Source organism: Caloenas nicobarica, chromosome 2 (genome assembly GCF_036013445.1).
Source record: "Caloenas nicobarica isolate bCalNic1 chromosome 2, bCalNic1.hap1, whole genome shotgun sequence".
NCBI lineage: Eukaryota > Metazoa > Chordata > Aves > Columbiformes > Columbidae > Caloenas > Caloenas nicobarica.
The window spans coordinates 163,586,638-163,727,263 of record NC_088246.1 but is presented as its reverse complement, the minus strand read 5'-3'; the positions used below and the strand labels follow the sequence as shown (position 1 = coordinate 163,727,263).

The window sequence follows — 140,626 nt, the reverse complement described above, 5'->3', positions numbered from 1 at the left end:
CAGAGGGGCTGGGTATGATGCTCTCACTGATAATGATGGGGAAGAACCTGCCTCTCAAGGGTGGTAAAATACCAGCCCGGGTTACCCAGAGAGGTGGTGGATGAACCACCCCTGGAGACATCCCAGGCCAGGCTGGACGGGGCTCTGAGCAACCTGATCTGGGTGAAGATGTCCCTGTTCATGGCAGGGGGGTTGGACTAGATGACCTTTGAAAGTCTCTTCCAACCCAAACTATTCTATGGTTCTATGATTCTCTGTTACATGCAATGAGAAGTCTGTTCTCAGCCCTGTGCATGAAATGGTTGACTCACCTTAGCCAAAGAAGCAAAATATGTGTCCACCTCTACTGGCCCTATGAGTCTTTATTCTTATTCTAGTGCTTGGACAAGGAGATGGTTATGCTCTTGGCAGATGCACTGAGGGCAGCGTTATAGAATCATAAAAACATCAAATGGTTTGGGTTGGAAGGGGCCTTCAAAACTCATCTAGTCCAAGCTCCCCGCCATGAGCAGGGACATGTTCAACAAGATTAGGTTGCTCATAGCCCCGTCCAGCCTGGCCTTCAATGTTTCTACGGGGATGGGGCATCTGCCACCTCTCTGGGCAACATGGCTCAGTGTTTTATCACCTTCATTGTAAAAAGTTTCTTCCTCATGTCTAGCCTGAATCTCCCTTCTTAAGTTTAAAACCATCACCCCTTGTCCTTTTAGTTAAACTGCATCAAGGCCCAAGGAGTTTTGTGCAGATGGGGATTATCCCGCTCTTCCTTGGTACTATTGGGTCTGAAAAACGGGTGGAAAAGTTTGAAAGTCTGGTCTCATCACACCACAGACAGGAGCTCTGTGAGCAGCATCCTGGCTCTCCGCAGCAAAACTCATCCCTGGCAGGGACAGGACGGTCAGCCTCCTTCCAACAGTCAACCTGGTGTTGGATTTCAGCTCCAGGGCCCAGGTGGGGAAGCTGGCCCCAAAATGCCTCCATGCATGAGCGCAGCCAACACACCAAGTCAGCAGCTCAGGAACTGGCTCCTCAGCAGCTTCTGGGGGACGTCTCAAGGATGATGCTCCTACAGAGGCCACATGGGGCTGGGATGCCAGGGTGCCACACACAGCATGGTGTGGCCAGTGTGTGGCAGGGGTGGAGTAGAAGAAAGAGAGCAAGCAAGAAGTGCATGAAGTTTGGGGTGGACTCATCTCTGAGTCTGGTCTCCGTGCAAATAGGTGGATATCAGGCGAGTGTCTCTTCTGCACATGTCTTGGGGACATCTGTCTATCAGACCATTTGTCTTCCTGACAAGGACCATCTTGGTTGAGGAGTGGGAGGTTCAGGACACTCCTCACCATGGCCCTGAAGTAAGATTTCTGGGGCCAGTCCTGCATGACGACAACCCTTGCTCCAGGGACTCTCAGTGCTGTTGCAAAGGTGGAGAGAGATGTGACCTTCAGGATGGAGGCAACGGTGACTGACCCATCACACAGGGACTCTGAGGCACCAGGGAGTATCACACATGGATCACCAGAATCCCAACCTGGTGCATGAGTAGATGGGGAAGACGAGGGCATAGGGCTGCTCCCAGGAGGATTTCATAGAATCATAGAATCATTTTGGTTGGAAGAGACCCTCAAGATCATCAAGTCCAGCCATAACCTAACCTAACTCTAGCCCTAAATCATGTCCCTAAGAACCTTGTCTAAATGCCTTTTAAACACCTCCAGGGATGGTGACTTTATTTGCCCCTTTTTTTTGCTGATTTGCCCTTCTCTTGCTGAGAACTAAAGTTCTGGTGCCGTGATGTTGTCAAAGACAGAGACACTCCAACAGGAGAATGAGACTGGACTTTCTAAATATCAAAAAAGGCCCAAATTTCAACCTCCTAGGCTGAAATGCAGCCAAAACAGGACTTTTTTGTTTGTTTGGTTGGTTGTTTTGTTTTTCCACTGAGAAATCATGGAAAAAAACATTTCCTGGATATCAAAAGTGATTTTCACAGATTCTTTATCTTTCTTCCTCTAAAGATGTCTCATGTGGTCTGAAGGATCTTTGCTCCTTGCATCCCACCAGAATCTTCTCCCAGCCACCTCCACTTCACAGCAGCCCACAAGCAAGCACAGAAAGCCCGGGATAAGAAAAAGGAAGATATGGGGAGCAGAAAGGATGAGGTCAGCCATTCCCTGAGCTGTGTAAAGGTTCTTGCTTGGTGCTGGAATAAACCAGGTTGTTCTTCCACGGTTCTTTACCATTGGTACTTCATTGCCTGGAGGCTGGTGGTGTCAGAAAAGGGTCGAAATATCTGGAAAGGAAAGGCATTGGGGGCTCATCTGCAGGATGAAAAGGATCCAGGTGGTTATACTGTGTCCCCAGAGGTTCCTTCTGCTTTGCTGTGCAAAACAGCCTGGCGTTGGATGGCAGGGGAAATGAGCGGTTGTAGATGGGGAGGATGCTTCTCAGCAGAGCCGCTGGGGAACATGTCCAGCTACCAAGCAACATGGAGATGCAAATGTCCACAAATTAGGGGATCAAGCAGCTAGCAAGGGAGTCTGCAGTGCAGGACAGAAGCCACAAGCCTCCCATGGGGCATGGTGGATCTGGAGGGACTGTCTGTACTGGTCAGTGGCTGAGGTGCCTCAAGTCCTTTGGGATGTGTCCACATCACAGACAAATGTATCAGTGTAGGTAGTATCAAGCTACCCTGGACTAGTGCAAAAATAGACACAGGTCCATTGCCAGAGCCTTCAGAGAGGCTGGGCCATGGTAGGAAGGCAGTCGATCATGCAAGGTTAGAATCATAGAATAGAATCATAGAGTAGTTTGGGTTGGAAGGGACTTTCAAAGTTCATCCAGTCCCATCCCTGCCATGAGCAGGGACATCTTCACCCAGATCAGGTTGCTCAGAGCCCCGTCAAGCCTGGCCTGGGATGTCTCCAGGGATGGGGCGTCCACCACTTCTCTGGGCAACTTAGTTCAGTGTTTGACCAACCTCACTGTAAAAAATTTATTCCTCATGTCCAGCCTGAATCTCCCCTCCTTTAGTTTAAAACCATCACCCCTTGTCCTGTCGCAACAGGCCCTGCTCAAAAGTCTGTCCCCATCTTTCTTATTGACCCCTTTTAAGCACTGAAAGGCCACAATAAGGTCTCCCCGAAGCCTTCTCTTCTCCAGGCTGAACACCCCAACTCTCTCAGCCTGTCATCCCAGCAGAGCTATTCCAGCTTTGGATCATTTCTGTAGCTCCTCTGGCCCCTCTCCAGCAGGTCCATGTCTGTCCTGTGCTGAGGACCCCAGGTCTGGACGCAGCACTGCAGAGGGGTCTCACCAGAGCGGAGCAGAGGGGCGGAATCACCTCCCTGACCTGCTGGCCATGGTCCTTTTGACGCAGCCCAAGACAAGTTTGGCGTTCTGGGCTGCAAGTGCACATTGCCGGCTCATGTCCAATCTTTCATCCACCAAAAGAGTCATCCCAGCTGCACCAGAGTGATGCTGCAACCCTGGCAGATACATTGGTGTAGGCATGCCCTTTTCCTGCCCATTTGTCCATGTATCTGCTGAGCTTTGCAGCCAGGACTGTATGGTGGCCAGGCGAGAGCACGTGGCTGATTACTCCCAGGGCATGTGAAGAGCAGTGGGATTTATGGTGAGGGTCCCTAGATGTCAAGGCAAGGCTCTCCCATTCCTTAGCAGAGAGGCTTGGTTCAAGTTGATGGGATCCACTCAGATGCCCTCAGCATATGCAGAAAGTAGAAACAAAAAGAAACAAAATAAAACAATATACCCAACAACACGTTTGCACAGATGAAACATTTATATGTCCATTTGATCTTGGAAATGTAATTACTGCCACTTGCCCATTGATCGCAGCGAGGCGTATTGACCAGCCCTGGTGCTAATGGAGTCTTTATCCATCTGCACTAAACGATGTGTCGCTGAGACCAAGCCTGGAGCCAACTGTCCCCATGGCTCCAGCCCCTTATGGTAACCTTACCTCAGAATCATCGAATCATCAAATGGTTTAGGTTGGAAGGGACCTTCTGAGGTCATCTAGTCCAACTCCCTGCCATGAGCAGGGACATCTTCACCCAGCTCAGGTTGCTCAGAGCCTGGCCTGGGATGTCTCCAGGGATGGGGAAAACCACCTTGATGTACATCACCCTAGCGACAGCAAACACCTTTTTTCCTCTCAGGAAAGGGCAGTTTCAGGATGTGGCATTGCCTTTCTCCTATCACCAGCTTGTATTCCCAGTGGTCCATCCAGGAATTTGAAGTCTGCATCTTTTTAGGACAGGGGTGTCTAGGATGAACCTTGCTGTGAAGATGATAAGCTGGGACCAGGTCAGGAGCTGGGGTGATGGAGAATGACTCATAAGCAGCGTGGGGTGCCAAGTGGAGAAGCTGGGATGACTGGGCACTAGGGCTTTCCATCTGAGGAGAAGATGCCTATTGCTCTGGTCCCAAGGAGTCAGGAAATAACAGCCTTCCCGAGGGCTGTCCATGCACATGTGTCATCTGTAAATGCACACAGGGATCCCACACATGAGGATGCTTCTGGGGCAAGCAGACATGAGGAAGAATTTTTTTACAATGAGGGTGGCAAAATACTGTCACAGGTTGCCCAGAGAGGTGGTGGATGCCCCACCGCTGAAGACATCCCAGGCCAGGTTGGACAGGGCTCTGAGCAGCCTGATCTGGGTGAAGATGTCCCTGCTAATGGCAGGGGTTAGACTGGGTGAGCTTTGAAGGCCACTTCCAATCCAAACTATTCTATGATTCTATGTGCTTCCATCTCCTACCAACCACCCTATGGGGTTTGTGCCTGTTTTGCTGAGCTGGTTGCACTTGCAGCTGCATGTTGGCAGGGAGAGCAGCAAGCTCACATGAGCAGAAGGTGCTCAGTCTCCTCTGGACATACGGGTTCATCGATTCCATTGGGTTTAGGATGGAAAAACCCAGAGCAAATTCACAGAATTCCTCTGCCCCAAGGCAGCCATAGCTTCTGCACTGAGCTGTATAAGCCCTCAGCTCTGCAAGGGTGAATATACACATGCATGAAAATGTACAGGAACATACACGTGCAGACACATGTATACCGTGTTTCCCTGAAAATAAGACCTACCCAGAAAATAAGCCTTAGTATGATTTTTCAGGGTTTTTGAGGATGCTCGAAATATAAGCTCTACTCCAAAAATAAACCCTAGTTACAGTTCATTAAAAAAGTCAATTTAAATAGTGTCCAGGCAGCTATACATGTAAAAAAGGCATCTTTTGGAACAAAAATTAATATAAGACCCTGTCTTATTTTCGGGGAAATGAGGTAGTGTGTTTCCCACTCTCTGTGCAAAGTCACAATGCAATCATAAACAGGGGAAACCCTCTGGTTTTAACGCCACCAAAACCCGGAGTGAATCATATCAACCACTTTTTGTGCCTCATTTGTGCTACTGAGGCAGTTGGCAAAGTCAGTAATAAGGGCATGAAAATCTGTGGTCTTACTGCAAGTGGTGTTTTCTGCTGTTTATTTTCCTTGAAATTCTCCATGTTTTCAATAAGAAAATTAAAACGTAAAGCCTCAAGTTCCAAGTTTCTGATAAATGAAACCATTTTTTAAAGCAAATTTGATCATTTTTAACAGACATACCTAAATAATACCTTGAAGGGGTCAGTGGGATTCGGGCTTTTAAAGAAGACCATCCAAACACCACTTTTTCTGGAAATTTTCCTTAAGTAACTTAATTTCCCAACTCCTTCTTCTTCAGTTGGAGGTTTATGCAGGCTCTAGAGGGTTTTAATCTTTTTTCCCCCTTTCCCTTTCTTTTTTTTTTCTTTTAAAAAATAATAATGCTTTCATTAAATATTTCTAAAGGAAACCTACTGTTAATCTGTCCAAACGGCGCAAGTAAGGGCTGCCCAGTGTGCGGTAACAGCCATCTACCTTACAGCAATAATGTCACAAATGGATCCCCGAGGGGAGGTGAAAATCCTGATATAATATCGTCCGTGAATCCCTTTCAGCGGAGACATAACCGTTTTACAACCAGGTAGGATTGTGGAGAGAAAGGAGGATCAAACTGGAAGGGGATGAGCATGGAGATGAGCATTATGCGCTCCATACATATAGGACTGGGGCCTGGGTGCCTGGGACCTCTCTGGCTGTGGGTTTTTGGGGTTGTAGGAATATGAGCAGTGGCACGTGTGTGGTGAAGTGGGGGACATAGAATCGTAGAATCATAGAATCACTTTGGTTGGAAGAGAAACTCAAGACCAGCAAGTCCAACCATTAACCCAACACTGGCACTGAACCGTGTCCCAAGAACCTCATCTCTGTGTCTTTTAAACCCCTCCAGGGATGGTGACTCCACCACTGCCCTGGGCAGCCTGTTCCAATGCCTGACAACCCTTTCCAGGAAGACATTTTTCCTAATATCCAATCTAAACCTCCCCTGGTGCAACTTGAGGCCGTTTCTTCTTGTCCTATCACTTGTTCCTTGAGAGAAGAGGCCAATATTGTCCATGCTCCAAGCTCCTTTCAGGCAGTTGCAAAGAGCGAGAACGTCTCCTCTCAGCTCCTGTTCTCCAGGCTGAACCCCCCAGGTCCCTCAGCCGCTCCCATCACACTTGTGCTCCAGCCCCTTCCCCAGCTCTGTTCCCTTCTCTGAACTTGCTCCAACACCTCAAGGGCTTTCTTGGCATGGGGGGCCCAAAACTGGACTCAGGATTCAAGGTGTGGCCTTCACCAGTGTCCGTTACAGTCCAGACATCATCCAGTCTCTTCTGGCTTACATCCAAGCAAATCTAGTCATGCCACCAAAATCCTTCCTGGTTATTGCTAGCGAGCCCCACTTTAATCAGGGATGGGTACAAGGCAAAGACAGAGGGAGGATAACATTGAGGGCCATGGAGATGATCAAAGGGTTGAAGCACCTCTGCTATTAGGACAGGCTGAGAAAGTTGGAGTTGTTCAGTCTGGAGAAGAGAAGGCTCTGGGGAGACCCTATTGCAGCCTTTCTGTATTTAAAAGGGGCCTACAAGAAAGTTGGGGACAGACTTCTCAGCAGCGTCTGTTGTTATGGCACAAGAAATAATGGCTTTAAGCTAAAAAAAGGGGAGATCCAGACTAGATATAAAGAAGAAATTTTTTGCAATGAGAGTGGTACTCCACAGAAACAGGTTTCCCAGAGAGATGGTGGATGCCCCATCCCTGGAGACACCCCAGGCCAGGCTGGATGGGGCTCTGAGCAACCTGAGCTGGTGAAGATGTCCCTGCTCATGGCAGGGGGGCACTGGATGAGCTTCATAGGTCCCTTCCAACTCAAAGCATTCTGTGATTCTGTGATTCTATGATTCTGTGAACATGAGTCATCCCTATTATTCTCTAATGGGAAGAGGGCAGGATGCTGGGGTTCATTTTGGGTTCAGTCTCCGAAGAAGACCCCCTTCTGCTACTGGATACTCTGGGAAATGGGGTCCATCATTACCCTGCACCTCAGTTGCAGAAATGGGTTCAAATAACTGGTAGTTATTTTTTGCTGGTAGTGCTGCAGGACACTGAGCTGTGTTGGACGTGCTCTTCAGATGCCTCTGGTCTCTGAAATCCTGAATTTTCCCTCTCTGAAGCTGCTCCTAAAGCAAGACAGCCCCACGGCGGGTCACAGGGGGAGGTTTGAGGTTGTGCAGGTCTCTAGGACCACTCCTGGTCATCGCCACCCTGTTGGACTGGACCTTTCTGGTCCTGCACTTTCTGGTCTGAGTCTTGCACAAACATTTTATGTTTTCAGTTTGCAGAGGGGTGAGGAAAGGGTTAAGAGGATTGAGGGCTGCTCAAGCACCCCTGCTGTGAGGCTGGCAGCCCCCCACCAGTGTTCTCAGGGTAGAGAGGAGGGCTGTGGGTTAAGGACACCCCAGGGAAGGCTGCCTCACACAGCAGCCCATTTCTAGAGACTTTTTTTCCAAGCTGTGCTTTATTTACCTGTTCAATATCAGAGAGCAATTCCCACTGCAGCCTTAACATTACACGCTACAAAAGTGCTAACTCCGCGAAACACGGCTTGCTCTTAAAGGAGCACATGCCGTAGCATCCTGCATCCCACAGGCAGGTGAGGCACCTGTGCACCCCCCAAAAAAAAATTCCCCACAAGGGGCCGGCAGGCTGCACAAAAGCATCTGGATTTGCACATGCAACATCTTCCCACGCGCCCACAGATAAAGTGCGTTTGCACATTCGGAGAGGGATGAAAGCCCCACGTGCACGCCTGCAGCAAAGCTCTGATTGTGACATGTTGCAAGCGTGCACTGCACACACACAGAGCTGGAGGGGAATTTGCTCAGATGCTGCCTGGGTGGGGGCTCCAACGTGCTCGTCCTGTGCCCATCTGGCTCTGAACCTGTCCCTTGGAGGCTGTCCAGGGAGATATGGAAATAGGACCCACTGCAGCAACGGAGAGCGGTGAAAAATCAGAGGATAACATATAAAGGGGCAAGGAGATGCATCCCAGAGCTCTGTGTCTTGCTATTATATTTTTTTTTTTCTGTGAGGTCTGGGTGAGCTCTGGGGAGAAAAGGGGCTGAGAAATCACTGCTGGGACGAGAAGATGCTACAGGGTGGAGAGTCCTGTGCCAGCACCTTGCCACCAGCAATGTTTCTGAGACCCAAGAGGGAGAGACAAGTCTCAAAAGACCTTGCTCAGCCCTGGGTGCTCCTTTGGGTGCACCAGCCCCGAAGCCTGTGGGCAACCCAGGAGCCCTTGAGCTACCAGTGGATCCCATCTGTGGTGTGACATCGCTGTCCCTCCCCAGACCACTGATTTGCATCGCTCTTGATTGTGAAATCCCATCTCCATCCTCATCATCAGCCTCAGTCGTGTCCCGAGGTAGAGAGAAGGATGAAGACTCATGGGCATCACAAGCTGCGATTTGTCGCTGCAGCTCTGTCCCCAAAACAGGTGCCTCTCCCTGGGAATCAGGATATTTCCCGGGGTTTTCTGGTACAGGGGGAGGCCCTGGAGTCCCCCCTGCCTGCCAGTGACAGATGTGCTCATCTGCTGGCGGCTTCTGCTGCCAGTGGCTCCCCTCCTTGTGCCGGGGTGATAAATGGATTTGCCCTGCATGAAATTGCTGGCAGCAGCTCGGGTGATCCATCAGCAGCTCCTTGCTCACCGCTTTTCAGTTCCCCAGGTGAGCTTGGTATCCACTGCCTTTCCCCGAGGCTCAGAAAGCCTGAGGACAGGGACAGGGGGACGTGGGGTCCTGGGTAGCAGGGACATTCTGGTGGGGTTCACCCTATGGGTTCCCCAGGGCTCGGTGTGAGGTTTCAGCGCTTTAAAAAAAGAGACAAAAAGCATCTTCACATCCATATTTTTTTAAATGTCTTGTCCCCTTGGGGAGCTCAGTCTGCGGGAGATCAGCTCCGCCCTCGGTCCCTGTGGATGGCAGGGGGGTGGAGAGGGGCTGTGGGGGTTGGACAGGGACGGTGGGGCCAGGGGAAGGTGATGGGCTGGGGATCATGCTGGGGAGCTGCTCCCTGCCTTGAGCTCGTGCCCATGCTTGGCAGAGCCCCACTTGACGGAGCCCAAATATTAATGCTTGTCCTTGCATTTCTGATGGAAACCTGTCTGCTCCAGAGAAGACGTCTTGCCTGTACCTTTCCTGCTGAATCCTGGATGCTGGGATGGGGAAAATTGTCTCTGAGAGGGTGCTGGAAGGTGATGGGGAAGGTGGTGGGGCTCCATCTGAGCTTGGTCTTCAGTTTTCCCCATGACATGAGGCAGAAGCTATGGACGCCAGTGCAGCGTGGACATTGACCTGGATTTGGATGGGCATGTTCATTCAAAGGGATGGGGAGGGTTGAAACCTGCAGCCACAGCCAGGAGAAACATAAGTCAGGTCCTGCTAAATCGTGGATGCCCAAAACCCCCAAGCAGGTCTTGCGGGTATTATAAATGCTTCCACCAAGGGGATGAGCTGATTTTCTTCTGAGCTGAAACCTTCTCCCATCGCCTCTTGCTGTAGACAAGCATTAACGAGCTGCCTGCAAGTGCTGGGAGCTGTTTCTTTCTCACTTGCAGCAGCAGAGGGGAAGGGAGAGCAAAGACAGGGCAAGAGGAAGGTCACAGCTCATAGACCAAGGGTTGCACAAAACCTCAGCCCAGCTGTGAGCAAAGACTCTCCTGCTCCCTGCGGGTGAGGTTGAAGACACCAACTGGGCATCTCTGACAGCTCATGAGGACCATCCTGGTGCCTCAGCAAGGGTATCCCTGGTGAGAGGACCCCCCCAGGATGCTGCATCCCCAAAAGCATTGGTCTTTGCCACTGTAGCACAGTGTTGGGGCTCAATCAATAGCTCTGGATATAAAGAGCCGCAGCAGCAGTGTCAGTGTGGGCTTGGGCAGGGTAATGGATGGGAAAAGCCGGTTCACTGAGAGGGAAAAAAAAAAAAAAAAAAATCGATGGGCAGAATTGAGATGACATCATATCGCCATTATTATATCATCAGCACCGCGCTGCTGATTTATCGCTCGGGTAATCACTCTCCTTGCGCACCCGCTGGCCTCGGCGTCTCCTGCCGTACTTATGCCAGAGCTCTCAAAAAGCATCTCTTGGGTTAAAAAGGAGAGACCAGGGCCATTATGGGCCCTGTGACATCCCTCTGGCCTCCTCATCCTCTGCAAACATCCCCAGAGGGGTTTGGGGAAAATGCTGCTGGTTCTTCACCATTTGCCTTTTCGACAGGGCACGCTGGTGCATCCTTTGGGGATGAGCCTTTGCTCAAAGGCTTCCTGAGCCTGTGTAACCTCTTCACTCTTATCATGTTTTCATCGTTTGCCTTTTTTTCTGCAGAGGGAAACACAGAAAGAAGAGCCCAGTCCCCTTTGAATGGCCAGATCCTGGGTGATGTGATCTAAAAAACCCCTTTCAAGTCTTCTGGTGCATCACAGAATTGTAGATCCATAGAATCACAGAATCATTTTGTTTGGAAAAAGACCCTCGAGATCATTAAGTCCAACCATTAACCCAACACTGGCACTAAACCATGTCCCTTAGAATCTCATCAAAGTGTCTTTCAAACACCTCCAGGGATGGTGATTCAACCGCAGATTTTATACTTGTCCTGGTACTAGGATAGAAATTCAGCTCATTGACTTTCGTACTCTCCCAACCTCCTTTCCCACTTTCCCAACCTCCTTTCCCATCCCTTTCTGCTGAGTTTTGGTGGAGATAATATCAGCACAATACCTGCAGCTTTTCATTGTGAATATGGAAGTGAGAAGGCCATGGTGAGGGTGCCACCTCCAGCTACAGTTTTCTCTTAAAACACAAATAATCACGTTGGCTTCAGTCTGATTTAAACAAAAGACTGAAAAAAAAAAAAAAAAGTCAGGAGAAAGTAAACACGCCCCAAATTGGGTAATTAAGAAGTTCAAGTCTCTGTAGAAACATTAACTTAGTAGCATTACATACGTATGGCAATTTTTAATGGCCGTTCAAGCAATTTAATATGCACTTTAATATATCTGTGTTCTCCACAACATGGGGCCTGGGCAGGGAGGCTGATTTCGGCTCAGCGAGGATTAAATGATTTGGTTATATCGCATAAGCAGCTGAGGAAACGCCACCTCCCATCTCTCCACCTGGAGATTAGAGAAGATAAGGGGCAGCACAGCCCAGCTAGCTGATCCCATGTGCCTCAGTTTCCCTCCGCTGTCGACCAGACTACTCCAAGGAAGAAACAGCATGAGAGATTTGAGGGCCATGTCTGGAGGAACAAGCCAACTAGAGACGGGAAAAGACAAATTTTTGTGCAGGGCTGAATTGAGCCCAGGCAACTCCCCCAGCCCTGGGTCCTTGCAAGCCACATAACCCTCCCCTCTGTTTTTCACAGAGCTTAGAGGCACCTTCCGAGCACAAGCAGCTGTTCCCAGCACAGGGACAAGCCCTGAACCCCCCAATCCTCCCGATTCCACCACCTGCTATTAATTTTCGAGCTCTGCCAGGCAGTGACTCACTGGTTTTCCTGACATCCCACTATAGCCCTGGCGCGGCCATTGCTTTCCTTCTGCTGCTAATTTTGTTGCCTTGTTAACAAAACTGCAATAATCGTGTTGGTTTTGGCAGGACTGATTCCTCACGAAGCCCCTCGGCTTTTTTTATTGCTGCGTTCCCACCACGGGAGCAGCCCCCCTGCCTTGTTGTTAAGCCTGGGTTCGTTATCTGATCCCCAAACTCAGCACTTCAAGGCTGCAGCGGGTGTTGAGGTCGCGCAATCTCATTGCACCTGACTGCCTCCCGGGATGTACAGCTTCCAGATGTGCAGTGCTCAGTGCCCAGCTGTGCTGGGTTTGGTATCCAGCTGTGCCATTCTCTGGATCCCCATACAGAGCTCAGCGTCCAGCTGTGCTGCATTCACTATCCGTCTGTGCCGGGCTCCTCATGCCTGCATGAGACTCAGCATCAGCTCACGCAGAGCTCAGCATCAGGCTGAGCAGCATCCAGATGTGCAGAGCTCAGCATCCAGCTGTGCCAGAGTCATATCCAGCTGTGCCAGCTCCTTATGCCTGCATGAGACTCAGCATCAGCTCACACAGAGCTCAGCACCACATTGAGCCACATCTATATGTGCAGAGCTCAGCATCCAGCTGTGACAGAGTCATATCCAGCTGTGACAGAGTCATATCCAGCTGTGTAGTGCTCCACATCCCCATGTAGGACACATTGCTAGCCCAGCACAGCTCAGCATCCAGCTGAGCAGCATCCAGATGTGCAGAGCATCAGTGCACGGCATGTATCTCACAGGATTCAGCATCCAGCTGTGCAGGGTTCAGCATTGGGCTGTCCTGGGGCATCCTGGCCGTGCAGTGGAAAGGGCTTGGACATCCCCACCAAGGCAGGAGTCCAGGGAGAGGCAGAGATGATTCACAGACGGTGGTTGACAGCAGGGAATCACTCCAGGGAAAGGGCAGGGAAAGCTTTGGCGGAATGGAAATGTTTCATCACTGAGATATCATTGGGCTGAGCTCTTTCCTCAGGGAAATTTTTCTTAAAACATTCCCAACGAGTATTTTTTTGTCTGAAAGAGTTACCCGCGTGCTATGGAGGGGTTGCAGTTTCGTTTTCTTTCAAAAAGTTGGGGATCTTATGCCCCTGGATATTATGGCATGAGAGGTGCTACGTCATTATATACATTGACCCTGGTTGCAGCATCCATGTGCTCTTGGCAACTTGGCGCATCGTCAGGGGGTTAATGAGGGACGCGGAGGAGGCAGGAGGGACATTTGAGACCCGTCCAACTCAGTGCCTGGGTGGTGGCAGCCTGTACCGTGCTCCTCAGCTGAGCTGGTGGCCTGTGGTGGCAGATGCCACCATCCTGCCCAGCCATGCGGCTCTGGAGGCAGCGATTTCCCAGGGGCTTGGCCGCACAAGGTTATGGACTCTCTGATTTTTAATTAATGCGATTGACTCGGTGCGTGTTGGGAAAGGGGAGGGCTGGGGACGGGAAATTGTCCCTTTGAGGGACAAACCCTGACAACCTTGTCATCCCCAATTAGCGGGTAATTACCTCAATGACGTACATCTTTATTAATCCAATTAATAGAGCGGGTGGCGTGACCTCGGCAGATCTGCTGACTCAGGGTGATGCTCGCCAGGAGGGGACACAGGAAGGGAGTGGAGGAAGGAGTGAGTTCCTCCTCTCCCAACCCCTCTTCTTCATCACTAATTAGAGTGGCTGTTTGCGAACCCACACGCTGGCATGGTTTGAACAGAGAGGGGTTGTCTTCCAGCCTAATCCCAACTGCTTCCTCCTTTATTCCTCCTTTCCCTATCTACCGTCCATCTACTTTCTTGTCCATTTGTCCCGTTATTCATCTGTCTTCCAAAAGAATCACAGAGTCATAGAATAATTTGGGTTGGAAGGGACCTTCAAAAATCATCCAGTCCAACTCCCCTGTAATGCTCAGGGATATCTTCAACCAGATCAGGTTGCATATCTGGAGACCTACATGATTTTGTACAGCTTCCATATTTTTATCAATGGAAAATTTTGTTTTCCTATCGATAACTTACCTTGACATGGAAACATTCAATCTTTATCTTGAAACAGAACTTTGAAAGCAAAGAAATGAAAATTAAGTTTACTTGTTCAGAAGTGTTGGGAGTCAGATTGCTGTTTAAATATAGCAAATTTTTCAACAGTACCCTAAAATAGCTCTTCATGAGGCTCACTAAGCACATTTGTTAAATGAATTCAAAGACAATACAATGAGTTCTTGCAGGCCATCTTAAAGATCTGCATGACTAGTGATTTTTTTGGCCCTTTATCTGTAACAAACCCTTCTCTGGGGAGAAATAGCTCTATCTCAACATGTCTACCCCCAAACAATGGTGATCCATGACATGGGGACGTTCCCCAGGCCGCAGTTTTGGGCTCATATCCGGTGAGTTCTTTAAAGCGCTGCAAATGTCTCAATGTACAAAGCTTCCCTGGATGAAGAAAAGCTCAGTGCTGGGTGACAGGATGGATGGAGAGATAGATGGATGGACAGATGGATCAATGGAAGGGTAGAAAGGTGAATAGATATATAGATAGACTGAGAGGTAGATGGATGGTTAGATAGGTGGATAGATGAACTGGTAGATAGATGGATGGAGAAACAGATGGATAGGCTTAATGATGGATAGGTAGATGGACGGATAGATGGATGGATAAATAAGCAGGTAGGTGTATAGATAGACTGATAGAGGTGAATGAATAGACGGTGGATGGATGAAGGGATATTGATGGGGCTGGAGCAAACAGACTGATGACGCCGATGTGAATATGTCTGTGTGTGCATGTATATGTATATATACGTATATGGGACCAGGTGTTTAGGAACCTGTGGGGAGGTCTGGACAAACTGATGGGGAACTGCAGGGCCACGTGCAGGTGGGACAGGTGGGAACACAGTCAGACCAATCACTCAGCCCATCCAGTATGGATGCTGGTGCTGCCTGCACGTGCTGATGCACTTTGTGGACCACAGCTGCTTTTCCTGGCCAGTTGTGAAGGGGACACCTTCTCAAAGCCACAGGGGATGCATCACAAATGATGGTTCCTCCTCTCACGCAAGGCACATTCTCAGGGGGCTGGTGGTCTCCCCCAGGCAGGGGACACTGCGAAGGTCTCACATCCCCATGGCTACTGGTTGGGCTGGGATTTGCTGCTGGGCACTAACCAGGCAAAGCAAGAGCAGGGGAAGGTAGAGAAATCTCTTTTTTTTTTTTTTTTCTCATAACTCTCTTGTGGAGCGACCTCTCCTCTGTCTTTTCCCACAGATGGAGCCTCAATTAAATTCGGAAATACATTTTTTAATAGGACTTTCACCTCAGCTCCCTCCCGGGCTATTAAAGCCATTATGGCAGAGTTAAGTAAAGAACTAGCGGCCAGGCAATAAGCTTGAGAGCCTCTGTTGCTGTCATCGTATGTTTATGGCCCAGGCAATGTTTGCTTTATTAAAGATTCAGGAGTAATTTCTGAAACGACTCAGTTCTGTCCTTCCCATTAAAGACTGGGCTTTGGCAAAGGAGGCCCCTTCGTGAGTGCAGGAAGAAAGAGAAGAACCGCTCCTGAGATGGGGGAAAAAAAACCCAACAGGCTGAGTTTGTTGGGAGAGTCTTGTGACATCGTAGGAAAGGAGGAAGAAGCAGAACAGGGAGATGCAGCCCACAGAGCTGCTCTGCATTTATTGCCCCTGGGTGCTGCAGAGAAGCCCCTCTATTTACCCTTGGCTCCCAGGAGTTGAGCAGGACGCACAGCTCCTGGAGGGTCATGCAAGCTGCTGCCTTGGCTCAATGAAATGGCAAATCCCTGCCCAGCCCAGCCCTGCAGAGTGAGGTCATGCCAGCTGGGCTTGTTCCAAGCCATGAGAGATCCCCACTGAGTACCAGGACCATGAAAACCCCACTTTCCCCACAGCATGACCCTCTTGCTCCATAGCATGACCCTCTTGCCCTGCAGCATGTTTGAGGGAGCCGGGGTTGTTTAGCCTGGAGAAAAGAAGGCTGAATGGAGACCTTTATCACTCTCTGCAACTATCTGAAAGGAGGTTGTAGCATGGAGGGTGTTGGTCTCTTCTCCCAAGTAGCAAGTGACAAGATGAGAGGAAATGGCCTCAAGTTGCACCAGTGGAGGTTCACATTGGATATTAGGAAGAATTTATTCACAGAAAGGGTTGGGAAGCAGTGGAACAGGCTGCCCACGGAAGTGGTGGAGTCACCATCCCTGGAGGGGTTTAACAGATCTGTAGATGATGTTCTTAGAGACATGGTTTATTGCTAGATTTAGGTTATGGTTGGACTCAATGATCTTAAGGATCCCTTCCAAGCAAAATGATTCAATGATTTTGTATCAACCTTGCTCCATAGTAGAACCCTCTTGCTCTATAGTGCAACCGCCTTGGCCAACAGCATGACCCTCTTGCTCAACAGCATGATCCCATTGTGGTGTAGCATGACATCCTTCACCAATAGCATGGCCCTCTTGCTCCATAGCATGGCACACATAGCATGACCCTTCTTCATCACAACATGACTTCCTTGCCCTGTAGCGTGTCCACCTTGCTCCATACCGTGACCTTCCTTCATCACAGCATGATCTCCTTGCCCCACAGCATGGCTCTCTTGCCCTCATTGCTCGGCGTAGAACCCAGACTGTTTTCCCAGTGCATCCTGTAGCCCGTGAAAGTCCCACATCTCTGCTCCAGCCCCAGTCTCCTGTGCCAGTGAGTTTGCCGCAGTGAAAAATTGCCAATCTCTTATTGCTGCTATTGCAAATAGATGGTCAGAGGCAGCTCCTCATAGGGGCATGCAAATCCCAAAATAGGGCAGCTTTGTACTGTGTTTAGGGTAAAAATTTTGCAGATTAAAATAAGGGAAGAGAGGCTATGTGAAAGCTACTAGCTTAGAAAAGGCGACCCATAACCCAGGACAAGTTCCGGGGATGAATCCAGTAGAGGACCAGCATCCTTCCCCATCCTCTTTTTGATTAGAGAGCACAAACCCTTCAGAAACACTCGAGTCCAGCAGAAAATAGGGCACAAGGGATCGAAGAAGGTTCCCCTCTCTGTCCCTGCCCCTCTGCCAGACCAGGTCCACCCTTGGCCAGCTCTAACCTGCTCCCATGCAGGAGATGCTTGATCCTGTGCATGGGAAGGTGGCTGAACATTCCCCAGGGACCACACGGGGATGGGGGTTGTCCCCAGCCATCACTTTTGCCCCTGGTAGGATGCAGCTGTGGCTGATGGGCCCTGGGGACAGGAAAGTGCCTGGCAGGTCCCTGCTCGTGGCAGGTCACCTTTCCTCCTCCCCCAGCAACACTTTGCCCATGGGGCAGATGCGAGAAGACTTGCTGTTTGGCAGCATCGAGGCAATTGCCAGGGCAAGAGTTGACTTGCATGTGGCACATAGATCAGTTTGCACAGAGTCATGTGCAATGAAGCTACATGCATGGTGGGGTATGTGATAACTGGGGACTCGAAAACTACCCCACCCTGTGCTGGGGTGGCTTGGGGTGAGCAAGAGCTGGCTGAGCTGTGGTGAGCAGGATTCAGCATGTACCAACTCTGCCCTCTAGCGCAACGCTGCCAGCTTACAACTCCAGCAGCTCCTGAACCTGCTGGTCTCCCTCCCCTGCAATCCCCAGCGCCTTGACCTGAAGCCCAATCTTGGCCCACCTGGCTCTGCTGTCCTGGCGGCCTCACACCCCTCCAGCACAGCCCCTCTGATGTGGCCTCATGTCTGATGAGCCTCCGGTGCTGTTTGCTGCCATGCAAGGCCACGTATGAGAGTCTGAGTACCTCCAAGCTGCTGGGGAGCCAGGGCCAAGATGGGACCTGGCAAACCTCAGAGGGTACTTTGGCAAAGCTTTTAGGATCAGCCCAGGGGAGAAAACCCCCCTCTGGAGCCCCAGATGGGCCAAAAGGTCAGCTTGTAGGAGCAGGATGGGTGTTCCCAGTGCTCCCAGCAGAATTTCACTACTTCCTCTATAGGGTCCTCCGCCCCAGAGGATGCTGCGATGAATGTTTGGCTTTATTTCTTGCACACATCCCACATAGAAGTTCATAGAATAATTTGGGTTGGAAGGGACCTTCAAAGCTCATCTAGTCCAAGCCGTGCCATGAGCAGGGACATCTGCACCAGCTCAGGTTGCTCAGAGCCCCGTCCAGCCTGGCCTGGGATGTCTCCAGGGATGGTTCAGCCACCACCTCTCTGGGCAACCTGGCCCAGTGTCTCACCACCCTCATTGTAAAAAAAAAATTCTTCTTTATACCTAGTCTGAATCTATCCCCTCTTAGTTTAAAACCATCATCTCTTGTCCTATCACAACAGGCCCTGCTAAAAAGTCTGTCCCCATCTTTCTTATCAGCCCCTTTGAAGCACTGAAAGGCTGCAATAAGGTCTCACCGGAGCTTCTCCTCTCCAGGCTGAACACCCCAACTCTTTCAGCCTGTCCTCCCAGCAGAGCTGTTCCAGCCCTCTGATAATTTTTTTTTTTTTTTGTGACTTCACAGGATGTATGGTTTAAAACTACTGTTTATGCCAGGCTTTGCAATGCACTGGTCTCCAAAACACCCCAGGGACACCTCGACTCACCCTCGGGTGGCAGGTGGAAGGGTACCAGCCTTGCTGGGCAACTGAGGGGTGCGGGTGCGTTGGACAAGGTGCTGCTGCCCTCCAGTGGGCTCAGGCTGGAAAGAAGGGTGGTTGTTGGCACCCTGCTCTACACCAAGAACATGGGTGTTCAGGAGGGCCAAGGTGGGACATGGGACTGAGGATGAGGTTGTAGTGAGGGGGAGCTCGGTCTTTTCTCCCAAGGAACAAGTGATAGAACAAGAGGAAATAGCCTCAAGTTGCACCAGGGAAGGTTTAGATTGGATATTGGGAAAAATTTCTTCCTGGAAAGGGTTGTCAAGCATTGGAACAGGCTGCCCAGGGCAGTGGTGGAGCCACCATCCCTTGAGGGGTTGAACACACGCGGAGATGAGGTTCTTAGGGACATGGATTAGAGGTAGACCCAGTTGGACTCAATGATCTTAAAGGACTTTTTCAACCAAACCAGTTCTGTGATTCTCTGATACCTTCCATAGGATGGAGTGAGCACTGGACAAGGGACCAAGTGGGCGTAGTATTGCTCTCCTTCCCGAGAGCAGGAGAAATACTGCTCTGCCCCATCCCTCTCCCAAGATGACCCTGTTGATCTGCTCCTGGCCCAGGACTGTTTGAAAGCAGCACCAGGTGCTGCTGAAGGTCCTGATCCCGCTAACAAATTGCAAGTTCAGCATAGCGAGCACCTTGTGTGGGTGCAGTGTCCCAGCACCGAACCACATTGGAGACCTTATTGTGGCCTTTCCATACTTAAAAGGGGCTGATAGGAAAGATGGGGACAGACTCTTTAGAAGGGACTGTTGCGATAGGACAAGGGGTGATGGTTTTAAACTGAAGAAGGGAGATTCAGGCTGGATATGAGGAAGAAATTTTTTACAGTGAGGGTGGTGAAACACCAGCCCAGGTTGCCCAGAGAGGTGGTGGATGAACCATCCCTGGAGACATCCCAGGCCAGGCTGGACGGGGCTCTGAGCAACCTAATTTGGGTGAAGATGTCCCTGCTCACTGTACATTGCAGGGGGAAATTGGTCTAGATGAGCTTTAAAAGTCCCTTCCAATCAAAACTATTCTATGATTCTAGGATTCTATGATTCACATTAGGGCTAGGGTTCCGTTAGTAGCTACATTCCCTCTGTTGTCTCCAGGGACAGGCAGGAGCATTAATTTGTAGCTGGCGACAGCTCGAGAGGAGCAATTATGGTTTACGGTACCAATGAGCCATGAAGAGAGGAGGCAGGTGCATGGCTGCACCTCCTGACACTTCAGGTACCTTCTCCTCTCCTATTAAGAGAGCCATTGTGTACTTAATGGTGGGAAAAATCAAACCACCTTCCCACCATGCTGTAAGGGCTGATACATGAGCCAGGAGATTTTTATTATTGAATGTGAAGCTCCAAGAGGAAGAAAATTCAACCTCAAAGGCAGGAAACTTGGCTGAACGCCTGTGGGTTTTGTGGGTTCTCCCTGATGGGGTTTTCCAGGATGGTGGGCACCACTGTTTTCTGTCTCAAGGGTTCTATAAATCAACATGAGATAGAAATAAATGCTCTTTGCATCTTCCCTCTGGTCATAAGATGCCCCTAAGACCTGCATTAACTGGTGCCAACCCAGGATGGCCAGACTGAGGAGCATGGAGCCCACCTGGAGCTCCTCTCCACAGGGACAGAGGTCAGAGAGACCTTAAGTTCTTAGTTACTATAAAGCTATTTTTGCAATGGTTCTTGTGCTTTCTACCCATGTTTTCCCCCACCACCAGGATCCCTTGACCTCCTGGTCCAGATGGAGAAGACAAGTATGGAGAGATCCAGGAAGAGGAGGCAGGGAGCACCAGGCTCTTGCTGATGGAGCACACATCTCCTCTGAAAACCTGTCATCAGAGGGGGAGGTGATTCCGGCTATGGAGTCACGAGTTGCCCACATCCATGGAACGTGGGTGGGAAAAGGATCTACTGGAGCAGAACGACTTGCTGTGGGTGGCTTAAAGAACTTGGTACAGCTTTGAGGTTGGTGCTGGGTAGGGGAGGTCTGATGAAAGAGGAAACATCTTGAATTACAAAAATATGTCAAAAAAAAAAAAAATTAGTCAGATGGTGTTTTAACCCTGGCTTGGTAGACAGGAGGCTCCCCACCACTTTTTTATTCATTAACCCAATGCTGAAAGCACTGGCCTTGGTTCATTCCCATCTAAGGGGGTTTAAAGCCACCTCTGTGTCTCTGAAGAGGGGTTACTGTGTTCTGTGGGGTGCACTGGGGTGCACAGTCCCTGAGAAAGGGACCTGTCTGGCTACCAGGAGCCATAGTCCAGCCCCACAGCCATGGGGTTTGTTGTCCTCCCGGGGTGGTGGGGAGGTGGAGTCCAGTGAAACATGGACCTCCAAAGGGAGAATAGAATGGGGAGTCCCACATCAAGGCTTTGCTGTTTACCCACTGCCAAGGAGCTCCTCCAGTGTGGGTGATGCCTTCATTCCTATTGATCTGCTCCTCCAAAAACAAGGGATTTGGAAACCCCCTTGGAAACCCAAACCCAGCAGATTAAAACACGCTGGGTGAAGTAAAGATGACTTTCTTGAACGGTTTCCTTTTGTTTTCTGAGGAGAAAAGCCCCCAGGGGATCCAGCCTGAGCTCCGCTCCCCACCTCCCATGTCACTTCCATGAAATAACTCGTGACGAAGCCACCAGCTCCCATCACACAACTCTAGAGGTGGAGACGATGTCTCACCAAGGTCTAGATGCTTAGGAGCTCAGTTTGCCTTGGATCAGGCTGTCCAAGAGCCAAATGATCTCTCCCAACCTCAACAGCTCCAGGTTTAGGTAGAAATGACCCCAAATCAACCTATTTGCAAGCTCAATCCAGGGCTTGCTCCCCTCCATGGCTGGTGCACCCAACCTATCTGTAATTCACAACAGCGATGAGCTACGAAGTGTTTTCGAATCAGTGCTTTTTAATCCATAAAAGGTGAGAGTCCATGTACAAATTAAAAAACAAAACAAAACAATAAAACAAACCCACCGTTGTTAGGGAAATTATCCTACTCACACAAAACACAGCCCCTCCGCCAATACCAGTGGAGGAGCTGGGTGATGCAGGTGGCAACACGACGCGCGGGCTCGCCGCTCGTGCACGGCTTCTTCCAAATAAATACATCCCCAGGTCGGAGACGTCCGTGTCGGCAACACATTTTAAGGATCGTGGAAAGATGCTGCCGGGATGCAAGGTGGCCTTTTTTTGTGAACCTACCCCCTTCCTCACCAGGCAGCTGGCGAGATTATGTAGAAAATATGACTGTGCCAGATGGCCTCGTGGTGGCAGCTGGATCCATAATCCAGTCTGACGATGTCTCGGTCTACAGAGAAGCCTCTGGGTCAATAATGCAGAGTTAGGAGCTTTCCTCTAGCTCTCCTTAAATAAAACCAGGGCTGGAAGCTTGGCACATGGGCATGGAGCCACCTAGAAGAAGTCATGGTACAGCCCTGGGCATGGGGGGATGCTCTCACGATGATGTCCCGCTGCCAGCTCACGTTCGCTTCATTAAACTACCGCTACAAATTCGTCACGACTTAAAAAGTACAAAAATACAATTGCATCTCTGAAGGGTATTTTATACCTACCAAGATCATCCAAGCACTGAAGACCAGACAGCTCTTTAGCCTTCAGAAAAATAAATGCACGAGGCGGAAATGGGATTGAGAAAATTTTGCCAATATATCTAAGCGTGTATTCGGAGTCTCCCAGCATTTCCAGTACAATTACCAAGATGTATGTATCCATCAGCCCAGCCCTGGTTCAAATGCTGACAGCACAGTGTCAGGGTATTAGCAACGTGTGCAAGATCCAATACTAGCACAAATTTAGTAGTTTAATAATCTGGAGAAGCTATCTTCCTGGAATTTTAATCTCACACCAAGAAAAAAAAAAAAAAAGACTCTTAGCTATTAATCTACTCACATATTTAGGGCAATCCACCTCTGCTGATTAAAAAAAGCGAGACGACAAATGCACGTTAAGTCTTTCCCTTTTCTTCCAAAGAAGCAGGCTGTGCAGCTGGGCTGTGTTCGCTGGGCCAATCTGCGTTTCCGTTAAAAAAAAAAAAAAACAAACCAACAAAAAGCACTAAAAAATAGTTAAACCCGTGCTAACTTCAACCCATTTCACTTGGACACCCCTAAATGGTAACCTGGCAGAGACGCATGGCCCATTGCTGCCTGGGCAGGTTGGTGCTGGACCCCGTGATGGGGTCACCACGAATCATTGATGCCCACGTTATCCCCTCTCTCAAAAAAGAGGAGTCGAAGGTGATCTCCAGCTGGAGCTGCTGAATGATTCGGCTCTGCCAGCAGCTCTCGGGCGAGCAGTGGCAGCGGTGTCATCTTCTAACCTTGCGGAGAAAGCCTAGGAGACGCTAAAGAAGGTTACGGCTTTTGCTTTAATGGCTGGGGTCTGGTTTGGCTGCTCCTCGCACCGAGCAGAAGATACAAACCAGTCCCTGCTTTACACCGAAGCACAGCTCCCCCTGGCCCCTTAAGAGCAAAAAAAAAAAAAAAAAATTAAAAATGAAGAATAAATCAGTGTTTCCCTGTATTGTTTAGCTGAGGATCGTTGGACGCAGGAGCTGGGAGATGGCGGAGTCCGGTGCTGTGCATCGCCTCTTTGGAGAGGATCCGACCAGCGGCACATCCCCAGGGAGGGGGGATCCCTGTAGAACTGACGCCAGCACAGCCTGGACAGGCCACCAGTGCTTGTGAAGGTTCACGAGCCCCCGAGCTCGTGGGACACAACCTAACCCCGTGGCCGCTTCAGTACATGGCCTCGTTGTCACCCACCGCGGTGAAGGGAACGCCGTAAGTGCTCTTCTTGCTCCTCTTGCTCTTCTTGCTCCAGACCAGCAGCGTGCTGGCGCTCTTGCTGTTCATCAGGCTCTTTCGGCTGTTCTCCTTGTTGCTCTTCAGCATCCCGCTGCCCGAGGACATCGCCGCTGCCTTCTTGTCTGCCTGTTTGGGGAGGGGAAGGGGGAGTGAAGCCAGGGCAGCACCCGGGCTGGAGACGTGATGCCCGGCTTCAGCCCTGCACCTCCAGCCTGGGAGCGACACACCGGGGAATCTGTTCTGCAGTTTCCCACCTAAGGCTTGGGGTTAAGAAAGACACGGACCTGTTGGAGAGGGGTCAGAGGAGGCCACAAAAATGATCACAGAATTATAGAATGTCCTGAGTTGGAAGGGACCCACAAGGATCATCGAGTCCAACTCCTGTCCCTGCACAGGACAACCCCACAGTTCACACCGTGTGTCTGAGGACGTTGTCCAGTCTCTTCTTGAATACCGTCAGGTTTGGGCCGGGACACCTCCCTGGGGAGCCTGTTCCAGTGTCCAGCACCCTCTGGGTGAAGAACCTTTTCCTCATGTCCAACTGAACCTCCCCTGGCACATCTTCCTGCCATTCCCTCGGGTTCTGGCGTTGGTCACTAAAGAGAAGAGTTCGGCGCCTGTCCCTCCTGCTCCCCTTGTGAGGAAGCTGTAACCGCCATGAGGTCTCCTCTTATTCTCCTCTTCTCCAGGCTGAACAAACCCAGTGACTTTAGCCACTCCTCATACGGCTTCCTCTCCAAACCCTTCACCAACTTTGTAGTTTTCTTCTGATCAGAAGAATGGAACAGCTCTGCTGGGAGGACAGGCTGAGAGAGTTGGGTTGTTCAGCCTGGAGAAGAGAAGGCTCCAGGGAGACCTGATCGTGGCATTTCCGTACTTAAAAGGGGCCCTATAATAAAGATGAGGACAGACTTTTAGCAAGGCCCTTTATGACAGGACAAGGGGTGATGGTTTTAAACTGAAGGAGGAGATTCAGGCCAGACATGAGGAACAAATTTTTTACAATGAGGGTGGTGAGAGCCTGGCTCAGGTTGGCCAGAGAGGTGGTGGATGCCCCATTCCTGGAGACATCCCAGGCCAGGCTGGACGGGGCTCTGAGCAACCTGAGCTGGGTGAAGATGTCCCTGCTCATGGCAGGGGTTGGACTAGATGCCCTTTGTAGTTTCCTTCTCAACCCAAACTATTCTATGATTCTATGTGACTTACAGCTTTCGGTCCCTCCGAGCCCTGCAGGGTTATCACACCGATCTCCACTCCCTCCTCCCCAGTGCTCTTCAGCAGCTGCACCACCTCAGCGTGCTTGGACCACTTGCAGTCCTTGCCGTTCACCGAGATGATGTAGTCTCCCTCTTTCAGCCCGGCTTGCTGTGGGGGTAGAGAGCAGACACGCATATTTGAGCTCATGGATGCTGCTGCGTGAGGTCTTCTCAGTGTCCATCCCACCCCACATGTCCCAATCCTGCAGAGATACTGCCCACAGGGAGGGTTGCCATCCATCATCCACCTACAGCACAAGACAGACGATGCCTTCATCTTCCTAAAGATTTCACATCTGCTTTGCAGCATGCACACAAAAGCGGGATCCTCTACAGACTAAGGATCTCTTCCGCAGCTGCTGGAGATGGCCACGCTTGACATCCAGCATGCTGCAAACTCCCAGCTCCATGACGTTTTGCAGCCTTCTAAAAAGTACATCCAGTTCTGACTCTTCGATAATGGTTAAAGAAAAATTAAAAAAAAAAAATTATCGCCTACAAGCCTAGATCCTTGAGAAAATGGAGCAGGCTCAGCAAGGTCCTACGCACATCCTTTATTCATCAAGGCAGCAACAAGGCTCTTGACGTGCTTGAAGGAAAGCACGTGCCAGCCTGGGGCTGTGGGGACAGCGCCAGAACCAGGAGCAACCCAGCCAGGACACGCCAGACCAGCTGCAAGGGACGTTTAGAAACTTGCCCACACAGGGACACCCAGATTTTGGTGTCTATCTAGAGACCAATCCCACCCCCAATCCCACCCCAGCTCAGTGCAATGAATGTTAATAGCCCGGGGGACACAACCGTGGTCCAGATATGGACCATACATGGTCTTTAAGAAGATTTTAGTCTTCCAAAAAAGGGATGTGATCCTGCTGCTACGGAGCGTGTTGTTACGGAGATGCTGAGCTGTGCATGGCAGGGTCGATGCTGAGCAGTGCCGGGGGAAGGGGGACACCTTTCGGACATCCCACCAGGATGCTCCAGCAAGCTTCTGCTGCAAAACAAAGTCACCCCTGATCCATCAGGAAACCCATACAGCGAGTTTTCACTGAGACAACTCGCGTTTCAGACTTGCCATCTTGTTCTATCCACTGTCGCATCCCAAAATGGGAGAGAAGGGAGCTGGGCACTTGCCAAAGAAAGGGGGCCAGCAGTTAAAAACTGAGCTCACCTCCCCATATTTTTCCTTAGCTGTCTCCTAAAAAAATAATCTCAATTCTTGTGTGACACCCGGGCTGAGATCTGGCAGGGACGAGTCTCCACCTGAGCGCACCAATGCAGTTACCAAGTCACACAAAACCAAACGTCTAGACCTAAAAACGCCCAGCGCCCCTTGAAGCAAGCCCTGACACCCCACTTGCAGCATTCCAGGTACTCACGGCAGCGCAGCCCCCCGGGATGACGCCAGCGATGAGGACGGGGGAGTCTCCTCGCAGCGTGAACCCGAAGCCGTTCTCTCCTCTCATCAGGTGGACCCTCCGCGCTGGGTACCACTTGTTTTTGGCCGAGAAAACCGAGAGGGGCCCCTGGAGGAAGGTAGAAAAATGGAAAACACTTTTTTTTGGTGCAAGGATGTGCAACCTTGCAAAACACCCACCGATGAGGAGGAGGCAGAGCAAGAAAACCTGTTTTTTGCATTTATTTAAGGATGTAGTTTTGAGCCTGCCTGGTGTTTTAGAATCACAGAATCATTTCGGTTGGAAAACACTCTCAAGATCATCGAGTCCAACCGTTACCACAACACTGGCACTAACCCACGTCCCTAAGAACCTCATCTAAACACCTTTTAAACCCCTTCAGGGATGGTGACTCCACCACTGCCCTGGGCAGCCTGTTCCAATGCCCAACAGCATTTTGTGAAGAAATTTTTCACAATATCCAATCTGAACCTCCCCTGGCACAACTCAAGGCCACTTCCTCTCGTCCTATCACTTGCTACTTGGGAAAAGAGACCAATACCCTTCCTGCATGTCTCAAAATCCAGATTTATACACTACAAAGCTAGAGGTGCTTAAAAGCCCATGTCAGATGTTTGGTCAGCAAGCTGGCATCAGTTTAGACACTACGATCCTGGAGCAAACAGAACAGAAAGCTCCGGTGGAGGGAGCTGGGTCCTTAATTTCTCCCTTCGGGAAAAATAACTAAGTAAAACCCATCACCCAAAGAGGGAGTTGAGGTTTTTCACCACACCTGGCTGGGGTGACGCAGCAGCAGGGTGCGAGGTGGTGGGATGGGTCACCTCTTCAGGGTCAGATCCTTCCCAAATCTTTCCTATTTTCCTGTCTTTTTCCTGCTTTCCCACTCCCACAGGAGCAGGATATATCTGCCTGCCCTGGAGATGTTCAAAAGCAAAGACGTTCAACCTCTCCTTGAGGTGCTACACAGCCCTTGGGGTGCCTGGGGGACGAGGACAGCTCAGGCAGGTCCCACAGCAGCCCCAAAGCTCAACCTTGCTCCCCAAAACCCTGTAAAAGCGTGAGAGTAGGGATAAAGTTCTGGTGGGATTCTCCCAGTGCCTCCCAGCTGGCACCATCCTGCTCCTCCAAAAAGCTTCCACTAAAGGGTCCCTTTGGTCCCAAAATGATAGAATCATAGAATAGTTTGGGTTGGAGGGCCCTTCCCAGCTTCCCCAGTGCCACCCCTGCCATGAGCAGGGACATCTTCACCCAGCTCAGGTTGCTCAGAGCCCCGTCCAGCCTGGCCTGGGATGTCTCCAGGGATGGGGCATCCACCACCTCTCTGGGCAACCTGGGCCAGGGTCTCACCACCCTCATTGTAAAAAAAAAAAAAGTAAAAAATTGTGAAAAAATGCCTGTGCCCACTCCTCCGTGCACCGGAGGAGCTTCATGACCCATTTAGGTCTTGCAGAGACAAATTCGTGCCCTCCCACCCCTCCCTTTGCCTGGGAGGAGGTGGCTCGTCCTCCTTGGAAAACCACCCGTGAGAGCAGCAGCTGCACCGGGAGAGGGAGAAGATGCTGCGGAGAGGAAGGACACCAGGCAAGCAGAGCATGCAGGGGAGGAGGAGATGCCTGTTCCCTCGGGGAGGCCTCCGTCCCGTAGCTGTACATACCAGCCTGTGGAAAAGGTCGGTCACCTTCACCTGGGAGAAGTTGGGGGATTTTATCTCCGGTTTCTGGTGCGTTTTGGCTGGTGGTAGGGAGAGAAAAGCACACACGCTGAGGGTCAGGTAGTTGCGGCAGCTGCCGCCTCGACATCGTGCTCCCCGAGAAGGGATGGAGTGACCCATAAGAGCTGGGATCTGCTCAGGTAGCTGCCAGATGTGCCACCTCGAGCCCCCAACTCCCACCCGTGATGCTCCACCACCGTGCAGGGAGCTCTGGTCCACAGCAACATGCCACAAACTCACCGTGGAGTTTGCCCACCCCACGCAAAGCTGCCGCAAATCCCCTCTTCAGATGCACCCCCCCAAAAAAAAACCCCACTCACGGTGAATGTCTGGGGCATCTCCCGTTTCGAAGAAGTCCTCCTCGTGGTCTATTTCCGAGTACTTGCTCAGCGAACGCTTGTGAGCGAAGGAGAGGACCTCCTGGAGGATGTCCATCTTCCGCAGGATCTTGCACAAGCCGTGGATCCTCATGGCTTCCTCGTGCTTCATGATGGCTTTCTTCAGATGAGCTTTGCCTGCGAGGGGGCAGAGAAACACGGTCGCAGCCCGAGAGGAGCGGAGCAGCCGCCGTTTCTCTCTCCGCTCGCTCGGCTGCCCACGGATGACAGCAGCCTGTGTCACCCGACGTGACTCAGGGACAGCCCAGCCACGTTCGCAGCCTGCCAGGCGTTCCGACGCGCATTAAATGGGGTAGGTCCCAGCCGTCAGAGCATTTCACCCCCCCTGATGCAGGGCTGGGAAAAGGACCTTGAAGGGGTGACCTACTTCACTCCCCCCGGCGCTGGTGGCAGAGCCGGCAGATGTTCCCGAAAACCGCCGGCGAAGGAGCTGCCACCATGTCGCACCGCCCCCGAAGTCCCTCCTAACGCTTAACCTCAATCTCCTCCGCAAATTAACTTCTCTCCATCGTTTGCGTCCCCCAGGGGGTGTTGGGACACGGAGGAAAATTGAGCCCCGTCCTCCTGGTGACAGCTTCAGCAAGAAGCAACACGTCCCTGTTTTCTAGGCTAAGCAAAGCCTTCTCCTTGCCCTGCAGGTCCTGCTTTTCCACCCTTCTTCAGCATCGGCTCTTGCTTTGCTCCTCTTGACTTGCCTTCGACATGATTCCACCCTCGGGAAAATGGAGCGGCCGAAAAATGGCCAGAAGAGACGAAATCACGATGGCCCAAGGGTATCAACGCAAACATCTCCTCTGTGAGAGACTGCAACCAAGATGCCCGTATCCAATGCTGAACTACCAAAAAAGCCATATATATATATCTCTCTCTCTCTCTACAAAAATAATCATGTGTCATAGAAACACGTGTGCCTGTAGCATTTCCACTTTTAGGACACACGGTGGCAACATAACCCAGGAGGATGGTGGAACTTTGCTCCTGACTTAATAAGGACCAAAGCCTGACGACCTCTGCTTTCCCCCTTCGAGAAGTTGCAATCGAGGAAATAAATTGAGGCTGGATGGAAAACGGAGAGGAAGAAACTCTCCAAAATAACTGTATCGAATGTAATCAATTGTATTTTATCAAAGCACCCCCAGCCAGCCCACTCCATGGGCAAGAAAACAATGAGGTTTTACTGAATATCATCAACTCTTGCTATTTTCAAGAGATCACCAGGAACAGAGGTCAAGCATGGAAGTTGTGCAAGCTTTTGGCTCCATTCTGTTGAAGATGGTGGAATATACCATGTCGGATAAAACAGAATGTTATAAGACTAGGAGACCAGGGGAGCAGAAAAATATAGACTGAGCGGCCAGGAGGACTTTGTTGGGGCTGGTGATGTGACAAACTCATTCTTCATGCTCGTGGGGGAGGCAAAGAGGAGATGACACCCCAAAAATCAAGGTGCTAAGCTGGCTCTCCTTGCAGTCTCATTGGCGAGGGGCTGCCAAAACACGACTTCAGCTGAATAAGCAACGCTCTGTTTTTCCCCTGAAGCTGAAGATCTGCATGGGAGGAAGCTCTCGTCTCTCGAACCTTTTGGCGCAGCTAAAAAATCCACCCCCCTGGCATCTGCTGTGTCTTCTTGTCATCAAGCCAAGTCAGCAGCAAGCCCAAGCCAAGGAGCTTCTAGGATCTCTGCGTCCTCACGGATTTTTCCATGCTGCGTTGGGTGACGTTATCTGGCTCAGGCCACCTCAGTGTCTGAGGTTTTACCATCAAACTCAGCTGGACAGGTTGGTGCAAGCACCATGAGCTGGTCCTCAACACGCTAATAGGGAACTGTGACATTTTCCCACCTTCCCAAAAGAGGTTCTTTTCAAAGAAAACAACAACAAAAAAAAGGTGTCTTTGCAGGGAAACATCCCCCAGCAGCTCATTGCATTGCTTTGTGGAGACCATGCCTACATGGGGAAGGTCATGATGGGGCTCACTGCCCACACCTTGAGGTTTCATCATAAGAACCGGGGGATTTGTCCCCAGTGATGCACTTCACAGAATCAAAGAATGGTTGGGGTTGGAAGGGACCTCTGGAGGTCATCTAGTCCAACCCATCTGCTAAAGCGGGTTCACCGGAGCAGATCACACAGGAATGTGTTCAGGGGTGTTTGAATGTCTCCAGACAAGGAGATTCCAGAACCTCTCTGGGCAGCCTGTTCCAGGGCTCTGTCACACTCAAAGTGAAGAAGTTTTTCCTCATATTCAGATGGAACCTCCTGTGTTTCAGTCTGTACCCATTGCCCCTCCACCTGTCATTGGGCATCACTGAACAGAGTCTGGTCCATCCTCTTGACACCCATCCTGGAGATATTTATAAACATTGATGAGATCCCCTCTCAGTTTCTCTTCTCCAGGCTGAACAGACCCAGCTCTCTTAGTCTCTGCTCAAAAAAAGATGCTCCAGACTCCTCAACACCTTCGCACTTACCCAGTTTCCTCCTCTCCTCGGGGTCCTGCAGCAGGACGCGGAGTGATGGTCCCTCCGGCATGGTGACATGGAACTGCATAAAAGCCTTCTCCTGCTCTGGAAGTTCAGCATCGGATGCCGCTGTGTGAAACAAATGAGTGGGTATGGGCTTAAAAAGAAGTCAGGGTGCTGCATGGCCACCCAGACACCCATGGTGGTGGGGGAAAGGTGACCATGAAGTCACATCCATGCTCATGTGGCCCGGATAACTTCAGCACAAGCTTCCTCTCATTCAATCACAGCCTAAAATGACCACCAAGACATCACTGCTGGAGAGGGATGAGTTATTACAGAATCATTTGGTTGGAAAAGACCCTCAGGATTATCAAGTGCAACCATTAACCCAACATTGGCACTAACCCGTGTCCCTAAGAACCTCACCTCTGTGTCTTTTAAACCCCTCCAGGGATGGTGACTCCACCACTGCCCTGGGCAGCCTGTTCCAATGCCCAACAGCCCTTTCTGGGAAGAAATTTTTCCTAATATCCAACCTCAACCTCCCCTGACACAACTTGAGGCTGTTTCCTCTCATCCTGTCATCACATTCAAGGCTGCACCAGGCTTTGAAGTCAAGTGCAGGATTTGTCCCATTCGCAGCACAAGCATCCAACTCCTTTGCCTCTTTTCCCTCCTCTGCTGCAGTCTGGAAGCAGGACTGAAAATCAAGAGCCCTGCGTTTTCCCTGTGGTTAATGCCACAGAAACAATTCAGACAACAAGTAAAGCAAAAAAGCAGGGCAGACTAAAGCGTAGTTTAGAAAGTGAGCCCTCCTTGTTGCACATGGGACCCCAGCATGGGCAAAGACCTTGCAGTGCAACCACAGATCCTTCAATGACTTCAGAAGGGCCTGTTGGTTTTAAACTAAAAGAGGGGAGATTCAGGCCAGACACGAGGAAGAAATTTTTTACAATGAGGGTGGTGAAACACTGGCCCAGGTTGGCCAGAGAGGTGGTGGATGCCCCATCCCTGGAGACATCCCAGGCCAGGCTGGACGGGGCTCTGAGCAACCTGAGCTGGTGCAGATGTCCCCGCTCATGGCAGGGGTTGGACTAGATGCCCTTTGAAGGTCCCTTCAACACAAACTGTTCTATAGTTCTACGATTCTATGATGGAGAGGATGAAGATGGATGCAGCTTGCGCAGGTGCTCCAAGCACTACACTGGGCTCTCTATGTGTGATTTTTACACCCTTATTTCCAGCCAAAGCTGTTCCTAATCCCCTTTGGCTCACAGGGAGCTCAGGGTTTCATAGCAGCGTCCTTCCCTGGGCACAGAGTCTGATAAGAAGCAACCCAGAGGGTTCTAGGCAGCTTTGTGGACTTGCTGGTCCAAATGGAAGATCTCAAAGCCTGGTGAGCACCTTGGCATTGGCACAGAGCGGGGTGGGAATCAGCAGCTCCAGGGCTGGTTCACTCCTTGCCAGAATCCCCAGGGGATTAAACTGCAGCACAAGGAGTTTATTGCCAGCTGGTTATGGGAGCGGAAGATTTGTTATTCTGAACAAAGGGGTCAGGGCATGCTTGGAGAGGCAGCGAGCACGTGAGATCTCAACAGCGTGCTCTAGATGGAGGAAAAAAAAAAAAAAAATCCCCAAACACTCAAATTAGGGATTTCCTGCAGATTTATGCTTCCCCCAGCAACCAAGGTTACTAGGACACGGAAACAGCCTCAAAATTTTAGGGCAAACATTTGCCCTGTCCCTGTAGCTGCATGCAAACCCAGCTCCATCACCATCCTCTGCTGTTTCTGTCTTCAAGCCACTCCAGCCGCACGGCACCTCAGTCTCGATTCAGCTTCTGCAACGCCCACGCGGCAGAAGCCCAGCAGCAAGATTTCGGGCAGGCTCCGGAGCGGGGGAGGATGCTGGGACAGTCTGGCAGCCGTCACCCTCACAGCATTGCTTTCAGCAGCCATCCCCCAAGAAGCCACCCAGCCTGTCCTCATGTGTCCCATCACCACCAAGTGATGGGTCGGCACCACAGGTCACGGTGTGCATCGGCTGCCTGCCCCCAGATCCTCTTGCCTGACCCAAAATTGCTTGAAAGGGTGCTGGTGGTGGTGCAGATGGAGACGATGGGTCACAGCCCACGTCCCCGCTCCAGCTGGCTCCACAGAGCCACGTCAGCTCAGTTCTGGCACAGTCACCCATACCCTGCTGCCACCACCCCACCGCCCTTGGCTGCGCAGGGCAGCCGGCCATGAGGCTGGCAATTAAATTCGAGGAGCCCATACCAGTTTGTCCAGGGCTCCTTTGGATTTTATTTTTATTTTTTGAAGCCCCCAGCTGGCCTGTCACATGGCCTGGGGTCCCCCAGGAGGATGCTTGACCAAGGACACCAGCACACGCATGGTCAGCAGGCAGCTGACCCCCCACCGTTTACCCACCCAACCCCAAAGGGGACAGCAGGTGACATCCCTACAGGACCTCTATGCTTATCTTCTTGGAAGGACTTTGCAAACCAGAAATATGGGGGAAATCTGCCCTGGGCATGAATTTCTGAGTCAATAAGTGAGACCTCCCATTGCTGAGGGGAGACCTTCTGATCTCTGAACTGCCTGAAAGGAGACTAGAGCATGGAAGGGGTTGGTCTCTTCTCCCAAGTAGCAAGGGATAGGACAAGAGTAAATGGCCTCAAGTTGCACCAGGGGAGGTTGAGGTTGGATCTTGGGAACAATTTCTTCCCCAAAGGGCTGTCGGGCATTGGAATAGGCTGCCCAGGGCAGCGGTGGAGTCACCATCCCTGGAGGGGTTGGACAGATGTGGAGATGAGGTTCTTAGGGACATGGGTTAGTGCCAGGGGTGGGTTAATCATTGGACTCGATGATCTTGAGGGTCTTTTCCAACCAAAACAATTCTATGATTCTGTCAACAGCTCAGAGCATCCCAAAAACTTTAGGTTTTGTATCCACCTACTCTGTGCATGCCTCCATTCACCTCTTCTTTTGCAATCCCTCCCCAGCACCAGGCTGCCATGTAAAGCCAGAATTTGGCTGAGCAGGCAGCTGCGTCCAAGCTGTAACACTCACCAGGGCAGTCGCAGAGAGCAACGGCAGCAAAGTAGTGGGAGAGGGCTTTGAAATGCTCTGACTTGACATGGACCATGGTGGTCCAAGAGAAGGGAACGTAATCCTTCACGTGAGTCTGGGTCATTGTCTGGTGCACCAGCGAGTAGACGTCTTCCACCTGTGGGGAGTCAAAAGACACGCTGCTAAGCCATGGGTTGGGATGTTGGACGTCCATCAGGAGACAGTGACAGCGGGTTGTCCTCTCCTAGGGGGTTCTGCCAACCACAGAAGAAGCCTCTCCAGTGGTGACAGCCCCATCAAGTCCTCTCTTCCCCAAGGTGCTCACCCTTGCTGCCTCCTGGGCAAGCTGCAGCCAGGTGAGGAAGTCATGCTGGGCACGCAGCAAGGTCATCTTCTCAAAGACACACTCCTGGACCTGGGCAACCATCAGCCGCACCAGCATGTTCAAGGAGGCTGCACTCATATCCAGGCTGGGAGCATTGGAGAAGTTTTCCTTCAAGTAGTTAAAGGCACCTGCATGAGGGAGAAGCTCCTGGTAGCCATGGGGCTTGTAAGCAGGAGGGTCAGGCTTTTGGCCCATTAAGGTTTCCCCACCAGCAGCACAGGAGAAGAGCCAGCAAACCAGCTTGTATGTCAAACATCTCACCATAACTGGTGGGTAAAGAGGTCAGGGGTCCCTCCCTTGCTATCCTTGGGCCCACAGCTTTCTTCTCCAAAGCCCTGGGTGACCACAGTCATAGGGTCCATTCTTTCCCCAGCTACTCACAGATGGATCAGCATCTTTCCTCATCCCAGCTGGGACATCCCTACTGCTGTGCGGCAACAGAGAGGCCTTTGGGTGGCTGTTGGGTCATCCCAGCTCCTCTTCATCACCCACAAGAAGCAGCATGGTGCCAACATACACTAGGTTTGTGGTCCCTTGGAGATGCCCTGTCCCCATCCCACAGAGGTGGTGGCTGAACCATCCCTGGAGACATCCCAGGCCAGGCTGGATGGGGCTCTGAGCAACCTGAGCTGGGTGAAAATGTTCCTGTTCATGGCAGGGGGGTTGGACTAGATGACCTTTGAAGATCCCTTCCAAACCAAACTATTCTGTGGTCACTCTGGTGACGACTTCCAGACAGCACAGGGGACCCATAAAATAAGGAGGACCGGCCTATTTGGTAGAGGAGCAAAGGACTTACTGCAGCCTTTCAGTGCTTAAAAGAGGCCAGTAAGGAAGATGGGGACAGACTTTTAGCAGAGCGTGTTATGACAGGACAAGGAGCAATGGTTTTAAATTAAAAGAGGAGATTCAGGGTTGACGTGAGGAAGAAATTTTTGCCCCTGAGGGTGGTGAGACCCTGGCCCAGGTTGGCCAGAGAGGTGGTGGATGAACCATCCCTGGAGACATCCCAGGCCAGGCTGGACGGGGCTCTGAGCAACCTGAGCTGGTGCAGATGTCCCTGCTCATGGCAGGGGTGGGACTAGATGAGCTTTGAAGGTCCCTTCCAACCCAAACTATTCTGTGATCCCTCTTTGCACAACTGCTCCCTCCCCTTCTTGCACTCATCCGGATTATTCCCATCCCAGGGAAATACTGCCTTCATGCCCCTGGGGAGCCAGGGAAGGAGGGAAATCCACATACCAGCTGCCTTCTGAAAGGCATCGATGGCCTGGTTGAGGCCCGGCAGGGACGCACGGTCCTGCCGCGCTCCGATCTGGGTGTGCAGGGCTCCGATGTTGAAGAGCACGCTGCCCTTCTCGAAGGCCAGGGCCCGCTGGTGGGATGGGACCCCCGTCAGGGAATCGTACCTGGGGAACGGAAGAGGAATCGATGTCCAACCCTGGGTCCTTGTTCATGGATGCAGGAGGAGCCTGGAGGGTTTTCAGTGCTCTGCATGGGCTCGCAAAGCCACCGTTCCCACCATGACTGATCGCCATGGGGCACACGCTTTCTCCTTCCTCCCCTAACCAACCACCAGGGCAACTTTATGGGATTGAGTGCCCCCTCAGCAAGTTTGTGGATGACACCAAGCTGAGTGGTGCGGTTGACACGTCTGAGGGATGGGATCCATCCAGAGAGATCTGGACAAGCTCGAGAAGTGGGACCATGCGAACCTCATGAGGTTCAAAAAGGCCAAGTGCAAGGTCCTGCACATGGGTCGGGGCAACTGCCCGTATCAATACAGGCTGGGGGATGGATGGATGGAGGGAGAGCAGCCCTGCAGAGAAAGACTTGGGGATGCTGGTGGATGAAAGATTGGACAAGAACTGGCCTTGTGCTTGCAGCCCAGGTCAATCATATCTTGGGCTACATCAAAAGGAGCGTGGGCAGCAGGTTGATGGAGGTGACTCTGCCCCTCTGCTCTGCTCTGGTGAGACCCCCCTGCAGTGCTGGTCCAGCTCTGGGTCCTCAGCACAGGACACACATGGACCTGCTGGAGAGGGGCCAGAGGAGCCACAGAAATGATCCGAGGCTGGAACAGCTCTGCTGGGAGGACAGGCTGAGAGAGTTGGAGTGTTCAGCCTGGAGAAGAGAAGGTCTCGGGGAAATCTTATTGTGGCCTTTCCATACTTAAAACGGGCCGATAAGAAAGACTGGGACAAACTTTTTAGAAGGGCCTGTTGTGATAGGACAAGGGGTGATGATTTTAAACTCAAAGAGAGGAGATTCAGGCTAGAGAATAAATTTTTGCCCCTGAGGGTGGTGAGAGCCTGGCCCAGGTTGCCCAGAGAGGTGGTGGATGAACCATCCCTGGAGACATCCCAGGCCAGGCTGGACGGGGCTCTGAGCAACCTGATCTGGGTGAAGATGTCCCTGCTCATGGCAGGGGGTTGGACTAGATGACCTTTGAAGGTCCCTTCCAACCCAAACTATTCCATGATTCCGTAACAGCAAGCCCAGAGCAAGGGGAAAACCCAGCTCCCCACATCTGCTGGCTCCGGCTTTGCTGCTGAAGCAGCAGTACCATCATGGATGTTTGGTACCATCTCCCTCCCCACTCGCGATGACCCCAGGTGGGATGGGGAAATCTGCACCAACCAGTGGAAGAAGACACCCAGGCTTTTGGTGGGAGGGAAGAAACGGCTGTCGAGGAAGTAGAGCTGGTTGTAATACTCCATCAAGAGCTCCAGCCCGGCTTCGTTGCGGCTCGGGGTGCGCATCGCCTGTGGGGATGGGAGAGGAGACACGTGGGTGGGAAGAGAAGGGGAAAACGGGAGGAGAAACGACAGATTTATGGAGCTGCACATGCTGGCCAGCCCATGGGGAAGAAACTCCACTGGAGTTATTAGATCAATAGGATCAGATCAATATAATCAATAGGATTAGGTCAATAGTGGATGAGATGCTGTGCAGCAGCAGGATGCAGCTCCCTGGCACAGGTTCAGCTGCAGGAAAGGTCAGGGAGGCACCAATTGGGTGCTGGGGCGCCCAAATCCAGAGCCAGCCACCTGGGAGCTGTGCTGGAGGTGATGCTGATCTAAAACAAGCTGAGATTATTCTTATTTGGTTTTTTTAAGAGAAACTCATGCAAAGTCTGATTAAATAAATGCTAGGGATGAAATAGGATTTTTTGCTCTTAATAAAAAAGACCTTGAGCTTTTGACCCAGCATGGGAAGGAGGGTCGGAGCTCTCCTAATGTCTCATTTTAATTTTAACTAGGCTTTTTCCCAGTGTCTGGCTTTGCAAGGCTCCTCTCCCACAGCCTGAAGAGCACGATCAGGCCCTTCACAAGTGCTTGGGCAAGTGTTTTCCTTTCTGCTCTCCCAGATCAAAGCTTCACAGCAAGGCAAAACTTGAAGTTACTTATGAGACCAATTCATAAGAGAGGAAAAATTCACCTTTATCGGATTACTTCATATTTCCTCTTCTCCAAGCACTAGCTGGAGAGAGAGCAGTCATTTAGCCTTGCTGGGAGTTAATTAATATTCGTAAATCAGTAATGGATTGCATTATACATTTTATTGCTGTTCAGTTCTAGGTTAGCCGGGCATCAAAGGACAGGGTAAGAAAACAATTACTGAATAGTCTGTAATATTCTAGAACCTATGAACAGAAGTTGAGGTGCTCTAGTGTGGGAATCCCTTATTCACAAGGTTAAGGGTGCTGTTTGGAGAGAGGATGAGGAGACACCCGAAGCAAAATGTGGCACCTCCAATGAGTGTTTCTGGACAAGCCAAAGCAAGACACTGCAACTCAAGGGACACCGACCTGCCGCAGCTCCATGAACTCTTTGATTTCTTTTTCAAACAAGATGCTCTCCTCTCCATAGTGTTCACTGATGAAATCCTGGATGGGGAAACAAGAGAAAAGAAAACCCTGAGTCACCCTTTAAAACAGATTTTCATGATTTAAAGGGTGACTTTGGGTAATTCTGTATAATGCTGCTTTCCCTGCAAGGAAACCTCCACCAAGAAAAACCATCTCGTCCCCTGCCTGGCTCCTGCTCTCCAGTATCTCCACACCCCTACCTCCCACTTTACCATGTCTTAAGTCCAGCTCCTCCCCATAAATTTACTTTTTGCAGCTGTTCTAAACAATAAAATGTTTTGTAGATGCTGCAGCATCTCCTCTACAACACCCAACCCTACCCATGTGCTGAAACATCTCTCAAATTGCACGGTCGCTCCCCTCCATCAGTTTACATTGTGTGAAACCCCAGCGCTCACCTTCAGTGGTACCAGCAAATCCAGCTCCTTCGTCTCCTTCAGGCCCAAAGGGATCATGGGGACGCTGATGGACTCGCTGGAAGAAGACAAAAATTTATTTAGTGGTTGGTTTAAAAGCCTTGAAGAGACCTTGTGTGTCGGGGATTAAAGTGACGTAGCTCTTTGCCCTGGGCTTGTGCTGCTCCTGTTAAAGAGTGAAACTAGAAGAGGACTTGACTCCGCGTAGCAGAAGGATGGTCTTCCCAATGGGATGTTGGGAACACCAACACAAGAGAAGGAGTGCACAGAAAATAACCTGAAACCATCACTCCTATTCCTCCAGCTTCTGCTTTTCTCTCCATAACAAGTACGAGAGCAACAAAATAGGCTCCAGTAATGAAGCTGCTTTAATTAGCAACCCTTGGGAACTGGGTGTGATGTGAGGACAGGTCACAGATTCACCCACTCCTATGTGCTAATTTGGGCTTCAGTGCTGATAAGGACTTGCCTGGGCTGCAGCGCTGTGCCTGATATTGAAGTTTTCTACCTCTATTAACAGCAGTTGTCTAATAATAGGTCTTATCACAGAGCCGGTTCGATATTGTGAAATGCTGAAGACAGAATCATAGAATCATTTTGGTTGGAAGAGACCCTCAAGATCATTGAACCCAACTGTTAACCCAGCCCTAGCACTACCCCATGTCCCTGAAAACCTCATCTCCATCTGTCCAACCCCTCCAGGGATGGTGATTCCACCACTGCCCTGGGCAGCCTGTTCCAATGCCCGACAGCCCTTTCCAGGAAGAAATTTTTCCTAATATCCAACCTCAACCTCCCCTGGTGCAACGTGAGGCCGTTTCCTCTGCTCCTGGCGCTTGTTCCTGGGGAGCAGAGCCCGACCCCCCTGGCTCCAAGCTCCTCTCAGGCAGGTCAGAGATCAGAAGGTCTCCCCTCAGCTCCTGTTCTCCAGGCTGAACCCCCAGGTCCCTCAGCCGCTCCCATCGCACTTGTGCTCCAGCCCCTTCCCCAGCTCCGTTCCCTTCTCTCAACTCACTCCAGCACCTCAAGGGCTTTCTTGGTGTGAGGCACCAAAAACTGACCCCAAGATTCAAGGTTGGGCTTCACCAGTGCCCAGGAGAGGGGGACAGTCACTTCTCCAGTCCTGCTGGCCACACTAGTGCTGACACAAGCCAGGATGCTGTTGACCTTCCTGACCACCTGGGCAACACACTGGCTCATGTTCAGCCATTGTCAACCAACACCCCCAGGTCCTTTTCCACCAGGTAGTTTTCCAGCCACTCTTCCTCAAGCCTGTAGTGCTGCACTGGGTTGTTGTGACCCAAGTGCAAGACCCGGCACTTGGCCTTGTTGAACCTCAGACAATTGGCCTCAGCCCATTGACCCATCCAGATTCCTCTGTAGAGCCTTCCTGTCCTTGAGCAGACCAACACTCCCACCCATCTTGCTGTCATCTGCGAACTTACTGAGGGTGCACTCAATCCCCTCATCCAGATCATTCACCCAGGTTTGCACAACAGCCCTGTCTCGTTACCTCCAGATACAGCTGACAACTTGTTGGCACATCACTCATTAGTCCAGGGAGGAAAAGAGGCAAGTTGCAAAAATCTAGGGTGCGGGGAAAGGAGGTTACACCCATATTTTCATCTGTTCATACTGAATAAACAGCTCCGAGAGCTATAATTAGTACAGAAAAGCCATTATTGCTCCTTCCCTAACAAGATTTCCGCTTGAATCCAATGCCCCAAGCAAACAAAGAGGCTTTTGTTTGGCCTGGGAAAGGTTTTGGGGTTGCTGCTACTGCTGTTTTCTTCTTAAACCAGGGCAAACAAGCAGTGGGTTGGAAAAGTCCATCATGCTTGATAGGAAAGAATTTGGGGAGGACGCATGCAATGCGGGATATGTTGCATGCATCCCTGCTTCTAACACAGAAGGAGGACCAACGTCCAGGATTACAATCAGAGACTGCAACAGACACTCTGAATGCAGGAAACACCCAAGGGTGCTGGAGATACGGGCTCTCTTGGCCACCTGAGGAGGACCATGCAACATGAAAAGCACGTGGATGGACAAAGAATCAGAGAATAGTTTGGGTGGGAAGGGACCTTCAAAGCTCATCCAGTGCCCCCCCTGCCATGAGCAGGGACATCTGCGCCAGCTCAGGTTGCTCAGAGCCCCGTCCAGCCTGGCCTGGGATGTCTCCAGGGATGGTTCATCCACCACCTCTCTGGGCAACCTGGGCCAGGCTCTCACCACCCTCAGTGTCAAAAGTTTCTCCCTTTTATCTCATTTGAATCTCCCCTCTTTGAGTTTAAAACCATCACCCCTTGTCCTATCACAACAGGCCCTGCTTAAAAATCTGTCCCCATCTTTCTTATTGGCCCCTTTTAAATATAAAAAGGCCACAATAAGGTTTCCCCAGAGCTTCTCCTCCCCAGGCTGAACCCCCAGCTGTCTCAGCCTTTCTCCCCAGAGCTGTTCAGCCCTCGGCCCATTCCCGTGTCCCTCCTCTGTCCCGCTCCAACAGCTCCATGTCTGGCTGGTGCTGGGACCCCAGAGTTGGACGCAGAGCTCAGGGGGTCAGGACATGGGGGCACAGGAGCAGAATCCCCCCCTCCACCTGCTGCTCACGCTGCTCTGGGTGCAGCCCAGGATATGATTGACTTTCTGGGCTGCAAGGGCACATTGCCAAGTCATGTCCCATTTTTCATCCACCAGCACCCCCAAGTCCTTCTCTGCAGGTCTGCTCTCCATCCATCCATCTATCCATCCATCCCCCAGCCTGGATTGATAGCGGGTGTTGCCCCGACCCAGGTGCAGGACCTTGCACTTGGCCTTGTTGACCCTCATGAGGTTCACGTGGACCCACTTCTCGAGCCTGTCCATGTCCCTCTGCATGGGTCCCATTCCTCAGGTGTGTCAACCGCGCCTCTCAGCTTGGTGTCACCAAACACCATCCACCCATCCATCTCAGGAAGGGAAGGAGCAGCAGCAGTTCCCATGTTGCTGCAGCATCTCAGGTTTTTTCTGCCTCAGGGATTTCTGCATTTCTCACCCAGCAAAACGGTGCTGATGAACCACCCCAGCACGTTGGTTTGCTGCTGGTGAACATGCCAGGGTTACCGTTCCAGTGAGTCAAGCCCAAGATGGCTGGGTAAGCATTGCACAGCAACAGAGTGTTTCAATTAACAAAAGGTCTAACCTCAGAAAGAGAGAAAAATAACCTGATACCCTCGATGGGAAAAGAAAACTAGTGAGTAATCCACTGTGGGAATAGCCAGAACAGGAGGTTAGGCACCTGTACAGCCACTTTTTTAATTGCTTCTGATAAATATCCTATTTCACCTGATAGGAAAAAAACCTCATGCTTTAGTATGATGCTTGGGAAAGAGGGACGATGCAAGTCAAGATGGTTGTTTCTGACTTATTCCTCATGCTTTGGGACATTGGCATCCAGAGGATGCACCTCCCATCCCCAAATGCTTCCTAAGATTAGATATTAGGAAAAAAATGTTAATGGAAAGGGTTGTCAGGCATTGGAACAAGCTGCCCAGGGAAGTGGTGGAGTCACCATCCCTGAAGATGTTTAAAAGACATGTAGATGAAGTTCTCAGGGACATGGTTTAGTGCCAGTGTTGGGTTAATGGTTTAACTGTATGATCTCGAGGGTCTTTTCCAACCAAAATGATTCTATGATTCCAAGTGATTTCTAGGAAAATCTGCTGAGTTCGGTCTCCTTGCAGCTCTATGAGTTTGCCCTCCGTGCAGTTCTATAGAAGAAACGTGGGCGTTCGCAGGACGAAAAACTGTTCCCAGCAAATCTGGCCCACGCCCAGGTCCTCCCCTATTCTCCAACCTCCACCTTGCGGTCCCTGCCAGAAGGTCAAACCCTGTGCAGAGCAGGGAGGCAAGAGCAATGGGTACCAAGGCAAGAGGCTGCCTTCCTCCCAGAAAAAGCTAAAATTAAATGACAATAATAAAAATAATATCCCAGCTGAGCAGGCTGCTCTTCCCACACTGCAGTTTACCTCTCGTTCTGGTAGACGTCCACGCTGCTGTTCAGTTCCTCCAGCTCCTCCTTCAGCAGCTGCAGGTTGGAGTTCACGTAGCTCAGCTCCAGGGCGACCGTCTCTTTGACCTTGTGGTTACTGGTGGCCCTGCAAGACAACACGATATGGATCAAACCTCCCCCGATTTCATCAATGACTTTATTTATCAGCTCTTGGCCGCACTGATAAATAGAAGTGAAGTTATCCAGCGGTACAGTAACATGTGCATCCATCCAAATGCTCCTGGAGAACCGTGTCTCTTGCTCTGCACGTGATCATAGAATCATCAGATGGTTTTGGCTGGAAGAGACCTTTGAAGCTCATCCAGCGCCCCCCCTGCCATGAGCAGGGACATCTGCACCAGCTCAGGTTGCTCAGAGCCCCGTCCAGCCTGGCCTGGGATGTCTCCAGGGATGGTTCATCCACCACCTCTCTGGCCAACCTGGGCCAATGCTCCACCACGCTCATCATAAAAAATGTCTTCCTTATATCCAGTCTGAATCTCCCCTCTTTTAGTTTAAAACCATCACCGCTTGTCCTATTGAACATCCTGCTAAAAAGTCTGTTCCCATCTTTCTTATCAGCCCTTTTAAGTATTTAACGGCCACAATAAGGTCTCCCCGGAGCCTTTTCTTCTCCAGGCTGAACGCCTCCAAATTTCTCAGCCTTTTGAGACCAGGGAAACCAGATCAATCAGACCCCTGTGCTATGGAGGCTGAGGCCGGGCAAAACTCATCACAGTGTTGCACCCTGCTCAGATCAATCTGCTCTTTCTGCCCCGGAGCAAATTTCCCCTTGACCATCCATGCTCCCACCTCCCGTGCAGCTTCAGATTTTGCTATGAGCACTCAAAGTGCTCACACGCACTAAAATAAAAAGTGCTTTACGGTCAAGTTTGAGGAGGAAAAAAAAAAACAACTTATTTTTTGGGGTGCAAACGACCCTTCTGCTCACTCATTAGCAGAGCCGGACCCTGCCCTCCCTTCTCCACTCCTGCACGTCAGGAGATGTAAACACCGTGGATTGATTTCAGCTGCCTGCTCCCAGCAACACGAGCTCCCAGGCTGATTATAACCCTCTTATCTGCTCCGAAGGAAAGCGGGGAGAGATAACCCAGAGCTGACAGTGTTGGCTGGAAGGGGTTCTGGCTGCTTGTGCTAAATCATGCCACGTTCTGCGAAAAACAACACGTGCACGAGCTCTGCTCAATGCTTTTCCCCAGCTTTTGCAGAGCATTTTGCCTTTGACTTTTGTGTTTTCTTTTTTTCTTTGTGGATAGTATCCTCCAAAGGCTTTGCCCTGACCTGGCTCAGGGCAGTAGAAAGAGTTATGCCATTTTTCTTTTAAGATGCTGGTCCTTTAATGTCTCCTCCCCCTTTGCTGTGATTCCCCAAAATCAATTAATTTTTTTTTTTTTATTTTAAACAAAGCAGAACCACAGCCGGTCCAGAGATCTCTGTGGTCGCTTCCATTTAAACATCCTTCGGCATTTCTGTTATTCCCCATATGGTGTCAGCACAGTAACCACTCTTTTTCCCTGTAAAACACTATTTAGTTGCTATTTTAGTCCTTTACGCATCACAACACTTCCAGGACACAGGTGCATCGCTGCTGTCATCACAGTTTTCCTCCAATAAAAATTAAAGGGAGTTTCCCCTCCTTGCTCCCAGCTAGCAACAATATTTATATATATATTTTAAAATTTCTTATGTTACCAATAGCTGATGTGTGCCAATTTGCAACCCAGCAACACCAGGCTAAGTTTGCACACACACGCACGATGTATTTCTGACCGGTGCTTTCACCTCTGCTCTGCAGCAAAAAGGACTTTATCACCTCGCAAAGCCCAGATTTGCTCTGCAGGGCTTTGCACGCACGTGCAAGTTTTTCCGGGTCTTGTCACCAGGTGAAGGTTTTAAAGCCCAGCGTCACTTCGGGGCACTCCTGCGAGTGCCACACGCAGCAATTAAGAGCACGGGACCACTTAGAAAGTTAATTTAGGGGAGAACTCCATCTTTTCCATCACCATACCCAAGCGCTTTGTGCTCCCTGTCCAGGGCAGGAGCTGATTTATGAGAACCCAGAGCCTACGTGTCTCCATCGACCTCCCCAGTGAAGTTATCAGCTGTTTGCTTAGCTAACACCAAAGACTTCTGATTCTTTTTTTTTTTTAATTTCTTTTTAAGAAACTGCTTTATTGGCGACACCTTTATCTCTCCGATTGCTTCGCTCAGCTCCAGTATTTGAACAAGAACGGAAAAGGTTTCTGCCGCCTCTGCCCATTTATTTATCCAGCAAACAAACCCTCTTAACACCCCTGAGCAAACACCGCGTGCACTTTTTTCCCAGCACCCCATTCATGGTAACCTCTCCAGGAAAGGCGACCGATATGCTGAACAGAACAGTTCAGATTATTTTTTAAAGCATTTAGAGGTTTGGGGTTTTTTTTTTTTGTTTGGTTGTTTTTTTTTGAGGCAAAGAAATCAGTGTTTTCAGCTGCAAACTCTGCCCCAGGCTGGGCAACCCCCAGCTTTTTTTTCCATTTGCATTTAGCATTAGCATAGAGAGATGCAAAAGAAATTTCTCCATGCAACTCGAGTCTATAATTTTTAAGAAATAACCTTTAGACTTAGAACATAATCCCCGACCCCCTCCACCTTAAATTTCAGGCAAAAGCTTGTTTGGTTGGTTGGTTTTTCTCCCCAACATTTCCTGTGTTTCATAAGCTCTGAGCACTGTAGCACCCAGAAACCCACATTAAAGAAATATTAAAAATTAAAAAAACCAACCAACCAAAAAAAAAAACCCACAAACAAACAAAACTAAAACAAAAAACCCCACTCATCAAGAAATTTAAAAAATCCTCAGCTGGAAAATGGACTTGTGGAAGGGAAGAACTAAGTGGCTGCTACAAAAAGACATTCAAACTGCTGATGCAGCAAAATAAAAGGGAAGAAGAAAAAAAAAAGCGCCTCATCAGTGCATTTCCCTGGCTGAGTAATTAAGATGTGTTTTGCATCACATTTTTCGCTCACTCCCCTACATGCGGCTCCGATTCCCGTTGTTTGCACCAAAACCGCGGCCGGGCGCGTTTCTGCTGAGCCAGCGCATTTCCCCTTAATTTTTTTATAATAAAGGGGAGTCGTGTGGAGCAGCACACGTTGGGATTTCATGGCCTTTTTTTTTTTAATTAGATGAGGTTGAAGCCTGGTTGAAGCAGCGGGGTGTGGGGGCTGTAACCTCACCTCCCCCAGGAAGCCTCGCTGCCATTAAAATGCCATTTTTTTAATACTTTAGCTGTGCAACTATTACTCCCTTCTTCCAGGTGCATGCAGCACTGACATTAAATGATTAAGTTCGGAATTGAAAAGTCAATCTGATTTTATTGAGGGGAAAAAAAAAAAAAACAATCAAACTGGAAAAAATATGCAAAAAAAAAAAGCTACTTCAGTGTAGTCTTATGCTCCAATATCCAAGAGGAATGTGAAGATACATGCGAGAGCTACAAAAAAGGTCATCCTCGGGTTAAAAATGTTAAAATAGCTGCAAAAATCATGCAATTGCATCATGATGTCTCTACAGATAAAGGCGTTAATGCCCTGGATTTACTTGTGCTGGACCAGCTGCAATCTGAAAACCATGCAAAGGTACCAAATTTTGCACCGTCCCATAAACGCATCGTTCCGACAGTGTGAAAAACCCATCCGCACAGTTATACCTGGATTTTCAGCTTCTGGTGGAACCACTGGGATGGAGATTTTTGGAACTAAAGCTGGATTTGACCCACTCGCATGGGGTATTGGGCAGGAGACACTGCACTCTGAGCTCAATCCCAGCTCGACTTCTATTCCCATTATTTCATGTGCTCAAACCCTGCTTTGCCCCAGGCTCCCAAGACATTAAAACGATAATTTTCCGTTAAAATGCATAGCATCAGCATTCCAACGAATGGAGGGCTGGCATTTCTAGGATGAATACTGCAAAGTCAAGGGAAAACTGAGCAAACCCCCCCCATAGCTGTGGGAGTGCTGGCATCAGTTGCCTTGTAGACATCAAGACCGTATTTCCACCGAATCCCTGGACCTGAGGGTTGCTCGAGGGACCAGGACTCACCTGAAAAGGTTTTCTGCCCCCGCTCGCATCCTCATCTCCTTGTTGATCTGCTGGTTAATCCGCGCCCGGCGATGCTGCAGTTTGCTGCGCTGGGTCTGGGCGAAGGGGTCGCAGCCCTGCTGAGGGAGAAGGAGAGGGTCTCACCAAAAAAAAATAACCCACCACCACAAACACCCTACAATTTTGAGACTAAAAATGGCACTTTCCGAGCCGGACGTTGCACTTGGAGGAAAGTTTTGTTATCTAATACTACCTGTTGCTTAGAGCAATTTATTTTCTAAGCTATCGAGGTGCTGGAGCGAGTTGAGAGAAGGGGACGGAGCTGGGGAAGGGGCTGGATGGAGCACAAGTGTGATGGGAGCGGCTGAGGGAGCTGGGGGTTCAGCCTGGGGAACAGGAGCTGAGGGGAGACCTTCTGATCTCTGAACTGCCTGAAAGGAGGTTGTAGAGAGATAGTGGTTGGTCTCTTCTCCCAAGTAATGAGTGATAGAATGAGGGGAAACGGCCTCAAGTTGCGCCAGGGGAGGTTGAGGTTGGATCTTGGGAACAATTTCTTCCCAGAAAGGGCTGTGGGGCATTGGAACAGGCTGCCCAGGGCAGTGCTGGAGTCACCATCCCTGGAGGGGTTTAAAAGATCTGGAGATGATGTTCTCAGGGACATAGCTTAGTGCCAGTGTTGGGTTAATGGTTGGACTCCATGACCTTGAAGGTCTCTTCCAACCAAAATGACTCTGCGATTCTACTCTATTCTATGCAGAAAACGCTTCACAAATGCCACCATGAACAGAAGCCAAGCATCTCCTTTCCAGGGTCTCACCATCCGGATGCAAGACAAGACTCAGTATAACCCTTGAGCTCAGGAACAGATGTGATCTCGCGTCTATAAGTGCTCCCGTCTCCTGCCGGCTGCAGGGGATGGGGCACGGGCAGCAAGTCAAGAGTTCACGGGGGTGGAGAAACGAGCCGCACAAAGCAATAAATTAATTCCACCCCTGCCTCCTTCCTCGGCTTCGGCTCGGATTTTCCGCAGACAGGGAAATGACGTTTAATCTCCGACTTCAGGAGATAACAGACAGTAATATCCCTCTGTCTCGCGCACTATTATGGGATGCCTCCAGCACAGAGGTTGCCACGAGGAGGGTCTCTGAATGTGGGGTCACAAAAGCTCTACCCAAGCAGAGATGATTTTTGTTGTGCGAGGAGCAGTTCGGACGGACAAAGCGGGGCCCTACAAGACCCCTGAATAATAATAATTTTTTAAAATAAAAAGTGTCTGGGAGGGCACAAGACCGGGCAGTTTAAGAGATGGAGACCTCCCAGTTTGCTTTTCATACACCAGCGCAAAGCATGTGCAGATGCCTCCAAGAACATATTAAGATCCACTGTAGCACTGAAAGAAATTCCTCAAAGCCACTATTTTGCCCTCTTGCTTCCCTCAAAAAAAAAAAAATCCGTTCGCTACGTCTTGCCTTGGTCCCCACTGCTTTCCCCTCATCCCTGTTGGTCGACCCCTTGACTCCACATCAAAAAGTTGGTTTGCCACCCAAGAGACTCAACAGAGCTCAAACAGTGCCCACCTCATCCAAAACACTTTCTCAGCTATTTTCTTCCACATAGAGAAGATCTTGATGGGCTTAACTAGGCCTCACCTCATCCTCCAGGATAGGTCACACCAGTCTCAAACCCAACAAGCCAAGGCAACCCTTGGTTACCCCTCCAGAAGATACTGTAGGTCCTGCTGGTACTCTGGGAAAACTTCTAACAAATTATTTGATTTTTTTTTTCTGGGCCCATAGGAAAGGAAAAAAATATTTGCTCAAAAAAAAGTATGAGAGCAGCTTTGATTAGTAAGCAGGGAATGGGAAATTTTGTGTTTTCATGGACTTCAGCTTTCTGAAAATTAATTTCTTGTATTCAAAGTCCACTCAGTGGTGCCCCCTTTGAAAAAGGTCCTGGATTAACATCAGCATTTTTATCTAAGTGAAAGATTTGAGCTCCTAATTGGTACATTGGAGACCACAGAATCAGAGTCACTCCACCTGGTCCATAAATCTGCAGGCTTAATGCTTCACAATAATCTATGAATCACAGAATCACAGAATCACAGAATCACAGAATCACAGAATCACAGAATCACAGAATGTTAGGGATTGGAAGGGACCTCGAAAGATCATCTAGTCCAATCCCCCTGCCAGGGCAGGAACCCCTAGGTGAGGTTACACAGGAAGGCGTCCAGGCGGGTTTTGAATGTCTCCAGAGAAGGAGAATCCACAACCCCCCTGGGCAGCCTGTTCCAGTGTTCTGTCACCCTCACTGAGAAGAAGTTTCTTCTCACATTTAAGTGGAACCTCTTGTGTTCCAGCTTGAACCCATTACCCCTTGTCTTACTGTTGGTTGTCACCGAGAAGAGCCTGGCTCCATCCTCGTGACACCCACCCTTTATATATTTATAAACATTAATGAGGTCACCCCTCAGTCTCCTCTTCTCCAAGCTAAAGAGCCCCAGCTCCCTCAGCCTTTCCTCATAAGGGAGATGCTCCACTCCCTTCATCATCTTTGTGGCCCTGCGCTGGACTCTCTCCAGCAGTTCCCTGTCCTTCTTGAACTGAGGGGCCCAGAACTGGACACAATATTCCAGATGAGGTCTCACCAGGGCAGAGTAGAGGGGAAGGAGAACCTCTCTTGACCTACTAACCACCCCCCTTCTAATACACCCCAGGATGCCATTGGCCTTCTTGGCCACAAGGGCCCAGTGCTGGCTCATGGTCATCCTGCTGTCCACCAGGACCCCCAGGTCCCTTTCCCCTACACTGCTCTCTAATAGGTCATTCCCCAACCTGTACTGGAACCTGGGGTTGTTCCTGCCCAGATGCAAGACTCTACATTTCCCCTTGTTATATTTCATTAAATTTTTCCCCGCCCATGAATTTGTCGAAATTACTGAAGGAATAAGGTGGAAGCAGGAGGCCACGACTATTCTGGAAAAGCAATTAAGTGGGACATTAAGGAAAACATCCCAACAGCTGCACAAATCTGGAGTGAGGAGCAAATACAGGAAAGGCTGATCCAGAAATGCCACTTGTTGATTTGTCCTTGGGAACCCACCCACCTTGTACACATCATTGGCTCCCCAGGTGAAAAAAACCAAAAAATCCAGAAATTGGAAGAAAAAGGAAAAGTATGAGTAATCCCACACCACGGAGACCAACAAGGGATCATGCCAGGTTTTCTCCAGCAAGAAGGAGCTGGGTCATCGCTGAGGATGGACTTAGAAACAACAACAAAAAATAACCACGTAGGTACTACTAAATCTGAGCACCCAGAGGCTCTTGAAACAAAGGAGACGGCACCAAACCCTTCCCCAGAAAGTAGCTGCTCATGCAGATTGAGTCCAAGATACTGCACGAGTATTTCTTTTATTAATTAAAGGATGATTACAAACATTGTGTTTCTTCACACAGTGTGAGGCATTAACCTGTATATGGAAATTAAAGTTTAAGGTGGGGGAAAGAAGCTGTGAAGGTGGTGCTAATTAAAATTTCAAGAGCCCCTCAGGTTTACTGATGAGAGCTGTGTGCACTTGTCAGCTCCAGAGACACACAAGCCAAATACATATGCAAATATATCCAAATAAACATGCAAATATATCCAAATACACGCAAACAAGCAGGACCCCTCTCTCTGCCTCTAGAATCATAAAAATCTACCCAAAACTCAACAGCCCTGGTAGCAACAGTTGGAGGTGGAAAGCACCAGTTCTTCCTACAGGAGCTTTTATCACCTTTGAGACCTTTTCACTTTTTGCAAAGGTTTGCTTAAAAGCAGTCAGAAGACTTTTAGATTTTTTTTTTTGGAGGGAAGAGCAAAGACTACCTGAATAAATGAGCTGGAGGCCAGAGGAATTGCAGATGAGAGATGATGGAAGAGGCACGAATGGAACGACTATCCAAAACCACAGAGAAGGTCCATGAATCTCAGACTGGTTGGGGTTGGAAGGGACCTCTGGAGATCATTCAGTCCAACCCACCTGCTAAAGCAGGGTCACCAGAGCGGAATCACAGAATCACAGAATGTTAGGGATTGGAAGGGACCTCAAAAGATCATCTAGTCCAATCCCCCTGCCAGAGCAGGAACACCTAGGTGAGGTTACACAGGAAGGCGTCCAGGCGGGTTTTGAATGTCTCCAGAGAAGGAGAATCCACAACCTCCCTGGGCAGCCTGGTCCAGTGTTCCGTCACCCTCACTGAGAAGAAGTTTCTTCTCAAATTTAAGTGGAACCTCTTGTGTTCCAGCTTGAACCCATTACCCCTTGTCTTACTGTTGGTTGTCACCGAGAAGAGCCTGGCTCCATCCTCGTGACACCCACCCTTTATATATTTATAAACATTGATGAGGTCACCCCTCAGTCTCCTCTTCTCCAAGCTAAAGAGCCCCAGCTCCTCAGCCTTTCCTCATAAGGGAGATGCTCCACTCCCTTAATCATCTTTGTGGCTGCGCTGGACTCTCTCCAGCAGTTCCCTGTCCTTCTGGAACTGAGGGGCCCAGAACTGGACACAATATTCCAGATGAGGTCTCACCAGGGCAGAGTAGAGGGGAAGGAGAACCTCTCTCGACCTACTGACCACCCCCCTTCTAATACACCCCAGGATGCCATTGGCCTTCTTGGCCACAAGGGCAGATCGCACAGGATCATGTCCAGGTGGGTTTGAATGTCTCCAGAGAAGGAGACTCCACAACCTCTCTGGGCAGCCTGTTCAGGGCTCTCGCACCTCAAAGTAAAGAATTTTCTCCTCATATTCAGATGGAACCTCCTGTGTTTCAGTCTGTGCCCGTTGCCCCTCATCCTGTCGTTGGGCACCACTGAAAAGTCTGGTCCATCCTCTTGACACCCACCCTGGGGATATTTATAAACATTTGAGATCCCCTCTCAGCTTCTCTTCTCCAGGCTGGACAGCCCCAGCTCTCTCAGTCTCAGACAAGAAGTGAGAGGCAGAGTGTTATGAGCAGACTCTAGGATGGTTTTACAAGATACTCAAATTCAGCGTCAAAACCTCTCTGCTGCAAAAGCAATTAAGGGGTTTAGCTAATTGACTTGGCAGCTTCCCACTTCTCCCATGCCCAGCTCAAGACAACACCAAGAGGCCACAGCCAAGTCACCTCAGTGTCAAAGCTGCTGAATGAGACCCCTCTCAAACATGCAAGAGAACAGCACTGGAAATCGCTGATCACTTTGTGTTTCCACAAGACCACAAAGGAGCTGCCCTCCAGCAATGTTTGCAAGCCCTGAAGCAGCTGGGGACCAAACACGCCCCAACAACTTCCAGGACATCATGGCACTTGGATTTTCCTAGACTTTCCCCTCCGAGAGACACTAAACCATTTGTAGATCTGCAATGTTGGGGTTTTTTCCCCCCTCTATCTGAATACTGGGCGTCTTCTCAATCAGATTTAATGAGATAGTTATCAATTCCCATCCAGGTTCCTAAGTCAACAACAAAAAGGTACCGAAAAGTCAAGTACTGGAGCACCTGATGTAATACCAAAGCCTTCTGAGGGTGTCAAGTCAGGATCTCGAGACTTGTTGCCACTTTGGGGACTTCATGTGACCTCCCCACACTCCACTTTCCTCCTCACCCTTTACGATGTTGGGTTATTACAGTGACCCATGGGACTGCAGCACATCTCGCCTCAAGAAGATCTGCTGTCGGTCCCAAAGCATCATCCCTGGCTGGCATGGACCAGTAGAAGCATTATGCCAAGGCCACCATGGAGAACCACTAAGTCTAGTCTGCAGCTGCTCCTGGGGCGTTGCAGAAATAACGTTATTTCACGAGTGTTGAAGCAAGAAAGAAATTCAGCTCCAGCATGAGATACTTAGCCCAGGTTAACTTACATATGAAAGGAAACACCATCACAAGCAAAAAAAGGTCATATTTAAATAAAAAGGTAGATAGTTCAGGCATTGGAACAGGCTGTCCAGGGAAGTGGTTGAATCACCATCCCTGGAGGTGTTTAAAAGACACATAGATGAGGGTCTTAGGAACATGGTTTAGTGCTAGAGTTAGGTTAGGTTATGGTTGGATTCAATGATCTTGAGGGTCTTTTCCAACCAAAATGATTCTATGATAGGCAAGATAGAGAGTCAAGAGGAGAGGATGCCCACCCTCTAACACCTTGCATTCAAAGGAACCAAACACTTTGCACCCAAAGTCTCCAAGATGCAACTAGAAGCTAAAAACTACAGCACAGAGTTTCTAAAGTAAGCAGTGACTGATTTAAGAATGCCTTACATAAGGGGGAACATAGGGCAAAAATACCCCACTGTTAAGCGAGGAAAATCCCTTTTATAACCTAATTCTTCTTTGTACAAACTCTTGAGGTCAACCCTTTAAGGTCAGAAGAAAGATAGGTTATTTCAACCAGCCTCTTGGGCTCTGGGGTGCACCTAAGGACATCAAGAAAAGAATAAAGTTGGGTGCTTAAGAAGTGACCAGGTTGAACCTGAGATTTCTTAGCCTTCCTAGTTTAAAGCTTCTGCTCTTCCAGTAAGAGGCCATCAGTTGTGTAGCAGCCAGGGAACAGCACACAGAGGACAACGTGTGTTAAGAAAGCCATGAAAACGAATGAGGCGTGGGTCATTAAGTTATACGAGTTGTAGCCAGCTCTGAAGTTTATTGCCTCTGACAAAGCAGGATTAGAGCCAGTATTATTGTAGCAAGGCCGTTTTATGCTCAGAAGACATCTGCCAAATAACATTGTGTTCAACCCTCAACATGGAAAGATGACAGCGTTACAGAAAGGACCCGGCCAATGCCACCATGTAAGGAAGGGAAGAGGCCAGAAGACCTTTCCCAGAGGTGGCCAAGACAAACAGATCCTCTTTGAGGGATGTCAAAGCTTCTGCCAACTCAAACCCTATCTTTGCAGGGAACACATACAATGACGTAATGGTGTCGTTAACTCCCTGACACCTCTTCCAGTTCAAGAACATCCATCTGGGGTGTTAAGGAGGGCAATTACGTGGTTAGATTTCCTTCTGCAAGCAAGGCCTTAGGCAATGTTTGTGTAGACATGATCACCATGTGTACTTTGCACTTCACTCCTCCGGGAGATGAAGCCTGGATATGTCTTGTGTGATGAGAGACACACCTAGAGCATTATTTGTGACCCCGGTGACAAAACAAGGCCACCACCTCCTAGCTTTCCCAGCACTAATGACACACAAACCTAATCACCTGGAGGAAGAGGGAAATGCCAGCAAGTCCAAAGGGCAAAGCCGCATGCCAAGGGACTAATTTCTCTCTTTTGTTTCTGCTAGAAGAACAGGAGCTCAGTTGCTTCCAGAAAAAAAAAAAAAAAAGCAAAACTTACGCATATGAAGCGATCAAAGGACGACTGTGAGCTGTCAGAATGTGTAGCTGTAATTTTAGTTATCACCCCAATGGATATTGCAGTAAAAGGTCCCAGCTACCTGCAGAGCTGGGTTGGATGGATCACAGGACATGCTCCACAGCCCACCTGCTGAAGCATGGACCAAGCTGTGCCATCTCCAAGACCGGCTTTAGCCATAAAACACCAGGATTATTGCCAATTAGAGCAGCTAGAGAGTGCCCACAGAATAGCAGGAGAAACTAAAGCAGCTTAATTTGAACGTAGACTGGAGATTTCCATAATGTGGCAGTGGTGAGATAAGTTGAGACCTGGTGCTGACCTGAGCTCTAAAACCAGCCCCACCACCAAGCAGACAACCTTCACATGCCTAAGGACAGGGAAGTTCAAGGAGAAAGCTGCAAGCGGAGCAGGACACCAGTCTGCCCTGTATCGCTGCCATGTGATTATAGAAATATATAGAGAGACTTGGTGCCGGGCAGTGCAATAGATAAGGGATGAGCTGCCACTTCTGGGAAGTCAGGCATTTTTAGCCACAATTTTGTCTTTTTTTCAATGAGGGAATCGCCTGGTTTGATGAAAATATAATTATCTGCCCTAAGATATGTCATTAAGGTCATTGACAGCAGAACATCTGAATTGTCTTCATCTGCATTTCTTCACAGAAAGGGTTGTCAGGCATTGGAACCGGCTGCCCAGGGCAGTGGTGGAGTCACCATCCCTGGAGGGGTTCAAAAGATGCAGAGATGAGGTTCTCAGGGACAAGGTTTGGTGCCAGTGTTGGGTTAATGGTTGGACTCAATGATCTTGAGGGCCTCTTCCAACCAAAATGATTCTATGACTGTCATGCTGGTACCTCTTGTAGGACAACACAGACTCTGATCTGCTCTCACAACGCAGAGCAACACGCTTGATATGGGACAACCAGAGTTCAGGCATGTAGCTGAAGGACAAGGGGCAGGATTAGGCCCATCTCACCTTCCACTGCTGAGATCAACTCAGGAGATGGTGGACACCACAAATATATTAAGCATAGCCCAGCTGCATTTAGTAAAGGGACCAACAATGCTCATCTGCTACATCCCCTGAAGCCATAACTGCCTTCAGTGTTTCCATTATCCCAGACTGCTGCATATATTCTTTAAAGCCTTAAGGTTTATTTTATTTTAGTTTTATAATTTATCCCTCCCAGGTAATGGACAGCTTATTGCTTTTTAAAGGGAGGGAGTCAAAAGGCAAAAAGACTGTTGCTATTAAACCCTCCCCCAGGGAAGGAAGAATCACAGAATGGTTGGGGTTGGAAGGGACCTCTGGAGATCATCTAGTCCAACCCACCTGCTAAAGCAGGTTCACCAGAGCAGATCACACAGGAATGTGTCCAGGTGGGTTTGAATGTCTCCGGAGAAGGAGACTCCACAACCTCTCTGGGCAGCCTGTTCCAGGGCTCTCGCACCTCAAAGTAGAGAAGTTTCTCTCCATATTCAGCTGGAACCTCCTGTGCTTGTCTGTGCCCATTGCCCCTCACCCTATCGTTGGGCAGCACTGAAAAAGGGACATGGTTCAACTCTTCTGTTGGATAACCTGTTGGGTTTTCAATCATTTGACATCTCCAGTGCTGCCTTGCTCCCTCCTCACACCAGCCAGCTCCTGAGGGTGGTTGCTCAGGGCATAAATACATCTCTCAGACAAAACGGCAGGAGTTCTCCTAGAGCCTGGCTCCCCGTGACTCAGCTCCACCTCATCTCCTCCTACCCCAGCAGTCCCCACAAAAGCCAACCCAGATGCTCCTTCTACACAAACAGGAAGAGAACTGGCAGTCATAATAAAACAAATAAATCCTTTGGAGCCAAAGGCAAAGCCAAGCAAAGCTACAAGACCAGCCTGAGATATCTCAGTTTGACACCTCATAGATGTGAAGGCCACACTTCAGATAGAGCCACAGCAACCTTTGGACATCATAGAATAGTTTGGGTTGAAGGGACCTTAAAGATCATTTGTTCCAACCCCCCTGCTATGGGCAAAGACACCTTCCACTAGACCAGGTTGCTCAAAGCCCCGTCCAACCTGGCCTTGAACACTTCCAGGGATGGGACATCCACAACTTCTCTGGGAAACTGGTTCCCATGTTTTACCACCCTTATGAAGAATTTCTTCCTTGTATCTAATATAAATCTCCATTCTTTCAGTTCAAAGCCATTACCCCTTGTCCTAGCACTACATGCCCTTGTGAAAAATCCCTCTCCAGCTTTCTTGTAGGCCCTTTTTAGGTACACCATGAGTCATCCCACCTGAAAACTGTCCTCTTATCCAGAGGGGACATTCCTTTACGTAGAAGTGAGATTCGAGGTCAATGCCAAATCCATGCCAGTGCTGGTTATGGTTTGTTGCTAACCCTAAAGGCCTCCAGTCTTCAGAGCTGTCTGTAAAGTGGGTGCTGGGTGGTGAGCTTCTACAGCACTCAACACTAGTGACCAACCAATCTTTCCAGCACTACAAGTCTGCCCTCACAATGCAATTAAAGAAAACAGCACATGAAGGAACACGAGGTGCTACGGCACAAGCTCAACATGACCCAGCAATATGCACTTGCAGCCCAGAAACCCAACTGTATCCTGGGCTGCATCAAAAGAAGTGTGATCAGCAGGACAACAGAGGTGATTCCACTCTTGCAAGACCCCACCTGGAGTACTGTATTCATCTCTGGTGTCCCCAACATAAGAAGGACATGGACCTGTTGGAATAAGTCCAGAGGAGGCCATGAAGATGACCAGGGGCCTGGAGCACCTCTGGTATGAAGACAGGCTGAGAGACTTGGGGTTGTTCAGCCTGGAGAAGACTCCAAGGACACCTTGCAACAGGCTTCCCGTACCTAAAGGAACCCACAAGAAAGCTGGAGAAGGACTTTTCACAAGGGCATATGGTGATAAGACAAGAGTTAATGGCTTTAAACTGAAAGAGGGTGGATTTAGATTAGGTACAAAGAAGAAATTCTTCCTCATGAGGGTGATAAGACGCTGGAACAGGCTGCTCTGAGAAGTTGTGGATGCCACATCCCTGGAAGTGTTCAAGGCCAGGTTGGACAGAGCTCTGAGCAACTTGGTCTAGCAGAAGATGGCCTGGCCCATGGCAGAGGGGTTGGAATTAGATGATCTCTAAGGTCCCTTCCAACCCAAACCATTCTATGGTTCTACGAAATAGTACAGTTTGCACCCTGGAAACCTTCAACCCCAGCAGGGACGGTGAACGAAGAGCCAAAGATCAGTGCTTGAGAGGGTCAAGCACCAACCACCAAGCGTAATTCAGGCAGAGGTGGGTAACTCCAAGCCTGACAGTGTTCAAGAAGAGACTGGACAACATCCTCAGAGACATTGTGTGACCTGTGGGGTTGTCCTGTGCAGGGACAGGAGTTGGACTTGATGATCCCTGTGGGTCCCTTCCAACTCAGGACATTCTACGATAACTCCATGAGAGCACGTCAAGTCCAAGCCGTGTTTGCTCTCCACCAATTCACCCAGCTCACATCAAGGCACACTCCATTCGCTCTGCAATAAAAGCCAGAGCAAAATACCAGCAAAAAGACAGGGAATCACCGAAATTTAAACAATTTCTACAGCTCTATGAAGCATTGACACACAAGCTACTACTGTCATTAACAGAGATACCCTTGATCTATGAGCCCAACTCTGTGCGTGGAGCACAACCTCAGCCCTGTGGGTTTTACTCAGTAAATGCTTACGTCACCTCCCAACTGAAAAAAATAAAATAATAAAATAGGCAGGTCCTTCTTTTCATCCCCTCTCAGGAGCAATAATATTTCCTAATGGAGAGTTTTATCCCCAAAAGGGGGGTTTCCAAGTGCACAGATGATCCAGCAGCTGGAAAACTTGCTGTAGAAACAGGGTAAATGCAGCATCAAGCTCTCAGAACCTGTTTTATTTCCAGAACCACCCTGGTCTAAAAGCTGTTTTGGAGCCAGATCTGTCAATTGGGATTATTATTCCCATTTGCAACCCATGATTTTTCACGTCAGGCCAGCACAGGACAAGTGGTCAAGTGACCCTGGTTTAGCCACATTAGCCCATGGGACAGAGAGCAAAACAAAAGCCAGAGAACCATTCCAAACACAAAAGCAGGCTTTAAAATTCTCCTTTTTTTCCAAAGATTGTCGATAATTTCCTTTTCCTCCTAGCCAACGGCTTTTTCAGAAAGTAATATAGGCTGTTACTACAAGACAAACAGTAGGTCACAGCAAATGTTTTTTTTCTCCCTGAACATCTATTTATATATAAAAGTCCCTATCATGAAACTAATCTCATGAGGCACTCCGTCTGCAAGCTGTTTTTCTGTGGGAGACATTACCAGCTAAAACCTCTAAAACCTTTGATTGAGAATATGGTTACATCACGCAGCCTTTTAACAAATGAGTGCAGGATTAAGGTTTTAAATTTCCCAACAAAGTGCCCTCACTCTTGGCCAATGCACTCAGCAAGAGGAAGGAAAAATAAAATGGGAGGAAAAAAAAAATTAAAAATGGGGGATTGGGGTTTTTAAACATCAAAACCTGCATCCAGAGCTTGAATTTTATGAGAGTGCAACTGCTCTGGGGAGCTGGGGGAGGCACAGGGCATCATAAGAGCCAGGGCAGGGTGCCAGCAGGAAACAGATGTATTAAATCTTCAGCCCTGATACATGAACCCTGACAAAAAATTTAAAAAAAAAAAAAATATATATATATATACACACACACATATATATAAATCACTGTCACAGCAGCATTCAGGATCCCCTGCAAGGGAGCAAATGTGTGGTGGTCCCATCCACAGCCCCTGATGCTCTCAGTGTGGAAAACCAAATAAACCCTAAACAAACAAACAAAAAAACCAAAACAAACACCCAAACAAACAAACCCACGAAACCCCCCAAAACAAACAAAAAATAAACAAACGAAAAAAATTGAAACACAACAACAAAACTGCAACACACACAACTGGAAGAGGCTACATTGACAGTTTCTCTTAAATAGACAACTGATATAATTAATAGGAAACGTTTTAGGTTTTTTTTTTTAAATTAAAAAAGTAATCATGTTATGACAGATGCTGCTTATCTCCTGCCAGTTTTTTTCCCCCCCTAAAGCTTTGCAACATTTTCCTGTGTTATTCTCCTCTGTGCTACCGTCCGGCAGACCCAAACAGGGTGAACTGATTGCTCATACAAGGGAAATGGTGTGTCTATACGCAGAACAAATTGGAAAACAAACAAACAAAAAACACACCACAAAACTGCTGCTAATCTTCCCTCACAAATGGCACCTGCTATTTAGACAAGGTCCTGGGCAAACTCCAGCCTGGTTTAAGGTTGCAACCTCTTGAGCTGCAGCCAGCGAGGCCAGGCTCAAGTGACTCAAGATCAGATTGATCCTTGTTTAGCCAGGTTGCGATCTCGACACTTGCACAGGAGGAAAAAAAAAATTAAAAATAAAAAACCAAAACACCTCTAGAGCCTGGCTGAGCTTTGCTTTTTTTTTTTTTTTTTTTTTTTTTTGCCAAAGGGCTGCAGAAACGCAGCTCTCTGCTGAAGAACAAGTTTTGAAAATTATACACTTGCAAGAAGAGATCAGATTACAGGGCGAATTCGCCACAGGTTTATAAAGCCAGCTCCCAGGGGACAGACCTAACAAGAGATGTGCTTAAATGGTGCTAAAAAACTAACGTTTACCTATCTTTTCTAGCAACAAGAGGTGCTTTTTAAAGCCTCCTCAACCCTCGGAGCACATATCGAAGCCCAAGGGATGGCACGGAAAGTCGAGCGGCGGGGTTGGTGACAATCCCCGTTGGTTTTACCTCGCTGTTACTAATTAAACAAGTGACGCCAGGGGAGCTATCGGCCCCATCTCGCACGCACAGCCAGGCTGCACCGACTCTCCTCGTGGGCAGGTCCCGGGGGAGACGCGTGGCAGCGATAAACACCCTGCCCGGTACCTCCGACGGTGAAGGGAGGGACAGGCAGCGCTTGGCTGGACCATCTTCCTATGGGCAGGAAGGAGAAAAAGCCAAAATATAGGAGAATTTGGTTAAAAGGAGTCACTGGGAAGCTTGCAGATGGAGCCAGCAGAGGAAGAAGTAATAGAGGAGTGGAGTTTAAGAGATGAACGATGAGTTGCGTAGGGTTGCCTATGGATGGGTTGGATCAGATGACCTCTGAAGTTCCCTTCCAACCCAATTTATTCTATGATTCCGCGATGCTACTGACGCATTTCCACCCCACATCACACACCAAACCCTTCCCCATCCAGCCCCCTGCCATCCCCAGCACTGTTTGATGGTCAGGGCAGACTTGCACCCCCACCCATGGTGACCACCATCCCCATGGACCAGATGCCCAGCTCCACAGAGCATCACTTGGGTGCTCTGCCGTCCCACCCCCAACCCGTGGCACCCCACGGCCGTGTCTCACCTTCCGAGTGCTGCTGCTCTTCAGGGCTTCCAGGAGGACGAGGCCACTGTCCCCATCCCCTTCCCCACCAGCGGATGGGGTCTCCTCCTCGGGGGACATCATCTCCAGGGGTGCAGCATCCACAGGTTGGGGGGGGGGGGGTGGGCCTGCAGCTGGGGTGACTCTGACCCCCTCACGGGGTGATTCTGAGGTTCTGTATCCCCTCCTTGGGTTGCTCTGGTTCTCCTGGCCAAGCCCCACGCTCCGGTAGCCCCCAAGGGGTTCAAAGCCCAGCCTTGTCCTGGGCGGGGGGGCTTAAACCTCCACTAGCCCCTGCCCTTTGATGCTGCAAACCCCCGCGCACCTCACATCTGGCTAGGTGCAAGCCCACAGCTGGCTACCCCTCTTGCAGAGATATCCCAGATGCGGGGGGTGGGACGGGACACAAACCCCTACAGAGCTCCCCAAAATGGGGAAGGGGGTCAAACCCCCACAGAACTCCCTTGCAGAGCTACCCTAGCCGGAATGGGACTCCCCCCAAACTCCCTTGCAAGAACTACCCCAAATGAGGGGGTAAACCCCCCAAAGCCCCCTTGCAAGGGCTACCCCAAACGGAGGGGAAGGGGGAAACCCCTATAGACCCCCTTTACAGAGCTACCCCAGCCGGGCTGGGACCCCCCCAAAGCTCCCTTGCAACAACTACTGCAGATGAGGGTGCAACCCCCCCCAAAGCCCCCTTGCAAGAGCTACCCCAGCCCCCCAAACTCCTTTGCAGAGATGCCCCAGCTAGAGGCAAAACCCCACAGCCCTGCAAACTTACCCCTTAACCGGGGCAAACCCCACACCCTCGGGCGAATCAACCCCCAGCCCCCCCCCCCAGGAGATGCTGCCCCGCTCACCCCTCGTTCCCCTCGTTGCCCCCGGCGGCCAAGAGCGATCGCGGCGCCGGCCCCGCCGCGGCGCGGGGCATAAGCAGGGCGGCGGGGCGGGGCGAAGAGCGGGTTCAACCAATGGCAGAGGGGGACGGCGCGGATCGGCGGCGGCGCCGCCCAATGGGAGCGCGGGACAGGGAGGGGGGGGGGGGGGGGGGGGAGCGGAACGGAGCGGCTCGGGGAGGGGCGGGGCGGAGGGGCTGTCGCCCGTGGCAACGGTGGGAATTAGAACGCTGATGACGTCACGGGAGGGGCGGGGCTCCCCCCCCCCCCCCTTCTGGTTCCACATGTGGGTGCGCGCCCGTTGCACATCTGGACGACCCCACCTCCAGCTAGGCGCCCTCCCCCCGCACCGTCCCGGCCACATCTGGGTCGTCCCCCCCCATTCAACCCCTATAATCCCCGCAACCCTCGGGCTTCACACCCTTCCCCCCCCCCCCGCCCCGCAACATCTGGGCTGCTGTGGTGGTGGGGGGTGCAATAAAGCAGCACCCACCGCACCCCCCCCCCCCACCTCAGCCAGCTCCAGCTGCCGTCTGCCCCACTTCTGCTCCCTTGTGTATGGCCCCTTGGCCACATCATATGCCACCCCCCCCATAAAAACAGACAAAAAAACATCTGGATGGTGACACTGCAGCTCCCACAGCTGCTGAAGCAATTTTGTAACACCTGGGACTTTCACTCCCTTGCTCTGCTATACCCATCAGACGCCGCTCCTGTACAAAACACAATATAATACAAAATAAAGGAAAGGAAAGGAAAGGAAAGGAAAGGAAAGGAAAGGAAAGGAAAGGAAAGGAAAGGAAAGGGAGAGAGAAAGAAGGAAAGAGAGAGAGCAAGAGAGAGCAAGAGAAAATCCATTTTCCAGCCAGATGCAGGCAAATCCTACCCCACTTTTTCCTCTCTGGGCCATATTATTGAACCATGGAAGGGGTTTACTCTCAATCACGCCCATAAAATAAGAGCTGGGACTGGGCAACCATGTCAAAACCGTCAAAATTTCACGGAAAAATGTCCAGGGGTTGGAAAACTCCAATTCCCAAGATGCAAACGGGACTATAAACCATGCAGTGCCCGGCACAGGGATGCTGAACTGTGTTGTCACCAGCATGTGTCACCATGAAAAGGTCCCCAAGTCTTTACTGGGGCCTGGCTTCCTTTCCACAATGAAGTTAACGAGACAGCACTTGTGCGCGATGATCCTAATCACGTCAATATGGCATAAGGAACCTGTGCAGATTCAGCTGTTTAACAAGGTAAAAAAAAAAATAGCTCAGCATACATTAAACCTTTTTTATTGCATAATTCTATTTTATAACTGCCTGAATATATTAAAACATTTCCACCTTTTGCAGCCAATTTTTGCTCATCAGGGCTTCAAGGATTGCATGATCTTGAGGAAATGAGTATGTTAGGAAGGACTTTTCTCTCCCTCCTGGATTTCCCAATTTGAAAGAAGCCACTGGACGAGAAAGGTGGAATTACTTTTTAATCCAGAGTGGCAGAAATGCTTTTTCCAGGTGAATACTGTGGTGGTTTGCAAAGAGAAGTACTTTTAATCCTGTGGCCGCAACTGTCTGCACATCGGGGAGTGCGTAGGAAGAGGTATTTATTCTTTTGCTGACGAGGGAGCTACCTTCAGCCCAACTACAATTGGCAGCCCATGGGATATTGTCACTGATATCACCCTCAACAGCTCACCATGGTGTCACCGAACCTTGCAGGGACCCCATTTGCAGTCTGGTTTTCCCCAAAGATGAGCCAGACCCTCTTTGTGGTCCACGTTTCCCCACTGCAGAGCCCTGGGTGGAGTCATCTTGCTCCTATCTCCCCCATTGCGAAGAGTGTCTGAAAAGGGAAAATACATGAAAACATATAAAACCTCTCCTATTATTAAGAATTTTACCCCAAGTTGTGTTTGGGTAGGATGCATAGGCAATCTGGAGCTGGTCTAAGCTAGGACAGATTTTTCCCAGCTCACCCACACTACAAACCTCATCATTTCCTATCGCGGACATCTGAACCAGCATGGAAAACTTGGGAGAAACCTTCACCAAGCATCAAGGCTGAATAAATCTATATGAGACCCAAGGTGAAAATGGAAGAAAAACAAAAAGACGCTGGTCCTTGGTTTGGCAGAAGGCGACTGAGAGCGAACAAGCACCAACAAGACATCGTCCTCTCCTGCTCCCTGCCCCAGGGCCAGCTCCCATCCCTTGACAACTTTTACTCATCCAGCAAGAAAGGCGGCTTGGATGCTTTTTCCTCAGTTGGGTGGCGCAAGGAGGATCAAAGAGGCTTTCCCAGAGCCAGCCCTGCCTCTGGGGTTTTCCGCTCCCGGCTGCGAACCGGGCGGCATCTTCCCAGGGGAACGCGTGGCCCCGCTACTCGCCATGGCCGGAGATCTCGGTGTGGGGAAATCATGGAATCATAGAGTAGTTTGGGTTGGAAGGCACCTTCAAAGCTCATCCAGCCCAACCCCTGCCGTGAGCAGGGACATCTGCACCACCTCAGGTTGCTCAGAGTCCCGTCCAGCCTGGTCTGGGATGTCTCCAGGGATGGGGCATCCACCACCTCTCTGGCCAACCTGGGCCAACACTCCGCCACCCTCATTATAAAAAAAATTCTTCCTCATGTCTACCATGAATCTTCCTTCCCAAAACTCAGCATTTTCGTGAAAAGCTCGTGTTTCTTCATGCTGTGCAAAGCCCCTGTAGATTCTTTCTACCAGCCCCTTCTCAGTAATGCTGCTTGCACCAGTCTGAGCATGATTGAGACCATTTTGAGGTCCAGCTGTGATGAGGTGCTTGATGGCAACATGAGCAGGTGAAAGCAATAAGTCACCTGCATGAATAGGGGTGGAGAGGAGCGGGTGAGGGCTTCAGAATGAGGGTTATGGGTTCTACCACACAATATTGTGTGACATCCAACCTCTGCACCCAGTGTCTGGGCTCAAAGACTTCTCCAAATCCAACCATGAGGCTCTGATGGGTAAGAACTAGCTGAGAAAGGCTAGATTATGGGATTAATTTAATTATCTAATTGTAGAGGGGGTATCTTCTGGAAGGAAGATTTCCCCAGGCTGTTTTTGTAGCAATATTTTTGGCCTCCTCTTCCACCTGAGCCATACAAAGTGTTTTCTCTCCACCAGGTCTCCTTGGCAAGGAGGTGCTGGCTGGGGATTCTCCTCAAATTCAGCTTTTGGGCTAAAACTTCATTTCCCAGGGTGCATTTTGGGCTGGGAAGCTCCAATCAGAGCTGAGAGAGACTTTTTATAAGCTGCCAGTGAGGGGGCATTGCCCTAGAGAGGCAGCTGGGCCAGGGGTGGGATCTTCTCTAGGCTGGGTGGCTTTGAGGGGAACTTGGTCCCACCAGCAGCTGTAAGTGCTCACAGCGTGGCGAAAACTGGTAAAATATGGAGGTTTTCAATGTATTTTTTTGTTTTTAACTCCTTGAGAAGTCTGTAGGGTGTCTCATGGTGCTTTATAGCTCGTCTTCTCTCCTTGAATAGTCCCCTTTTTTTCTTCAGCTAGTGAAGGCCTCTCATAGATGGGGACCACCCTGACGTTGTTTGGATTTTATATTTATTTCTTGCATCCTTTGAGGCCTTGAGTTTACATGGGAAACAGTGATTTTTGGGGGGGTTTAACTGCTCTAGCCGTGGGGAGAGGTGATAGCTGGGTGATGGTGGCCCAGCTGCCTGCTATGGTGGGGGAGGACTCAATATCTCAATTTTGCTCTTATTTCTTGGTTGTATTTTAATATTTTCTGCTGTTGTGGCTTTCTGGATGTGTTTAAGGCCTAGATAATATTTGCTGCGTACCTTGGGCTGTTCTGAGGGTGTGAATCCACCCCAGCACTATCCAGCCCCCATCTACCTACCTGGAGCTGTGAATTCCTGTACTATTTTGGAGGTTTTTCTTTTTGTTTTAGCAGCAATTTTATTTTTACCGTCTCTAATTGTAGCTCAGGGACTGAGCTCAAGGTTTTTCCGATTGGTGTTCTGCTTGGGTCCTTGTTAAAGCTGAACTTGACCATGTGGGTAGCTGTGAACTTCAGGGTTGAGATGCGGAGTATCTGTTGGGGTTTTCTCTGAGAGCAAAACTGGGGTGTTACCAGCCACACGTTGTCTCCATCTTATTGCAGTGACCATCCTTGGGGATGCTACCTTAACCCCGTATCACATCTCGAAGAGCTGGTGGATGACAGAGCCATGGGGGTCTCAAGGGCCAAGGATGGCAGCAGGTGGGTACCATGGGGCATGGCAGGGGATTTTGGGGGGCTTCCAGCATCGTGTTATCACATCTGCTGCGCCTGGCTCTGTCAGGCATCTTAGCCATAAAGTGGTCAGCAGGGAAATCTCTCCAAATTTCCTTTTCGGAGCCTTTTTTTTTTTTGGTGCTGCTGGATTATAAGGGTTAAGTAGTGTGGCGTTACACCTTGGCTTGTTTCCGCCGCCAAGGGGTTTGCTGCAGGTGTTGCCTGCTTGGCCTCAGTGGGATGAATTTGCTTTTGAACCCAGGAAGCAAAAGAGCGAGTTGGGGAAGGGGCAGGAGGCACCAAAGGCATCCAGGAGAAAGGCTGTGAAGAAGGAACCAGAGGAGATACCATGCGTAGTGCAGGTATCAGACAGCCCTCACCATGCCCAGGTATTGAGGTGACCCTTGTGACTGTCCCTGAAGTTTTATGGGCATCACATCCACTCCATGAACTCCCTTTTCTCTTATACCACTCTGCCCTGACATGCAGCCCCCTGTGGTAAAAGGGAAAAAAAAGAAATCACCCAAGGCGAAGGAGAAGCCGCTGCAGGAAAACATCATCAGCAGGTAACTCCTCAGCTGGATGGAGGGGTTGATGGTGGCAACCAGGGAGGAGATGGGCTGTGGGACTTTGTCCTCCCACCCATGCTGGGGTTCCACATCTGGCCTCAACCCAGAGCCAAGCATGGGAGCGCTGTGTCCAACTCTGCTCTCCTTGGGTTGCTTTGATTATCAAAAAGGGTTTGTTTTTAATTGGGAAAAACTTGTGTTCCTTCTCTGTCTCCCTTTTGGTCAAGAAGCTCCCTAAAGCAAGAGGCTGCAGAAGGGAAAGGTCTCATCTTGAGCCCCCGGGATGGGATCCAAGTGGAGGAGGAAGCCGCATCTGGATTGGTAGGTGGTGATCTCTGCACCGAAGTATTAGGAGAGCTTGTGGTTTGATGTTGAGGGAGCTGTGAAGATAGTGTCCTGCAACTTGTGGTTATGTGCGAGCCCCCAAAGGGAATGTTTGAGCATCCTGAATTAAATCAAAAAGTAAATTGCCTGCAGCTCATGTGCCCCGCTAGCAGATGCATGTGGCATTGAATTGGTCACATTTTGGTGTTGGACCAAGAGTGTGAGTTGACATTAACAGGATAACCAGGACATGGGTGATTCCACTGCTTTTCAAGCATGAGGCTGAGGTTCATCTCATCCTGACAACAGCCTTTTTTGAGGCATTTGGTCTTTATGGCTGTTCCTGGGATGATGCTGGAGATGACTGTCATTGGCCATCATCCCGGCCAATTCCCCCTACATTTTGCTTTGCCCACATTAACATATTGTACTTGTCCTCTTGGCATGTGAAACCAGTGGAGGTGCCTTTTTTTTTTTCTCCCTTCCCCATGATGAGTCTCCATCCCTCTTGCAAACAGTGTCTGAAATGTCAGCAAACTCTCCTGGTTGGATGCAACTGGAGCTGCAACCTTGAAACCCCCCGAGGGTGCCTGTGGTCCATGTCCTGGTGTTGCTGGTGTTCCCAGTCCAAGCACCAGGCATTTGCATGCAGGACTTTTTTTTTTTTTTCAGAAGATCGTGGCTGTCTCTCCTGAATTTACCAACCTGATTTCTGACAGCAGCTGAAGGATTGTGAATTTGAGAGCAGGCGTATTCCCAGGGAACGAAAGTGTATATTGCCATAACCAACCTATAATTAACTTAGGGTTGTTTTCCCCCTTAATGAGTTAACCCAGCAGCTTCTCAGCAGCAGCTTTCAAGAAAAATTCCTGTGTGGTTTTAGCCTCCCTTGAAAGCCTTCAAAAGAGAAACTTGGGGAAGCCAGAATTCATAACGAGAGCCTTGATGCTTGGCAAGCATTGGGTGAAGCTGGGATGGGTTTCGGGGCTCTGCGTAGGTTGGATGTAACCTTGCACAGCCAGGAGCAGAAGAACCTGGCTTCAGCTTTGAAAACAAGTATGCAAACGGTGTGATATTTCTGGTGGCCACCATGGGTCAGCTCTGAGGGCTCTGAGTCCCCTCTGAGCTAATTTTCTTCTAGGTCCTGTCCCCATTTTCCCTGTGCTTTGCTTTTTCTTTCTTCTTGCCCTCTGTTCGCCTTTGTTGTATTTCCCACCCTGTGGCTTTGCCCCCCACTTGTCTTTCCCTCTTACCATCTGCTACAAAGAGTCGTTTAATCTTTTAAAGACCAAGCTGGCATGGATGCACATAAGCTGTTATTTGAATCATCTTTGTTTTGGAGCTCTCCCATCCCTTCTGCTGTCCTGGACCAGTGTCCCTGGTAGCAACAACGCATCTAATGAGCAAGGTGGTTGACGAGGGTTATAGTTTTAATGTATTTGCTCCAGAAAATACCTTTTCACTGTTGTTGGATGTAAGACAGGGACTTCCTAACCCCATAAAACCTCAACGCTCTCCTCAAGCGTGGAAGACCCTGCTGTTTTGGGCTTCTGGTTTTTAGCCAGGATGGCTGAGGAAGCGGAAGGTGATGTCAATGGGACATGGGTACTGTGGCCTGGCTGCCTGCCATCACAGGCGGTGGGTGATTGCTTGGGGGTGATGCTGCTTTTGAGGTACCTGTGCTAGCTCTGCCTTTCTAACGCCTTCCAGATCAAAACTGTGAATCTCTTTCAGGAGGAGACTGAATCAACCCTCAACCAAGGGCCATCAGTGGGACTGGAAGACTCCTCAAGGTATGCTCTGAATGCTTTTTGCACAGAGAACTGGAAATTTGTGCGCGCTTTTTTTTTTATTACCATGGGGTTGCTCAACCCTGGTTTTCCCTCCCGTATCTCAGAGACCACGCTGTTGCTGATGCCTTCATGGGACAACCTGGCCATGTCCTGGTGCCTTCAGTGACCTTAAAGCCTGCAAAAACATTGCGAGTGGAATTTGAGGCCCCATTCTGGAATTTGAGGGCAGTGAGGGAGGCTCCTGGTCCCAACCAACCTCCCCAAGGATGCTTGAGTCAGCAGGGCGCGATCGCTCAGATGCACATACCTACATAAATATGGAAGTAGGCGGTGGGGAAACGCTCTTAGGGACAACCAGCCTTGTGAAGCCTGGGAAAAGGGTGTTTCTTTCCCTTGTCCCATGCTACATCTGGGCAGAGGTAGGAAGCTGAATTCATTAAGCTGGCCCTTAGCAGGCTAATCCTCTCTGTGTCTTAGAGGCGGGGGCTTTCATGTCCAGTGAGAGGCCTCTAATAAGACCTTCTGGGGAAGGAGCAGATCCCAAAAGGCGGCAGGACTTTACCTTCTTAGTCATGGATCTGCTGGTGCTTGGCTGCTAATGAGATTGGGGGAGCTGAGCATGTTTTGCTGGGCCATTTGCCCTAATGAATTTAGTGGAGGTTGTGTAATGCATGCTCTGGCTGAAGCATCTGGCCCCTGTTTTTTGGGACCTTGCTGCCTCCACCTCAAGCAAACTCATCGAATCACAGAATAGTTTGGGTTGGAAGGGACCTTCACAGCTCATCCAGTGCCACCCCTGCCGTGAGCAGGGACATCTGCACCAGCTCAGGTTGCTCAGAGCCCCGTCCAGCCTGGCCTGGGATGTCTCCAGGGATGGTTCATCCACCACCTCTCTGGCCAACCTGGGACAGGGTCTCACCACCCTTAGGGGCAAAAAATTCCTTCCTCATGTCCAGCCTGAATCTCTCCTCCTTGAGTTTAAAATCATCACCCCTTGTCCTATTGCAAGAGGCCCTGCTAAAAAGTCTGTCTCTGTGTTTTCTATAGGCCCTTTTTAAGTACAGAAAGGGCACAATAAGGTCTCCCCAGAGCCTTCTCTTCTCCAGGCTGAACAGCCCCATCTCTCTCAGCTGAAGGCTTCCCTGAGCCCCGCGTTGCTCTGATGTCCCACAGCCTGGTAATTAAGCATCAGCCTAAATGAAATTTTAGAAAAAGACCAAACATCTCCTTTTCCATTACAGAAATGTTATACGCAGGAAGTTTTGTCTAAAGGCAGAAATTGTGGCTCAGTTTTCTTTGTGCTCATCTGGACATGCAGGAGAGCCATCACCACCTTCCTTGGGAGGAGAAACCTGGCTTTCCAGTGACCTCCTGGGTGTCATCAGGACAGATGGCCGTGCTTTCAAACTGGCCTTACTGTGGGGTGCCAGAAGGAGGGAAAGGCTGGAAATGGGTCAGACCCATGGGCTGGTGCAGTGGCCTGAGCTCAACTCCAAGTTTGCCTAGCATGGACTGGAGGGATGTCGCTTTGGTTGGTTTCCACGTGCTGCCCTCACCTGCTGCTAGCCTGTGGTGTGGAGTTGTGTGTTGTGGTTGGTTGTTTTTTGTTGTGCTTTTTTTTAATTTTTTTTTTTTGTGCGTGGTGTGTTTTTGGTGTGGTGTTGTGTGTGGTGTGTGTTGTGTTTTTTTTGTGGTGGTACTGATCACAAGCTGGAGATATGATGCTCTGCAGCCTGGTGGGCATCTCACTTGGTTGGGACGTGGCAATGACCCAGCAGGGGCATAGAGTCATAGAATCATTTTGGTTGGAAAAGACCTTTCAGATCATAGAGTCCAAACATTTACCCAACACTGTCAAGCCCAGCTCTAAACCATGTCCCAAGAACCTCATCTACTTGTCTTTTAAACTGCTCCAGGGATGGTGGCACCATCACCTCAAGCCTGTGGAGATGTAGGCTCAATCTACAAGGTGTAGACTTGGTTGAAGTGCGCTCTCTCTTCATTTTTCACTTTTTTTTTGAACATGAGCAACTCAAAGATGAGGTTCCCAACTCCCTGCCTGGCTTGGAGAAGCCTTGGGAGAAAGTATTTCATAGGGGGCATGTTCATAGAATCATAGAATGTTAGGGATTGGAAGGGGCCTCGAAAGCTCATCCAGTGCAATCCCCCCACCGGAGCAGGAACACCCAGATGAGGTTACACAGAAGGTGTCCAGGCGGGTTGGAATGTCTGCAGAGAAGGAGACTCCACAACCTCCCTGGGCACCCTCACTGAGAAGATGTTTCTTCTCATATTTAAGTGGAACCTCCTGTGTTGCGGTTTGTATCCATTGCTCCTTGTCCTATCATTGGTTGTCACCAAGAAGAGCCTGGTTCCATCCCCATGACACTGACCCTTTACATATTGATAACCATTAATGAGGTTGCCCCTCAGTCTCCTCTTCTCCAAGCTAAAGAGCCCCAGCTCCCTCAGCATGTTGGTGCTTTGTAATGTCTGAAAGTCCTGCAGAAGTCCCAAAAATTCACCTGACCTCTCTGCTGACCAGGGAAGCATTCCTGTGTTCCTCACCCATATAGCTGATGGTGGAGGTTATGGATTCAGATGCTCCTTTTCCTGCAGCTTGTTGCATTGATGAGGTTCTGTCCTTCACTGTTGTACCAATGTTCAGGTTGGGAGGGGACTGTGGGAGCCTGTCCTCAGAGTCTCAGAAGATAGAATCATAGAATAATTTTGGTTTGAAGAGACCCTCGAGATTGAGTCTAACTGTTAACCCAATGCTGTCACTAAACCGTGTCCCTAAGAACCTCATCCTTTAAACCCCTTCAGGGATGGTGACTCCACCACTGCCCTGGGCAGCTTGTTCCAATGCCTGATAACCCCTTCCATGAAGAATTTTTTCCTAATGTCCAATCTAAATGTCCCCTGGTGCAACTTGAAGCAGTTTCCTCTTATCCTATCACTTGCTACTTGGGAGAAGAGACCAACCTCCCCTCACTACAACCTCCTTTCAGGTAGCTGTAGAGAGCAAGGAGGTATCCCCTCAGCTGTCTTTTCTTCAGACTAAGATATATCCCATTACAAGGTCTCCTCCTCCAGCATGGCCACAATGCTCAGCCTCTTGCCATCTCTCTCCTGGCTTCTGCTCATGTTGCCAAGCCTTTTGATCATGTCCCTTTCTCTGGACAAAGGTGTCTTTGGGGACATTTCCTTGGGGCCTCCCCAATTTTGATCTGGAGACCTTGTGGTCCTGCTCATTTGAGCTTCCTCATCCCACAAGCTGCAACCTGGGGCCACGTCCTACAAGGACCGGTCACTGCTGCCTTGGGATATCTCCAGCTGTCACAGCACCCGTGGTCCTGCCATGCTTGAAGGGAAACAAGGGCTTGTTTGGGAGAAATCCCCTAATTTTGCGTGCAAGTGGTTCAAGCTGTTCACCAATACAGTGGGAAATGTCTGTGCTTTTGCTGTAGGTTGCAGCACAAACCTCGGAGAGCAGGACCCAGAGCAGGGTGGCAACTTTCGGTGACCAAGGCTGGAGTTGGGGTAAGAAACCCAGGGGATTATCACGCTGGACCTCATCCTGCATGGTGCATGCCACTTATCACCTCTTCCACGCGCATGGGATTTGGGATAATCTCTCTTTCCCAAGTTCAACTTTTCTCCCCTTCTGGCTGTTTCCCACAGGTCCCAAAGCCAAGTGATGGTGTTGCTGGTGGGGCTGCATCCCTCTCTGGAGAGCCTGGGGCTTTGGAGATGGATGTGGGGGTCACCACTACGAGGAAGGGCAAGGAGAAAGAGCTGGACCCCCCTGCCCCACAGCAGCAAGGCTCAAAGAGGAAAAGAGAGAAGAAGCAAGAGCAAAGGAAGCAGCAGGAAAAGGAATTGGTGGGAAAAGGAGGGAGGAAGAAGGTCGAACTTGAGGAAAACCCTGGGGATGTCATGGAAGGTGTTGAGGAGGAGGAGGGTGGTGATGGGAACAGGAATCGGGCAGGGGGATGGAGCAGAACCAAGCAAGGGAGCAGCAGCACCCAGGGATGGGGTGATGGGAGGGAAAAGCAGGAGAAAGGGAAAGCAGAGAAGCGCAAGAAGGCAAAAACAGAGGAGGTGGAGAAGATGAGGAAGAAGAAGAAAAAGGAAAAAACGCTTGAAGAGGAGCAAGTGCTGGAGAAGACGGATGAGGAAGGAGAGAAAGAAGAGGGAGAGGGACTGGAGGAGAGAGATGGGAGAAAGGAAAGTGAAGATGGAAAAGGAGTAAAGGAGGAAGAAGAGGAGGTGGATGATAAAGGGGATGAAGGATGGGGAGAGAGCCAGAGCGCAGAGGTTGGGCAGGAGATGGAGGAGGATGAGGTGGGGAAGGGAAACGTGTTAGGGAAAGAGAAAAAGCAGAAAATCAAGGAGAAAAAGCCAAAGGAGGAAATGGAAGAGAAGGGGAAGAAGAGCAAAGAGAAGAGTGAAGAAGAGGAGGCCCCAAAGAAAACCCGGAAAAGGAAATCTAAGGAAGAAGGGGAAGAAAAGAACAATAAAAAGGCTAAAAAGGAAGAGAAAGAGGAAGAAAAGAAAGAAGAGGCAGAAAACAAGTGGAAATGGTAAGTGTCCTTTGTGCCTTTGGCCTGTGTGCATGTCTGACACTGATGCAATTGGGGTTTTAGTTTTATTTCTTAGAGTAAAACTGTGACAATTTTTTTTTTTATTACTATTTTTAACTGCTCTTCTGTATTTTCTTAAGCCTTGAACTTGCCACTCTTGGCAGGAGGCAGGGGGTGAGAGATGACAGGAGGTCCTAAATACACAATAGTATTTGTATAATATGTTTTTTAAATTCTTATAACAGTTAATACAATATATATATATATTCCTCCTGAAATATCTTTGCTGGTGCCCAGCCAAGGAAGGGAGATGCTCATGGCTGGTGGAATTTGCACAACCTCCTGTAATATAATAAAACAGCTTCCAAGGCAGCTGGAGCCGTATTGGGGAGCTGCAGAGGATATAAAGCAGCTGCAGTTTATTTCCTCCCCTCTTCAGGAGTTTTTGGATGATCCAGGCAAGCTTTTTGATAGGAGAACATTGAGAAAAGAGTGTATGAGCAAGGCTGATGGATGCTGTATTATTTTTTTTTTTTGAGGTGGCAGGGGGGTGGCGACTTTATCCACTTGGTGTCACTCTCTCCCAGAGCACCCCAATATCTGGAGCAGAAAAAGGAGCATTTAGGGGGCTGGATGGTTTGGAGCAGGTCACAAATCCAGGTTGTGGGGAGCTCCAGGGCATGGAGGTGCCAGGGATGGAGGTGCCAGACAGAGATGCCCATGGGTGCCTGGATCTTTGGGACAGGCTCTTGTGAGGTGTGGTGTGGCAGGAAAAATGAGACTATACAAATTTTTTTGCCAAGCTTTTCCCCCTTATTTGAGGAGCTGGAGCCTGGCACGGAGGCGAGAAGCCGGTACAAGGCGTCAACTCCGTTTCCAGCTTTTTTGCCCCTGAAAAAACACACTCCGGGACTACATTTCCCATAAGGCTGCAGCACCCTGGCACGTGGGGAGTGCCACAATCTGGACTAGTTTGGACACGGTGGTGGCTTCTCATGGCCATGCCTTGGGTACCAGCATGTCCCGGTGGGTAGCAGGGTGCCGGTGCAGGATGCTCGGGGTGACCCGGACACCCAACCAGCCTCGTCGTCCCTCTGGGTCGTTGGTGGCATGTACCGGCGTCTCGCCTCCTCGCTGCTTGGCCGCAGGGTCCGTCACCCCCGGTTCACCCCCGTTTGCCTGCGGGAGGACTCGGGGGGCTGCGGCAGGTGAGTGTGGGTGATGGGATGGGGGGGATCGTGTGGATTTGGGAGGAGATACAGAGCCCTTGCTGCATCCCGCAAGTCACGCTTGTGCCTGCCTGTCTCTCAGGTATTTTCAGCCAACTGAGAGATGTTCTCTGTGGCTTGTTCATTTTTTTTTCTTTTATATATATATATGTTTATTTATATTTTTCCCCTTATGTTTTCTTGGCACAATGCACATTTTGATGCGTTTCATTTATTCCATGCCGCTTCCCATGGGGAGGAGGAAGGTCAGAAATACTTCCGGGGCGCTGCTGAGCGAGAAACATGAGCTTTCTTTTTTTTCTTTTTTTTTCCTTCCCCGCAAGGGTTAAATCTTGCTGTCTTTTCACTGCAATTCTTGTTTTACTGGAGCTGCTGGGGTTAATGGGCTGGTGCTGAGCTGCAGGGGTGCAGAATCCCCTGCCCGTCCTGTGACCTGCTGTCGGCTGCGCTCTTCCAGTGGAATTTTTTCCTCTGCTCCTGACCTGGGTTATCTCTTTTAATGCTATTCTTCTGATTTTTAGAGTGGCTGTTTTGCCTTTTTATTTTTATTATTTTTTGAAGTTTAAAAAAAAAAAGTCTTCATTTAACACCTAAGCTTGCAGTGACTTTAAAATCCTGTTTGCTCTGGAGGGGGGAGAGTTGCTTGAAGATATTATTTGCATTAATATCATGGGTATAAATATTCATGAATGTTATGTGTTGCCTATTTCTGGCATACACACATGAATCTCTGAACCTTTGGGGGTTGGTTTGTTTGTTTCTTGTTTAAGTTTTTAATGCTCTTTTTTTAAAAAAGGAGGCAATGAGGGCTGGGGGGAGGGAGCATTTTAGTGCTTTTAGCCCTTTCTGTGCAAAATGAGCAGCTTTTGCGGCTCAGCAGTGGGGTCTCTACCTGTGCACGTGATTTTGTTTGACTGATCCATCCCTTCAGTCTCCCGCGTGTCCCTCAGTGTCAGTGCACCAAGCGTGTCCCCTTCCTCGGGACACCTTTCCCTGGGTTGCATTGCAGCTTTCCTTCTTTGAAAGAATGGGGAAACTGAGGCAGTAGCAGGGACGACAGGATTTCACCTGGGTTTTGTGGCAACCATCACTGCTCAAAGCATCTTCCCGGGGTGAGCTTGGGAGAAGGTACCAAACCCCAGGGTTAGGATTGTCTCATGGGTTCCTGTGTGTCTGTTCCAGGTGGGAAGAGGAGAAGAAAGAAGATGGAGTGAAGTGGACCCAGCTGGAGCACAGAGGACCCTACTTTGCCCCCCTCTATGAGCCGCTGCCTGATGATGTGCAGTTTTATTATGATGGTATGTCCACCTTACAATGGGACCTGGGGCATATGGAGTTGTCCTACCTGGGCAAAGAGCTGTAATCTTCTCTTGTATGGTTGCAGGGGGGCGGGGGGAAGTATTGTGGACCACAAATTATTAAAGAGCTTATATATCTTGTTGGATAAAGCCTGAACCCTGGGTTAAAGCTGGAGGGGTTTGCATGTGGTGGGAGTTATGGGGTTACTGGGGAGCTAATGAGCCTCTTGTGGCTGCAGGAGGTGGAGTGGTGGGGCTGGACCCTGAGTTCCTCGAGAGGAAGCAATTCATGGCAATGCTGTTGCCCGAAGTCATAAAACAGTTTGTGTTGAAGGGACCTTCCAAGCTCATCCAGTGCCACCCCTGCCATGATCAGGGACATCTGCACCAGCTCAGGTTGCTCAGAGCCCCGTCCAGCCTGGCCTGGGATGTCTCCAGGGATGGTTCATCCACCACCTCTCTGGCCAACCTGGGCCAGGCTCTCACCGCCCTCAGGGGCAACAATTTCTTCCTCATATCCAACATGAATCTCCCCTCTTTTAGTTTAAAACCATCACCCCTTGTCCTATCACAACAGGCCCTGCTCAAAAGTCTGTCCCCATCTTTCTTATTGGCCCCTTTTAAGTACAGAAAGGCTGCAATAAGGTCTCCCCGGAGCTTTCTCTTGTCCAGGCTGAGCAACCCCAAATCTGTCAGGCTGTCCTCCCAGCAGAGCTGTTCCAGCTTTGGATCATTTTTGTGGCCACCTTTCACCTCTCTCCAACAGATCCATGTCTGTCCTGTGCTGAGGACCCCAGAGCTGGACACAGTACTTCATGTGAGGTCCTTATGTAGCTCTTCTGAAGATGGACTGGAGAGGAAAAAAACAAAACCATTTTTTTCCTCATTAGGACACATTTTGGGTTTGAGCTTTAAGTTAACTCAAGCCTGGTTTCTCTGTGAGCTGGGAAAATGCGATTTTTGCTTTTGAGAGCTGCAGTTTGCCTGTCCCATGGCCTCAGTGACTGACACATCATTTGCACTCCAAGTTGGAATGACAGAATCATCCCTGGAGTGTTTTCTGATAGACTGAGCAAAGGAATCATGGAATCATTTTGGTTGGAAGACATGATGAAGATGACCCTCAGGATCATCAAGTCCAACCATAACCTAACTCTAGCACTAAGCCATGTCCCTAAGAACCTCATTTAAATGCCTTTTAAACACCTCCAGGGATGGTGACTCCACCACTTCCCTGGGTAGCCTGTGAAGAGCAGCCTGAGGAGGCAACAAAAACCTTGAAGCTTGGCCAAGGGATGCTGGAGATGAGAAGGGACCACAGCCCCATGGAGTCTTGGTCTTCCTCAGCCCCCTCAGTGGAGCTTCCTATACGTTGTGGGTGTTTTACAGTAGGAAAAAAAAAAAGCCAATTTGGGGAAATGAGGCTTCTTGGAGATGCTGTCACCAGAGGGCACTGCTGGGACATCGATGGGGCTGTAAGAGACTTTTTTTGGCCCTATTAGGAGGATCCCTGGCAGTTGTATCAAGTCCTGCATAGGGTTTGGACCTCCTCTGTGGCCTCTGAGCTGTTGGAGACCCATCCGTGTTGGTTGCATCTAAGCTGGTGGCTTTGGCCTCAGATCTTGGGTGACGTTGGTTCATTTGCTAAAAGGTGTCACCGTTCTTGGATAAAAAAGTGTTTATGGACAGGTAACAACCCCACATAAGAAGGGACCATGGCTGAACTGGTGTATGTAGGTCGTTGTGGGGCTGCTATAAGGTTGTGACCCACCATGCCCTACAGTTCAGGTGGAGGTCAGGAACCCCAGAAACCAAAGTGTCTGCAGGTAGGATTGCACCATCCCCTGGAGCTCTGCAGGGTGATTTTCCTGCAGTTTGTCTAGAAAAGCTATTTCAAAGTATTGGTTTCCTAGGAAGAGCCAAGATGTTCCTTGGGTTCACTAGACTTGATTGCTCTTGCCAAAGAGCTCAGGAGGGGATGGTGGTTTTGCCACCTTGAAGAAATAATCAACCGTGAGAGGCTCTTGCATCTGTATCTGTTGCACAAATCTCAGCCTTGAGCTTCCCATGATGGCTCCATCCATGCAGGAAAGTATTTGAGATGAAACCTTTGCAAGCATGTGGTTCTGGAAGTGATTGTGGTCAGAAAGCAAACTTTTCTGTGTTGTCCTGTGGACCCATTAGTCTGGGATTCATCACGGCGTTGTGGCTGCTGAAAGCGCTATGGCTTAGTGACCTTAACATAAATCAGGATTTCTGCTCTTCTGGAGAAGAAGACGAAGCATGTGATGGTAGATGGGCTGCAGCAGCATCCTGCTGTGTCCAGTGCTCTGGGTATTGATCTGCAGATAATGCTGTACCTGGTACAAGAGGATGCTAAAGTCCTCCCGGTGTCTATTCTTGCCCCATGTCCGTGTTTTGGCACCATGATGAGCCTGGTGACATGTGGCTCTGGGTTTGGGTTGTCCACATAACTAAAGGTCCTCTCTTTTCCTAGGCAAACCCCTGAAGCTGAGCCTGGCCACGGAGGAAATTGCCACCTTCTATGCCAAAATGCTTGATCACGAATACACAACCAAGGAGATCTTCCAGAACAACTTTTTCAATGACTGGAGGAAGGTACTTAACCTGCAGGGGTTTCCTCACTGCCCATCCTTCATATTAAACATTCAGTATTAAACCTTTCATCCTCAGCAGACTATAGGCTGCAGTGTGGGATGGGAGGGGATGAGGGTTTTTTGTGGCTTACTTTTTTATTTATAATCATGTAACTATGAGATTCTAAATGTTATGACTTATTTCCTTGCCCCTCGTGGGTTTGGGCTGGGGCTTGCTGTCTGCAGCATCCTGTAGCGCTTCATGTCGCGCCCTCTGAGTTTTAGGGATGCTACCAAAGAAAGCAAGTTTTGGGTCTTGCAAACAGCTTTGAGAGCTACTTGGGGCACATTTCCCTCTGAAGGATTAACATCACAGTCCCACAGCACCGTGGCTTGGTCCACAAATGAGAACCCTTACTGGGGCAAATTTACATGTTTCAAATATCTTTAGTGTGATTTCTTCAGCTCCTGCAAGCTGCTTGTGGACCACTTGTTTCCCCAGTAAGAGTTGGAGGTTTCTCCACCCCAGAGCTGGCTGTGGGTGCAGGCTCAGGTGTCTAGAGGCAGCTTGACCTCCTGCCATGGCAGCTTTGTCCATCCTTGGGTGGATGTGGCTAGGATAGGTGGGTTTGCAGCTTCCTTCTGATTTTTTTCTGAAGAACTGGCACGTAGACCTCTTTCCTTCTCTGTGAAGCGGAGGCACAGGCAGCAGCTCTGTGCAGATTTGATTTTTACCTCCTGGCTTTACCCAGCACCTTTAATCTCTCACTCAGGAGATGACCTTGATGGAGCAGAAGATAATCACAGACCTGGACAAGTGTGACTTCACTGAGATTCATAAGTATTTTGTGGACAAAAGTGAGGCACGGAAAGCACTCTCCAAAGAGGAGAAGCAGGCGAGGACTGTTTCCTATGATATCTGGGATTCCTATGGATCTGGGGCTGGATGACATGTTTTTTGGGACCACCTTGGGGTATTTCAGCTCCTGCTTGTTTCCTTTCCTAGTTTTATGCGGTGACCTGGGATTTTTTTGGCCTTTAGACCAGCTCCATTTCTCCATGACTATCACACCTTCCTTCATTAAATTTATCTGCAGAGGCTGCGTGTTTCATGACTTTGCAGGGTATCAGTCGTCCTTGGACCATGATTTGGGGCCCTGCCCCGTCCAGAGGATGGTGTACCTTGCTAAGGGGCTGGTGATACACAGACTTTGCTCCGTCAGTGTCTCCTGTGGGGACAGCATCACTGCAAGGGTTTGCAAAGTGGGTGGAGATGAGCCCTTTGTTGGGAGTGGACTTGGACCAATGCGCGTGTTTTCCTCCAACCCTTGGAACTCCACCTTTCCAGCCTTGCTTTCTCCTGGGAAAGGAGGGTAAGAATAGGTAGGCACAAGTCATGGGGTTTTGGTTTCATCCTGTGGGATGGTGCTCGTTTCAGAAACTGAAGGAGGAGGCGGATAAGATCCAGGAGGAGTATGGGTACTGCATCCTTGATGGGCACCGGGAGAAGATAGGCAACTTCAAAACCGAGCCACCGGGGCTGTTCCGTGGACGTGGCGACCACCCCAAAATGGGCATGCTGAAGAAGAGGATCATGCCAGAGGATGTTATCATCAACTGCAGCAAGTGAGTCTCCTTGGGATGGGCTGACCTCCCAAAAGCTGAGTTGCATTTGGGAGTGGGGTAAACACCACATCTTCTCTGTCTAGACCTGTGGTGTTTTGGTGGTGGTTTGTTTTTTTTTTTTTTTTTTCTCCTACAATCATTGCTTTGCCCACTGTCAGGCTTGAGCTCACTGAAGACCTTGTGTCGCCTCCTGATCACTTCCAAATATCTGCTTTGCAGTTAGGTTTGAATTTTTGTTTCTCAGTGGCCAGGGAAGCTGCTCAGCGGTGACCATCTCTCACTGGTGCCTGCACTGTTCACCCAACATCAACTGCAAAAGCTGCAGTGCTCCTACAGCCTCTCTGAAGAAGGGAGGGCTCTATACTCCTTGTCATGGAATCGTAGAATAATTTGGGTTGGAAGGCACGTTCAAAGCTCATCCAGTCCAACCCCTGCTGTGAGCAGGGACATCTTCACCCAGCTCAGGTTGCTCAGAGCCCTGCCCAGCCTGGCCTGGGATGTCTCCAGGGATGGGGCATCCACCACCTCTCTGGGAAACCTGGGCCAGTGTTTCACCACCCTCAGTGTCAAAAATTTCTTCCTCACATCAACCCTGAATCTCTTTTAAGCACTGAAAGGCTGCAGGTAAGTCCTTTGCTCCTCTTCCAAGTAGGCCATTCCTCCTTATTTTATGGGTCCCCTGTGCTGTCTGGAAGTTGTCACCAGAGGGAGGAAAAGCAGTGATGGGGTTAAGAGCGTTTGCCTTCTAAGCTATGAGTTGGATTGGCCTTAATCACCCATATGGAGACCTTGTGGCCTTGATTCAAAACACCCCCCACCAACCCAGCAAGTTGTCCTGTTGTCCCCAGCATCTAAAGGATAAAGACCTGATCATGTTGTGGAGCAATTTTGGGTGGGCTGTGTGTTTTCTGCAAGTAATGCTGCGAAATGTTGACCATCCTTGGCTCACAGTAAAGGAGCAGTTGAGCTGATGACCTGTTTCTTCGTCATGATCTCAGGACTGTAATCCTGTTCTGCCCACAGGAACTCCAAGATCCCCAAGCCACCAGAAGGACACAAGTGGAAGGAAGTGCGCTTTGACAACACAGTTACCTGGCTGGCCTCGTGGACAGAAAACATCCAGAATACTTTAAAGTACATCATGCTGAACCCCAGCTCCAAGCTGAAGGTTGGAGTGATGCTACTGTTCAGGCGGAGCTGTTGCCTTTTGGGCCTCTGGCTTTTTGCCGGGTGGAAAGATCAGGGGAAAGCAGAGATTTGGCATGGGAACAAAATGTGTTTTCCCCTAGCATGCCCTGCCAAACAAAAGGGGGTACACTAATTGGTGTTCTATTGGGTGATGAGGGGAAATGAAAGAAATGGGAAGCAGCTGTGGGACCTGGGGGGTTCAGCCTGGAGAACAGGAGGCTGAGGGGAGACCTTGCTTTCTGCAACTGCCTGAAAGGAGGTTGTAATGAGGGGGGTTCAGTCTCTTCTCCTGAGTAGCAAGTGATAGGATGAGAGGAAATGGCCTCAAGTTGCACCAGGGGAGGTTTAGATTGGATGTTAAGAAGAATGTCTTCATGGAAAGGGTTGTAAAGCATTGGAACAGGCTGCCCAGGGCAGTGGTGGAGTCACCATCCCTGGAGGGGTTGAACAGATGTGGAGACGAGGTTCTTAGAGACACAGGTTAGTGCCAGTGTTAGGTTAATGGTTGGACTCGATGATCTTGAGGGTCTTTTCCAACTAAAATGACTCTATGATTGTTAAGCATCAAGCCTGTTCCAGAGAAAGGATTTGCGACTGGCAGAGCCATCCCTGTGCTGCTCACGTGTGTCCAGGGAAGGATGTCAAGAGCCAGGCAAGGGCTGAGAGCATCGACAAAGACCTGAGTCTATGGGGTTAAATTCATTTATGCCAGTAAACAAAGGCTAGGGACAGCTGGGATCACCATCCGTAGTGCCATGAGGGAGGGAGTGAACATGGTGGGGAGGGAAAGGTGATTTAAAGCTATTTTCAGTCTTCAAAGAAAATAAGGGAACTGTACAAGTTGGGCACAACTGAGCAAGTGTATTGTGTCAGTCCGTGTCGTTGGTGTCCAAGCAGCAGAGGGGCCATGTGCTTGACCACTTGCAGTGTGCTGGCTCCTACCTGGTGGATGACATCTGCAGACTGGAGCAGCTCCGACTTGACCAGGATCCCGGGTCCAGCACAGCCAGCAGAGGGCACAGAAACCCTAGATGAGCTGTTTGTGCTCTGATTTTTTTTTTTCCACTTGGATTTTTCTCAAGAAACCAATGGGGTTTGTTGGGTATTTAGATGCTTGAGGTGTTCCCAGAAGAGGGTCTGACTGGTAGGGGCAGAAGGCAGATGGGACACTGGGTTTTGGCCTCTTTTTTTTACCAGGGGGAGAAAGACTGGCATAAGTATGAAGTAGCCCGACGCTTAAAGGGTGTTGTCCAGAAAATCCGTGCTCAGTACCGAGCTGATTGGAAGTCAAAGGAGATGAAGAACCGGCAAAGAGCAGTGGCCCTCTACTTCATTGATAAGGTACCTACACCCTCACCTTGGCACCCAGGTCCCCCATTAATGTGGAGGTTGGGATTTAACTTACCTGATCCACCTCACCCTGCGTATTTTTTGGTGTCTGCTGGTTGTACAAGCCAGGGTTGCTCCACATGAGACATCTGGCAATGATCGTGGAGAATGGTGACTCCTACTATCTGCTGATGCTTGTGTGAGGATGCAGTTGTGTGGCAGTGCAGGGGCTGTATTGTCCTTCCTGGACTTTACCTGCATGTGTGTCTCTGCATGATGGCAAAGGCCCCACTGGAAACCTGGATAACTTTATTCTGGGGGGATATTTTAGGATTTCTTAGAGCAGGGAAATAACCTCTTGCTGGAGACAGTCACTGCTTGGTTTCCACCAGGGTCCCAGCAGCAATTTGAGGCACTGTCCTGAGAAAGCTTCCCCCCTGCATCCCTTGGTGTCCACATCCACTGTTTATAACCGAGGGACCTGGACAAGCTTGAGAAGTGGGCCTGTGTGAACCTCATGAGGTTCAACAAGGCCAAGCACCTGGTTTGGGGCAATCCCCAGTAGCAATACAGGCTGGGGAATGAAGGGATTGAGAGCAGCTCTGCAGAGAAGGGCTTGGGGGTACTAGTGGATGAAAGATTGGACATAGCTGGCAACATGCATTTGCAGCCCAGAAAGCCAATTGTATCTTGGGCTGTATCAAAAGTAGCCCGGCTAGCGGATCAAGGGAGGTGATTCTGCCCCTGTCCTCCGCTCTGCTGAGACCCCCCTGCAGTGCTGCATCCAGCTCTGGGTCCTCAGCACAGGACAGACATGGACCTGTTGGAGAGGGGCCAGAGGAGCCACAGAAATGACCTGAGGCTGGAACAGCTCTGCTGGGAGGACAGGCTGAGAGAGTTGGGGTGTTCAGCTGGAGAAGAGAAGCTCTGGGGAGACCTTATTGTGGCCTTTCTGTACTTAAAAGGGGCTGATAAGAAAGATGGGGACAGACTTTCTAGCAGAGAGTGTTATGACAGGACAAGAGGTGATGATTTTAAACTAGAAGAGGGGAGATTCAGGCTGGACATGAGGAAGGAATTTTTTCACAATGAGGGTGGTGAGAGCCTGGCCCAGGTTTCCCAGAGAGGTGGTGGATGCCCCATCCCTGGAGACATCCCAGGCCAGGCTGGACGGGGCTCTGAGCAACCTGAGCTGGTGAAGATGTCCCTGCTCATGGCAGGGGTGGCACTGGATAACCTTTGACAATGCCTTCTAACTCAAGCTATTCTATGATTACGTTGGACTGGGATGGATGACTTTTCTCCTTCCAGCTGGCCCTGCGAGCTGGCAATGAGAAGGAGGAAGGGGAGACCGCGGACACGGTCGGCTGCTGCTCGCTGCGCGTGGAGCACATCAAACTGCACCAGGAGCTGGACGGGCAGGAGCATGTGGTGGAGTTCGACTTCCTTGGGAAAGACTCCATCCGCTACTACAACAAAGTGTCTGTGGAGAAGCTGGTGAGTAGGACAGAAATGGAGGCAGTGGCCAGCATGGTAATTTGGTGTGAGGTTAGTTGGGTGGCTTGGTTCACTCTGTGGTCATCGGTCCCAAAACTGCATTTGAAATCTATTGCAAAGATGCCTCCTCTGCTTAAACACCATGGTGGCAGCATGTTTGTGAGGTGCAATGGTGCTGGGTGATGAGGACACACACATGCTGACCTTGGCCTGGAGAAGGGTGAGAAACTGTGAGATAATGTTTTCAAGGTTGTTTGACCCTGTGAACCATGAGAAAGAAGTCCTGTCTCCTTCTGGAGCATCCTCAGTTGACTAGTAGGCATTAGGACTTGAACTGTCCTTATTGATGTTTTTTGCTTTGCCCATGGGATAGATGATTTTAATGGTGTTTTGGGGGAAACTGGGGTGCCAGGGATAGCAGATTTTAAACTAAAAGAAGGGATATTCAGGCTTTACATGAAGACGACATTTTTTTATGAGTTAAAGTACTGGCCCAAAGAGGTGGTAGATGCCCCATCCCTGGAAACATTCAAGGCCAGGCTGGACAGGTCCCTTCCAACCCAAACTATTGTATTATTCCACGAAGTTGAGAAGGCTGGTGTGGTAGGATGTGTACTGCACCAGTCTGAGTCAGAGTCTGTCTGGATGAAGAGGCAGATGGAGATGAGGGAGATGTCTGGGAGCAGTCTTCTCCTTGTCTCTCATCAGGGCCATCCTTTCTTCCTCTTTAGGTGTTCAAGAACCTGAAGATGTTCATGAGGAACAAGGATCCAGCAGATGACCTCTTTGACCGGCTCAGTGTGAGTTGTCACCTCTAAGCTTTTGAAATGGCACTGGTGGCCCAGAGGGAGTAGAAGATAACCCGTGACACCCTTGTCCAGCATGCAGGTTGCCAGGCTGTGGTGCTACCTCAGTGTCATCTCTTACCCTGGTTTTAACTATCACCTCTCCACAGACACCACTGTAACTGCTGGAACACCCTGTTGGGATGCTGTGATATTTTTTTTTTAAATTTTATTTTTATTTTCCATCCTTCTCCTGCACTGGTAGCCATCTCTGCTTCTCTGAATGCAGGCTTGGCTGCCTGCCTGCACCCACAAGTAGCTCATGTCCCTGCTAAGGAGGTGGCTTTCTGCTCCTTCCCTCCTCTAACTCATCTCCTTGGGCATTCTTTATCCTGAGAAGGCCTGCCCAGACACGCGTTGCTCAGGGCATTTCTCGAGGTGTCAAACCTTGGCTGTTTGATGCATTCGCACCTTGCCAGGGCTCAGCAGAAGTGTGAGAGACTGCCAAAGCACAGAGACGCTGGAGAGATGTGCTGCAGCTTTCCTTTCAGAGCCACTGCCCTGCAAAAATCTCCTTCTTCCTCTTCCTCAGGATGGAGTACGGGGTGCTGCCACCCATGTTCCCCTTCTGCCCGCATCCCTTACAAAGCCATGTGTCTGTCTTTCCTCCAAAGAGGCTGCTCCTCTCTGGTTATATAGGATTTGTCTGTGATAAGCTTGCTTGGTACAAATGAGCCTTCCTCCAAACCCCAGATGACTCCTTTTAGCATCTTCTGTTTCCAGCCCAACTGAAGACCCATGTGCTCTGTAGGACAGAGATATCAGGTATGATATACACAGGATATGATATTGGATGAGAGATGTGTCGTCTTGGACATAGATGGGCAGAAATTGTTGACTTCCAGAGAAATTATTTGTGAGTTTAGGTGGAATTTGTGCCAATTATTGGTAGATGAGAGCCTGACCCCTCAAGTAGATGTGCAAGCTACAAGAGACTTAATACCTAATTCAATTGCTTAGGCAGAAGGTGATTGTCTGAAAAGCAAGTGATTTATTGTCCTGGCTTCTGCTTCTTCTCTTCCTACCTTCCCCCAACTTTGTCATATCTTCCTTCCACCAGACATGCACCTTGAACAAACACCTCCAGAAGCTGATGGATGGTTTGACCGCCAAAGTGTTCAGGACCTACAATGCCTCCATCACCCTGCAGGAGCAGCTCAAGGCGCTCACTAACCGTGAGTTACTAAGAGTGGTAGCAGCAGCTGCATTGCGTAGCCAATAGGCTCAAAGATGCCCATCCCTTGCCTTGGGGTCCCTAGAACTGCCTGCTCCTCCTTGGCAGGTCGTGCACCACGTTGTAGGGTGGGATGTAGCTTATGGGGGTTTGCAGCATGTTGGGACCCATGCCTAGTGAAAAACCATTACCTGCTCAGCAACACCTTGGCCAATTAATAGCCAAGATGTATTTTTTTTCCTTCCTTTGTTTTGCTGGTGGTCACATTATTTTTGCTGGCCTTGGATACCTGAGTGGTGAGGCACAGTATCAAATTCAGTGATGCTCTAAGTGGCCTTCACCAGTTTCAACAACCAGTATTGATCTCTCCTGAGAAAGAGGGGGAAAGGCAAACAAATCAGGGGACAGATTTTTTAGCAGGGCCTGTTGTGATAGGACAAGGGCTGATGGTTTTAAACTAAGAAGGGGGAGATTCAGGCTAGAAGTGAGAAAGGAATTTTTGACGCTGAGGGTGGTGAGACCCTGGCCCAGGTTGGCCAGAGAGGTGGTGGATGCCCCATCCCTGGAGACATCCCAGGCCAGGCTGGACAGGGCTCTGAGCAACCTGATCTGGGTAAAGATGTCCCTGCTCATGGCAGGGGTGGCACTGGATGAGCTTTGAAGGTCCCTTCCCACCCAAACTATTCTGTGATTCTCTAGCTCCTAGAAAAGAGACAAATACTGATGCTTCAGTTTATTTCTAGCTGAAGACAATGTTGCTGCGAAGCTGCTCTCCTACAACCGAGCTAACAGAGCTGTGGCCATCCTGTGCAACCATCAGAGGTCTATACCAAAAACCTTTGAGAAGTCAATGCAAAACCTCCAGGCCAAGGTGAGACAGTCCAAACCGAGAGCCTCCACACCTTATCTCACCTCTGATATTTTTCTTTTTTTGGGTAGGGAGAGGGAGGGTGAATAACCTGATGCTTGATAACATGACGTTGATCAAGCATGACAGGGAGTGAGCCAGGAAGAGTGGCTTTTTAAATCAGTGCAGAGACATTCGCAACCCAGGGGTGGAGAGATATGGGGTAAGCTCAAATGCTGGATGAAGCACACTTGGCACAGAAATTCTTTTACATCACTTGGTGTCTTAAAACCAAGCTGGGTGCCTTTTGTGGTGGCACAGTTGGCTCAGGACCAGGGAAATTTGTTTTCCCATCTGGCTGTTTGCAAGAGGACCAGCTGAAATTTCATGGGTCTACTATGCAAATACTTCAAACTACCACTTTTAATTGTCCTCAGCTTTTGTTCACGCTCTGCTGGTGAGCTTGGACTTTGCAGAGGACTCCAGCACTGTCATGAGCCGGCAGTTCCACAAGATAAACAGATAAGAGCTGCAAGTGTTTCTGGCATCTATGCTGTAAGGATTTTGTTTGCAAGATACTAAGAAATGCTTGAGCTCCAGCAAATACTGCAGGGGCAAGTTATTTGCTCTGGAGTCAAACTAGTGAGAAATTGAGGAGCAATGTGGCAAAGGGAAAGAGGGAGGCAGCTGAAACCCCCAAGGAGGACAGGACCATGGGCTCACTTTGTATTTACCTTCACAGATTGATGCCAAGAAGCAACAGGTGGAGGAAGCCCAGCGAGAGCTAAAAAATGCTGAAGATGAGTTTGAAGACACAAAAGATGATAAAGCAAAAGTGTGAGTGACTCTTCCTTATCTGGTTTTGCAGAGGCATCTCTGTGCAGATGGGGGTGGTGCAGTCTGACACCTTATGTGCAGCTCATCAGAACTGACATGTCACGACGTGAGAGAGTTCAGAGAAGGGAATGGAGCTGGTGAAGGGGCTGGAGCACAAGTGTGATGGGAGCAGCTGAGGGACCTGAGGCTTCAGCCTGGAGAACAGGAGCTGAGGAGAGACCTTCTGATCTCTGAACTGCCTGAAAGGAGGTTGTAATATGGACAGTGCTGGTCTCTTCTCTCAAGTAACAAGCGACAGGAAGAGAGGACACTGCCTCAAGTTTTCACCAGGGGAAGTTTAGATTGGATATTGGGAAAAATATCTTCCTGGAAAGGGTTGTTGGGCCTTGGAACAGGCTGCCCAGGGCAGTGGTGGAGTCGCCATCCCTGGAGGTGTTTAAAAGACCTCTAGATGAGGTTCTTAGGTACATGGGTTAGTGCCAGTGTTGGGTTAATGGTTGGACTTGATGATCTTGAGGGTCTCTTCCAAAATGGTTCTATCCTTGTTGGGTACCAGGCGCCTCCTGTCCCATGGCAGCCTGGCTGGATGATGGAGGTCTTATGGATGGTTCTTTGCAATAGCAGGATTTCAAAGATCTCCTTTAGGGGGATTTCTTTGTGAGAGGACACCTCACTGAATACTGAGACTTCAAGCCAAGCTGCTGACTTGGAATTGTCCTATAAATGCCATGGTGCAAAGGATGCTGAGCTTGAGGTCGGAGCTGGGGATACACAGACTGACCTTGATACATGTTTTTCTTTGTGGAAGACTTGAGTGGTGGATTGTGGACTGTCTGATCTCTGCAGTAGTCAGTGCATGGAGTCTGTCCAAATTTTATAGAATCATAGAACAGTTTGGGCTGGAAGGGACATTCAAAGCTGCATCCAGTCCAACCCCTGCCGTGAGCATCTTCACCAGCTCAGGTTGCTCAGAACCCCATCCAGCCTGGCCTGGGATGTCTCCAGGGATGGGGCATCCACCACCTCTCTGGGCAACCTGGGACAGGGTCTCACCACCCTCAGATTTTTCTCTCCCTTCTCAGACCCCACATGTGACTTGCTGCCCAGAGGCAGAAGGCTGGAGGAGAAAAACAAGCCTTGTGGTTTATGTTTTATTCTGGGATTTCTTGTTTTCTGCTCATGCCTTGTACTGGTGAGATGCAGAGCAGGTGGTCAGAGATGGTACTTGCTTACGGAGCCTGGATTTGAGGATGTGGTCTTTGGGTTCTGGCTTTTGTGCTTACCCCACTTTGGTAATAATAATTCTATTTTTAAAATAGTCTTATGAGGTCAGTGTACTTGGGAAATGGGTTAGTGCTGAATTGCATCTTCCACTTTGCCATTCTGGAGTATTCCTAGGCTCAAGCCTTATAGGACTTAAGGTGAGTGTAGGGGCTGCTGTAAGCTGGAACTTGTTGGCTTCCCATCGTGCTCCCAGGCAGCAGCAGACCAGAACTGCTCTGTATCTCACCTCTGTTTGATTCTTCCCCTTTAACATACTGTCTGTGTTGCTCTTCCTCTACCCTCAGCAACGTGGAGAAGAAAAAGAAGCTGTTGAAGAGACTGGAAGAGCAGCTGGCCAAGTTGAACGTCCAAGCCACGGACAAGGAGGAGAACAAGCAGATCGCTCTGGGCACGTCCAAGCTGAATTACCTGGACCCTAGGATTAGCATTGCTTGGTAAGTCTTGAGCATAATATGGGGCAGATTTTCCTCTAGAGATGTACAGATCACCTAGCACTGCCTGGGGAAGGGGGTAAACACATCTGAGCCTTTGGAAAGGAATAAAATTCATCTGGCCAGAGAAACCTGCCTAAGCCCTGGAGATATTGGGGGAGGTGAGCAAAGTCCAAAGATGATGCTTCCCTTTCTGCAAATAGCTATTTGCAGAATGTCCCTTCTGAGTTTAGGGCAAGAAGGGGTCGTTTTGTGCCCCTAGCAATAAAAATCTGCAAAGGTAATTTCCTAAGGAGCTTGGGCATAAGGATAAAAGATGCTGGACACTGAGCAGAGAGGACATCTGTGGTGGGAGCAGAGCGGGATGGGTCTCACATCCCCACTGCTGTCTTGTGGTCTGTACAGGTGCAAGAAGTTTGGTGTGCCCATCGAGAAGATCTACAACAAGACGCAGAGGGAGAAGTTTGCCTGGGCGATCGACATGGCTGATGAGGACTTTGAATTCTGAGCCATTTCATGTTGCCTTGTGCTCGTTTGGTGCTGTTGGAAAGCTTTATTTATGTGCTGTTGCAGGGGTGGGCCTGGGAGGTTGTCTAATGAAAGAGTTTGATATGAGTATCTTGTGCCTTTTCTTGTATACAAAAGAAAACACCAATTTATTTTTTTTTTTTTAGTTGAAATAGGTATTGCTGATTTGCAAGACTCATCCTGACTGCAGTGACTTTCATGTGAACTTTTAATTCCTCTTCAGACTTGCCAAGTGCTTTGGATCTTTTCTTTCCTCCTCCTGGAGGCTGGGAAAGAAGATTGAACGAGAGCCTTAATTGTGCTGATAAAACGAGATTATATCTAATCCTATCTCCTTGATGCAGTGGAGCTCTGCTGCCCTTTTCAGACTCTCTGAATTGGCCTGATGGAGAAACACAAGGCAATGACAGCACTGAAACAGGCAACTGTGGCATAAGACCTGGGCCTGGGTCAGGGATAGTCAAAATGGAAAAAAAATGTTGTGGGAGGGAGTGACTATCATGGTATGAGAAGGAGGAGAGGGGAAGATACTGGCATACAACAGGTTTCGCATTGGAAGGATGAAATTCACCTTGGCATGAGCAAAGTGTACTTTAATCACTCCTGTGTGGTTAAACCTTGGTCTGGGAGAGGACATCTCATTTAGGGCTGTATTTTCTTCCCCCTGCTTGCTTTGTTTGGCTTTGGCCCAGCTCGCTGCGTCTGCAGCAGAAAGTTAAACTGTCCAACCACGGATTTAAGCAATGGGAAAGGATGAGGCCGGACCAGGCTCCCGTGGGATGTGATTGTGCGGTGGTACCAGCCTCGCTGGAGCTGTGCCTGTGTTTGGATCACAGCTTGGTCACCAGGCTGCATCATCCCCAGTCTGTTCCTGCTGGGCATGGAGCAGGCAGGGACCGATAGCATTAAACTGTTGGTGCTTGCTGCCTAATTGGCTGCTTTTCAGAGAAAAAAAAAAAATATCAACATGTACCTGGTATGAGTTAGCTACATGCCAGAGAATCTCAGGTGTAAACAAGCTGTTGCTTTGGCAGAAAAGCCTCTTGTCATCTCAGGGCTGATGTTCAGGTTGCTACAGTCCAAAGCTCTCGGTGCTTCCCACATGTTCGTTTACAACAACTTGCTCTTTGTGTTTAAACTGTTGCTGTTTTAGTTGGAAGTCAAGGACTTGAAATGCATTTCATTAAAAGTGGAAGCAATATTTTTCTGAGTATCGGTGACTGGAGGCTGTTTTGTAACCCATCCAAGGTGCGGTTCTGCTGTGAGCTGATGTGCAGAGGTCCGAGCCAGGGCTCAAACTCTATCGTGGGGTCTGTGTGTGCTCAGTTGTCTGCACGGGATCAGGCTTGATAGGAAATCCTTTGCCTTAAAGCAAAGAGTCTGCCTGCAGATCTCAAAAACCATTTGTGCTTGGTCCCTAAGGACCCATATACAAAACTGGGCCACCAAAATTGAATTGCTGCATGATAGCAGAGTCGTGACAAATATAAAGGGAAAATGTGTGGACGAAGCCAAAGCTGTTTTATCTCTCAACTGCACTGGAATGTGCTCCATCACTTGACTGAGACATGGCAGCTTGTGAAACTCCAACTGGACCGTCTCTCCAAGCCCCAAGAGCTCACATTGGTTTTAATGAGGCAACTGACTCCTAAGATGGGGATTTAAATCAGTCTGAATGGTGGCAAGGTTTACTTTTCTGGCAAAGGCAGACCAGTTATCAGCTGCACAAGAAATGAGCAGGAGCTGCCAAGCATGTATTGACCCCTGCATTGGATTTGTACCTGTGAAACAAGAGGGTGACCAGTTTGGTCCCAATGGATGGAAAGGTTTTTCTGCCCACCCTGCTAAATGCTTTCTGGCTTTTGGAAGAGATTAAAGCAAATATTCACCACTAACTGTGGTGGAGAGTTAGTTCCATCTTGAGTAAAGGAATAATTCTAGCCAAGCCCCTAGTGAAACAGTGCTCCTGTTTTCCAGAAGGACAAAAAATAAAAAGGGAGCAAGATGCAAATGGATGAGCACTGTGGGTGTTTCCATTGAACCAATAGATTTTTTTTTTAAGTATTTCCTAGAGGAAAATGTCTGTCAAGCACCATGTGAGAGAAAGGAGCTGCATTAGCAAGAGCAGCTGCAGCAGTTGGAACAGCTACTGGGGGAGCTGTGGAAAAATCACCCTGGAAAGCAAATACTATTACATTTTTTGGGGAAAATTAGTAACTTGGTCCTTGGCCTCTCCTCCAGTAGGTTCCCGTCAGTGCTGTGGGTTACTGGGGTGGAAAGGCTGGATAACTGCTGTCCCACATGGTCCTGTCCATCTTCACTCTGTTTTGCTGTTGTGGTTGGTGGGGTTTTTTTGTCATTATTGTTTTGTGGGAGTTGGTGTTTTTTGTTGTTTTTTCTGGGGTGGTGGATGCAGAAAGTGGCTGCTGGCAGTATTTCATACTTAGAAGGTTGTGCTTTCCTCAACAGCTCTTCTACCTCTATCAGAGCATCCTGCTTCTCTCCAAAAGGCCATGCTTGGAGAAAATGGAGGTGGATCAAGTCCAGTGACAGCTCAGGTGATGAAGTTTGTGTTTGCCTCTTGTGCTGCTGCAAACGAGGAGGTCCAGGCTGGCAGATGGGTCTCTGCAGGGGCTCCTTGGCCATGGTCAGATGCTCTGGAAATCAGGTCTGCAAAGATCTGCCAGTGTCAGCTAAACAGTAATTATTGGCTAATCTTCAGGAGCTTAAATGAAGCATCTTTTTCTCAAAGGGTGTTACCCTGGATTGTATTGTCCTGTGAGCCGGTTCTATGGGGCTTGGCCATTTCTGTCAAAAAGCTCAGTGAAATCAAGATTGGAAGCCTAAATTCATGGGAGGTGTGAAGCAAGCACAAGGTGGAGAGTTCACATGTTTCATCAGGTATCAAATAACCTGTACTGGAGTAAGACAATGTGTTGAAACAGTTAAGCTTTCAAGAGAGACTGATGAGTCCTGGGGAGTGTTCTCATGGCCCTTGGCCATGAGCAAATGAGATGGATTGGAGAAGTTGAGCTACTCACCGTTGGCATCAGTGTCACGAAGCAGCAGTTGTGGCCTGATGCCCCATCTGACGGGGTTTTTCCACTGCTCAGGACCCTGTGGAGAAGCAGGATCATGACCCCATCACAGACACCTCTGAGAGGATGTTCCCTCTCCCAATTTTGGATTTTTTGGTGACTCTAAGCAATGCTGACGTACTCAGGCCAACCCTACGTGCCTTGGCCCTTCCAGGGATGTTTTCAACTCAGCTTCTCCAATAAAGTGCCTTTTCTGTAGGTACGGAAAAGCCTGTGCTTTGCCTAAGACACTTTGTAGCCCAAAGTCAAGATACTGGCATTTTTTGCCAGTATTTGACTAATGGAATGTAAGTTTAGCATTTTTTTTCCTTTGTAATTAATTCCTTCTTTTTTTTAATCTTAAAAGTGAAAAGGGAAGATCTGACTTCAGGCAAAACCAGAAGTGGTACCTTCCCCTGTAAATTCTTGGGTTACTGTTGTGCTTTTCATAAAAGCCTGTTGTTCATATTGGTTGGGATGAGACCTCAAGGTGAATCTACCAGGAACAAAGTTCACGCTGATACTGGGACGGGCTTAGGGCTGCTCTAACTACGTAATGATGCTTTAAAAAAAAGCCTTTTGGGGTCTGGAGAGTGTCTCTCTCTGCCTGTTGGCTGGGGATGTCTTGCACTGTTTGATGGCACAAGGGCAGCTCTGATACTGTGACTCTTAAAGATAAACCTCTGGGTGGTGGGAGGTAGTGAGAAGTTTCTCTTGTCTTGCTTTGGCATCTGCTGCCCATGCCCAGACTCTTCCCAGAAATGCTGAGACTTGGGAAGGTCTCTAGAGGGCTTGAGTCCAACCTCCTGCTCAAAGGGTCAAAGAGGGTTGTCAAAGAGGGTCAAAGTTGGGTTTCTCAGGGCCTTCTCCAGTCAAATTTCAGTATCTCCAGGGAGGGAGATTCTTCCACCACATCCCAGGATCTCTGTTTTGGCAATTAATCACTGCCCTGGCAAACTTTTCTTCCTTATATCTGGTTGGAATTTCCCTTGATGTGTCTTGTGACCAGCTGCTTGTCCTTTCTCTGTGGACCTCTGAAGAGAGTTTGGCTATGGCTTCTCTGTAGCTATACCTGCCCACCAGGAAGAAGTTGAAGGCAGCAACTCCCTCCCCTCCAGCCCGCCCTGTTGCATGGGGTCATTCAGCCCCATATCTGGAACTCTGCTGAACTTCATGAGCTCCACTGAGCTTCCCCTTCCACCAAACACCAGCCCGATGAGCCTTGGAGAGATGTGATAGGAGGTAGGACCATCTCAATCAGCCTGGAGAAGGCTCCAGGGAGACCTTATTGTGGCTTTTCAGTGCTTAAAAAGGGCCAATAAGAAAGCTGGGGACAGACTTTTTAGTAAAGCCTGTTGTGATAGGGCAAGGGGTGATGGTTTTAAACTAAAGGAGTGGAGATTCAGGCTGGACAAGGAATTCTTGCCCCTGAGGGTGGTGAGAGCCTGGCCCAGGTTGGCCAGGGAGGTGGTGGATGAACCATCCCTGGAGACATCCCAGGCCAGGCTGGACGGGGCTCTGAGCAACCTGAGCTGGGTGAAGATGTCCCTGCTCATGGCAGCAGGTTGGACGAGATGAGCTTTGACAATCGCTTCCAACTCAAACTATTCTATTAATCTATATAGCTTGGAGGTGTACAAGAAATACCTCTCCCCACATAAGTTGTTTGAGCAGCTGGAAGATCCCATGGGGCTCAGTCCCTGCCTGTTCCTTCTGCATCAACATCCTGAAGACATGGGAACATAAAGCTCCACATGGGCATCTTTTGCAGGCGCTAAAGCCATTGACCGAACCACGCTCATCAGAAACCTTCCCACATCGTGCTTTCTCCTGGGGATGAGTCAAGCTCTTGATGCGCAGCCAACAGAGTATTGATCCTCGGTGAGGAAGAAAGTGAATCAGCTTCCTCATTTGAGTTACTTTGCATAGTGGTGGGGGCTGGCAGGGCTACATGGGGTGGAGAAGAGGTCCTGGCAGGTGATCTGAGGAAGAACAGCCATCAAAGCTGCTTATCTGCTCTTTTATCTGCTTGATGACAGGGCCTTCGCTCGCTCGTAGGTGGTTTGGAGAGATGGGCTTTCGGCTGATTCATCTTAATTGGTGCAGAGAGGGAAGTGGGTGTGAGGAAAACTCCTCAGTGAGGAGCATTTGCTGTTGAGCTGCTGCTTCTGCTCTGCATCTGTTCCCTGGTGAGTGATCGGATTAAGGGGAAAACAAACCAGCCGTAGTCTGGCAGAGATATGCGAGAGGTGGGAAACCCCTGTGGGGATGTGAGGAAGAGAAATGTGAAGGGTTTCCAGAGGGTCTTTCCTCCGCTCCCTCCTTCCCTCGAGGTTTGATGTTGCAAAACTGGAAAGGGGAGAAAAAAAAAAGGGGGGGAATGCTTTTGTCAGTATGAGAGGAAAGGGGTAGAAAAACATTTAAATTGGGGCTATCACGGCTGTGCTTCAGACCTCCTGTCTCTGAACACAGTGAATGGAGGCATTTCCTTTTCCAACAGGGTTTAGCAGGAGAGAAGATCACATCTGTGGTTTGGCATAAATAAAATATGGGCTTAAGGAGCTCCCTGGGCTTATACAGTTGCACTCTGTGTCCATCAACAGTTAGCTAAGTTCAGACTGCTGTAAAACAAGCACAAAGGGGGCAGACATTAGCCCTCACCACGTTTGTAAATGCAGTGCTGCCGGTGCCAAGGAGAGTGGCTGCAAAGGAAAATAAATGATTAACCTATGACAAATTGGATTGCTGTGATAAAATGAAGGCTGGTCCAATGAGGGGCAGAGGAAAGGCTTCCAAAGCAAGGATAAAAGTCCAGGATATCAGGTTTGTGTCCTGCAAAGGAGAACTCTTGGCACTTGCAATGTGCTGCTGTGGAAAGGGGATGGGTTGATCATCATAGGTGTCCCCAGGGAATGAGTAGATGACATATAGGTTGATTCTTTCTACAGTTTGTTTTTTTAGCCATAATAGTGATATTTTTGGCCAGCTGAGCACCTGTGTTATTCAAAAGAAAATGAAGACTCAGGAAGAGCTCAGCCAAGCTTCTCTTGAGCTCTGAGAATGGCTCCTCCAGCCTCTAATCCTGAGCTACTGCAAGCTGGGGCAGGAGGAATTCCAATACATTACTTAATATTCTTAATCCAGGTCTGGATTAGGCTGCAGTTACAAGTGATTAGCTTGACTCAGAAATAACCCTTTGAACAAGTGCTTTTGCAGCTGCGGGAGGGCTCGTAAGTTCCTTCTGCTGTCAGGAGCCAGAGAAGAGCTGATGCAACATCTCTGCAAACCAAGGCAGCTCCCAGCAGTTCCCTGGGGTTGCCCCATGTTGCAGGAGGGATGTTGAGGCAGGGAGCTGATGCCTTATAATAAAAATGCTGCGTTTCGAGCTTGGTGGGTTGCATACTGACTGCCCCTTCTCTTGCAAACAGGGCAGATTATTTATCTGCCAAGGTGAGCCAGACAAGGAAGTCTCCAATCCTTTGCTAGATATCACACTTGAATACACTCTTTGGTTTGTTCTTTCCTTTTTGTGGGTGTTTTTTTTTTTTTTCTTTTGTTTTGATTATTTTTTAAAGCAGTTCTGTGTAATCTCCATCTGTTTTTCAAGGTACAGCTTGAACTCTTCAACTCCTGAAGGCTTAGTTTGCCAAAGCAGAAGAGAACAGGGTGGCGATTGTTACAACCAGTTTTAATTAGGGCTTGCATTTCATTATTGGTAGTTCCCCAGGCAGAAACAGATCCTGACTTCTTGCCGTTCATTTCTGCTGGAGGGAACACATAGAAGGGTTAAATATCCCCCTCCTTCTCCTGTGCATTATTGGACACCCAGCATTGTCCTTATTTCTTTATGTAGAAGGATTCCTGACAAAAATAGGCATGAGATGGACTCAAGTGCCTGCAAAAGCAAATTCTGCTGCTGCCTTTCTGCGGCTGAGATTTGGAGGTGTTGAGGGGAGATGAAGAACTGGACCCAGGAGGTCTGGTCGCTCTTCCTAGCCCAGGAACTTGGCACAATCTCGTTTATCTGTATTGGACTTCTCTTCCTTCTGCCTTGGGCCCCCATATGGGATGACAACAGCTTTGTGTGTCATGCTGCTTTCTGCTTCACCTCCCTGTCCTTCATGGGGGGGTCACCAACCCCAGCTTTGTCCTGGTGTGGTGATGGGGTCTTGGCAACACTGGCAAAGAGATGAGCATCTTCGCATTTGCTCTTAGCTGGGTTTGATTTAGTTCCACTTTCCCTACAGCCGGTTGGGGAGGATTTGCAGTGTGCTTGCTTGAGCAAGTAATGTGACTGGACTGTGGCTGCACAAACCCTGACTTTCTTGCTGTGCAAATAATTGTTTGTTTTTTCCCCATGCTTTATGTTGTCGCATTTGAAAGAGCCTCAATGAGGGGCTGTGCTGGGTTGTTCTCATAGCGCCTTCCTGTGTGCTGGCGACAAAAAACCCCAAACAAAAAAATACCAACCACCCAACAATAAAACTCCCCCAAACAATAACAACAAGAAAAACAACAAGCAAACAAAAAAAAACAACAAAAAACCCACACAAACACAGCTCAGACCCAAAAACAACCCCCAAAAGAAACAAACCAAACAAAATAGAAGAACAAAACAAACAGGACAAAAGAGCACAGATGCAAAAGAGAAACAAAATAAACAAAACCTGAACAGAGATACACTTCCATAAATAAAATAGAGAATTACTCAGTCTAGTGTTTCCCCTTTGAGAGTCTAAGACAAGATGCTTTATTATCCATTAACAATTTTAATTTGGTATTGACATTGCTAGTAATGGGCCACAAGGTTTGTACTGAGTTTGCAAGACGTCAGGATTGGGGCTTATTAGTTTTGCTCTGACTGAGCTTGTCTTGACCTGCCTGAGGCTTTTTCGTTGTTTAATTTGGCTGAGAGGTAAGAGCAATTTTTTTAATTGACCAAGTTGCTATGGCTAATTTGTTTTAACTTTTGTGTATCTTTGCATAGTGCAGCTGTAGGCTTATATAGATAACAGTAACAAGTCATTATTCTGTATAGGATGAAGTATTTATGACTGACGCAAGGACGTGTTATAGATAAATAAAGGCTTGGTACAACAGCAAAGCTTTTGAAGAGTGGGATGTGGTACAGAGGAGTGCAGGTACGGGGTGACGAGATGGGGCTTGGACTGGAACTGGAGACCCCTCAGCTATAAACCACTCATCCAGCTGAAAATATGCAGATCTGGAGCTGGACCAGGCTGGTTTTAGGGCTAACAAACAGTACAAAAGTAGTCCCTGACATATGTAAAAGACACTGCGTATAGTAAATTGAGAAGTGACACAGAACTGCAGACCAATGGAAAAAGAAAAAACAAAACTTACTAAACATAACTGAAATTACTCTGAGTGGAGAGGAAGAAGGAACCACCAACGTGAACATCTTATTTTTGCACAGGCTCCAGATGCTGACGACTCACCGTAATGCCACCAGCATGAAACCCCCAAGAGTGGGAAGGGTGAGCATCACACCAAGAAAAGGGGTAGAAATTACTAAATGTGTGTAATAATTTTAATTATAACATCATTCTGTGCAGGATTATTCTTTGCTTTTCTTTAGTAGTTAGATCTAGACCAACAATCATTCTTGGATGAGAGTGTTAAGATTTTAATTTTACTACTAATATATACACATTGTATGCCCATAAGATGAGATTTTGAGGTTGCAGAAGCAGCATGGCATCTTTCCCTGGTTCTCACAGACTCCCTGATCTTGCTGGTACCACACCAAGCTTAGAGTTGTGGTAACAGAGGTGCTAGAGCAGCGCTTAGGGCCAAGTCACCGGAGGGAAATCTGCATAGACACAGGGGAAACAAGTGCTAACCCAAGGCTCCAGGCTTGACTCCAGCTGGGCAACTGAAGATAGAGGGGAAGAAGCCCCTGGGTTAAATGCAGTATTTGTCCTCATCCTCAAAAACTGGTCCTGACCCTCAAAGACTGGCTTCTCCTTGGTGGACCCAGCAATGCATAGCGTAGAGGGTGTTGGTCTCTTCTCCCAAGTAACGAGCAATAGGGCAGGAAGAAATGGCCTCCAGATACACCGGGGAGGTTTAGATTGGGTGTTAAGAAAAATGTCTTCCTGGAAAGGGCTGTTGGGCATTGGAACAGGCTGCCCAGGGCAGTGGTGGAGTCACCATCCCTGGAGGGGTTTAAAAGACATGTAGATGAGGTTCTTAGGGACATGGCTTAATGCTAGTGTCAGGTTAATGGTTGGACTTGGTGATCCTGAGGATCTTTTCCAACCAAGTGATTCTCTAGGACCAATGCACAGCATGCAAGTGCAAGAGTCCCCATTTCTCTTCTGGTGGCTTTGCTTCCCTCTAGGCTGGTAACCACTTCCTACTCTCCTTTAGTCTCACAGCTTCTTTCGAAGAGAATCTACTGTTATCTGTGACAACTGCTTTCATTTTGGTTTATTTTGAGGTCTTTAGTAACATGTGCTCAAAGGCAGCGCACAAAACCTGAGTAGCATATGTGAGCAACGGGCTCCTGCAAGGCTCTGCAAGTAACTGTCAGCCTCTGGTTTGGGCTTTGCACATTGTGTAACACGTAGGTTGACCTGTCTCAGCCTTTGCATTGGCTGCCCTCCTGGCTAGGGCTCCATGAAGGGTTGGGAGCTGATTCCCCTGAAGAACACGCAGATAGAGAAGAGCAAACAGAGATGAGGGCTCTCCTGATGGCATCTGGCTGCTATCATAGAATCATAGAATAGTCTGGGTTGGAAGGGACCTTCAGAGGTCACCCAGTGCCACTCCTGCCATGAGCAGGGACATCTTCACCAGCTCAGGTTGCTCAGAGCCCCGTCCAGCCTGGCCTGGGATGTCTCCAGGGACGGTTCATCCACCACCTCTCTGGCCAACCTGGGCCAGGCTCTCACCACCCTCAGGGGCAACAATTTCTTCCTTAGGTCTTGTCTGAATCTCCCCTCTTTTTGTTTAAAATCATCACCCCTTGTCCTATCACAACAGGCCTTGTTAAAAGGCTGTCCCCATCTTTCTTATCGGCCTCTTTTAAGTACAGAAAGGCCGCAATAAGATCTCCCCAGAGACTTCTTGGATCAGGGTGCAATTAAGCTTTGAGCTAAGTGTTGACTGCAATCTTTACTGCTCTTTTGACCCTGTGACCTTTTCCGAAGTGCTGTAATGGGGTAGTTGTCTATCAACGTCTGCAGAAATCCTCTGCTTCCCACTCACCCAGAAGGAGGGTTTTTCTACAGGGAAGTGTGTGTTTAGCAATTTTGGGTGTGGGATAGAAGAAGGGGTAGAACTGACTCAGCCAAATCCTCTATGTCTTAAGTCTTGTGGCCTGCATGATGATGGGAACAGGTCCAGCTGGGAAGGAGTTTCTCACTTCGACCTCGTTTATGTTCCCCTCCTGTAGCCAACCACACCAGCAGTGACCAGCACCTGATGACTTCCCCATGAACCAAAAATGAGACAGCCCATGTGACTGTAGTTGAGAAAATAGGTGATGGTGAGTCCCACTGTCACAAACTGCCTGGGTTGTGACCTCCTAATGCTCCTGTGTGTCCCAGCCCCTGTATCAGTGTGTCTATGTCCTTTCCCCCTTTCTGCTCCAGTGAACTTGTGTCTAAAATGCTCCTCTTCCATGGGGCTTTGGGAGAACTTGCATAGTGTTGGATTATAGCAAAATTATTTGTTTGCTTGAATAGCAAGGCACAGGGTAGTTAAATGAACACCATAACCTGTATAAACTTGGGTGATCTCATGTGCTGCTTACAGAGTGAAGTCAGGATTTGCCCTTAGAAGAAAGATTCATGGCTTGTTTGGTGTTGACTTTTTGTCCAAACACTCACCAACAGAAGCTGACCAGCAAAACAAATGTATTTCAAGTTCCAAATCTCAAATGTTTTGACACCTTTACAAATGCTGCAGTCAGGACAAATGCAATCGCAATGAGGCATCGGGGATGAGACCTCCTGTAGCGGTGCTGGGGATTGTAGTTCTGGTCAGTGTTATCAGGTCCCTTTTCTGGGCTGGACTGTGATGAGGTCCATGCTGAATAACCCATCCAAGCTTCTTAACCCATCCTGGTCCTGACCTACAATCATTTTGCCCATCTCTCCCCAGAACATCTTCTGAACATCTGATGTTCAGGCATGGAAAGGCCAGTCTGAAACTAGCTTAAGCTTGATGGAGAAGACAGATGTCATTTATTCTTTTATAGCTTCTCATGCACAGGAGTCTGCACCCACTATTTTAAAAAATAATAAACATCTTGGAGATGTCTGTTGAGTTCTGACTCACAGCAGGGCTGGAGATTGCAAGCAGCATGGTCAAGTTGTTCATGCAATTACACAGAGAGCTAAACAAATGGAGGTGAGTAGGAGGAAGATACGATCTTGGTCAGCGCAGCGCCAGATCAGAGTAAGTCTTTTACTGTCTCAGCCAGGCAGAAATTTCTGAAGGCTTATAGGAAAAGGTCTGGAAAATAATGAATTTACATCTGTAATGGTACTGTTCTAGTATGCTGTCAACACGCTGGTCAAGATAGGGCAAGAGGTAACGGTTTTAAATTAAAGGAGGGGAGATCCAGGCGGGACATGAGGAAGAAATTGTTTTACAATGAAGGTGGAAAAATACTGGCCCATGTTGCCCAGAGAGGTGGTGGATGCCCCGTCCCTGGAGACATCCCAGGCCAGGCTGGACGGGGCTCTGAGCAACCTGATCTGGGTGAAAATGTCCCTGCTCTTGGCAGAGAGTTGGCCTAGATAAGCTTTGAAAGTCTCTTCCAACCCAAACTATTCTATTATTCTATGATTCTCTGGTCCTGACAAGGTCTGGGACAGCATGAGGAAAGCATATTAGCAAATGAAACACTCTGTGTCAGTTCCTGGCCCTGGGGTGCCTATCTGCGCAGCCAAGCTTCTTTCTCCAAAATAAGATGGCTGAATCCAAGATACCAGTTCAAAAGTAGATCTGCAATTGTCTGGGATGCTCCCAGATTGTCAGGCCAAAAACCTGCTGAGGAGCATGCTAACAAACCGTGTGGACAACAGTGGGACAACCCTTGAAAGTGTGCATGCGCTCTCCATAGAGACATAGCTGTCTCCATGACAGCTCTTCTGCAGTGTGGTTCCAGCCCCAGGGCAGCTGGAAGGGTGGTGACCTCCTCTGGAGCTTGTGACACGTGGACATCACTGCTAGATACACCTATTAATGCCCTCACGTACAGGTATGATCCTGTATGTAACTTATATCCAGACCCAGGTGGTATTTGGGCAACACAGGAGTCCTGGAGACACCATAAAATCAGGTCATAGTGGTAAACAGAGATTTGGGATGCCCTTGGGGCACCATTTCCCCACCCTGCTTGAAAGAGAGGAACCCAAAGGACAGGTTCTCAGGAGATTTTCAACACCTTGGTGTAACCTGGCCGCAGGCTGCCCACACTATGTTCTTAAACACAATTATCTCTGCCCCACTAACAGGCTCCTACGGTGAGTACATGGTGACCTTCACAGCACCCAGGAAGAGGGAGCATGTGGGAGGTGGGGTAGGAGAAGCCACTGGGTCTGAGTCCTTCACTGATTTGGCATGTAAAGGGTTTAAGCCCATGTTAGTTTGCAATAAACCTCATGTCTGGGATTAGCTCTGGGCTCCCCTTGGCTTCCCTGTGATTTAAGCATTGAAGTATCTGTGAAGGTCTGAGGTGGGGACAGATCTGCCTCAGGAGGATGGTGATGACAACCCACCTTGCTGTCCTGATTTTGGAGAGGTCACGATCAAGAAGGATGCAAAGAATGAGTCTTGCAAGACCAACCACAAGTAAATCCCTGAGGAGGAGAAAGACAGAGGGAAAGAACCAGGAGGAAAAATTACTCTTCAGCTACTGTCATTGGACCCAAGGATGGGAAGAGCTGGATCTTGCCCTCACCCAGGAAGTGCTCAACACACACAGCTGCCTCTTCTTCCAGGACAATGCCTACTTCAAACTGTGGTCTTCCCTGCCCAAAACAACAAGAGGCATCATGTTGACCTGGCCTCTTCCTCCACCACAACCCCACCCAAAATAAAGGTTCGAGAACAAGACAGGGTTAGATTCTGCAACTGCTTCAATAGGTTTTACATAGGGCTGAAAAATCCTTGGTGGTGCAATCACACCTGGTGCCGAGAACCTCTTCTGTCCTGCAGCCCCTGGTGTACTAGCAAATGGGTGGGAAATGGCAATATGTGCAGACTGGGATGATGCTGGGATAGATGGAAATATTTGGGAACCTTCTGAGATACCACCTAAGAAGTGATGAGGGTAGGAGGGCCTGGCAGACATCATGATCTGACCACAGCGAAGCTGAAAAATTGAAAAACTTCATGGTAAATAGCAGGAAAAGCTTCCATGAGACCAACCCATGTTGTTTCTGTCCCTCCTTACTGTGATTCCATATGTGGACACCTGTTCCTAGGCCTTTTGTGAGAAGAGCCCAGTATGAGGCTTCCAGGAGATGTGAGATGAGCAGCTCCATGGCTGACTTCTGTTCATCGACTTCTGATCTCTGTTCTCCATCCAGGAAGACACAATGGGCAAAACATTGCAGAGGGCAGCCAAATAAAGCTGTATTTACCAGCTAGCTCCAACACAGTTGTGCAGTGCAGTGTGGCACAGTCAAGAGTAAAATCAGGGACCAAACTGAAGGATGCAATCCACACATCTGCAAGGGCCTGGTCTCCAAGGTTCAACCAAAGCTAGGGAAATTAACAGTTCCTGGGAATATTCCATGATCTGTAATGCCACCACACACAACATTTAATTAATCATTTTAATTGTTAGCATATTCCCTGGCAAGGTTTTAACATGGACCAGCCACCATTGTCTGATGCAATGTCTGGGAAAAAAGACAGGATTGAGCACATGAGAAAGGCTACTCGCAAGAGGCCCCATTGATATCCACCTCTTGGCCTCCATGCTGGAGGTGGTTCTGGACACATTGAATTTACTGCTACAGCTGTAGCTTCATTTCTGCTCTGTGATGCTCGATACTGGGACATCTCTTTTGGCAGCTCTCTGTCCTTATCCAGCCCAAGCACTGCCTTCCATGCTGCAGTCATGTGTTGGCCACCTAGGGTGACACCACCATCCTCAGTCTCTCATGTGCCTTTGAGGAAATGCCACCCATGGTACTCCCACACTTCACGTTTGTGCATCAGACATACTTGAGGCCAACTATCTGGCTCAATGGGCCACCGACAACCCTCAAAATGTCAAGTGGCCCATCGTGCACCCATGTCCATCATCACGCTTGTCCATCAAACCACTCCTGCCAGCAGACCAGTGGTGGACCGCTTCCCGTGGCCTTGCAGATCATCTTCCTGCTGTCAGTGAGAAGCCAATTTGAGTCCTTGGACCAGGTGACTCCTCTCCAGCTCTGCATCAGAGAGGAGACATTCACGCCATTAGAAGTTGGTGAAGGGTTTGGAGAGGAAGTCATATGAGGAGCAGCTAAAGTCACTTGGTTTGTTCAGCCTGGAGAAGAGGAGACTGAGTGGAGACCTTATAGTAGCTACAGCTTCCTCACAAGGGGAAGAGGAACAGCAGGTGCTGATCTCTTCTTTCTGGTGATCAATGTTAGGACACGAGGGAATGGCAGGAAGATGAGCCAGAGGAGGTTCAGGTTGGACACTAGGTAAAGGTTCTTCACCCACAGGGTGGTGGAGCACTGGAACAGGTTCCCTAGGGAGGTGTCACGGCCTCAAGCCTGACAGTGTTCAAGAAAAGACTGGACAATGCCCTCAGACACATGGTGTGAATCTTGAGGTTGTCATATGCAGGGACATGTGTTGGACTTGAACTTCTTCTCAGTGAGGGAAGGTTGTGGATTGCCCAGGGAGGTTGTGGATTCTCCTTCTCTGGAGACATTCAAAACCCACCTGGATGCCTTCATGTGTAACCTCATCTGGGTGTTCCTGCTCCAGCAGGGGGATTGGACTAGATGATCTTTTGACGTCCTTTCCAATCCCTAACATTCTGTGATTCTGTGATTCTGTGATAATCCTTGTGGGTCCCTTCCAGCTCAAGACATTTTATGATTCCGTGTTCAGTCCTTGGAAGTGAGAGAATAAACTGAGTTGGACACATTTCTTTGTTTAAAAAAAAAAAATCAAGAATGTACTTTATTAATCATACTGAAGAGTAACACAATTATTTCTCCCTTGTTCCTCAAAAAGACCCCCCCAAATCTGGTTAAAGCAAACTACTTTATCAGTGCAGATCTTTGCCAGTGTGCTCCTGCTGCTGCAGAACATTGAGCCTTGGCTTTCCAGGATGATTTCCAGACACCCCTGAAGAGTCATCCCTGCAGGAGGATACCATGCAGTGAATCATGCTGGGCAATCCTTACTCCCTGGAGCAGGTCAAGCTCTTTGGTTGCTGCCTTGTGACATCTGGGAGGATTGACTCACCTCCACTGGCATCCATGGTGGCATGCGGTCCCTGAGTCTGCCAGAATTTCATCTGTTGGGCAAGCGGTGTGGTTTATCCTCTCCACACCCAGAAGGTGTATGTCTATTGGAGAGGAATGGTTGACGCTCATGGGGTTATCAGGGCTGACTTCACCATCCTGTTGATCCTGCTTTATGTCAGCTCTATTGGCAGACCCAGTGGTTTAACACCGGTGTCAGAAACCTCAAAAATATGTGCAAATCAACAAAAAAAAAGCTCAATGCAATAATTCCCCTTTGCCTTTTTTTTTTTTTTCCTTGAAAAGGAAGATGCTATGGGTTTTGGTGTCCCTTTGAACTTCCTGTGGCCATGCCTTCTCTGTCATGAGCAATGATTAGTCCCATCAGATGCTCTAAATGTCTCTGATGACCATGACTCCTGATTCAGGGATGCTTGCTCATCTGACTGATCTCCTGCCAAGAAACTAATGTTGGCACCCAATCATTTTAGCCCTCACCTCATCCATCTAATCTCTTTCTTCCACATGTTTTCTGAGCCTCTGCCTCTTCTGCATCTCCATCTTCTAAACCCCAGGCTGTGTAGCTACACCTGGGTCTCTGTTCTCTTTCCTGCAGAATGAGTCTTGCAGGGTGGAGAAGGAAGGGGCAAGAAGACAGCTGATTGCCCAAGCTGCTCCTGCTTCATCCTCTCTGCTCTTTGATGGCTTGGTGAGTGGTGACTCATGGAGATGTCTGCTGATCGATATCCAGCACCAAACATCCTGGCAACTCTTTCCTTGGAAGCAGAATTTGGATAGACTGTCAAACGGAGGCCTCAGGAGGGATGAAGTTATCAGATCCAGCTCCACCCAAATTGTAAGCATGCAGAGAAATTGTGAAGACTGAGAACGTTATATCTGACTGGCATCTAGCAGGACTTTGAATTGGATGCTCCATATAGATGGGGGACAAAGATATTTTTACTCATTGTTCAGATGTTGCAAAGCTGGAAACCCCAAAGCCATTGCTATCTTGCTGCAGCTGCTCTCAAAATCAGGAGGCAGAGCATTTAGGATTTTATAGATGGCAAGTAGCTTTTATAGGGAAACAGGAAATTATAAGACATTTCCTGTTTATATTGCCAACCTTGAATCCACAGCTATATCTACCGTGACTGTAGATATTCAGAGTTCTCCAGGTGTAACCCTGAAACGGACTTGGCAATAATCCACCCAGATGAAGCCATTAATTTGTACCACTTATTACTATTTTGCTTTGAGTAGCCGCCTTCACTGAACTATCTGCCCACAGATGTGGTGATCAGATTGGAGCTAAACAGTACAAAACCCCCACTCAGACATCAGTCGCACTGCTAGCCTGACCATTGGTAAATTAAAGTATTAAAAGCAATAAATGAAATGAATTGCCTCGGTGCTTTCACTCCTCTTTAAGACTCATCAGACCAGCCTGAAGGCAATGCCAAGGTGAAAAAAACAACCCACGTGCATTCCTAGCCTCTCAAATAATACATGATCCCTGCCCACTCTTTCAAAATTGTTGTCTTCATCATCGCCCGGGCCAAACGCAGGGAAGATATATATCCTGTCCCCAGGTGAGGGTGCTTTTCCTGGGCTGTGGACACGACTGAGAGAAGATGAAGTCCTCCCTCCTTGCCGTGCTGGCTTTGGTCCTATGCGCAGTTCAAGGTGAGGTGTCACGGTTCGCTACTAGACAAAGAGTAGTTGAGTGTTTTAAAGTCAGGGAGGCCTCGTAACCAGGGAAAGAAATCATGGGAGAGGGTGCATTGGCTCTTGAAGCTGAAGGACACAGTGGGTTTCTTATCTGCAGTCTCAGCCTGAATGTGCGAACGGTTTATTTTCTTCAAGGAAATTTCCCTATAGACTCATGCACCACTGGATTTTTATGAAAGCAAGACAGAAAAAAGGAAGCAGTTGCCACTGTTCTGCCTTTGCTAAGTGACTCTCCAGCGAGCTTGTCTGTTGAGATGATGCAAGACTGTGGTTATTTCTAAATCTTGATGAAGAAATGCTTCAGTCTACGATAGCACAACACATTAGCAGCTCTGTGCACCTGGTTTCTGTTCCAGTCAGTGACACTGTTTCCAGCAGAAGCGGTGGGATGGGGCCAGACCTACAACATCTGGATTTATGCAGCTGCCTGCTGGACACTCCTGATTTCTACCCATCTCAGAGACCCAACAAGCCTGCCGATTTCAGAGCTTTTGGGACAAAATTGGGGAATTAGGGAGAAGTTGGGTTGTGGGCTGAATGGGCTAAGCATCCTTATGCTGGGATATTGGGTGGAGATTTATATTTGCGTATTATTTGCATTATAGATTATGTATTTTATTTCACAGGGACATTGCAAATGAACTCAGAGCCCTCTTAAGGTATATGATCTTATAGCCTCTATAGGTGAGACTTTAAGTAACCAGAGAGAATAAATGTTATCCTCATTTTGTAAAGAGGAATAGGGTTTGCCAGTAGTTGGAAATTTGCCACATTGTCTGGTGCAGAAAAATAATTTATTGGAATAGTTATTTCCATCTCATTGTGGCCTAAGAATACCTTTCTGCTATTTATCTTTGTCCACTTACCAGAATAGCTATTCTGGCAAATTTCCAAGCGTTAACAAGGCCCAAGGAACAAAGAGATTGTCCTTAGTGCCAAGATAAAGACTGACCTAATCCGCGTTAGATAACCTAGGCAATAAAACTCAAATGTTAGACTATATGTGTCTTAGGGACGAATTCACACAGCAAAGAGTTAAAAGGCCTATTTGCCTTTTTTTTTTTTTTTTAAATCTAGGTAATGTGTATATGTTTGAGGGCATTGAAGTCCCTCCCAAAGACACAAGCATGGGACACTGAATTTTTTAGGCTGTGGAGGTCCCAATTAACCTTATTCAACTGCCATGCCTACTGCCCAATTATACTTTAGTCTATGTTATAGTGTCTCCATCAGCTGGAAAGGGTGATGCCCAAGCCTTGGGACATCCCTGTAGACTCTTACAGAGGACCTTGGACTTCCCAGCTCCCTGCATCACATCAAACCCAGTACCCTTGCCCCATCGTGCTATTATTTTGAGTGTATGGCAGGAAAGGCAGATTTGCACCATTGGTGCGTGTATGTACAGATGTGTTGGGTGTAAATGTGCAAGGGTGTGGACAGCAGGGTTGGGTTGGGTCTGGGTCTTGCAGCCCCGTTGTTTTCAGCAGAACTGCACCTCGTGCATTTGAGAGTTAATGGAAGGAAAATGGCCACTTTTGCTGCCAGGACTCGTGGCCTTTTTGCCTCCATCTTCCATATCTTGTGTCTCCTCCTGCAGCAAATGCCCTTTATTGCTACACCTGCGACTGGGAACGAAGCAACTGGAACTGTCTGAAGGCCGAGAAGTGTTCAGACAAGGATGAGTACTGTGTGACCAATGTTGGCTCTGTAGGAGTTGGTATGTGCTGGCTGTGTATCCTCCAACGGGGACTAAGGAATAAGATGTGGGGGTTTGCCTGGATTTTTTATGGTTGCCCTTTGTGGATGGATGTGCTGAGGAATCACGGGGAAGGATATGAGGGAGGTGGAGCCCTTGCTAGCTCAGCCTGGCTGTGCTGAAGTTCATACATTTTGAAATCCTCCTCCCCATCACATGTTGAGATCTTCCCCTTTAGGCTTTGTTTTATGCCCGCTTGAAACAGGCAAGGGACACCAAGAGAAGAGGAAGGACAAAGTGGGTCCTTCAGAGGAAGAATAAATAAATTTGAACCTTGATTAGATAAGGAGATGAAAAGAAACAGGTAGCCAGGGTGGATGAGAAGGTCTAGAGAGATATAGAGGGGAATAAAATTATTTCATTCAGGCAGAAAAGTCTGGAAACGTGCTTTTGGGCGTGAACATTGTGTCATGGATGCTACCGTACACCTAAGGAAGCCTTGACATGAGAGTCCATGCTGGGAGGTGCCAGATGCTTGGGAGGGACATTGTATAGCTGGTCACCAGCAATTACTGGGCTGTGGTGGGATCGGGGTGGGTCTTGTTGGCTGTGCTGGCCCTTGGGGCTGTGGGGGACAGTGGGACTCATTAGCCCATCTCCCTCCTGTACAAGATGGAGGAACACTCAACAAACTCTCATTGCTAAGCTGCTTTCTCTTCTTTGGGCAAGGCTCTTTGTCTTTGTGGAAGAGGATCACCAAGAAGTGCTCCAAGACATGCCCACACCACAACTTCCTCCTGGGCCTCGCTACCTACACCTCGTATTGCTGCCAAACCTTCTTGTGCAACCTGCATGCGTGTCCAGGACCCAGGCTGGCTCGGCCATGAGATGGCAGAGGGTCCTGTGCCAGTGTCCTTCTTCACCTGCTCAGCGGTGGTGGGAGAAAGGGGCTCCTGAAGGCCCGAAGAGCACGGTCAGATTCCCCCAGGAGGGTATGGACACCGAGCAGAGTAGATAAAGTATTATGGTCACCACCTCCTGCTCTGTGTTGCCTCCTAACCTGTAGCTTCTCACTTGCTTCTCATGCCTGAGCTCTGTCACCTTGGCAGCTTGACGGAGAAGTGGCCGTGCTATGTTTCGTGCAGCCTCGGGGAGGGAGATGCTGCTTCTGCATATCCTGCAAATCTCTAGAGGGGTTTCTTCTGCAATCTTACCTTATCTTGGGTACAGCTGGAAGCCACGCAGCAGCAGCTTCCAGAATTAAGGAGAGGGGTTGGGGAAAAATTACAACCCCCCTCTGCATAAACTCAGAAGATAAACTTTGCAAACTCACAGGGTTGTGGCTGGGGAAGGAAAAAAGGCGGTTCTGTGTATAAAATCCTGATCCTGCAATGGGTGCTAACATCAGCTCTTCTTCTTTGCATCCCTCACCCACTCCAGCCAGCCTCTCACTTCCAGCCCCAAGCTGGGGACAATGACAACTCCCTGTGCCACATTAACAGTCAGACATGTCAGCTACATTCCTGTTTGGTCTGCCTGCAGTGCCATATTTTTATCAAAATGATGATTATCTGCACAGTCTTCACATCTGTGCACATCTGTGCATATCTCCTTATCTGCAGTCTTTGTCCCTACCTCCACTTCCAGCAGCCGTCCTTGTTCACAGAATCATAGAGTAGTTTGGGTTGGAAGGGACCTTCAAAACTCATCTAGTCCAACCCCCCTGCCATGAGCAGGGACATCTGCACCAGCTCAGGTTGCTCAGAGCCCCATCCAGCCTGGCCTGGGATGTCTCCAAGGATGGGGCATCCACCACCTCCCTGGTCAACCTGGGCCAGGATTTCACCACTCTCAGTGTCAAAAATTTCTTCCTCATGCATTTCTTCATGTTGCCTTGCTTGGTTGTGGCTGTTGTTCGAGCCAAGTGACCTTACCTAGGGCTAGCACTGCCCAGGATCGACTGCTTGGCAATGTGTCTTCCAGCAAACCATTCATTTACCCTTCCCTCAGACGTCCCCCAAAGCAACTGCAGGGAAAGGAAAAGTATTTGCAGCATTTGGGTCGAGCTGGTGAAGAACAGTGGAGGGATTTATAAGAGAAGAATACAGATTTCAGAGAGGCCAAATATTTCATGTAGATGTTTCCAAAGGATGCAGAGAAATGAGGGCAAAAGGAAGCTGAAAAAGTAAACAATGACAAGAGCTCAGAGATTTTTCGCTGCCAGAGGTGCTGCTGAATGCCTTTCCCTCCTTCCAAGAAGCAACTTTTTGGAGGAGTTTTGCTCTGGGAAGAGCATGGAAATGCCTAAACTTGTGTCAGCCTGGACTCCCAAATCTGCAAAACATTGCTCAGCTGAGGGATGATGCTCCGCGCTGTGCTTGGAACCCAACCCTGGTAAACAAGGGGAACAAAAGGGTCTTTGAGCCGGCGCGTCTGCCTTGACCCGGTGCCCGCGGCTGCTCTGGATAAATTCCTTCTTCTGAAGTGCTGCATAAACAGGAGTCTTCAAAGATGTGCGCTCTCTTTTTATTAATCGACTTCTACTTTCCTCTGCCCTCTTCCTCTCAGAGTTACAACACACTGCGAGGGCAGATCTCCGTGCCGAAGGAGCCACGCTGGGTGATGCATCTCCCTTTACCCCTCCGTTAGACCATCATCTCTTTCATACCCTGTTTAGTAATTTGCATTTTCCACCCTGAGGCAATCCAACCCCCCTCCTGTCCCTCAGCCTGAATTCTCAGAAGCTATTATTTTCTCCTTCCACAATATTTTCTCATAAAAATAAAAGGACTTGTGTAGTTTGGGGTTTTTTGGGTTTTGTTTTGTTTTGTTTTGTTTTCCATGCCAGAATTATTCGGCTCTCTGAAAGCACCGAGGAGTCCCAGTTGGACAGACTCTAATAATTAATAATTCATTGTGTTGGATTTACACATCCTGCAGTAGCAGAGACAGAGTCCCCTGCAGCCTGCAGGAAAACACAGTTGGGTATTTTTTTTTCTGCTTTAAAGCAAAACTGACTGTTTTTAGCTTGATTCAGTCCGGCTTTACTGCAAAAAAAGCATTATTGTATCCCATGGCTAATATAAAGGGGAAATAAATTGTCCTGGGCATAGCTGAAGAGCAAACAGGTTATTTCCATTGCCCAAAGGGCATTGCAGCTCAAGGATGCTGAAAACTGCCCTTCTCCCTTGGTGCAAAGCTACCCCGAGTGGCGATTACTCCTCTCCAATAGACCAAAGATATGTAGGGAGGAAGAAGAGGCCTGTGTGATTCCTAACCACTAATTCTGACCAGCAATTATGGACAATCTGCACCACAGAGAGATGTCAGTTGTTAGCACGTGGATGGGGCTGTCCAGAAAATTACCCTGAGCCTTCTGCTGTGTCATCATGTAGGGCAGCGTTCACCCCTGGGGTTTGAAAGTTGCTTGGAGGACCCTAAACAGAAATGGTTGTGCACTGGGTGGAAAATAATTCATTACCATCACTACAGACCACACTGAGCTTCTCTGACCCCATTCAAAGATCTGATGGCGATGGGAGAGGTGGGAGAGAGGTGAGGGAGCCCTTCTGCTCTCCCCAGCACAGGTCAGGACTCAGGTTTTGGAGCACTGCACAGCGCAAAAGAGACAACTCAGCTGGAGATGGTCCAGGGTGTGGGAGAAGGATGCTACAGAGGCTCAGCACAGCGTTATTGCAGGCATTTGGGGAGGGGATACCCAACCAGCCAGACATGGGGAGAAAGGGGAGAGGGGGCTGTTGTCCTCCAAAGGGGCTAAAAGACCCCAGTGCAAGGGGTGGAGAGAGCTTCATGGAGAAATAAGTGCCCAAGCACGGCACTTAGAATCATAGAATCTTAGAATCATAGAATCATTTTGATTGGAAGGGACGCTCAAGATCGTAGAGTTGAACTATTATCCTAAGTCATGTCCCTAAGAACCTCATCTCTGAGTCTGTTCAACCCCTCCAGGGATGGTGACTCCACCACTGCCCTGGGCAGCCTGTTCCAATGCCTGACAACCCTTTCTGGGAAGAAATTGTTCCTAATATCCAATCTAAACCTCTCGAGGCACAACTTAAGGCCATTGCCTCTTCTTCTATTGCTTGTTACTTGAAAGAAAAAAACAACCCCCCGTTCACTCTAATCTCCTTTCAGGCAGTTGCAGAGACTGAGAAGGTCTCATCTCATCTTCCTTGACTCCAGGCTGAACCCCCCAGGTCCCTCAGCTGCTCCCATGACACTCGTGTTCCAGCCCCTTCCCCAGCTCCGTTCCCTTCTCTGAACTCGCTCCAGCACCTCAAGGGCTTTTTTGGTGTGAGGGACCCAAAACTGAACACATGATTCAACATGCAGACAGAGTCCTTGCAGTGGCTGGAGCTGACAGGCACATGTAGCACTGAGATGAAGCAATAAACAATCACAAATTATATAATAAATGCCTGGTTGGAGATAATAACTAGCAGTTTAAATGCCTAAGGGACTCATCGGATGGATGTCAGGGGGAGTTGTGACGTGACTCCTTCAGGTCCAGGTTGTAGGACAGTTGGACTTGCTGTGTGTGGTTGTCACCCGTCCTCTCCGCTGTCAGATCTATCAGCTTCCAGCCTCGAACAGCCAAACTCATGCGATAAATTTAGCCCTGCACCAAGCTGTGCGTGTGGGCAAGGCCAGAGAAGTGATGGGAGCGGGGCTTGGAAGCATCAAACCTTGCAATAAGGGGAGCAGCGGTGCCCTGGGCAGGGGTCTCCAGGTGTGGGGGTGGCAGATGAGGACATCCGAACCTTCCTGCGGTCATCAGCCACCCCATCTGTCCCATGGCCACCCACGCCACCGAGACGAGTATCACATCAGCCGGGAAAACACCAAACCACCCTTCTGAAGTGTAGCAGCCCCTGATGTGTTGCCTAATTCTCTGTAGGGCTTGGGGTGGGGGGTGAGGTCCATGGGGTTTTTTTGTGGGATGGTCAGCATCATCGGGATGCTGGTGAGGCCTGCTGGGTCACTCAACCCAGAGAGGAGGGAGAGGGGAGAAGTGATGCGTCTGTCCCCAGCAGGTACCAGGCTGTGCTGCAGGACTGACAAACTCCTCTCTGGACTTGTGACACCTCCCTGCTGGGGGCTTGGGTTGAAATGCTGTGGGAAGTTCAGCTTTGGGGGAAATTCCAGCTGTTTGGGGAAACCAAGATTTGTCTAAACCAAAGCCAGAAGCTAAATGCATTTCCCAGGCATTGTTTGGGGTAAACCCACATTTCTGTTTGTAGTACAAATTAAAAGAGATTTCTTTTCTTTTTTTTTTTTTTTTTTTTGGTAATTATTTCTCTCCTTTTCTTTCTTGACTTTTGACTTCATAAAACATACTTGATTTCAAACATTGCAAATTGAAACAGCCTTTAGGAAGTCATGCTGTTGTCTTCATTAAGGTATCTAAGTGCTGGATGCCTCAGCCTGTGCCTGCACCCCGAGTTGCATTTTTGGGGCGATTTCCCCCTCAGGACAGGCATTGAAGATAGTGCTTGAAGGGCTCAGTGGAGACCCCCAACTCTTTCCAGAGGCTCGGGGCAAGTGATTCAGAGACACCTACCATTTACATGCCTAAATTAGTTGTTTTGAATCCCAGAATCAGTGAGAAAAATAATTATAAAAAACCAAAAGTGGCAAAACTGTAAAAAAAACCCCACCTACAAGAGTAAGCTTGATGGAAGTTGATGTGTTTCCATAGAGCTTCTCTGTCTGCTGTACTAATGAGTGTACTGATTTATGGAGGGGAGGAAACAACATTGACAAAACCACTTTCCTGGGTAATCCTGGATGGTTTCCAGTGCGGAAAACCAGACTAAGCCCACGAGAGGGAGCTGGTGTCTCTGTGCGGCGCCGGACTGGCTGCAAAATGCTGTCTGCCTGCACAAGGGTTGTGCTCCCGGAGCAATTTCCAGGCGGTAAAACCAGGAGCCGTGCGAGGGATAGGATGGCTTGGTTGGAAGCAGCCCAGGGAAGGATGGCTGCAAGATCGCCTTGTTGATGCCAGCTCTGCTCGCCGACAGCAGGTCCTGGCCAGACTCCAGCGTCCGCTCGCTCCCACGCCACGGATGTGCCTTGGGTTGGCTGCGTAGGATAATTCTAGTGCGTCTAATATCAGCTCCTGGAATGCCTGTGCACTTGCATCCGAGCCACAAAGCTGGTACCAAGCCCTGCAAGGTTTTAATTCAGAGCCTCTGGCCATGAGCTGCTTGGAAGTGGAGCGTGACCCTCTGTCCCTCCCTCTCCTGCAGCTGGGGTGCTCTTGGGGGTCCCCAGAATTGCTGGGCTGATGTTGGGCTGGGCCTGGGCAGCATGCAGGGAACTTTATTTTCTTGGTACCTATAAGGTCCTACGGACTAAAGAGGGGATGAAATCAGATGGGGCTGCACCTTTCTGTCCCATTGTCATATAATCATGGACTAGTTTGGGTTGGAAGGGACTTTCACAGCTCATCCAATCCCAACCCCTGCCATGAGCAGGGACATCTTCACCAGCTCAGGTTGCTCAGAGCCCCGTCCAGCCTGGCCTGTGATGTCTCCAGGGATGGTTCAGCCACCACCTCTCTGGGCAACCTGGGCCAGGGTCTCACCACCCTCAGGGGCAACAATTCCTTCCTCATGTCCAGCCTGAATCTCCTCTCCTTTAGTTTAAAACCATCACCCTTGCCCTGTTGCAACAGGCCCTGCTAAAAAGTCTATCCCCATCTTTCTTATCAGCCCCTTTAAGCACTGAAAGGTCACAATAAGGTCTCCCTGGAGCCTTCTGTTCTTCAGGCTGAACAACCCCAACTCTCTCAGCCTTTCATCCTATGAAAGGTGTTCCATCCCTCCGATCATTTTGGTTGCTCTCCTGTGGACCCTTTCCAACAGGTCTGTGCTTTTCCTTTACAAGTCACCATTATGAGTGACTCTGTCCTTTCTTTCTGATTTTCCTATACATTCCCTCTTTGCAATGACTCCTTGAACATCTTCTCACCCCTGTAACACTAAACTTTGCTAATTCCCTCCACTCCTCCCATAAATGGTCACAGCCAAAAAGCAAGACTGGCACCTGCAAACCACCATGCAAGAAAATGTCCTCGTTTTAGCTGAGATAGAGTTAATTTTCTTCCTAGTAGCTGGTATAGTGCTAGGTTTTTGATTTAGTATGAGAAGAATGTTGATAATACACCAGTGTTTTGGGTGTTACTAAGCAATGTTTACACTAAGTTAAGGACTTTTCAGCCAGAAGGCTGCAGGTGTACAAGAAGCTGAGAAGGATCAAAGCCAGAACAGTTGACCCAAGCTCACCAAAGCGGTATTATTTACCATATGATGTCATGCTCAGTATATAAACTGGAGTTGTCTGGGGAGCAAATACCACTGCTTGGGAACCAATGAGCTATTGGTTTTGTGGGCGGTGAGCAGTTGCATTGTGCATCACTTGTTTTGTGTATTATGTTATTATTAGTAGTATTAGTCTTATTTTTTTCTTCCTTTGCTGTGCTGTTGAACTTATCTCAACCCACGTGTTTTTTTCCTTTGCCTCTTGATTCTCTCCTCCATCCCACTTGCTGGGAGAGAATAAGCAACTGGCTGCGTGGTCCTAGATGCAAGCTAACCATGACAGCAAATAATGGAAATTCCACCTCTTTCCTCCACACCTGTGTGTTTTAACCCTGTCTTCAACCCACTGCTTGATGCCTTCAGCAACTGTATGAAAGTAGAGAGGGGAAGAAATCCATGAAGGTCTTTGGAGAGAGGGTGGTCTAGGTGAGACTTCAAACCAAGCTCTACCACTGCTTCTCCATATCTGACCTCAGGTGAGTCATTTGGTGTCTCTGATTCAGGTAGCTAAGATGGAGATAACAATGCGGGGCTTCTCGCCCTGGCCTGGAGGGCTTTGGCATCTTTGCACTCAATATCTCGGTGATGCTTCACCCAGCTGATCCAGGGATGTCCTTACACCAGGAAGGGTCAACCCTCCCACACGCTGCAGATGTCTGTGCAATCAGAGTTTGCTTCTCCCAGGCCCCTGCAGCACTGTGCTGCTCTAACCAGTGCAAACACTCATCCTCTCCATAATGCAATGTGGAAACATGTCATGGCAAAGCCGCGGCTGCTCCCACGTCGCTCACTCCTCCAGAAATTCTGTTCTTTGACTCACTGTGGTGCCGACGAGCTTTTGTTAGGAGCTTTGCTAGAAGATGGGCATGCAAACAGTGCAGAAAGACATCTCTCCCCATCACAAGGGAGCTTTTATAATGGATGGATGTAGACACAGAGGTGAGGGCAAGGGTGTGGGCATTGCTCGGTGCATCAGTCGCTTGGTCACTGCCTGATTTACTGTTAGCAGGACGACAGGTCTCATGATGGGCTGAGGATGCTCAGCAGGTCTGATGGTGTCCAAGACCCCTTGTTCAACTCCGAGGCTGGATGTGCCCCACTCTGCAAAAGCTGTGAGACAGGCTTGTCTGCTTATCATCCCGCTCCCAGCTGGATGTCAGCACTGCTGAGAAGGGAGGGTGCTGTTTTGCCCCTTCCCCACAGCAGAAAAACCTCCCCAGGCTGCTCTGTGTCTCCTTTACTGATGCTCAGAGTGGCACAAAGCTTTCCCTGGGCATATGGATCTTGCTGCTGGGGCTGATGTGTCTGGAGACAGATGCTCTCCCCGAGGTTTGCTGTGGGGCCGAAGGATTTGGAGGAAGCAGAACTTAATGAATTTCTAGGTCTGCCCGTATTTAATTTCCTAAAATACCCACTGTCGCCAAGGCGTGGTGGCAGAAACCAAGTGCTTCCCCTAGATGCTGTCCTGCTTCCAAGGAAACCAGCAGGAGTGGTGCTCAGCATCTCCCAGGCGTTACTGAAATGGTCCTTCCTCTTATTTGGAGCAACACGGAGCTGGGTTGGAGGCTGTCACAGCAGCATCCCTGCAGATAATCTCACCTCCCACTCCAGGCCTTCCATGCTGAATGCTGCACTGCACGCGTTGGCAGGAGTGTGAAGAGAAAACGGGTGAAACCAAATTCCTGAGGCTAAATGCTGCAGCGAGGAGCTCCATTCAGACAGGTAAACAGCACAGGGCAGAGTCCATCCTTCAGCCATGGGACCACACAGTATGGCATGCTGGTGGCACCCTTTCCATCCCCAAAACAGGGTGGACATCAGAGAGTCCAGAAGAGGGCCATGAAAATGATGCAAGGGGTGGAGCGGCTCTGCTATGAGGACAGGCTGAGAGAGTCGGGGTATTCAGCCTGGGGAGGAGAAGCTCCTGGGAGACCTTATTGTGGCCTTTCAGTACTTAAAAGGGGCTGATAAGAAAGATGGGGACAGGCTTTTTAGCAGGGCCTGTTGTGGCAGGACAAGGGTGATGGTTTTAAACTAAAGGAGGGGAGATTCAGGCTAGAAGTGAGAAAGGAATTTTTTACAGTGAGGGTGGTGAAACACTGGCCCAAGTTGCCCAGAGAGGTGGTGGACGCCCCATCCCTGGAGACATCCCAGGCCAGGCTGGATGGGGCTCTGAGCAACCTGAGCTGGTGCAGATGTCCCTGCTCATGGCAGGGGTGGGACTAGATGAGCTTTGAAGGTCCCTTCCAAACCAAACTATTCCATGATTCTATGATTCTGTGAAATGAGATGGAATCGGTGTGGGTGAGCAGGACCCACCTCACCATCAGGACCAGGTGGCAGTGAGGACACTGGAGATGTCATGGCCAGATTTTGGCATTGCTTGGTGCTGTGGACATGTCAGAGGTGAGAAGAGGAGATGTCCTATTATGCCTGCTGTGAAAGCCATGCCCAGAGGACAGGGAGTGAGCTTTTGGCTGAAGAATGTGTCTCCTGGTGCTATGTAACCCCAGATTCGTTTCTGTTGCCACTTCATCCCATCTCCATTTCAGCTTGAATGAAAGTGAGTTTTCCTCCATACAGGGAGGCAGGAGAGAGCGGCTGTGAGCAAAACCAGGGCCTGATGCCAAGTGCTGTGTTTACAGCCCAGAAACGAAAGTGCACATCCCTGGGCTTTGCTTTCAGAGGAAGGAAAGCTTCATGGGCCTCTTTTCCCATCAGAGATCCCGTGTTTTATCCCTCTGCTTCTCCTGAAGCAGTGGTTGGTTTGCAAAGCAAAACAGGCAGGAGCAGTGACTGCAGCTGCCACAGGCTGAGGAGCAAAAGCCACCACTGTCCCATGCCTTTGACTTTGGACGTGCCTTTCGTCACTCAGACTAAATTTCAAGGCTCTGGGAGCCTTTGCTGAAACATCATAAAGTCCCTTCAAGGCATGATTGTCTTCTTCCTGACGTTTTGACAAGTTGGGAGTGGGTGAAAGCCTCATACACAGCTTGTGCAATCAAGATGGGACGAGCCGTTCCTACCGTGCCCTCTCCTTGACAAGTAGGAGAGTGAATGCAAACCCACGGTGGCTTTTCCACCCTGCTGGATCAGTGTGGGTGGCTTCTGGTTCCCATGCCCTTCTCAGGCTGTCATCTGTGAGGTTTACAAGCCCTTGTTTGCACTGAGTAGTTGGCAAGCTGGGTTCGGAGGGGCTGCTCTGATGGTGGACTAGATGGGGGTTGGACTTAGATGACCTTTGAAGGTCTCCTCCAAGCCAAACTGTTCTGTGATTCCATGATTCTATGGATGTGAAGGATCACGGCACGTGAGGTGCCCTCACCATACCCCATGAGCGGTGGGGATGGAGTGAGAGGAGCCAACACCCTGCTGTATTGTGCAGGGATGCTCTTGAGGTGGACCAATACCATTCCCTCCTCCTGCCCAACCACTCATGCGAACACACCGCAGCAAAACCACGCCCTGCTTTTTCAAAATAATAATGATAAAAAACCCAAACAACATAAACAACAACAACAACCACCAAACAAAAAACCCCAACCAAACCAACAACAAAAAACCCAAACACAGCTTCGAATTTTTGGCAAGCGCTCCTGGGAAAATACCCTTCCGCTCACCCAGTGAGGAACATGATTGTGTTTCCAGATATCGTCCTGTTTGTTTCTCTGCCCTGCTGAACACACCCATCAGATTGGGATGGTTTCAGACAGGATAATTCCTTGACCTCCAGCTCCTCCGCCTGCCATGTGCTCTCCTCCTCCTCTGGGGACAGCCCTGCTCTCCTCGCCCTCCTTGGCCACAGTTGTGGAGGTTTCAGCCTGGCTATTACTTAAGGCGTGACAAGTTTCTAGACGTAACAAGGGATGTCCCAAGCTCTTGTTCTCAGCACACAACTGGGGTTTTGATGCCCTACCTGGCTGGGCCAGTGGGAGTGGGTCAGGAGAAAAAACAGAGCATCCTGATCTTCCCATGGTGTGCTGAGTTTTTCCACTCACAATTAGTTTTTCCATACCCCATTGGGGCCCACTTGGAAACAATTAAATGCAGAGCCCCTAAAACAAATTAAGAGAGGTCGTCTGCGGAGTTCGTCACAGCTTTCCCATACACAGAGAGAAACGTGCTTTTCCCATTTTACTCTCAGATTTCACCTAATGTAGGAAAGCCCAGCTGTTGGGTTTGAGAGCCGAGGATTATTTCCAGGCCTGAAATACCCATCACACAAAAGGTGGGTCAAGAACCTAAAGCAAGAACCTAAAGCATTTTCTTTAAAGGCAATTTTAAAAACTGTGACTGTTTCCCTGCCTTCCACTGCGGCATGTGCGTATCAACCCTTTGTAACATGGAAAATTTTATTTCTTACAGAAGTAAAATGGATGACTAGATTAAGGCTTTCTCAGTATCCCTGCAGATGGCTGTGGAGGTTCTCACAAGGCCAGCTGCTACTACAGCTGTGTCCTACATGAGTTTCTCTCACATTATCACTGGCCTTGCAGATTCAAATGACTGCTCTCTACACCACCATGTGACTCCAGAATCTTAAAGTTCAATTTAAGCCAAAACAAAATCTAAAAACCCCACAGTGATCAGAAAGACACTTGTCAAGACAAAGATGAGAGCTGTCACCTGCTTTTCTTCCTGCAGATGTTGGCCATATCTTCTGTGGCAAAGCTTTTGATCAGCCTTTCATAAGCATTTGCATTGGTGTGGTCCAGATGCATATCGCAGCCCAATATTTCCAAAGAAAGACTGGAGTATTGCTTGTGAGGACCAGAGTGAACATGTGCCACAGAGGAAGGTCCCATTTTAGTGCCTGCACGTTGGCTGCTCATGTCATGAAAGAGAATCAAGAGGGCTGGACCTTGAACAAAGGGAAATTGCCACTTTCAGTGAAAAGGCAATGACAGTTTTGGAAACTATCAACTGAGCTGCGTTAAAAGTGTGAATTTAAATAAACCTGTGAGGACAATTTGTCCCCAAACACAGTTGTGGCCAGTGGTGTCCTCCTTGACCAGAACTGGCATTAACTCTTTCCAGGGAATCCCAAGACAGTACTGGGTTTTTCTCTCTCTCAGCTCTTCTTCCTCCTCCTAACCATCCTTCTTCACTGTCCTTTTTCCTTCAGACCCTGAAGGTCTCTAATAACCCCTCTCCTGACTGCAGAGATGCTACCACAGCATAATAAAGCTTGGCCCTGGATCCAAGAAGGATGATTCACATCTATAACTCAAACCTCTTTCCTATACAAACAGGGTGGTTACAGCCAAATTGCTTGCAAGGAGCAGATGCATGTCCACGCACCGTTTGAGACAATGGTGCTTGGGGTGTGCCTAAGCCATGTTGATGGTCCAATGGCATGGATGGCGTTGAGGATGGGCTTGTGCCTTGTTTAGTGAGCTAGCCTGGATCTGGCCCTTCAAGCAGGGCATCGGCAGGGACGTGAATCATGGCAGTTGACTCCGTGCGTGTTGGTGCTGTTTGATAACTCCCCATGAGCCTCCAATTTGATGGGACTGAATTATATCTTAGGACCTTGGAGGTAAAGTGAATGTGACAAAACTGCTTTGGTTCCCTGTTGGCTGGTAGCTGCAGCCCCAAAAGACTCAGGTTCCTCATCCATTGAGACTGATAGCAAGACTTCTGGAGACTGTCACAGCTGTCATGCTGAGATGGAAGTCTACCTGGATCACCTTGTATTTCAGACAGACATGGTGGATCTGGGTAACCTCTGTCCTTCCTAGCTGGAGGTTTGGTAGCCTCTGTCATCTGCTATGGGGCTGACCTGAGGAGCTCTTTCCTGTTGTTTGGAGCCTACCAGGTCAGCTATAGACCCAAATGTGTTTTTGGGAAAGGGAAGAATAGAGCAGGCTGCCTGCAACAGTCAGGCCTTGGATGGAAAAGGCAAAATATCACGTGTCCTCCTTTTTTTCCTGGGGTTTCTGGATCCCATGATCTCCCCACTTCCAGTCCTTCACCTAGCCCTGTTGCCATTGCATGGCCAGATGAAGCAATGCAACCTTCCCTGACCCACCAAGGAAGGAGGAGAGGACATGACCAGATCAGCCTGATACTGTTTGGGGCTGGGCTGGACCGCTTGCCCTTCATGCACCATCTGCGTGACTCAGGGACACAGGGAGAACTACCCATGGGTGCCTTCTTCTCACCTTGTCCCATGGCCTCTCCTTTCCCTGTTGAGGCTCCAGTTTACAACCCTGAGCTGAAATGCATCATTTCCCACCTGCACGACGGAGGAGAGCTGCGATCGGAGCCACTGTCCAGGAAGAAAAAGGGAAAAACTGGGGAGAGTTGACATTAAAACGTCCCTGGACCTGGCAGTTTGCTCCACCTCCCTGCTCCGTCACGGGTTGAAAACACGCTTTGTCTGGTTCCCGTTACACAAAAAGGGACAGGCCTTGCACAATGCGCTCCCAAGGTCTGGCACAAACACATGCTGTCAGCTGCCAAGCTCCAAGTGGGTTAAGGTTTCTTCCTTAAAGCTCCCAGGCTCTGTTAACTGTTTAATACCCCTTGTGACAACCGTTGGGTTAACACCTACATACCCCAATTTCTGCTGCAAGATTCACCCTGCTCCCCTTCTCTTTTTTTTCTTTTCTTTTTATGTCCCTGCAAAAGTAGTTTTAACACCTCCACGCTTCCCTAAGTCTCCTGACACCATCTGCACTTCCCACTACCCCAGTTGTCTTTGCCTTGGCTTTTCTTCCAGCTCTCTTCTCCCCTTGCTTGCAAAAAAAAAAAAAAAAACAATGGGCTGCTCTCTGCTTCAAAGGAGACCCGTCCCCCATCCCACCTCCGTGATGCTGGTTGGAGTCCAGAGCCCTTGCGGTGGCCCTGGGCGTGATTGCAATATCAATAGTGTGTTTTTGGGACCTGGCCAGGCACCAGCCTGCGTCCCAAAGCTTTTGCAGTCTTCTCCTTCAGGGATGCAGGGATAGGGTCCAGGTGATGCCCCAGATGTCTTCTCCATCCAGGCCCCACAGGACACCCTGTAGTCTGACTCCAGTGGCTGGTTAAACTGGGATTTGTGGAGTTGTAGAAAATGTTCCTCAGACATTGAAGGGTTGTGGCTAATAACTGAACAGTGTCTGCACATAACAACATGTACATATTGCACAGCACTAAGTAATGCCACCATAGGAGAAATGGTGAAGCATTAATACTTCCCTCCCATCCCATCTTATTTCTTACTCTCACTTTCCTGTCTTTAATTATTTTCCCCCAAGCTTTGTGTATTTGCTTTGATTTATTTTGCTTTTTACCAATATTTTTCAACTCCCTCCTTTTCTCTTTCCAGTTCTGAGTGAAATATTAATCTTGTTTATTATTATTAACCTTCCCTCTCTCTAATCTATTTAAATGCTTTCTCACATTTCCACTTCCTACAGCTCATTTCTCACTTGCAGATTTTCTGTTCAGCTGCACTTAGCTTTAGCAGTGTCATTTATTTACTCTTTATTTATTTGTTTTAATTTCAAAGCCTTTCTTCGTTCTCGTTGTGGGCTGTGCTTGCGCATTGCTTCTTTCTTCTTGCTGAGGAGCTGCATTTTTCTGCTCAGTTGGCTCCAAGATGAGCTGCAATAATTCAGTTTCATTTCTGGATTTTTGATGTGGATGGAAAGGAAGAAAGTTTTGGTTTCCATTTCTCCAGCTGGCTGAGTGAAGCCTGGCTATTATACTTAAAACAAACATGTGGACTAATACCTACAATTTCCCCCCATGCTCTAGCGGATCATGTTTCCTGCCTGATATCATTCATGCATGTATTTATACAAAGTTTTGTTCGGGGATTATGGCTTTTTTCACAGATTATTTCTGAAGTATACTTGCTACATTAGCTGTCACGTGGGTCTCTCACATTTTTGCTAAAAGAGAAGATAATTAAAGATTCATGCTCAAGGTCAGGGCAAACCCAGAGAACAGAGTGGAGGAATTTGAAAACTGGATGTTCATCCCCTCCTCCCTCCTCCAGGCACAGGCAGAGACAGAAACTGCTGTAGAAAAGGAGGAAATGTGCAAAGGAAGAATGACTGGAAGCAAAACACCCATCACAGGGGCTGGACATGGGGTCGCCTGCCCAGGATCTTGCAGACAGCTGATCAGAGGAAGAACATATGAACCAACTCCTTGGGGAGTAATGTGGGTAAAAGAGCGAGAAACGGGATGTTCTTTATTCTGTTTCCACATAATTTGTGACCTTACAAACCTTGACTCTGAGCTCCCCTTGGTCATTGCCTCGAGAAGAGAAGACTCCAGAGAGACCTTCTTGTGGCCTTTCAGTACTTAAAAGGGGCTGATAAGAAAGATGGGGACAGACTTTTTAGTAGGGCCTGTTGCAACAGAACAAGGGTGATGGTTTTAAACTAAAGGAGAGGAAGTTCAGGCCAGACATGAGGAAGAATTTTTTTACAGTGAGAGTGGTGAAACACTGTCCCAGGTTGCCCAGAGAGGTGGTGGATGCCCCATCCCTGGAGACATCCCAGGCCAGGCTGGACGGGGCTCTGAGCAACCTGAGCTGGTGCAGATGTCCCTGCTCATGGCAGGGGTGGCACTGGATGAGCTTTGAAGGTCCCTTCCAACCCGAACCATTCTATGATTCTATGATTTCTCTCTTTGAAGACAAAGGGTCCTGGTATGCTGATATATCTTCTTGACCAGGACTTGTTTTATTTCTTAGTCACTTTCACTCCCATTCCTAGTTTAACTCCTGCAGCCCTTTCCATGCACTTTTTGCCTCTGCTGCATCCTGAGTCATTTGGCAAGAGGTGATGAAGTGGTTGTGGGAGCAGAAGGAGGGAGCCCAGAAGGAGTGGAAAGGTCATGAGGGACTGGAAAAACCTGACAGAGTCCAGAGTTGGTCTACAGGTATCAACAAACATAATTGCTTGGAAACCCTGGATGCTTCTGGAGAAACAAAGCAAAACAAAAGTTTCAAACCCCATCCCTGCCCAGCCCATTGGAGCCTCTCAGTGACAATCTCCAGGAACGAACAGTGTCATTGCAGGAATGATACAAGCTGGTTTTGTGCTTGAAGAAATTTTCTTAGCACAAGTGATATCATCCTGAATGCCTGCAGACTATCTAGTAAAAACCGTTGTTTTTTTGCCTCTTCTCCCGCTTCCTACTGATATGAAGCTCTCATATCATGGCAGAAAGGATGGAAGATGCCAGGTGACAACTACTATCTTGCATGCGATGAGCCACACCAGACTGGTGCAGCTGCCTCTGCTTTGCTCCATGTTTTTGCTCCAAGTTTCATGGTTCAGCCCGATGGCATAAGAAGGGACTCCCATGTTTGAGTCAGATAAATTGTTCCCCTAATTAGCAATGCAGACATCGTCAGCAGGAGTAGGCCTTGGAAAGAAAAGATTGGATCTGAATGAGACGTAAAAAAAAATTGCTACTTGGAGCCTTGTAATAGATTCCCATGCACAAACACACCCATCGCTGATCACATCATATGTGCCGTCCCTCCCAAAACCCCAAATTACTGTAATCAGAGGAAGTCACAGTAAACGCGATGCCAGTATAAAATCTTACTGTGATGCACCTTCCCACATTGTTCAGGCTCTGAAGGCACAAGGACCATGAAGGCTTTTCTGATTGCCCTGCTGGTGGCAGTCCTGTGTGCCAAGCAAGGTAAGGAGACAAGAGGGCTGGGAGAGACAGATGGAGAGGATGAAAATGCCAGAAAATAAATCAGAGATAACAGGGACAAGAAGGCTTGGCAGATTTTTTTTTTGCAATTGTTGAGGTCTGACTAGTGAAGTTTTTCTTTGGCATCAGCTGCATCAAGCAATATTTAGTGTGATTGAGTCTCAGCTTCTGGGTGAGTTCTGCCGAGGTAACCATAATCCAAAGAAAATGAGCTCGTGGCTCTGGTTTCTCACACCCTCAAGTATTCAACTCGACCACTCACATCTGAAGATAGACACGTGAACTGAAAAATCCTAATAGGAATTAAGCTGGGCTCACAGTTTTGCCTTTGGTTTTACTTTGGTTCCTGAGTGAAACTTGAGGAGTTGTTGATAAAAGTAATATGGCTGGTATTGACACCGCATCTTCTGCCAGCATTTCACTTTATTTCCCACAACGACATTACAATTAAGAAACTAGATTGCTGGCAGCTATTTGAAAGGATAAGAGTAATTTGGTCATAGGTTGGAAGAGCTTTTTTAAGTGTCTGCGAGTGAGTGTGTTTGTAATGGGATCCACAGTGCTCTGTGCTCATCCTCTTTCAAAAGGAGATGCAGATATAACTAAATAATTGTCTAGATTTGTCCAGTTGAGAAATAGCGGCTCTGTGCACATGCTCGCAATCCCGAGGAGTGCTGCAAGCATTTTTGTACCGTTAAAGCTATTTCTGGCTGCATTTGTGAAACTTGAGCTTATGGAGGGTAGAGGCCAGATGCAGGAAAGTCTTTATAACAGCTGTGATGGTTTAAGCTGTTATTGTTTCCTGACTGGGAAGGATTTTCCTTGTATCAGTCAGTGAATACGAGCGCATTTCGGTTGCTTTTGCACACATGGAGGGGTCTCGGCTCCATCTGCAGCAGGAAGTGGTTTGAACGACTTTCGTGGTATTTGGCAGAAAAGCAAATCAGGGAGAGCCACGGGGACTGTAAAATGCAATAACACTTGCTGGGCAGCGTGTCTGGGATTGCTCTGGCAGGGTCTGCAAACGGATAGGAGCCCATAGCTTGGGTTGGGGGAACCTCCAGAGAAGATGCGAGAGGCTTATCTTATCAAAATGATGGAGAAACAGTGAGTGCTGAATAGCCAGAGAAGTTAAAACCAGGATACAACACAGATTGTTTTATCTGCTGCCATGAAGAACACCTGTGCTCACAACACCTGGCACTAGAACAGACCATTTGGGGAGGTTTCAGAGCAAGACAGTTGGTCATGGGGCACCCAGTGCTGCCCACATCACAGAGAAGAGGCCTTTCCTTCTCCTAGCTGAGGTAGTTAGGGCATAAAATGGCTTTTAATTCTCTTTTAAAACTTCTGGAATCGCCTAACCAGGCATCATGGGCAGGTTCAACTTCAGAGATGAATTTGAATCAAGAGCAGGTGGGTTTTGGAGAGTCCCCGGGAGGAGTTTCTTTCCTAAAAACAGGTTCAAATTCAATGAAAGGGGCTATTTTGTGCAGAAAATGGGTTGAGAAAGCCAGGAGGAACCGAGTGAGGGAAATTGCAGCCTAACAGACGACCCTCCCAGGTTTGCAGTTTGGTCACCTTCAACCAAGAGCTCTCCATCGCTGGTGGCAAAGGAGCAGGCTGTCCCAAGAGCAGCTTAACTGTCTCTGTCACCCCTGTTCAGAAATGAGGAGCATTTCATGTGACTTTGAACAGGAGAGAAACAGTTTCCACCAATTGTGAATCCATCTCCGGGGAATGAGAAGGCACGTGTTTGTGTTTCTAGCATGGCCAGCCTGGAAATTTGGCTCAATTTACTTCAGTTTTGTTCGGAAATACATATCCTACTTCCTTCTGGCTTTGTAATAAACCTGCCTCAGCCCTGCTAATGATATCACTGAGAACATGTTGTTCAGGCACTGGTAGGAATAATCTCTTTATTGTCCAGAGCAACCTCTCCCATGGAACTCCCTTTAAAGTGGCTCTTTGCTCAGGAATTTAGCTCACAGGGGTTTCATAGGCTTTAATTAATTCATATCTGTACCATGTTTTGCAGATGCAGTCTGAAAATACTAAAAACTAAGCTGTCAGCTGAGGACAGAGCCAGTTCATCCTCTCCTTGCCAGAACTATACTAGACCCAGCTGGGCAGGTCGCGAGTTCTTCTTTGCAGGTTGGGTGTCACCCAAGCCAACGTGGACCCAGGAGAGAAAGAAAGGTCACCTGATAGTGCTGCTCGGGCTTAAAAAGTGTGTTTTCAGGTTTAATCACCAAAAATCTCAAGTAAAGAAAGAAAAATTTTGTTCTGTTTGTTTACTTTTTCAGCTTCATTAATCAAAACCAGCTGCTTATTTCACTCGTCATGAAAACTCGAGCAATATACACTTTTCACGTTGTATTTTCCAAGAAGGGACACGGCTTTTGACAATTTCTTCCCAGGAGGGCATTGCTTGAAACCACTAATATGTGTCACGTGCGCTTTTTCCAGCTTCCTCGCTGTTTTGCTACATATGCGACAACGAACACTCCAACTGGAACTGTCTTAAAACCTACAAGTGTGATGACAATGAGAAATTCTGTCTCACCACATACAGTTCTGCTGGGTTGGGTGAGTACCAGCAACAGCTCAAGGCTTTTTTTTTTCCCTCTTGATAAACTGATGGGCAATAGTTTATTCTGGGGAGTAGTTCGTCTTGTTGGAAAGAATCAATCACTGAGTTTTAAGGATCACAACACATAATGTGTGTGAAACCCTCAGTGGTGCTCTGTGATCCACCACCTGGGGTATGTTCATCACCATCTTGTGGCAGGGCTGGCTGTAGCAGACAGATTTTCATGAGCAGACCCTGTTGTATGTTCTAAGAGCTTACAAACATACTTTGTGATAGAGGATGGAAAGGGGTTAGACCTAAGTAATGTGTGTTCAGGAACCAGAAATGCATTGACAGTGATTATTGGCAGCGATTTTTTGCTGCCCTACATGAAGCGTGGTGTGGGTTTCTACCAAGGCCTTTCTAGTGTCATTTGATTCAGGCTGTGTGGACACTCAGCATTCATCAAATCCCTTAATCTCCATTAATGCTGCATTGCAAATTAAGCATAGTGCAATATTCCATCTCCTATCATCCTCTGATCGGGACTTCAGAAGAATCTTAAATCACAGCCCTCCTTTCTTGTCTGTTCTCCATCCAGGCAAAGACATGGGACATCGCATCACCAAGAAATGTTCTGCAGAGTGTCCCGAGACGAATGTGAACTTTGGTGTGGCGGCTTATTCCACCAAATGCTGTAGCACCTCCCTGTGCAATTTCAGTGGTGCCAACAGCATAAAAATGAGCTACACCATGATGTTCCTGGGAGTTGTGGCCAGTTTGATCTGTGTCATCAAGGCAGGATTGTGATGAGGGGTGGGAGAACACGGGACAACCCAAGAACCTGCAAGGTATTCCCCACTTGAGAAAACAACATCCTCTGTCAAGTGTCTCCAACAGGGTCTATGTTACCTTGTTTTTTCCAAGACATTGCTTCAGGTCCCATCCACAAAATGGCATGGCAGTGTAGCTCCTATTTTTTTCCCCTGTATCATTTGCTGTTTTGTACTAATTTTCCCTGGGAAAGCTCTTTTGATAGCACGTGTGTGACAATTGTCAGACAAAATAAAGATTTATGTTATTCTAGAGTGTGTTCGATATATCCACACTAAGATCAGCCTGAGAAAACAGCTCTGCCAGAAAGGGCTGTAGTCTGAATCTCTGCTTCACATTGAATTCCTCAGTTGCATCCAGCAGCTCAAGACGCACATTCCATAAAGCCAGATCTTCTGCCTGATCACTCAGTGCTAACGAATGAAGGTGTCAATCTGAAAAGGTCAAAGATGTTTGTGTCATTGCCATTGCAAGCAATAATGAGAATTGTTTTGTAACTGCTAAGACACAGGACCGGGGGTTTGGCAGGGACTGGTTGTGCTCCTGGCTGTGTTGCATAGTTCTCATGTCACCTCTGCAGGGCGGATGGTTTCAGCTTTTAAAATAGGTAAAAGAGCCACACCAAGATTCGGGAGATGTCCAAGGTGAGGATGGTGCTCCTGGAAGCTGTCCTCATAGATCGGGGACCTCTGTGCTTGGAGAAGATGCTGTTGTCTGAAGGATTGCTCATGACTTCCCTGCAGGAACAGGGGAAACAGGCAAAAACAACCTGGCAGAGGTGATGGGTGTCTGATGTGGTGAGAAGTTCTCTGGTCATTCCCTTTCCTCTGTTGCTGCTGCGTTTCCAGGCTTGGGGGATTGGAGGAAATGAATCACAGAATGGTTGGGGTTGGAAGGGACCTCTGCAGATGATCTAGTCCAGCCCAAATGGGTTGGAGGTCTCTTGTAGCTCTTGGACGAGCGGAGTTATAGCTAAGACGAGCAAAATACACAGACTCTTGGAGCTGGATGGTACCTAATTCCTGGCCAAGCAGCTTACAAGTGCAGTGCTGCATTTTGGGAGGGCTTGTATGTAAGTGGCACCTGGAAAAAAGCCCTGGTGTTTGCAGCCCAGCTGGATTTGAAGGGAGTCCTGCTCCACCAGCCTTCAGGATGGGCTGCAAAATCCATGTGTTTCTGTGCAACAAGGAGAAACCGCAGAGCTGGACGAAGGCTGTAAAGATGGGATGAGGCTTAATCAACCTATAAAGATTTAATTTCTGAGCAAGGAGGATGTTCTGGCATTTGTTTAGATATGACATGGGCTAAATGAAGAAGGGTTGTGGCAATTCTGTGCTGAGGGACCCACAGAAACTTGTTTTTTTGCACTTCTCTTTAACCACTTTTCCCATCACTTTTCCTATATATTAATCACAATAATTTCTGAAATGATTCTCGAAGCTTTTGGCCAAGTTTAAAATCCACATTTAGTAAAAACATCTGAATTTCACAGTAACTTTTAAATTTCAATGCTTTTTTTTTTCCATGAAAAGTACATATCTTCACTAAAATAAATAAATCATTTGCCCTTCTCACAAGACAATTTCAACCAGGTTTAGAACAAGAGGAACAAAACACTCCTTCCTTCTCCACTCAGCAACTGTGTCAAGGGAAATAAGTCTTTCCAACCCCATCCTCCACTCCCCAGTTAAATCCCCTGTTACTCTTTGCAAAATCTTCTTGAAGTTCGTAGCTTTCAAATACGTGTAAACTCTGATCCTACCTTCCCCTTTGCCTTGGTCTCTCTGATGTTCTGATCGTCTGTGCCCTTTCTGCCCCCATGGGTTCTTTTCAATCTGTCGTACCTGGCACTGGTGAGGGATGAAGATAACATTAATATCAGAGGGACATATGGGACCAGTTGGACCATATAATGGAAAATCTTGACTGTCAGAATTTGTGCAATAACTCATTTAAGAAATACAGCCCTGCCATCTCAAAATCTCAGCAGCTTGCAGGAGGCAAGAGATATTTTAGTTTTTGCTTGGATGAGGCTACAAGGGAGGAAAAAAAAAAGAAAGTGCCTGGCTGAGCTGCTATTTCTGTACCTGTTAATGGATGCTGTTGGCTGAAATAAATCTGAATGTGGGCTGCCTCTGCAGTGCAATGTACGGGACACAGAATGGCATCGCCTTGTGACTACAGCCCCTTTTTCTGCTATTACCTCAAACAGTCAGCAATAAAAGTTGATTTACCAATAAAGACTCGAGAAATCTCTTCTGGATTGGGGAAAAAAAAAAACATTTCACAAAGAAGAGAGGGTTGCACTGCCTGGTGCCAGGTTCTGTTTTCCTCCTGCCTTGCAAAGGAGTTGGCTTTATGAAGCCAAACAACACCCCTCCTTTGAGCTTTCTTCTTTAATTGCCACCTCTGTTCCAACCGAGTTTCATGCTCTACCTGTTGAGAAAGCAGAAATTTCCTCACCTTAATCACACAGGTCTCCATACTAACAATATTTAGGCATCCAATTTAGAGCTGTTGGAAAGAGTTACATCACCCGAAGAACTGGGCATGCCTTTTTGGTGAGATAATGACTGTAGGTGGATCATATCGGAAGCCCAAATATTTAATGGGAGATAGATATCTGAGCAATTTTGAGACTAAGAAGGGAAATAAAACAGATGGAGAGCAGCAAGGGACAGAATCACTGGCAGGGGCTTGGGGCAACCAGGTTGCTCCTGCAGCTCTGAGTGTCATCTGAAGGGGATCCAGCTGGACCAGATGACAGAAAGACAACAATAGGAGGAAAAAAACAACAGCAATCAGAAGAAGATGGTAAAGATTATGATTTTATACAGGGAGCTAGGATGAAACATGATTTAAAAAAAAAATAGCAATAAAGAGCACCGTATGGAAAACCAGTGGAGTGCTCTTATTTGGCATTTCACATAGTTTTGGCTAGCTATAATATTTTTTTCTCAAGACTTAATGAGTTGAGATTCTTGATCAGGCAATCCCTCATGCTTCATGCTTTAGCTCACTTGTTTTTTTCTCCCTGACATTTATTTTTTGTAATTTGTGAAAAGTCACAGCTTGTTCAATGTGATGGGGGTGGGTGTTGTTTCTATTTTTTAATTTAACAGGCCATTTTCACCACCCCATGGAATTTATTTTCTAACAAGAGAACATTTTCCCTCATATAAAATATCCAATTTTTGAACAGAAACATTTATGATTTTGAACTGCAGTCTTAAAAAGGCCCACAGAAAATGATGTCTGGTCCCCTATGAAATGCAGTGGAAGGATATTGCTCTTCTGATCTAGCTGTATTGAAAAATCACGGGAGATATTTTGAAGAAGTTTCAATCCCAAGTTTGATTTCAAATTCAATCAATTTCCATATGCATTAAAACAGTACATGAGGAGGACAGGATCCTCAAGGATTCAGCCTGCTCTGAGCCCCAAACTGGTCCAGAAAAGAAAACAGTCCTCTTCTCACATGGACACTGTTTTTTGTTCTGTTTTGCTTTTCTTCCACTTATCCAGAATTAGAAACTATTGCATACTTGACACCAGACGAACAAGCTGCATTGTGAAATAACTAGGAAAAGAAGTAGTGGGGGGAACATGCGCCTGTTTAGATTTCCAACAAAGCATACTTCCACATACAAGCACTGACACGTTACTCCCAATTACCCACCGTCACGGCAACCCTGTGGTTATTATCCTAGCATCAAAGCAAACACTGCAGAGGTATAAAACCTGCCCTGGGTGAGTCCTGTTTGGTTTGGAATCTGCGAGACCTATAAAGGATGAAGACTTCTCTTCTTGTCGTGCTCGTCGTAGCCCTGTGCACGGAGAGCGGTGAGTCTCCAAGGATTGCTTTCTACTAGCGATACCCCCCCGCAAGAACTGGGGCATGATTTTGATATTGCAGGATGACAAGGGGATTTTGCAGCATGAACGTTAGAGCTGAAGGGTCATTAGGCTCTAGAGAATATTCCAGTGCTTAGGACGAGAAACCAGGGGACGTGTCCCCACCAGAAGTTGGAAGGATGCTGAGGAGCTGAAGGGATGAGATGTCTACCTCACCTGACCCATGCAGTTCCAGCCCAGACCTTGGAGTAGTTCAGAGTGGCAACTGATAGACCTTCCATGAGAAGGGGGGCTTAGTTGAGAGATACACAGAGCTGGATAGGCAAAGAGCAATATGCACAATAAAGCTGCAAATTTGACATATAACTAATATAACTACAGCCTTTTTTTTTTTTACTTGCTTGTTTATTGGTTGCAATTACAAGCCATCATTACATAAACTGGTAGAGACGGTCATGCCACAAGAAGATGCAATTCTGGCTCACATCTCTTTCTTGCAGCTTGGTGCTTTAAGACGCAGCTTTGCCGACATTGATCCCAGGTCTGGGATGGAGACGCAGAGTCCCGTTCTTGATCTTGTAACTGGTGGATGTTGGGTTTTTTGGGGGGAAAGAGGTACTGGGAAGCTGTATTTTGACTCTGCCTGGCTGGGCTCTGCCAAGGGCCACTGCCTTTGCCTCTGGAAGACGCTCCATTTACCTGTGGGTCAGGCAAAAAACAGGGGGTGCAGCCCTGAATATCCCTCTGATTATTTCAGGGAAATACTTTATTTCCTCAGCTCGGGGGGCTTTTGCCTTATTTACAAACTGAATCTTTCTCAGGCTCCAGTGTAGGGCTTTACCTGCAAATTACTGACCATTCTGGTCCTAGTCTAGCAGAGTACTCAGGCTCACACTTAATTTGAGGCTGTAAATGTTCTTACTGTGGGACTTCACAAGCTTTAAACTTGGCATATGCTGAATCATTGTGCTCAATGGGGCTGAAAAAGTAGCGGGCAATAAAAGGATCCCTCCCTGAAGTTTATCAACTGTAACCACATTTTTTTAAAAAATATCATGTAATGAGGCAGCAAACTTACCAAAGGAGGTGGTGAAAATTAACACATATGCAGCACTACTTCACTGTGCCATCTCGCCAGAAGGCTGGTTGCTGTTGCAATTAATCCTGAACCTGACTGATTTTTAACGGTGTAAATCCTGCACCACCAGCACTTGCACTTGCTAATGTTTTACACATGTAAGTTGTTTACCTGGATGGCTTGAATTATTTGTATGAAAATTTTCCTTGAGGAATATTGTTTTTCAGTTAGAGCAGAAGTCTTGCTAAGCATAGAATGGAGAACTTCAAAGGCAGCTTGATTTAACTCCAGGGCCTGGTTTAACCCTAGGTTTGTGTCCTGAGTAGGACACACTCCTAAAGAAATATTGTTCCCTTCCCCACTCAGTCCTTGTTGCAACAGGTATCTCAAAGATGCAATAAAATCAGAAGTGTTTTTCAGTGTTATGAATAATTGTTGTATTTACCAGGACTGAGGGTCAAAATTGTGCTACCTAACCTCAGGGTCTTAACTGAGCCACCCGGTTAGGAGCTCACGTGTCTCCAGATTCCTCTGTGGTAAATGGTGGGAGAGAAACCTCCTGAACACAGAGAGAGGTTGGAAAAATCACCCCTGAAGCTGTTTGCCCCCTCCTCTAGCTATAAGTGTCTCAGGACAACTATACTCTTAAATTAGCAGCTTTGGGAGGTTGGGATGAAACAGGACTTGGGCATGCAAGAAGCTCCACTCTTTCCTCCATAGATTCAGGAAGTTTTTCTTGGAATGGGCTTGATTAAAGAAGCTGCATTAATTAAGGAATAAAATGAATCACATGTCTGGACAACCCAGTCTGGGGACTCCGCTCTAGTGTGGGGTTATTCTGGGAGGAAAGGGTGGTTCCTATTGGGGTGGAGCAGAAATGTGCCCATGTGGGTTTTGCACAAGAAAAGAGAGTGAAACCACACTGCTTTGAGTGCAAATAGTCTAAAGGAGGGTCCCAGATTTGAAAACAACAAAAAAATGTAGCCAGCAGTATCAGACGAATATTGAACGCAAGGACATCCAAGAAAGCCTGGAGATGGAAATGACCAAGGTAGGAAGAAAAAATTGCAACAGTCTTGGTATCTAGTCAGAGTGCGCCAGGTGCGCCAGCTTTTGAAATCGGAAGGATGTTGAGCATGGGAACAGAGGGAGATGGGATCTGAGTCACTGCAAGACCAGTTGTCTGGCCCCTGTGTACTCTTCTAGCTGCTCTTCTGTGGAAGACAACAGAGTATATGATGTGCAAGGATGACAGACCATGAGAGGCAATTGATGGTCAGTGTTGGGTGGCCATGGAAAGTGCAAAGGGGCTGTTAGCTGGAGTGGGGAGAGAAGACAGGTTCCACAGAAGCAGAGAAGAATGAATAGTGCCCTAAAAGGTATTTTTAGTGACTTCCTATGAAATAGACTCCATACCCTGGTTGCCTGGGTCATGGTCAGAGCTGGAGTTGGTAAGACGGTCGGGAGAAGAGAGCCTGTTTGGGCCACATGAGCTTGGCTAAGGTCAAACAAGGGCAGCAATGAGGTTGGGACATTGCTGGCAAAGGCATCAACAAGGGCAAAGAATCTTGTGTGAGAGAGAAGAAGAGTGAGGGAGATGACAAGCAAGGAAGGCAAAGGACAGTGCTGGTGCAAAACTAAGTTGGGCCAGATGTGATATAGGACAAGGGCTAATGGTTTAAAACTCAAAGAGAGGAGATTCGGGCTAGACATGAGGAAGAAATGTTTTACACTGAGGTTAGTGGGACACTGATCCAGGTTCCCAGGGAGGTGGTAGATGCCCCATCCCTGGAGACATCCCAGGCCAGGCTGGATGGGACTCTGAGCAACCTGATCTGGGTGAAGATGTCCCTCCTCATGGCAGGGGATTGGACTAGATAAGCTTGAAAGGTTCCTTCCAACCCAAATTATTCTATGATTAACTGGCCACTGATAGGGGTAGCCTGGAAATGTGAAGAATGAGCCTAATCCCCAGTGGGTGACATTACTGCAGGAGTGTTTGCTCCAGATAAACAGATGAGTAGGAATTTCCTCTTATCATGCAAAGAAACGTTCGTTCCCCAAGGATCTCTTTGCTATGAATGACTGCTTTAGCTTGAGTGCAAGCTGTTTTCATTCATTCACATTAGCACAGCACTTTGCTGATGCACAGTGTTACAGATGTACACATTTTGTAGTGTTAGGCAGTCATCATCCACAGATGGCTGTAAAACAGATTCTGCTGCAGCCAAGGGGGTGGATTGTTGAGCCCTGTCTTCTACAGGTCCTGGGTTGTCCAGCACAGGAGAGGTCTGAAAATGAACCAGCCACATGCAAACATCCCTCTTTCCAGAAAACACTGAGGTGAAGATCTAGGTCACTTGTCCCTAATTTGATATATATTGTGGGAGCATGCAGCAAAAAAATCATGCCCAGTGTGGTCAGTGAGGTTACCCTCAGGTGTGTCTCTCCCTTTTCGTATTTTAGATGATTTTAAAAATAATAATAATGAGGTTCTCAGGGACATGGTTTAGTGCTAGAGTTAGGTTATCATTGGACTTGATGATCTTGAGGGTCTCTTCCAACCAAAATAATTTTGTCCTTCTATGATCATTCACTATTGGGGTGTGTGGTCTGAGGAAGGATGCATAGGCCAGGACTCTTCAGATGACTTGAAGAGGATGAATGTGAACAGGAATCAGCTGGTTTCCTTCTATACAAGAACTAGTGGCCAGCAACCAAGGCTTGGAGGAGCCAGATTGGAAAGAAATCACATGAGCTTCATGCTGTAAGTGGCAGTAGACTGGGGAGCTCTTTCCAAATGCACACTTTGGATGCCAGATGTTTAAATGAATTCAAGTAATTATCCAGAAGACAGACCCCTTGAAGGTTACTAAATGAGAAAACCACACCAGTGTCAGGAATCTGAGCTTAATTTGGGTCCAGGAGAGTCGCTGGGGCCACGTTTCATATACTCAGGAGGGCATCTGCCTATGGATGCTGGGCTTGACAGATCCTCCATCTGGACCAGCACCATCAGTTCTGTGGGTATTTCTAGAGGTGATTGATGAGTGTTGGATGCTTCTTTTGCAGCTTTCTCCTTGATGTGTTTCACATGCAAAGATGCAACTTCCAACGTGCACTGTCTCAGTCCAACCACATGTTCTGACCATGAGAAGTATTGTGTCACAACCTACTCTACCATGGGATTCAGTAAGTGTGAAGCTTTTCTAAGGCTCTGATTACAAGAGGAGGTTCAGTACTCCTGAAGGGGCAGTATCAAGACATGGTGATGATGATGTCTTGCAATCTTGTACTGTACAAATGCATTAGATCTCCAGATTCCTGCCCTAGGTTGCACTCAGCTGGCACTGAAAACAGCAGAGGAGTCGTAAGGTCTGGAGGTGGTCTCCATAGGTCACATATACACGAATAATGGTCCAGTATGCCTAAGTCAAAGAGAAAACCAACAGCGTTAAGTACAGAACAATGTTTCTTTGAAAGAAAATGGGGGAAGAAAGGCTACAAGAGAGGAGGAGGGAAAGTTTGGGCACAGGATTGGGAACCAACAGCTTCAACTTTGAAGTGGTGATACCTTAACACTGGCCCAGGTTGCCCAGAGAGGTGGTGGATGCTCCATCCCTGGAGACATCCCAGGCCAGGCTGGACGGGGCTCTGAGCAACTTGATCTGGGTGAAGATGTCCCTGCTCATGGCAGGGCTTGGACTAGATGACCTTTAGAGGTCCCTTCCAACCCAAACTATTCTATGATTTTATTCCCCACTGGATATTGCACAGCCATTCTACCATTGAAGTTTGTAAAAAATACACAAGATAAAAACTCTGACTTTTCTCCCTGTTTTTCCTCTCCCTTACTTCAGGCAACGACCGTAACCAGCGCATTACCAAGAAATGTTCTGCATTTTGCCCAACAATTGACCTGAATATTGGCATAGCTGGTGTTGCTTCCAGCTGCTGCGAGACTTCCTTGTGCAACGTCAGCGGTGCCAGCAGTGTGAAAACCAGCTACACCATGATAACTCTGGGCATCTTGGCCAGTCTCGCCTGCATCCTCCGTCTGGGTTTCTAAAGGGGCTTGGTGGGGGTAAAGGAGCTGCTTGGCCTTGCATTGCAAGGGATCAAACCCTTCTCTGTACAGGATGAATGCCGCCCTGTTTCCCATACCTAACAGGTCATGCCCCACCAGCAAATATTTTTGCTCTTTCTGTGCTCAGATGGCAATGCATAAGAGCACAGCCCTACCTCAAAATGGTGTTTAGAAGAGAAAGATGTGATGTGGAGCCCTGCACATGCAGAAGGGCACCATATAGTCACCATCTCTCCTACTATTGGCCTTTATAACTCCATGTATTTTTTTTGCCTTCGTTTTGTCTGTGCCCATTCTCCTGTGCCGTTTTTCCCTTTATACCATTTTCTGCCCTGTATTATTTTGCTCTGAGGAAGCCTCTAATATTATAGTTGTTAAACAGAAACCGGGTACAATGAAGTGTTATTTTATTCTTTTGTGTGGCTATGTGGTATGGTACATCAGGCACAGCGGCTGGATGCAGCAACAAAAACAGAGGCATTAGTCTGCAAGTCAAATTGAAACAATGCTGAAATGTATTGCAATCACTACGCATTCACTTCAGGAAGCCTCTCTCCAGATTTTTTTTTTTTTCCTGCAGTGGCAGAAGTGTCATTTTGTGACTCCATTTCAGAGTATTCTATTTAACTTGTTTTCAATTTCTGTTCTGGGTCAGATGGCTGAAAGGAAATGGCTCCAGCAGGCAAACAGAGGGGACAAGGCAGGACTCAACAAGAAGGGATCTTGAGCATTAAGTTTTCTGTAAACTGATTGAAGATCTTCCAGTGGAAATTGCTTTTATAAAGGCATTATGGATTATTTTGAAAAGGGAGAAAAGTATCATGCATGGTGCTTAAAGGAAAATAATCAGAAAAGACAGCTTCTACTGCGTGTCTGCTGCAGTCTGGAAGTTTCAGTTTCATCTGTAACAAAATGCTAACTTTGAAAGTAAATATTTTAAGTTTGCTAGTCAAGTTTCCTGTTGGGGTTAAAATTGAAGGAACTTGTTCACCTGCACTGACCTTCCCTGTGGATCATCTTAGTGAGGAATGGGAGATTTGCTCCCTCACACCTTTCCAAAGTGAGTCACAGGAGGCTGAAATGCTTTCTCCTGAGCTGAAGAAGCGCTGCACTAGGATAACCCAACGAGATCTCCCAGGGTAATTAGTTGGGTGCAGCTCACCCAACTGGTTTCCTCTCCGTAGACTCATTGCACAGGGACGGCAGCTACACGCTTTGCTCGCTCTACCAGGTATTTGCCAAGAGCAGAATAACACTCAGAAACAGCCGGATCTTTATAACAGGTTTGCAAAGGAAATGTGGTCTCATGGCCCACACCTGCTCCCATCCCTTCTTGTCCACCCTTTCTCCCATCCACATCTGACCTGTAGCTGTGCACTCCCTGGTTGTTTTCTCTCCCAGCCTTCCTCATTGTATTCTTCATCCAGACTTAGTCTGGGCTTTACCTCCGACCTCTATTTTCTTGTTAGAACCACAGCTCATTTTTTTTGCCTTGGTGCAAAGGCAATTGGCCAAGGATGCTGTGTCTTTAGCCGTAAGAACCTCTGTTGTCCCCATGGTTTCTATCGCACTGTCACCCCACTGCTGAGCTGGCTCAGTTCTTCTGTCCATTCTTCTGCCCTATCTACTCTCTTCAGCTTTTTTCCCCTCCTGCCAGATCTAGAGATATTCAAGCGGCACACATATCTGAACATCTCAAACAAGCCAAGAACCGTTCCGTTGCCTTGGATGGCCATACTTTGCCTCATACCCAGGTGATAAGGTGGTTACAACTGAACTGTTGGAAACAGCCTCTATCCTTTGCTATCCACAGCTTTACGATTTCTTAGGGACAATGCTAGTTGGCACAGGACAAGGCCAAGCTGAGACTAGTGCTGCCACAGGTCTTGTCCTGCTGAGTTTGTGAATATAGACCCACTCTTGGCATTCAAGTTTAAGATAAGGTCATTTCTTGTGCTACTGAACTTCACAGGTGCCTCTGGTTTGGGTTGGGAGGGAAGGTGGCACATGAACAAAGGTATAAAAGCATGTGGGCAAAGGAGGCGAAGGCAGGTGTTCAAGCCTGCTCCTTCTGTGGAGGGTTTCATGCTTGTGGCTGCTGCATGGAAAAGTTATGAATGCCACTGGGAAGCCATAATTCCTGAGCCTAAGGGAGCAGCTCCATCCACGGGCACCATCCTGCCTGGTTTCTCCCTGACCCCATAGGTTTTACATTCCCTCCTGCCCAGCAACAAAACCCATGCGTGTGGGCGAAAGATTGACCCACATCTCTAGTTACATAAAAGTATCCTTATCGGTAGGTGGGAGCAGCAATTGCCCTAAGAGATGGGAGGTCCTAAACCCATGAAAGATCCCTTAGGGAGCCCTGCTTTGGCAATGGCTGTTGTGTATGAGGAGACTCCTCTCTATCAGCCTTCCTGAGAAACCCGGGTGTGACATCTCCCACGCAGATGCTGCTGCACAATTCTACATCCCTCCTCCCAGGGTTTCTTCTTTGTTGGCTCTCATGGTTGCATACTCCTTGGATGAGAGTGGAAAGCTGTCCTGCAGAGACATTTGGGATGCCTGGAGGCCTCTCAGGAAGAAGATGGGCTGAGTGTCTCACCCAG

The 140,626-nt window shown here is 48.6% G+C and overlaps 5 protein-coding genes across 6 annotated transcripts; 4 read left to right on the top strand and 1 right to left on the bottom strand.

Moving 5' to 3' along the window:
- Positions 1-21,648: 21,648 nt before the first annotated feature.
- Positions 21,649-61,411, bottom strand: RHPN1 (rhophilin Rho GTPase binding protein 1). Of its 2 annotated transcripts, XM_065628738.1 has the most exons (16): positions 61,343-61,411; positions 60,465-60,744; positions 46,620-46,738; positions 42,486-42,614; positions 38,461-38,536; positions 38,003-38,080; positions 36,832-36,956; positions 35,434-35,600; positions 34,132-34,319; positions 33,807-33,963; positions 30,742-30,861; positions 28,194-28,388; positions 27,817-27,893; positions 26,124-26,270; positions 24,695-24,853; positions 21,649-23,614 (listed from the first exon to the last, which is right to left on the bottom strand). In XM_065628738.1, exons 2-16 carry the CDS (start codon positions 60,564-60,566, stop codon positions 23,420-23,422), a joined length of 2,034 nt encoding a protein of 677 aa, XP_065484810.1. In that variant the 5' UTR covers positions 60,567-60,744; positions 61,343-61,411; the 3' UTR covers positions 21,649-23,419. The 2 variants fall into 2 exon arrangements, with proteins under 2 accessions (XP_065484810.1, XP_065484811.1); XM_065628739.1 differs by lacking the exon at positions 61,343-61,411 and having other exon boundaries at positions 46,620-46,735; positions 60,465-60,966.
- Positions 61,412-73,847: 12,436 nt separating this feature from the next.
- TOP1MT (DNA topoisomerase I mitochondrial) lies at positions 73,848-90,805 on the top strand. Its single transcript, XM_065627775.1, has 14 exons — positions 73,848-74,115; positions 75,319-75,434; positions 77,932-78,053; positions 78,805-78,927; positions 79,470-79,657; positions 80,681-80,825; positions 82,043-82,186; positions 83,486-83,671; positions 84,403-84,471; positions 85,577-85,691; positions 86,434-86,561; positions 87,280-87,374; positions 88,943-89,092; positions 89,495-90,805. Exons 1-14 carry the CDS (start codon positions 74,018-74,020, stop codon positions 89,595-89,597), a joined length of 1,782 nt encoding a protein of 593 aa, XP_065483847.1. The 5' UTR covers positions 73,848-74,017; the 3' UTR covers positions 89,598-90,805.
- A 15,960-nt stretch (positions 90,806-106,765) lies between these two features.
- Positions 106,766-109,627, top strand: LOC135986279 (lymphocyte antigen 6E-like). The gene is made up of 3 exons (XM_065630216.1): positions 106,766-106,835; positions 108,478-108,597; positions 109,306-109,627. The coding sequence occupies exons 1-3, from the start codon at positions 106,784-106,786 to the stop codon at positions 109,461-109,463; spliced, it is 330 nt and encodes a 109-aa protein (XP_065486288.1). The 5' UTR covers positions 106,766-106,783; the 3' UTR covers positions 109,464-109,627.
- Positions 109,628-125,501: 15,874 nt separating this feature from the next.
- On the top strand, positions 125,502-129,229 carry LOC135985743 (lymphocyte antigen 6E-like). Its single transcript, XM_065629315.1, has 3 exons — positions 125,502-125,573; positions 128,061-128,180; positions 128,765-129,229. The coding sequence occupies exons 1-3, from the start codon at positions 125,522-125,524 to the stop codon at positions 128,971-128,973; spliced, it is 381 nt and encodes a 126-aa protein (XP_065485387.1). The 5' UTR covers positions 125,502-125,521; the 3' UTR covers positions 128,974-129,229.
- Positions 129,230-132,746: 3,517 nt separating this feature from the next.
- Positions 132,747-138,433, top strand: LOC135985801 (lymphocyte antigen 6E-like). Its single transcript, XM_065629421.1, has 3 exons — positions 132,747-132,840; positions 137,003-137,122; positions 137,791-138,433. Exons 1-3 carry the CDS (start codon positions 132,789-132,791, stop codon positions 137,997-137,999), a joined length of 381 nt encoding a protein of 126 aa, XP_065485493.1. The 5' UTR covers positions 132,747-132,788; the 3' UTR covers positions 138,000-138,433.
- Positions 138,434-140,626: the final 2,193 nt, after the last annotated feature.

Excerpts from the sequence above, each read along its gene's own strand:
- RHPN1 (XM_065628738.1), bottom strand. The coding sequence starts at position 60,566 with ATGATGTCCCCCGAGGAGGAGACCCCATCCGCTGGTGGGGAAGGGGAT. Across the intron at positions 38,537-42,485 it reads GACGTCTACCAGAACGAGAG|CGAGTCCATCAGCGTCCCCA; the intron begins GTAAACTGCAGT and ends GTCTTCTTCCAG. Across the intron at positions 34,320-35,433 it reads TGCCTTTCAGAAGGCAGCTG|GTGCCTTTAACTACTTGAAG; the intron begins GTATGTGGATTT and ends TCCCTCATGCAG.
- TOP1MT (XM_065627775.1), top strand. The coding sequence starts at position 74,018 with ATGTACCGGCGTCTCGCCTCCTCGCTGCTTGGCCGCAGGGTCCGTCAC. Across the intron at positions 80,826-82,042 it reads ACCCCAGCTCCAAGCTGAAG|GGGGAGAAAGACTGGCATAA; the intron begins GTTGGAGTGATG and ends TTTTTTTACCAG. Across the intron at positions 86,562-87,279 it reads TGCAAAACCTCCAGGCCAAG|ATTGATGCCAAGAAGCAACA; the intron begins GTGAGACAGTCC and ends TTACCTTCACAG.
- LOC135985743 (XM_065629315.1), top strand. The coding sequence starts at position 125,522 with ATGAAGGCTTTTCTGATTGCCCTGCTGGTGGCAGTCCTGTGTGCCAAG. Across the intron at positions 125,574-128,060 it reads AGTCCTGTGTGCCAAGCAAG|CTTCCTCGCTGTTTTGCTAC; the intron begins GTAAGGAGACAA and ends CGCTTTTTCCAG. Across the intron at positions 128,181-128,764 it reads ATACAGTTCTGCTGGGTTGG|GCAAAGACATGGGACATCGC; the intron begins GTGAGTACCAGC and ends TTCTCCATCCAG.
- LOC135986279 (XM_065630216.1), top strand. The coding sequence starts at position 106,784 with ATGAAGTCCTCCCTCCTTGCCGTGCTGGCTTTGGTCCTATGCGCAGTT. Across the intron at positions 106,836-108,477 it reads GGTCCTATGCGCAGTTCAAG|CAAATGCCCTTTATTGCTAC; the intron begins GTGAGGTGTCAC and ends CTCCTCCTGCAG. Across the intron at positions 108,598-109,305 it reads TGTTGGCTCTGTAGGAGTTG|GCTCTTTGTCTTTGTGGAAG; the intron begins GTATGTGCTGGC and ends TCTTTGGGCAAG.
- LOC135985801 (XM_065629421.1), top strand. The coding sequence starts at position 132,789 with ATGAAGACTTCTCTTCTTGTCGTGCTCGTCGTAGCCCTGTGCACGGAG. Across the intron at positions 132,841-137,002 it reads AGCCCTGTGCACGGAGAGCG|CTTTCTCCTTGATGTGTTTC; the intron begins GTGAGTCTCCAA and ends CTTCTTTTGCAG. Across the intron at positions 137,123-137,790 it reads CTACTCTACCATGGGATTCA|GCAACGACCGTAACCAGCGC; the intron begins GTAAGTGTGAAG and ends CCCTTACTTCAG.